The 115,091-nt window shown below is 37.5% G+C and overlaps 1 protein-coding gene across 1 annotated transcript; it reads left to right on the top strand.

Annotated features, from left to right (window-relative positions):
- Positions 1-39,106: 39,106 nt before the first annotated feature.
- On the top strand, positions 39,107-98,130 carry LOC117324473 (protein stum homolog). Its single transcript, XM_033880347.1, has 3 exons — positions 39,107-39,913; positions 92,490-92,663; positions 93,448-98,130. Exons 1-3 carry the CDS (start codon positions 39,715-39,717, stop codon positions 93,522-93,524), a joined length of 450 nt encoding a protein of 149 aa, XP_033736238.1. The 5' UTR covers positions 39,107-39,714; the 3' UTR covers positions 93,525-98,130.
- Positions 98,131-115,091: the final 16,961 nt, after the last annotated feature.

Raw genomic sequence — 115,091 nt, 5'->3', positions numbered from 1 at the left:
AGATGTCTATGGTGATGTTGATAAATCGTTAGATGTCTATGTGGTGATGTTGATAAATCGTTAGATGTCTATGTGGCGATGTTGATAAATCGTTAGATGTCTATGTGGTGATGTTGATAAATCGTTAGATGTCTATGTGGCGATGTTGATAAATCTTTAGATGTCTATGTGGATGTTGATAAATCTTTAGATGTCTATGTGGCGATGTTGATAAATCGTTAGATGTCTATGTGGTGATGTTGATAAATCGTTAGATGTCTATGTGGCGATGTTGATAAATCGTTAGATGTCTATGTGGTGATGTTGATAAATCGTTAGATGTCTATGTGGTGATGTTGATAAATCATTAGATGTCTATGTGTGGTGATGTTGATAAATCGTTAGATGTCTATGTGGTGATGTTGATAAATCGTTAGATGTCTATGTGGTGATGTTGATAAATCGTTAGATGTCTATGTGGTGATGTTGATAAATCGTTAGATGTCTATGTGGTGATGTTGATAAATCGTTAGATGTCTATGTGGTGATGTTGATAAATCGTTAGATGTCTATGTGGTGATGTTGATAAATCGTTAGATGTCTGTGTGGTGATGTTGATAAATCGTTAGATGTCTATGTGGTGATGTTGATAAATCGTTAGATGTCTATGTGGCGATGTTGATAAATCGTTAGATGTCTATGTGGTGATGTTGATAAATCGTTAGATGTCTATGTGGTGATGTTGATAAATCTTTAGATGTCTATGTGGTGATGTTGATAAATCGTTAGATGTCTATGTGGCGATGTTGATAAATCTTTAGATGTCTATGTGGTGATGTTGATAAATCTTTAGATGTCTATGTGGTGATGTTGATAAATCTTTAGATGTCTATGTGGTGATGTTGATAAATCTTTAGATGTCTATGTGGTGATGTTGATAAATCGTTAGATGTCTTTGTGGCGATGTTGATAAATCTTTAGATGTCTATGTGGTGATGTTGATAAATCTTTAGATGTCTATGTGGTGATGTTGATAAATCTTTAGATGTCTATGTGGTGATGTTGATAAATCGTTAGATGTCTATGTGGTGATGTTGATAAATCTTTAGATGTCTATGTGGTGATGTTGATAAATCGTTAGATGTCTATGTGGTGATGTTGATAAATCTTTAGATGTCTATGTGGTGATGTTGATAAATCTTTAGATGTCTATGTGGTGATGTTGATAAATCTTTAGATGTCTATGTGGTGATGTTGATAAATCGTTAGATGTCTATGTGGTGATGTTGATAAATCGTTAGATGTCTATGTGGCGATGTTGATAAATCTCTGGATGTCTACGTATCGATGTTGAAAAAGATGTTTTGTTTAAAGCAAGTTGCATCGGATTCAAAATAAATACATTTTGTATTGAGAAGAAACTAATTAACCGTCACAAGACTACGTACTCCTATTTGGACGTGTGGCAATATGAGCCCAGTCTAAATGGCGAGTTTAATATGGTGGTTATGACTTTTAATCTCGTTGTCACGGCATTTAACGATCCAACGATTGGAATGCAGTTCCGTACCTTGAAAAGTCCTGGAATTTATACCTTTAATGTAAACTTTATTGCGTTTCTTTTGATAGAGCATATGACAACATTTTTGTATCAACAAACAGAAACCGGATATGGAAACAAGCTTGAAAGCTTATACTAGTCAACTTCCTTCAAGTGGAATTTACATTATTTAGATGGACACAAATAAACGAAATCTGAGAGAGAGAAAAAAAACGGTGTGATCATATATAAACCTTAATATTATCTACTAGAAGGAGAGGGTATGCAGGGAGGAGGGGACCTGTGAAAATGCAGAGGGCTTGCCAGTTTAATTATTAACAACATTAAATCTTTAAACTTATACATTTGGTGTTGAAATAAATTATATAAGATGATGAAGTTTCCGAAAATATTATCAAATCAAATCGTCAAAATATAATGCTTTAACAAAATTGTGAGATGTTGTTATCTACAATTGTACCACTACTCACTTTCATAGTCTGACATCTTGGATATTTCGATGGTCCGAAACCTGAAACAGACCAACATCTGTACTTAGTCCATAAGGTCATCCTTCCAGTGGGTACAAAAGTCCAACCTCAAGGACATTATATCGTTACGTCACCATTTCCAGCGATGGTCAAAGTTACGCCTATTGCGATTGCCTGCTGCTTTACTCCTTTGTTATAAACAGAACTGTGACGGTCGTTATTGTTGTAAACAGAACTGTGACGGTCGTTATTGTTGTAAACAGAACTGTGACGGTCGTTATTGTTGTAAACAGAACTGTGACGGTCGTTATTGTTATAAACAGAACTGTGACGGTCGTTATTGTTGTAAACAGAACTGTGACGGTCGTTATTGTTGTAAACAGAACTGTGACGGTCGTTATTGTTGTAAACAGAACTGTGACGGTCGTCATTGTTGTAAACAGAACTGTGAAGGTCGTTATTGTTGTAAACAGAACTGTGACGGTCGTTGTGGTTGTAAACAGAACTGTGACGGTCGTTATTGTTATAAACAGAACTGTGACGGTCGTTATTGTTATAAACAGAACTGTGAAGGTCGTTATTGTTATAAACAGAACTGTGACGGTCGTCATTGTTGTAAACAGAACTGTGACGGTCGTTATTGTTATAAACAGAACTGTGACGGTCGTTATTGTTATAAACAGAACTGTGACGGTCGTCATTGTTGTAAACAGAACTGTGACGGTCGTTATTGTTGTAAACAGAACTGTGACGGTCGTTATTGTTGTAAACAGAACTGTGACGGTCGTTATTGTTATAAACAGAACTGTGACGGTCGTTATTGTTATAAACAGAACTGTGACGGTCGTTATTGTTATAAACAGAACTGTGACGGTCGTTATTGTTGTAAACAGAACTGTGACGGTCGTTATTGTTATAAACAGAACTGTGAAGGTCGTTATTGTTATAAACAGAACTGTGACGGTCGTTATTGTTGTAAACAGAACTGTGACGGTCGTTATTGTTGTAAACAGAACTGTGACGGTCGTTATGGTTGTAAACAGAACTGTGACGGTCGTTATTGTTGTAAACAGAACTGTGAAGGTCGTTATTGTTGTAAACAGAACTGTGACGGTCGTTATTGTTGTAAACAGAACTGTGACGGTCGTTATTGTTATAAACAGAACTGTGAAGGTCGTTATTGTTGTAAACAGAACTGTGACGGTCGTTATTGTTGTAAACAGAACTGTGAAGGTCGTTATTGTTGTAAACAGAACTGTGACGGTCGTTATGGTTGTAAACAGAACTGTGACGGTCGTTATTGTTGTAAACAGAACTGTGACGGTCGTTATTGTTGTAAACAGAACTGTGACGGTCGTTATTGTTGTAAACAGAACTGTGACGGTCGTCATTGTTGTAAACAGAACTGTGACGGTCGTTATTGTTGTAAACAGAACTGTGAAGGTCGTTATTGTTGTAAACAGAACTGTGACGGTCGTTATTGTTGTAAACAGAACTGTGACGGTCGTTATTGTTGTAAACAGAACTGTGACGGTCGTTATTGTTGTAAACAGAACTGTGACGGTCGTTATTGTTGTAAACAGAACTGTGACGGTAGTTATTGTTGTAAACAGAACTGTGAAGGTCGTTATGGTTGTAAACAGAACTGTGACGGTCGTTATTGTCCGTAAACGTTCAGTACATCCTTGTAATAGACGTCATCAACGTGTTTCTACATGTAGTTTACTAGCACTCCGAAGTGCTCTTCGTAAACTTAGGCATATGTTACTTTTGTCAAAACCATATCATGAATACTCAAAACTCGAGAAATAAGTTGTTGCTCTTGCCGTTGTTGTTTATGTTGTTGTTTCTTTGTTTTTGTGTGTTTTAAAGGAAGTAATCGTTATCTATTCTGTAATCAGTATCAATAACTATATTTAGGGTTACACATATCACTGGATTCAGTGAAGCATAGTCATTGATATGGACAAAACACGACTACTTCTGTCATTCGTTCGCTTGTAATGGTAACGTTGCGTATCTGTTTATTGCCGACAGTAAAGTCCTATGGAAATGTGATGAATTACGGAAACAATTCTTGATATTCCATTCAAAATAACCTTACTATTACACAGAAAAAAGAAGGGGGGGGGGGGGGGGGGGGGGGGGGGGGCGGGGGTGAATGAATACATAAATACATAAAAACGTGAGACATTAATTTATTCCCTTTTCACTTACATTAAATACATTGAGCTTTTGATGTTAAATGTCATACATGTATCTGCAGGCAGTAGGATGAGGCAATACTTGTTAACGGGAAAACATTATCGGCTGTTTTTATAAAAATCAAGTCTGCTTGCAATTAGCAAGTCCATATTTTCATCCATATTCCTTTAACTTTAAGGACATTTCTAAGCTTTAAACTCCTAATAGGAAAGCATCGCAGAGTTTAAGGATAGCTCCTTAACCTTTTGTTTTCCCTTAAATCCAATAAAGCTTTAACACGGAAACTTATAAATTAACGAATATCTTTTAGTTAGGGAACGTTGGGGGAACCAGCGCCAGTATTAAGAAAACACAATAAGACAATCAGTCTCTGAACACACTTTATAGGCTCCACATGGTTACACGGAAGTCACAACCGAGCGCGATCCCCAAGGGGAGTAACTCTAGACTATTGATTACTAAAGGTCGCGCACCACCAATAAACCACAACCCAACATCCATACATATTGTATGGTGGCGCGGCCTCTCTTCTTCTTTCTGAAGAACAGACTAGTAACAGTACTAAAAGAAAACCCATGGAGTTACCCCGGAAACCCCATAATTATTGTTGTATAGTCTCTAACTGACCTTTAACTAATTACACACTTATAACTATAAAAGTCTCTGGTGCAATGTCTTTGCAAGTACTAAAACAAAATCATTACAAGTCGTATTGTTTGATATACAAAACAGTTTATAGTTTGCGGCACTAGGTAACCCATATGTCATGTACTTGATTACGTAGTATCATAATCATCCAAATACTGTGGACGTCGGATAGTTCGTTTAGGCCTACTCGAGATACCAACTGGTGAAGGAGGAGCTGATATTGCTTCATTTGCGACATCCGGACAGGGTCTCTCTGGAGTGTCATTAACGGAACTTGGGTCATCCAAGTGGGGGTCAGACTCTGGTTGGCCAATGAGTATCGGCATATCATGATGAGGCACACTTAGGGGTACACCTTCTGTGTTTGCGGGCATAGACAGAATGTTTGGAATTTCAACGGGCGTGAAAGGAGGTCGCGGAGTTTGTGGAGTGTACTCCTCAGGATCACTGTCATTGTCTAGAACTTGATGAGGATGCTTCTTTTCAGGTACAGTGCTGGGGACACGGTAACACTCACTAATCTTAACCTTGTATGATGAAGCGCGTAGCTGTTTTCCTGAAAACTTCTTCACAAAACACCACTCTGAACCTTCATTGACAGACACAACAAGGTATCTGTCGCGAGCTTTTGCTTTGTCTTTGTCACTGTACAAGTAAACTAGATCACCCACATCGATGGTAGTGTGAGGAGACAAAGTATTACCACGATGTTTCGCCTTGACGCTGTTAGGGTGATTCGATAAACGACGTTCGTGTTGTTCGATAATCAAGTCTCGGTCGGAGATGGGTAGTTGATCATGTGTGTACTGACTGCGTTGAGTCCACAACTCTCGAGCTGACAGACCTGATCCACGAATACGCGTATTGAGGCGAGCAACTGCAGTTGCTAAGCCAAGATCAGAAACAGGACCACCTCCAGGTTCCTGTCTTAACAGCTCATCTTCCAGCTCACCAATTGCTTTCTCCGCAACAGGGTTTTTATTAGCATTCTTAATCCGGCCAATTTCCAAAGAAATACGGAACCTGCGGAGAGACTCGTCATCGCGCAAAGACACAAATCCTGGGGCAGGGTCAACTCTGATAACTGCGTGAGGACCATCTAGAGGACGTAGTTCAAGAGCTAAACGTAAAAGTCCATCACGAAGTGTGTGACGTTTTTCATCCTCTACCAAGCATGCTGATGTGTAAGATGTAACAGTTTCACGGAGAAGGAGAATTAATTGACGACTACGCTTAAGAATATCTGCCGCAAAGGAGACACCAACTGCATCAGGAGGCTGTTCTGAGGACTGTTGTACTAAGGTCTGTGGCAGCTTCTTGAGCGATGCACACACATGGCACGAATCACAAACCTGACTAATGACAGAGTTCATGTCTAAACCATAGAAATGCCTTTTCGTGACAAGTTGCATTTGGTGTTTTGTTGGATGGTCCAACTTGATATGTAGGGCTGTAATGAGTCCATCTAGTACGGAGCGCGGAACAACTATGAGCTCCTTAGAGGGTTGTAGGGGATCACTACGATGAACAACCACTAAGCCATCCCTTGCAATTGAGGCAACTGACAAATAGCGCTTGACATCTTTAATGTTGGTTAGCTTTTTGGACGGTCGCGTACCTTGTTTCAGATGAGCGTGAGCCCGACGAAGATCTGGACAGTCTGACTGAATAGCCATCCATGCTGATCGAGTAGTGAAAGGAAGTGGCGACACATTATTTATGATATCCTGCACGCACACTGAACGGACCACAGAATCCTCTGTTGTCATGATGAAGTTGCAGATTTGACAATGAGGCTCTTCACATGTAGGAGCATTCCTGCTGGCAAAATCAGACGGTACATTAGCAGAACCGGATAGGTGACGTACACTGACTTGGTATCTGCTGACTGTTGTTAGGAAAGCTGTAACACGAGGGCTGGCCGAGAACTCACCGCGAGCTAGCTTATCAATAGCTTGAACGCATGGTTGACTGTCAGTCAGAATACATGCCTGATGTTTAGACTGTATGATAAATGGACTAAAATGTTTAACAGCTGCGGCAATGCACAAGGCCTCAACCTCACAAGGTAACCAGGTAACTTGATGTTTTCTCAGCTTGGCACTGAAAAACCCAGAAAGGTGAAGCCGGTTCCCACGCATGATGTACAGTGTAGCGCCAATACCATGTTTAGTCACAGAGCCGTCTGTAACGATCCAAAGTACATCGGAAGCAGTTGGTAAGGTAATTGACTTGTTCGTTGATAGGGATGCTTGAGCATGGGAGAATCGTTCTTCCAGTTGATCAGTCCAGTTAATTTTGTCCTTTGACTGTTGACCTGCAACTGCATTTTCTAGGGGTGCTAGGAGATGTGAGCAGTTTGGGATGACGCGGCCCAAAATTTTGTAGGCTCCTAGGAAAGAACGGAGTCCAAACACAGTATCTGGCCGCTTGCATGAGGCTAACACAGCAACTCTGTGAGGACTTGCTGATATCTGTCCCTGGGACCAAGTCCATCCAAGTATGTTTGTAGAACGAGGGCAAATGATAGTTTTTGATGGGGACAAGCGAAGGTTACAGCGTTGTAAAGATTCCAGAATACGCGACCAGTTTGCCAATAGCTCGGAAGGGGTAGTGCCACCACAATACAGGTCATCTGCTAACTTGGCCACTATGCCGTCCTGTAGGCAGTCACCGAGAACACGACACATCATTTCCTCCAAGGCTGTTTCAGATCCTGGCATTCCCATCGCGCAGCGCGTGTACACTCTAACCCCTCTGAATGGGGTAGCTACCCCACAATACTTCATAGATGATCTAGACAGTGGGATTTGATAGAAAGCACTTGTCAGGTCTGTTACAATTATATACCGCCATTGGGCAATCCTGCGTAAGGTGGAGTCCACGTCGGGCATCAAAGATGGTTGCGGTTTGCTGTAACGTCCAACGTCCTCAAAAGCTGTCACGAGTCGGAAGCCACCGTTAGGCTTTTTCACGAGGAATGAAGGGTTTAGATATTCTGCTGTGACACCGACATCTTCGGGTTTGCGGAATACACCTTGGTTCTCTAGCTCATCAAACTTTTGCTGTAAGGTGACTAGCTTATCACGTGAGTATTGTGGAATCCTGCCCTTTCTCTGTGGCGGTTGCACTGGACCCATGTTTATTTTGGCTTCAAACTGTCCTGCAGCACCATTATAACCTCTGATATCAGGGTTGAAAATATTGTCAAACTGGTTGATCTTGTCACGAAAGGCCTGTTTGATGTCCTCTGGTAATAAATTGTCAGGATCAAGCTTTACCAGGTCTGAATGGGGAGTGCGACATGTACTGGTCGTCTGGACGATAGGGATGGTTTTATCAGAGTCAGACATAGGCGTAGTCTCCATTGTACAATGACCGACTTGACAAAAATGTTCGTGTTTACGAAGTAGCTGTGGCTCCTGGGTATGGTTAGGAATGCGAATAGTGCCTCCAACAGCTTCCACGATGGTCGGACACGGCCAATCTGGTGATGAACTTTTGTGATTGGTGTGAGGCTCTAAGGTTAGTGTGCTCTCGGGGTCAAGGTTATCTGGGATTTTAACTTCCACATAGGAGCCAGGCCAAATGACTGTTGAAGTTGATCCGGCTCTCACAAGATGGGTTTGAGCCCTGCGAACATGGTTTTGAGCTGTATCTGGATGTGCGTTACCATAATGCACTGTACAATCATCGATCTTTATTTCTTGTTTAGCTGGTCGTATGGATATGTCGTTGACACTCATAAATGGGATTCCTGCGAGGATATCAACATCAATGTCGTCCACCACTAGAGCTTCCAAGTGAAGATCACAACCATTCCTTGTCAATGTGAGATGAGTTTCACCAACTATACGAAGCGGTGTGATGCCATCTGCCTGAAGTGCATTTTGGTTACTTTTTTTTATGAAAGCTCCTATTCTTTCGGCGACGGGAGTTTTTATCATACTGACTTCTGCACCGGTGTCCAAAGTAACTTGGATTGGAAAATGTTTGTGGAAGACCTTCATTTGAGGGGACTGCTTAGTGCTGACACGGCGGGTAGACGAAACTGCACGTTGGTTATGGGTTGGACCCACATTGCAATCAACGTCTGCATCAAACTCGGTGTACTCACTTACTTCAGTGTCATCAGCGGCATAATTGTCTGTACAGTAAGCTTGTCGGGCTTTTGTCATGAAGCGCCGGTCCTCTTCAGGTAGGTATTTACATCCGCTCAGGAAATGGTTAGTATTTGGCCGTCCGGCTTGTTTACACAAGGCACAAGTCTTGCTAAATCGCTTATGTTGGAATGACATCGGGCGTAAATCGTTGTTTGCTGGTATATTTCTACGAGGAGCAGTACGCAAAACCTTAGCCTCAGTAGAGGTGTGTATTTCATCTAAAAGGCTGTCGAGGGCCTGTGAGATTTCGGGCTTGAGGGATGCGAGTGTTTGAGAACGCAGAACAGTGCCATAACGCTGTTTCACCAATGATGGAAGGTCTTTATGAATTTCCCTCAGCCATGTCAGTACGATTAAATTTTCCAACGTTGGTGACATTTCTTCGTCAGCTCCTGGGATTTCACCATGGTGGCTTATATTTCCATCAACGCGCAATAAATTGTCCTCGATGAAACTGTTCAAACGTTGGAACAAGTCCTCAGCACGTTCTCCTGACTCGAGATGGATGTTATTGAAGTCCAAAAAATGAGAGCCTGTGGACTGAAACCCATAGTGCATGCGAATTGCTTGCCATATATTTGTTAATGATGTGGCGGTTTTGACAATGGTGTTCCTCGAAATTATTGGGCAGAAGTTGGCGATTTGACCAAGCATAAGCTCGAGATGAGTCACTTTTTGAGCTGCTGTGCGCCGATTTGCCTCCGGAACAGGTTCGGCGTCGTCGACCATTCCTCGTAATGGGTTATCAGCAGTTTTCTTTAACCAAGTAAACCCGTCTACAAGGAATGCTGCAAAGTTCCTGTCTAGAGATAATGTGTATTGTAAGTTTTGTCGCCATGCTTCAAATGACGTGATCGTCTCTTGTTTGGTAAGTGACCACTGCTTTGGAGCTCTATTCATTGCCATGATGTTAAAATTATTGTACGTACGTGTGTTCAATGACGAATAACAGTTTCCGTACTAACTGTGATTATCTCGCTTCGCTTTGCGGGAGTGTCAATAATACTTTCCTCCATACACTTCGGAAGGTTTAGAGACGTAGATAGGTAATCGCCGCTGCCACCACGCCAGTATTAAGAAAACACAATAAGACAATCAGTCTCTGAACACACTTTATAGGCTCCACATGGTTACACGGAAGTCACAACCGAGCGCGATCCCCAAGGGGAGTAACTCTAGACTATTGATTACTAAAGGTCGCGCACCACCAATAAACCACAACCCAACATCCATACATATTGTATGGTGGCGCAGGGCCAGGTCTTTAAAGGTGGTTTAAGGCTTTATACTGCACCTGTAAAACAAAACGGGATGTAAAAGAACAATACACATGGTTAAAATATCAACTTGATGGATCATACCAGAAGTCATCATCGTCGGACACCCACCTGACTTACAAGTTTGTAAAGCCGTTTGTTGTTAAGAATATCAATGAATCTTATCAGCCACAAACATCATATTACAGTGCGTCCTAACTAGACCTGCGTCACCATTTATAACACACTTACACGACATGCAAGGACAAACGATCTGTCCCAGGTCCGGTAAGGTCACCATCTTTTGTATGGGAGAATAACCGTATTCGCTACGTCATATCAAGAAAATATATATAATGCACATATATAATAGAATGCACAATTCGTTTACAATCTAGTCTTTCCGAAAGCACGTTGTCCTGAAGTTACATCTTGACGATATTTCACCATGTGTAAGTGTTAACAAAGTGATGCTGTTAATAGATGTCTAGAAATGTCCCTGGAGTCCAGACACTTCCCTGGAGTCAAGACACGTCCCTGGAATCCAGACACTTCCCTGGAGTCCAGACATGTCCCTGGAGTCCAGACATGTCCCTGGAGTCCAGACATGTCCCTGGAGTCCAGACATGTCCCTGGAGTCCAGACACGTCCCTGGAGTCCAGACATTCCCTTGGGTCCAGACATTCCCTGGAGTCCAGACATGTCCCTGGAGTCCAGACATGTCCCTGGAGTCCAGACATGTCCCTGGAGTCCAGACATGTCCCTGGAGTCCAGACATGTCCCTGGAGTCCAGACACGTCCCTGGAGTCCAGACATGTCCCTGGGGTCCAGACACTTCCCTGGGGTCCAGACATTCCCTGGAGTCAAGACACGTCCCTGGAGTCAAGACACGTCCCTGGAGTCAAGACACGTCCCTGGAGTCCAGACATGTCCCTGGATTCCAGACACTTCCCTGGAGTCCAGACACGTCCCTGGAGTCCAGACACGTCCCTGGAGTCCAGACATGTCCCTGGAGTCCAGACACTTGCCTGGAGTCCAGACATGTCCCTGGGGTCCAGACATGTCCCTGGAGTCAAGACACTTCCCTGGGGTCCCGACATGTCCCTTGAGTCTTCATTGTCTCTGGAGTCCAGACATGTCCCCTGAGTCTTCATTGTCCCTGGGGTCCAGACACGTCCATGGAGTCTTCATTGTCCTTGGAGTCCAGACATGTCCCTTGAGTCTAACATGTCGTTGGAGTCCAGACGCGTCTCTGCAGTCCTCATTGTCTCTTGAGTCCACACATGTTCTTGGAGTCCCCATAGTTTTTAAAGTCCAGACATGTCCCTGGAGTGCTCCATGTTCCTGAAGTCCAGACATGTCCCTGGAGTGCTCCATGTTCCTGAAGTCCAGACATGTCTCTGGAGTCCCAATTGTCCATGAAGTCCCCATTGTTCCCTAACGAGGGTCTAATATTACTATACGCTGTAGTTTATATATAAGGAATCAACACAATGCCGGTTCCTGTTTTTTGCGTACCTTAATTTGTCACGACAGGTTCTGACAGTAAAATGAGTAAGTAATAGTTGTTCGTTTCATTGGTAACTCTCGGTTTGGTTTTAGCAACTGTGTTTGTATATCGTGATTTATGGAGGGTTGAACAAGACTCGTCTCTCAGGAAATATTTTCTAACAGTCTCGGAGTCGTTCCAATAGAATTGACGAGACATTGAAGTAATTAAAACACAATTATTGCAGGGGATGCATATCATTATATATAGAAGATTGATTGCAGAATTGTTTTCAATTAAGTGTATGTTATTTATATATTCAAACCTTGAAAACATGACTGACCAGTGTACCCGTATTTCTTTCGGCGCACTTGAATTTTCGCGAATAATTGAACTTTAGGGCAATGACGAATTAGCTCACCCAACACTCGAAATGTTTTTAGCCTTGAATTCAAATTACCGCTAAAATGTCCGATTACAATATACTGTGTTTTGGTGTATTTGCATATGCTGGACAATGCCAAGATATAAACTAACAAAAACAAGTGCGATTTAAAGGACCGTGAATGACATTCATCACTCACCTGTTATCATGCATTAATTATAACCATTGGGACGGAAATAGTTCAAAGTAGGAATTACTACTTTATCTGAAGGGCTAAGCGATCGTTAATGGAAGTTTATTTCATCTTTATACGAGCTAAAATCTACATAAGACACCAAAGAACGTAAGAAATGTCAATATAAGAGTTGTATTATCCTGCTATACTATTTAAAGTTATAAAATGACTACGCGCACTTACAAGCAAACAAAGAAAATGTTGAAATGAAAATTTCGATACTGTATAGAATAGAGGTGTTTTCTATGGTTTGGAATCTTAATCTATTTCAGTAATACTGATGAAATAACCATAGTCTACAAAATACACACTAAAACAATCCACACAAACAATTGTTTTCTCATGCACGCGCATATCATCTTAGAAACAATGATTTATGTGGAATTCATGTGCTATGTAAACATCCCTGTATGTGCCTCAGATTTTGTCGGCATGGACAGATTCCTGAGTAAAACAAACGCAGTTGGCTTTGAATGACCCACATATTAGTAAAACAAACGTTGTCGGCATTGGTTGACCTGTAGATATATACACCGCACGTGCACGGCGTAAGTGCGGTCCTGCACGGTACGGGGTCTAGTAGGCTCTTCACCAAGGACTATAATTTTCGATCGGAGAGATAAACAGGAACACGTGCGTATGTTACCGATGTAAATTGTCGTGTAGCTGTTAGCCACACAGAACAGGTCAGCGGTAATTGGGGATGATGGAAACACTGTGAATGACGAATTCCACTAACAGCTCCGACATCATTCTCCAAGATCCAGGCAGTTTTGTCTTAGGAGAAAACTGCATGCCATAAAAAACCTTGCGTAACTCGCATGGTAGCATTTTTCATCGGCGTTTTTTGCTAGATTATGATATAAGAGAAGTATCGAAAATATTTCATACTATCCACAGTAATACAGATACAGATGTAGAAGAAACAAAATGATTCTTTTTAATGAGTCAATACAACTTACATTAGTAACATCATATGTAAGTACATGTATATATCACTGTCATGATAAAGTATAAGACTGACGGACGGAAACGTGTTTGTTGATATATAATTCTGTTCGAGAAAAATGTTGGAATAATGTATTCAAACATCCCTGTTTAATCATACACATGCCTGCCTATATCCCCACAGTAACACGGCGCAGGTAATTAGTTTAGTCCATTACGATATGAAAATCACCTCAATTTTCCCCAGCTACATAATTGAATTTCTAAACACATATTTCTGGCGGTGATTAGCTGCTGTAGGTTGTAAACCTTGTAGTGGTAATATATCTACGGTCTAGGTATCCCTTCGTATATAACCTGTCCATTGACACTTGTCTCAGGAAATGTCACACATCGATGAGCAGCAGCAGGGCTGAGGGGAAGTAATTTATATCTACGTAAATTACTTCTGCATCTGATGGTTTGGTCATATATGTATATAGTTTACTGTATCTGATGGTTTGGTCATATATGTATATAGTTTACTGCATCTGATGGTTTGGTCATATATGTATATAGTTTACTGTATCTGACGGTTTGGTCATATATGTATATAGTTTACTGTATCTGATGGTTTGGTCATATATGTATATAGTTTACTGTATCTGATGGTTTGGTCATATATGTATATAGTTTACTGTATCTGATGGTTTGGTCATATATATATATACTTTACTGTATCTGATGGTTTGGTCATATATGTATATAGTTTACTGTATCTGATGGTTTGGTCATATATGTATATACTTTACTGCATCAGATGGTTTGGTCATATATGTATATACTTTACTGGGTCATATATGTATATACTTAACTGTATCTGATGGTTTGGTCATATATGTACAAATGTATATAGTTTACTGTATCTGATGGTTTGGTCATATATGTATATAGTTTACTGCATCTGATGATTTGGTCATATATGTATATAGTTTACTGTATCTGATGGTTTGGTCATATATGTATATACTTTACTGCATCTGATGGTTTGGTCATATATGTATATACTTTACTGCATCTGATGGTTTGGTCATATATGTATATACTTTACTGCATCTGATGGTTTGGTCATATATGTATATAGTTTACTGTATCTGATCAGAGACATATATACAGATATATGTCTCTGATCTGATGGTTTGGTCATATATGTATATAGTTTACTGTATCTGATGGTTTGGTCATATATGTATATAGTTTACAGAACCTTGTCGTATTATACTACATCATCATCAGTTAGCTCACCAATATACTGACAACCATCAAACATACAGCACAAATAAAATGGGTGATTATGGTCAGTTATGTGTCCCATCAATGCCCGACTGTTGGTAGCGAATGACCTGATGAAGATGACATTGTCGCGTACTCTTTTTTGGTGGCGTTAAATTGAAAGCACGCCCTTGTATCATGAAATGTATGAGTTTTGTCTCCCTTGGTACCAAATAAATTGAAAGGACACTACTGTATGTCTTCTTAATGCGATTGGAGTGATTTCAGGGATTCAGACCGAAGTTAGCAGCGAATTTGTTACTCGTTATTTGGGATTCGAATAACGAACCAACAGAGGATTGGGGATTCGCTGCATACTCAAATAACGAATCCGATGTAGCAGCGGATAGAGGATTCAAATAATGAATTCGCGACCAGCCGTGGATTGGACGTTCAGTTTCTTATGTCCCATTGTATTTTTCTTATTGTCACTAAAATTGAACGGAATAGATGTCAGATCTCCCGGTGTTAGTATTATGGACCGGGGAGATGTCAGAACTTCTCTTGTCTATATAGTGGACCGGGAGAGATGTCAGAACTTCCGGTGTCAGTATTATGGACCGGGAGAGATGTTAGAACTTCCGGTGTCAGTATAAATGACCGAGCGAGATGTCAGACATTCCGATGTCAGTATAGTAGACCGGGGTAGATGTCAGAACTTCTCTTGTCTGTATAGTAGACCGGGAGAGATGTCAGGGCTTTCGGTGTCAGTAATATAAATGGACCGGAAAATATGTCAGTTAGTCTGTTACATATTCTTTTGGTTGAAATGATACTACATAAGTTTCATTTAAATGCAGACATGTAGGATCAACAAAACAAATGTCAATACATAAAGTCTCTCATCTTCGCTAGCCAAGACTTATGATTGCGTAACACTCCACCAACCTTTGGCAGATGTAGTCAGTCGAGGTTAAACCGTCGTGCCCTGGCATCCAATAAAATCCCGTTTTACATATTCAGCCTTTGTTTCGCAGTAAACCCAATACAGAGTTACATTGTCGACTATGTCATGGCATTTTTCCTAAATACAGAGACATACAATCTTTGGGGAAACATTGACAGTGTTTTATCAATTGATAGAAGTTGTTGATCACATATCTCATCAAAATGACGCAAGCCTCCATGTGGGTTTATAAACATCACCGACGAAGTACATCTGTGACGCTCGTTGTTATTGGTCGAAAAGTTCATGCATAAAGGGTGGTAATACCGAATCTTTGCTAGAGGGCCAGAACTGACGACTAATTACGGAGTGTAACGTAATCAGATGATGGATGTCTCTAAGAGTGTCATTTTATTTGTCAGAGCTGTACATACAATGAACACAACTTTTGATGTCATACATGTAGATGAATATGTCATATACGTAACTCTGAAGATCAAAGAAAATAACTCGCTGTACATGTATGTAATTAGTAATGATACTGACACTTTTATAAATAATCATAATGACACCTTCATAGTAATCATAATGACATTTTCATAGTAATCATAATGACAATTTCATAGTAATCATAATGACACATGTATTAATAATCATAATGGCACTTGTGTTAGTAATAATAATGACATTTTCATTAGTAATCATAACGACACGTGTATCCATCCTTTCGATTCCTTCAATGCCGTTAGCCATAGGGACAATGCAACAGAATACTGATTTGTCGCAGTTAAAAGAAATCGCCGTTTCAGGGAATTAAATCTGAATTTTGTCGTCAAGTCAACATGTTACCTGGAGAACAGATATAAATCGACACTTCTGAAAAGCAGACATTCCGCTACACTTATTTATAATGTGTAAAGTACTTACACATATACGTCGTGACGCTGTGATTGTCTTGTCGATCGTTAAAGCACATGCGTGGGAGAAGGTGGGACGGTGACAAATAAGACATCCCCATAGCTGTTAGGCATGCACACATTTGGAGAACGTACGACTCATCTCAAACACGTTTAAGCTGTATCAATAGCCTAACGGACAAGCCAAATCACATCGGCTTTCATGTCTCGTTACCGAGGATTTCATAGTCATTTCTATTATAGATCTTCTATGTTAATGGAACCATGAGACCATCTAATGGTCTTCTAGCTCAGATCGCAGGGTATCACGCCAAAAAGCAGACTTAATGGCCGTTTTAATGTCTCCTTTACACCTTCAATGGCAGCAGATGTCCAATAGAGTATACAAATGTCATGATGTGTTTTCTCCACTGAATATATACCGATTTCTTACTATATGTAGATCATGATGAAACGACCAGCTGGAATCAAGGAAAGTTTCGATATAAATATATGGTCATTCAGAGTATCAGTGGGATGTAAGTGGGATATGGATAGCATTTAAATCGGATATTGACCGTTTATAAATGGCAACTGTCTGAACTCGATGGCGATAATAACGCAATGATAATAGGTACTTATGATTAAACCTTGAATAGACAAATGCTAAGTCTTATATGTATTACATAATGTTAGACAGAATATCTCGCAATCTGAAGGTAGTTTATAAAAGTGTAAAACAAGAAAATCGTATCCCGAGAGTTGAGATACATCAAATCTGCCTAATACACACAGGGATAGATTTATACTTCAAACATAGACACTTTAGCGGTTACCATGTTTTAGCGATTTCGCATCGAAAGCATTGCGCTAGATTATGATTTCAAACGAGCTGACTAGTCTGTTCCGCCCATCCTTTTCAGCCAAACGTCCATGAGGGGATACCTTAGTATTAAAATGATACTGAACCCATATAGGTCCAAGATATTCTAGACCACAGAAAATTACATCGCACATACTGTACATATAATACGCAAATGATAATACAATCAACCAAAAATGTTCCAATTCAAAGTCACGAAGAGATCTCAATGACCGCATTTTCTTTAAACTGGAATACTTCCGAAATTGTTAAACATATCATGAAAATCGTACTTTCCTTGCACAGATGAAATTGTTTTAAAACTCCATCACTATCACCATGTGACGAGGTCAGTTCATATATGAAACCAGTAAATGTCGTTCTGTACTCTGTGAGTTCCCGTTGACTTGACCGCTGTCCAGAAGATTTAAGCGTTGATACTCTAGGCGAATGTTTATCCACCCATGTGTCAATGTTCTCTGTACATCTAATGTGTAATATATACATAGATTACTTACAGATTTTTGTTAAATATTTTGAAAGTACGAAAGCTGAACCGATTGGGGTTGACAGGGTGTGTCTAGTATATCGATATTCATATATCTCTAGTCTGCCAAGTGTTCTACTCTATTCCGACGAATCTTACAGATGTATTCCCTAGTGGGGACTGCTTCCATCTCCAGTAACTCGCCTTTTTCCTTTTCATGGCGGCCTGGATATCTTCTCCTTTTGTCTTTTTGTTAATTCTTTCCTTCACACCAGATGCTTTTTGCAGGGTTTTGACAAGGTGGTGAACGACTTTCTCTATTTGTAGCTTATTTAGATCATTACCGTTGATCTGTTTAAGGTTTCGTCTTATGTAATCTGAATATATATTGTCATCACTTATCGTCCGACTTGGCATCGTTAATGTTTGGTCATTTTCAATGTTCCTCTTCTCGTGCTTATAGCATAATATAGGGAGACATTACGTGTTTGAAGTTGTTTTTTTTCAGATTTGGAGAGGTCTCGTGCAGTTTCATTAAGAAGGATGAAGTCTGGTTTGGCAGAATCATGTCAGAATGTAGATTGGCTCCCCATTCTACCTTACCAAAAGGTTATTTTCTTTGCAGAAATTAATTTAAAGTTGGTCTCTTTCATTTCATGAAGCATTGAAGTCTCGCACAAGAAAACTGCATTTGCATAAAAGAAGTTTTCGAGAATTTCGGAGAATCTACCCATGGTTTCTTAAAAATTCTGTTTTTGACGTCTTTCCTCTTGCGTTCGCCTTATAGACGAATGTAAAACATAGCGATGTTTTGTTTAGATCTCTAGTACCACTATTCTGTTGCCACCATCAGGATACTTAATCACCGTTGCATTTATATGTTTGTTATACAGGAATATGGCTGAGAATATCGAGCTGGAATGCAAGGAGCTACTGTTCTTGAAAACAGAGGATCTCTTTAGTTCTTAGTAGGTATGTAATACATACCTGGTTTGATTTTACGATTTCCGCGTGTAAGAGGTGTTCGTTTTGCAATTGTTGAAGTTGGTAGTATAATCAATATCGGCGTCTCATGAAACAAGAACGCTTATAATATTTGCCAACTGGGTTCGCGGGACCTGGAACAGTCTGGGATTGTGCCCTTCTGGAAGTATGTTGCTCCTGGTGTCCTTGCTTTAATATTCAATGCAGTTGACCAAGTGGCCTGTTTTATTGTTTTAGATCAAGGATCTTGCTTTCCAGGTGATTTATCATATTGTTGGTCGGGTGGAATTGCTTTCCTGAGTCATTGCAGGTAGCCTTGTTACTCGTTATTCTAATGATTGAAGGGTCCTTCTTTCGTTGTGCAGGCTCATTTATTTCCCAAGTTGATTGTTCGATGTGCTGTGATGGTACAGGCTGTGGTGGTCTTCATCTTCCTTTACTCCAGCTGTTTTGTATAGCTAATCCCTTGATTTGATGAGGTAGCATTTTGGGTTGAGGTTTTGGACTCTGCATGCTCAGTATCCTGTGATGGTTTGTACTTTTTTCTGATCGGGGAGCTTTGTGACTAGAATCCGTCTTTATTTCCGTTACAGAACCGTCATTATCTAGGATAATTTAACATTTAAGTTCTAATTTATTCGATAGCTGAGACATGTCTGTAATAGCTTAAGACAGCTTCCTCCAGTATAAGTTGTTTGCAAAATAGGCACTGGTAGGGTATATTTTCGTAATCGTATAAACTTACTTTATACAATTGGCTTGCAGTGGTGTGTATCAATGTTTGATATGTTAGTATTTTTTACACCTACAAGTACATCTGGTAGTAAATCGTGTTTGAAAATATTTGTTAAACGACTGTTTATGGAGAGCGAACATTGGGTAGCGAATCATGATATCAAGTGAAGAATGGCATGACGAAATGGTAAAACGATTGCAAGCCGTCTATAGTGTTAGAACATGAAATATGCCACAGGACCGCCATGATGTTAATTATACATACATGTACATATCAATCTAAATCCAACGTTTTTATTTGTCAGCATGTGAATGAACTTTACAGCTACACATTTTGTATTGGACATTTTAAACAAGATTAAGATGGACCTGAACAGTAAGATGACTTATGTACTGTATATTGCTTCGTTTACACGAAAATGAAAATGTGATAAGTAGGAACGCAATATAGAACGTGGCAAATAAAGTTGAAACCATTAAGTGATTTTTGTTGTAGCATACCATATTTTAAAGTTTGAAGAAGTGACCTAAAGATGCTACAAACAACGTGTACTTGGTTGAAACAGGAATAGACTCGTACGCATTATAGAGGGTTAAGTTGAGTTCAAGACAAAAGTTTGAAGACAACATTTCAATGTCAAAATTACTGTAAATGGCAAAACAGTCTCTCGACAATGAAGCATTCGGATTAGGGGGAGCAATACCTTGTTTTAAGTGCAAAGAGGTAGACACACACGCCAGGCAAAACGTTTATTCAATCATTTAGATATAAGTGTGGTTCTGAGATATGTATTAACTGAACCATATAAACTGTTATTAGATGTATAATTTATTATCAATATACATGCGTCAAGCGATAGTCTGTACAGCTGTATGTCGACACGGGTGACTTGCCCCGACATTTTTCTGTCCACGTGGTGAAAAAATCGTTCGGATTATTGCAGGGAAATTTACTAATAAAAAGTACGTTCCGTTCCCATAATAGGGTTCCGGAATCGGAATCCCGAATTTCCGGACTGGTGAGTTCAAATAACGTTACGGAAATTCGTTCCCGTGCATTTCCGTCCGGACTGTGAGTTTTCCAGACTATCGGCGTCCGGATTATCGCGGGTCCACTGTACACCGGTTTCGTATTATGTAATTTTATAGCCATCGCTATATTTGATTAATAACACAATTAGCATACATATACATCCTTTGAAAGGCTGGGATATCAAAAAAAAAAAAAATCGGTCAATTGACAAAAAATTAGTCAGATAACAAATTATATCTCTCGTCTTATGATCTTTACCCTACTTAAGTTGATAATGCAAAAACGGAAGATAACTTGTAGCCGAGGTCGAATGTGCTCAGTTTTTATTTTTATGCTAGCCAGTGATAATTTAAGCTATTATCGCAATATTCGGCACCATAACGAGATATACAATGTAGATATAAGTACTGATAAACATTTTACATGGATAATTACACGTCAACCATTGTACCTACAGTTATATTACCGTTGTTGACGAGTTTGTTATATTACGCTTTTTTCCTATGTTCGATATAAATGTAATATTTATTATAAATACAGGCCATATTATTAACGAGATATAGGTTTTTGGCTTACATATTTCACAGTTATCATAAACAGAAATAAAGACTAGGTTTTGTGGATGTTTCTTGGTGCTTTGTTTCTCATTGATCTATTCACCTTGATGAGAATGATTTAGGTTTTCGCCTACATAGATCACGATCACTTCTGCTTTATTGCTGATTACATCAATGTTTGCGCATGAGAGCTACAAGCATGGTTTTATAAATTGGAAACATGAATTATTAGACACCACTTCTCTATATACGAGGGATGATTGATAATGTTGTGAGCCTCATATTGAAGGATTTGAATTTTGCCATAGATATTGTATTATCTTTCAACATAATCCTCTCCAGTATTAATACACTTTTGCCAGCGGTATATAAGGGTCTCAATGCCATTTTTATATAACTCCTTTTCTTTACTGTTCAGAACGTCATCCACTTCATGTATGACATAATCATCGGAATGAAAGTGGGAGCCTGAAAAAGCTGTTTTTAGTTTTGGAAATGGATGAAAGTCTGATGAAGCGAGATCAGGTAATAAGGCGGAAACTGACTCAATTCTAAGCCACAATCGTCAATGGCAGCCATGGCAATGACAGACTTGTGAACATGAACATTGTCCTGAAGGAATAACACACCTTTAGTGAGCTTTCCACGGCGCTTAAGTTTAATATTTTCCAGTAACTGTCTCCGAAGTGAAGCATAGTATGTGTCATTGATTGTTTGTCCCTTTTGGAGATATTCTATCAGCAGAATACCATCTGCATCCCAGACAACCGAGGCCATAACCTTCCTTTCTGATGGAACAGTCTTTGCCTTCTTTGGCGGGGGGGGGGGGGGGGGGGGGGGGGGGCAGCCAGGGTGCGTCCATTGTTTCGATTGTTGTTTGGTATCTGGAGTAAAATGGAGCGATGCTTCAACGCTAGTGACAAATCTCTGAAGAAATTTGGCAGGATCTTCCTCAAAGGTTAAGATTAGCACGCGATAATGTGCGCCTGATGTGCTTCTGATCAACTATCAGAAGTCTTGGTATCCATCGGGCCGAAAGCTTTCTCATTGCAAGATCTTCGGTCAGAATGGAATGTACTCTTTCCTGTGAAATGACAACTCTACTGGCTATATATATTTCTGTGACTTGTCTGTCAGTCATAACAATATCATGAACTTTATTGACCATGTCTGGGGTTGCAACATTATCAGGCCTTCCAGGATGAGGATTATCCTCAAGGCTCTGTCGGCCGCGCTTTAAATTCTGCCGCCCACCTTTTCACTGTAGCATATGAAGGATCACTGTTCTTTCACCGATTTCGTCCAGTTTGCAAAAGCCGCTTGTATTGTTTACTCTAGAGTGCTACCTCGTCGATATTAACTAACCAAATGAGACCAGTTCTTGGATACACGGCCCTACATAGTCAGAGAATAGTAGGACTTAAAACACATCCTAAAATACGAGGCTCACATCATATCAATCAACCCTCGTTTCACCGAGTTTGTTTATGTTTCATTTGATGGCAAACATCGACTGTTTGAGCATGCATAGCTTGTAGGTTATTGAGTCGTTAGTAGTAATTGAAGTGCCGAGTGACGTACACATCGAAATAGGTACTGGATTCAAACAGTTCCTACAGTGTATACCCTTAATGTCCTGGATACAAACAGTTCGTCAGTGTATACCCTTAAGGTCCTGGATACAAACAGTTCGTACAGTGTATACCCTTAAGGTCCTGGATACAAACAGTTCGTCAGTGTATACCATTAAGGTCCTGGATACAAACAGGTTGTACGGTGTATACCCTGAAGGTCCTGGATACAAACAGTTCGTACAGTGTATACCCTTAAGGTCCTGGATACAAACAGTTCGTACAGTGTATACCCTTAAGGTCCTGGATACAAACAGTTCGTACAGTGTATACCATTAAGGTCCTGGATACAAACAGTTCGTCAGTGTATACCCTTAAGGTCCTGGATACAAACAGTTCGTACAGTGTATACCCTTAAGGTCCTGGATACAAACAGTTCGTACAGTGTATACCCTTAAGGTCCTGTATACAAACAGTTCGTACAGTGTATACCCTTAAGGTCCTGGATACAAACAGTTCGTACAGTGTATACCCTTAAGGTCCTGGATACAAACAGTTCGTACAGTGTCTACCCTTAAGGTCCTGGATACAAACAGTTCGTACAATGTATACCCTTAAGGTCCTGGATACAAACAGTTCGTACAGTGTCTACCCTTAAGGTCCTGGATACAAACAGTTCGTACAGTGTATACCCTTAAGGTCCTGGATACAAACAGTTCGTACAGTGTATACCCTGAAGGTCCTGGATACAAACAGTTCGTACAGTGTATACCCTGAAGGTCCTGAATACAAACAGTTCGTACAGTGTATACCCTTAAGGTCCTGGATACAAACAGTTCGTACAGTGTATAACCTTAAGGTCCTGGATACAAACAGTTCGTACAATGTATACCATTAAGGTCCTGGATACAAACAGTTCGTACAGTGTATACCCTTAAGGTCCTGGATACAAACAGTTCGTACAGTGTATACCCTGATGGTCCTGGATACAAACAGTTCGTACAGTGTATACCCTGATGGTCCTGGATACAAACAGTTCGTACAGTGTATACCCTTAAGGTCCTGGATACAAACAGTTCGTACAGTGTATACCCTTAAGGTCCTGGATACAAACAGTTCGTATAGTGTATACCCTTAAGGTCCTGGATACAAACAGTTCGTACAGTGTATACCCTTAAGGTCCTGGATACAAACAGTTCGTACAGTGTATACCCTTAAGGTCCTGGATACAAACAGTTCGTACAGCGTATACCCTTAAGGTCCTGGATACAAACAGTTCGTCAGTGTATACCATTAAGGTCCTGGATACAAACAGGTTGTACGGTGTATACCCTGAAGGTCCTGGATACAAACAGTTCGTACAGTGTATACCCTTAAGGTCCTGGATACAAACAGTTCGTACAGTGTATACCCTTAAGGTCCTGGATACAAACAGTTCGTACAGTGTATACCATTAAGGTCCTGGATACAAACAGTTCGTACAGTGTATACCCTTAAGGTCCTGGATACAAACAGTTCGTACAGTGTATACCCTTAAGGTCCTGGATACAAACAGTTCGTACAGTGTATACCCTTAAGGTCCTGTATACAAACAGTTCGTCAGTGTATACCCTTAAGGTCCTGGATACAAACAGTTCGTACAGTGTATACCCTTAAGGTCCTGGATACAAACAGTGCGTACAGTGTATAACCTTAAGGTCCTGGATACAAACAGTTCGTACAGTGTATACCCTTAAGGTCCTGGATACAAACAGTTCGTACAGTGTATACCCTTAAGGTCCTGGATACAAACAGTTCGTGTAGTGGAAACCCTTAAGGTCCTGGATACAAACAGTTCGTACAGTGTATACCATTAAGGTCCTGGATACAAACAGTTCGTACAGTGTATACCCTTAAGGTCCTGGATACAAACAGTTCGTACAGTGTATACCCTTAAGGTCCTGGATACAAACAGTTCGTACAGTGTCTACCCTTAAGGTCCTGGATACAAACAGTTCGTACAATGTATACCCTTAAGGTCCTGGATACAAACAGTTCGTACAGTGTCTACCCTTAAGGTCCTGGATACAAACAGTTCGTACAGTGTATACCCTTAAGGTCCTGGATACAAACAGTTCGTACAGTGTATACCCTGAAGGTCCTGGATACAAACAGTTCGTACAGTGTATACCCTGAAGGTCCTGAATACAAACAGTTCGTACAGTGTATACCCTTAAGGTCCTGGATACAAACAGTTCGTACAGTGTATAACCTTAAGGTCCTGGATACAAACAGTTCGTACAGTGTATACCCTTAAGGTCATGGATACAAACAGTTCGTACAGTGTATACCCTTAAGGTCCTGGATACAAACAGTTCGTACAATGTATACCATTAAGGTCCTGGATACAAACAGTTCGTACAGTGTATACCCTTAAGGTCCTGGATACAAACAGTTCGTACAGTGTATACCCTGATGGTCCTGGATACAAACAGTTCGTACAGTGTATACCCTGATGGTCCTGGATACAAACAGTTCGTACAGTGTATACCCTTAAGGTCCTGGATACAAACAGTTCGTATAGTGTATACCCTTAAGGTCCTGGATACAAACAGTTCGTACAGTGTATACCCTTAAGGTCCTGGATACAAACAGTTCGTACAGTGTATACCCTTAAGGTCCTGGATACAAACAGTTCGTACAGCGTATACCCTTAAGGTCCTGGATACAAACAGTTCGTACAGTGTATACCCTTAAGGTCCTGGATACAAACAGTTCGTACAGTGTATACCCTTAAGGTCCTGGATACAAACAGTGCGTACAGTGTATAACCTTAAGGTCCTGGATACAAACAGTTCGTACAGTGTATACCCTTAAGGTCCTGGATACAAACAGTTCGTACAGTGTATACCCTGATGGTCCTGGATACAAACAGGTCGTCAGTGTATGTCCTTAAGGTCCTGGATACAAACAGTTCGTACAGTGTATACCCTTAAGGTCCTTGATACAAACAGTTCGTACAGTGTCTTCCCTGAAGGTCCTGCATACAGACAGTTCGTACAGTGTATACCCTTAAGGTCCTGGATACAAACAGTTCGTACAGTGTATACCCTTAAGGTCCTGGATACAAACAGTTCGTACAGTGTATACCCTTAAGGTCCTGGATACAAACAGTTCGTACAGTGTATACCCTTAAGATCCTGGATACAAACAGTTCGTACAGTGTATACCCTTAAGGTCATGGATACAAACAGTTCGTACAGTGTATACCCTTAAGGTCTTGGATACAAACAGTTCGTACAGTGTATGTCCTTAAGGTCCTGGATACAAACAGTTCGTACAGTGTATACCCTTAAGGTCCTGGATACAAACAGTTCGTACAGTATATACCCTTAAGGTTCTGGATACAAACAGTTCGTACAGTGTATACACTTAAGGTCCTGGATACAAACAGTTCCTACAGTGTATGTCCTTAAGGTCCTGGATACAAACAGTTCGTACAGTGTATACCCTTAAGGTCCTGGATACAAACAGTTCGTACAGTGTATACCCTTAAGGTCCTGGATACAAACAGTTCGTACAGTGTATACCCTTAATGTCCTGGATACAAACAGTTCGTACAGTGTATACCCTTAAGGTCCTGGATACAAACAGTTCGTACAGTGTATACCCTTAAGGTCCTGGATACAAACAGTTCGTACAGTGTATACCCTTAAGGTCCTGGATACAAACAGTTCGTACAGTGTATACCCTTAAGGTCCTGGATACAAACAGTTCGTACAGTGTATACCCTTAAGGTCCTGGATACAAACAGTTCGTACATTGTTTACCCTTAAGGTCATGGATATAAACAGTTCGTACAGTGTATACCCTTAAGGTCCTGGATATAAACAGTTCGTACAATGTATACCCTTAAGGTCCTGGATACAAACAGTTCGTACAGTGTATACCCTTAAGTTCCTGGATACAAACAGTTCGTACAGTGTATACCCTTAAGGTCTTGGATACAAAACAGGTCGTCAGTGTATACCCTTAATGTCCTGAATACAAACATTTCGTACAGTGTATACCCTTAAGGTCCTGGATACAAACAGTTCGTCAGTGTATACCCTTAAGGTCCTGGATACAGACAGTTCCTACAGTGTATACCCTGAAGGTCCTGGATACAAACAGTTCGTACAGTGTATACCCTTAAGGTCCTGGATACAAACAGTTCGTACAGTGTATACCCTTAAGGTCCTGGATACAAACAGTTCGTACAGTGTATACCCTTAAGGTCCTGGATACAAACAGTTCGTACAGTGGAAACCCTTAAGGTCCTGGATACAAACAGTTCGTAGAGTGGAAACCCTTAAGGTCCTGGATACAAACAGTTCGTACAGTGTATACCCTTAAGGTCCTGGATACAAACAGTTCGTACAGTGTATACCCTTAAGGTCCTGGATACAAACAGTTCGTACAGTGTATACCCTTAAGGTCCTGGATACAAACAGTTCGTCAGTGTATACCTTGAAGGTCCTGGATACAAACAGTTCGTACAGTGTATACCCTTAAGGTCATGGATACAAACAGTTCGTACAGTGTATACCCTTAAGGTCTTGGATACAAACAGTTCGTACAGTGTATGTCCTTAAGGTCCTGGATACAAACAGTTCGTACAGTGTATACCCTTAAGGTCCTGGATACAAACAGTTCGTACAGTATATACCCTTAAGGTCCTGGATACAAACAGTTCGTACAGTGTATACCCTTAAGGTCCTGGATAGAAACAGTTCGTACAGTGTATGTCCTTAAGGTCCTGGATACAAACAGTTCCTAAAGTGTATACCCTTAAGGTCCTGGATACAAACAGTTCGTACAGTGTATACCCTTAAGGTCCTGGATACAAACAGTTCGTACAGTGTATACCCTTAAGGTCCTGGATACAAACAGTTCGTACAGTGTATACCCTTAAGGTCCTGGATACAAACAGTTCGTACAGTGTATACCCTTAAGGTCCTGGATACAAACAGTTCGTACAGTGTATACCCTTAAGGTCCTGGATACAAACAGTTCGTACATTGTTTACCCTTAAGGTCATGGATATAAACAGTTCGTACAGTGTATACCCTTAAGGTCCTGGATATAAACAGTTCGTACAATGTATACCCTTAAGGTCCTGGATACAAACAGTTCGTACAGTGTATACCCTTAAGTTCCTGGATACAAACAGTTCGTACAGTGTATACCCTTAAGGTCTTGGATACAAAACAGGTCGTCAGTGTATACCCTTAATGTCCTGGATACAAACATTTCGTACAGTGTATACCCTTAAGGTCCTGGATACAAACAGTTCGTCAGTGTATACCCTTAAGGTCCTGGATACAGACAGTTCCTACAGTGTATACCCTGAACGTCCTGGATACAAACAGTTCGTACAGTGTATACCCTTAAGGTCCTGGATACAAACAGTTCGTACAGTGTATACCCTTAAGGTCCTGGATACAAACAGTTCGTATAGTGGAAACCCTTAAGGTCCTGGATACAAACAGTTCGTATAGTGGAAACCCTTAAGGTCCTGGATACAAACAGTTCGTACAGTGTATACCCTTAAGGTCCTGGATACAAACAGTTCGTACAGTGTATACCCTTAATGTCCTGGATACAAACAGCTCGTACAGTGTATATATACCCTTAAGGTCCTGGATACAAAGAGTTCGTACAGTGTATACCCTGAAGGTCCTGGATACAAACAGTTCGTACAGTGTATACCCTTAAGGTCTTGGATACAAACAGTTCATACAGTGTATACCCTTAAGGTCTGGATACAAACAGTTCGTACGGTGTATACCCTTAAGGTCTGGATACAAACAGTTCGTACAGTGTATACCCTTAAGGTCCTGGATACAAACAGCTCGTACAGTGTATACCCTTAAGGTCCTGGATACAAACAGTTCGTACAGTGTATACCCTTAAGGTCCTTGATACAAACAGTTCGTACAGTGTCTTCCCTGAAGGTCCTGCATACAGACAGTTCGTACAGTGTATACCCTTAAGGTCCTGGATACAAACAGTTCGTACAGTGTATACCCTTAAGGTCCTGGATACAAACAGTTCGTACAGTGTATACCCTTAAGGTCCTGGATACAAACAGTTCGTACAGTGTATACCCTTAAGATCCTGGATACAAACAGTTCGTACAGTGTATACCCTTAAGGTCATGGATACAAACAGTTCGTACAGTGTATACCCTTAAGGTCTTGGATACAAACAGTTCGTACAGTGTATGTCCTTAAGGTCCTGGATACAAACAGTTCGTACAGTGTATACCCTTAAGGTCCTGGATACAAACAGTTCGTACAGTATATACCCTTAAGGTCCTGGATACAAACAGTTCGTACAGTGTATACACTTAAGGTCCTGGATACAAACAGTTCCTACAGTGTATGTCCTTAAGGTCCTGGATACAAACAGTTCGTACAGTGTATACCCTTAAGGTCCTGGATACAAACAGTTCGTACAGTGTATACCCTTAAGGTCCTGGATACAAACAGTTCGTACAGTGTATACCCTTAAGGTCCTGGATACAAACAGTTCGTACAGTGTATACCCTTAAGGTCCTGGATACAAACAGTTCGTACAGTGTATACCCTTAAGGTCCTGGATACAAACAGTTCGTACAGTGTATACCCTTAAGGTCCTGGATACAAACAGTTCGTACAGTGTATACCCTTAAGGTCCTGGATACAAACAGTTCGTACAGTGTATACCCTTAAGGTCCTGGATACAAACAGTTCGTACATTGTTTACCCTTAAGGTCATGGATATAAACAGTTCGTACAGTGTATACCCTTAAGGTCCTGGATATAAACAGTTCGTACAATGTATACCCTTAAGGTCCTGGATACAAACAGTTCGTACAGTGTATACCCTTAAGTTCCTGGATACAAACAGTTCGTACAGTGTATACCCTTAAGGTCTTGGATACAAAACAGGTCGTCATTGTATACCCTTAATGTCCTGGATACAAACATTTCGTACAGTGTATACCCTTAAGGTCCTGGATACAAACAGTTCGTCAGTGTATACCCTTAAGGTCCTGGATACAGACAGTTCCTACAGTGTATACCCTGAAGGTCCTGGATACAAACAGTTCGTACAGTGTATACCCTTAAGGTCCTGGATACAAACAGTTCGTACAGTGTATACCCTTAAGGTCCTGGATACAAACAGTTCGTACAGTGTATACCCTTAAGGTCCTGGATACAAACAGTTCGTACAGTGGAAACCCTTAAGGTCCTGGATACAAACAGTTCGTAGAGTGGAAACCCTTAAGGTCCTGGATACAAACAGTTCGTACAGTGTATACCCTTAAGGTCCTGGATACAAACAGTTCGTACAGTGTATACCCTTAAGGTCCTGGATACAAACAGTTCGTACAGTGTATACCCTTAAGGTCCTGGATACAAACAGTTCGTCAGTGTATACCTTGAAGGTCCTGGATACAAACAGTTCGTACAGTGTATACCCTTAAGGTCATGGATACAAACAGTTCGTACAGTGTATACCCTTAAGGTCTTGGATACAAACAGTTCGTACAGTGTATGTCCTTAAGGTCCTGGATACAAACAGTTCGTACAGTGTATACCCTTAAGGTCCTGGATACAAACAGTTCGTACAGTATATACCCTTAAGGTCCTGGATACAAACAGTTCGTACAGTGTATACCCTTAAGGTCCTGGATACAAACAGTTCGTACAGTGTATACCCTTAAGGTCCTGGATACAAACAGTTCGTACAGTGTATACCCTTAAGGTCCTGGATACAAACAGTTCGTACAGTGTATACCCTTAAGGTCCTGGATACAAACAGTTCGTACAGTGTATACCCTTAAGGTCCTGGATACAAACAGTTCGTACATTGTTTACCCTTAAGGTCATGGATATAAACAGTTCGTACAGTGTATACCCTTAAGGTCCTGGATATAAACAGTTCGTACAATGTATACCCTTAAGGTCCTGGATACAAACAGTTCGTACAGTGTATACCCTTAAGTTCCTGGATACAAACAGTTCGTACAGTGTATACCCTTAAGGTCTTGGATACAAAACAGGTCGTCAGTGTATACCCTTAATGTCCTGGATACAAACATTTCGTACAGTGTATACCCTTAAGGTCCTGGATACAAACAGTTCGTCAGTGTATACCCTTAAGGTCCTGGATACAGACAGTTCCTACAGTGTATACCCTGAACGTCCTGGATACAAACAGTTCGTACAGTGTATACCCTTAAGGTCCTGGATACAAACAGTTCGTACAGTGTATACCCTTAAGGTCCTGGATACAAACAGTTCGTACAGTGTATACCCTTAAGGTCCTGGATACAAACAGTTCGTACAGTGTATACCCTTAAGGTCATGGATACAAACAGTTCGTACAGTGTATACCCTTGAGGTCCTGGATACAAACAGTTCGTACAGTGTATACCCTTAAGGTCCTGGATACAAACAGTTCGTACAGTGTATACCCTTAAGGTCCTGGATACAAACAGTTCGTACAGTGTATACCCTGAAGGTCCTGGATACAAACAGTTCGTATAGGGGAAACCCTTAAGGTCCTGGATACAATCAGTTCGTACAGTGTATACTCTTAAGGTCCTGGATACAAACAGTTCGTACAGTGTATACCTTTAAGGTCCTGGATACAATCAGTTCGTACAGTGTATACTCTGAAGGTCCTGGATACAAACAGTTCGTACAGTGTATACCCTTAAGGTCCTGGATACAAACAGTTCGTACAGTGTATACCCTTAAGGTCCTGGATACAATCAGTTCGTACAGTGTATACTCTGAAGGTCCTGGATACAAACAGTTCGTACAGTGTATACCCTTAAGGTCCTGGATACAAACAGTTCGTACAGTGTATACCCTTAAGGTCCTGGATACAAACAGTTCGTACAGTGTTTACCCTTAAGGTCCTGGATACAAACAGTTCGTATAGTGGATACCCTTAAGGTCCTGGATACAATCTGTTCGTACAGTGTATACTCTTAAGGTCCTGGATACAAACAGTTCGTACAGTGTATACCCTTAAGGTCCTGGATACAAACAGTTCGTACAGTGTATAACCTTAAGGTCCTGGATACAAACAGTCCGTACAGTGTATACCCTTAAGGTCCTGGATACAAACAGTTCGTACAGTGTATACCCTTAAGGTCCTGGATACAAACAGTTCGTATAGTGGAAACCCTTAAGGTCCTGGATACAAACAGTTCGTCAGTGTATACCCTTAAGGTCCTGGATACAAACAGTTCGTACAGTGTATACCCTTAAGGTCCTGGATACAAACAGTTCGTACAATGTATACCCTTAAGGTCCTGGATACAAACAGTTCGTCAGTGTATACCTTGAAGGTCCTGGATACAAACAGTTCGTACAGTGTATACCCTTAAGGTCATGGATACAAACAGTTCGTACAGTGTATACCCTTAAGGTCTTGGATACAAACAGTTCGTACAGTGTATGTCCTTAAGGTCCTGGATACAAACAGTTCGTACAGTGTATGTCCTTAAGGTCCTGGATACAAACAGTTCGTACAGTGTATACCCTGAAGGTCCTGGATACAGACAGTTCCTACAGTGTATACCATGAAGGTCCTGGATACAAACAGTTCGTACAGTGTATACCCTTAAGGTCCTGGATACAAACAGTTCGTACAATGTATACCCTTAAGGTCCTGGATACAAACAGTTCGTCAGTGTATACCTTGAAGGTCCTGGATACAAACAGTTCGTACAGTGTATACCCTTAAGGTCATGGATACAAACAGTTCGTACAGTGTATACCCTGAAGGTCCTGGATACAAACAGTTCGTACAGTGTATACCCTTAAGGTCCTGGATACAAACAGTTCTTAAAGTGTATACCCTTAAGGTCCTGGATACAAACAGTTCGTACAGTGTAAACCCTTAAGGTCCTGGATACAAACAGTTCGTACAGTGCAAACCCTTAAGGTCCTGGATACAAACAGTTCGTACAGTGTATACCCTTAAGGTCCTGGATACAAACAGTTCGTACAGTGTAAACCCTTAAGGTCCTGGATACAAACAGTTCGTACAGTGTAAACCCTTAAGGTCCTGGATACAAACAGTTCGTACAGTGTATACCCTGAAGGTCCTGGATACAAACAGTTCGTACAGTGTATACCCTGAAGGTCCTGGATACAAACAGGTCGTACAGTGTATACCCTGAAGGTCCTGGATACAAACAGTTCGTACAGTGTATACCATTAAGGTTATGGATACAAACAGTTCGTACAGTGTATACCATTAAGGTTATGGATACAAACAGTTCGTACAGTGTATACCCTTAATGTCCTGGATACAAACAATTCGTACAGTGTATACCCTGAAGGTCATGGGTATCGTTTCACAAAGCTTCGTAACTTACGAACGATCGTAAATATTTACGAAAAAGTTACGCAAAACTGACGAATTTTGTAAGTGCGTTTCACAAAGGTGTTCGTAACTTTTTTCGTACCTTACGTCCAAATCGTACGTTCTCCCGGTAAAAATATACCACTCTCTAACTTGGAGGTAAAAAAGGACGACACTTCTGGGGTGAAAATTGTACGCCGGTCCTATTCCCGGGTCACGTACACAGACCATGAACTTAATTTTGTTCTATCAAAACAACCGTATTATTGATAGAAGATGATTTTTTCTATAAAATTCCAATTCTTATTGTTTATCATGCGTTTACCCAAACAGTAACAACGCAATTTTGACAGATTTTGCTCAATGCCCAAAGACATACATAATGTTCTTAAAATAGACCATATGTTGGCACAGTCTGCGAATATGCGTACGATTAGTTTCATGACAATGTGTATTTTGCCGGCATCCCTCCTCGACTTTCAAAACCCGGTTTCCACCTCGAAACAATCGCTCACAAGGCATAGTCGTTCTCTTATGCTAATTTGTAAATGAGTACGACGTCATTTTCTGTTCGAAAGGGCATGCCTGCGCACGATTTTAAATTGTTTTCGTAAGTTACGACAGGGTTGATATGGCGTAAAGTTACGCAAGGTTTTTGCGTAACTTACGAACGTTCATAAGTTACGAAGTTTTTGTGAAACGCTTAGTAATTCGTAAATGTGACTTACGCAAATTTCGTAAGTTACGAAGCTTTGTGAAACGATACCCTGGATACAAACAGTTCGTACAGTGTATACCCTTAAGGTCTGGATACAAACAGTTCGTACAGTGTATACCCTTAAGGTCCTGGATACAAACAGTTCGTACAGTGTATACCCTGAAGGTCCTGGATACAAACAGTTCGTATAGTGGAAACCCTTAAGGTCCTGGATACAAACAGTTCGTACAGTGTATACCCTTAAGGTCCTGGATACAAACAGTTCGTATAGTGGAAACCCTTAAGGTCCTGGATACAAACAGTTCGTACAGTGTATACCCTTAAGGTCCTGGATACAAACAGTTCGTACAGTGTATACCTTAAGGTCCTGGATACAAACAGTTCGTACAGTGTATACCCTTAAGGTCCTGGATACAAACAGTTCGTATAGTGGAAACCCTTAAGGTCCTGGATACAAACAGTTCGTATAGTGGAAACCCTTAAGGTCCTGGATACAAACAGTTCGTACAGTGTATACTCTTAAGGTCCTGGATACAAACAGTTCGTTAGTGTATACGCTTAACATGATTAACATGTTATTCACATACATTAAAATGAGCGTTGATTCACAGATATACATTGCTGCTGGTTGTACATTAGAAACAGAACAATTATTTGTTTTTATAACTCTATTCCCAAGAACTATATGTAACCTTGAAACAACCTTGTATCATGCTGCCTTCCCGCTTGACCTTTATTCCTGCACGAAAAACGCAGCTCCATATCAGTATATTTCCAGAAGTTCGTGATTTGAAGTGATCCTAGATATAAACAGATCATGCTCGTATGTCGACGTTGTTGTGGCAAATATGTCGGTGTTATGACTGCGATATCTTTACTCTTTTCGTTAGCGTAGCTGAAACGCTCACTTGAAGAATGGTAACGATAAGCACATCCCCATTCTCTGGTCTGGTAGCATACACCAAACATTTGTATCGCTATTTTACGTTAAAATAGAAAGGTTAAAGTGTTCTCTTGTCCATGCATTCCCCGTTCTTCAGAGTAAGGTATATGCATTCAAGTCACAATCTCGACTTCCCTGAATATCTCTTGTGTCTAAAATAGACATGAATGATGCTAAGCTTGGTAAACTGTCGTCATAAATAATTCTTACATGAAAGTGTATAGAAACAGGAATCTCACTGCGAGTGTGTATACTTGTAGAAAACAATACTCTTATCTAGACCGATGTCTATTGAAAACAGTGCTCCTTTCTAGAGGGGAGGTATATATCAGTTCTTTCGTCTAGACGAGTGTAAAGAAACTTGTATCATGCACAGACGACAGTGTTGAGGATATCCATTATGTCTAGACTAAATTTATTGTAAATAGTACAGTAATCTTAGCTAAACGGGAGTGTATAGGTGATACAACTGTGTAGAGTGTATAGAAAACAGTAATCTTATCTAGACGGGAGTGTATAGGAGATACAACTGTATAGAGTGTATAGGACAGTAATCTTATCTAGACGGAAGTGTATAGGACAGTAATCTTATCTAGACGATAGTGTATAGGACAGTAATCTTATCTAGACGGGAGTGTATAGGAGATACAACTGTATAGAGTGTATAGGAAACAGTAATCTTATCTAGACGATAGTGTATAGGAGATACAACTGTATAGAGTGTATAGGAAACAGTAATCTTATCTAGACGGGAGTGTATAGGTGAAACAACTGTATAGAATGTATAGAAAACAGTAATCTTATCTAGACAATAGTGTATAGGACAGTAATCTTATCTAGACGGGAGTGTATAGGAGATACAACTGTATAGAGTGTATAGGAAACAGTAATCTTATCTAGACGATAGTGTATAGGACAGTAATCTTATCTAGACGGGAGTGTATAGGAGATACAACTGTATAGAGTGTATAGGAAACAGTAATCTTATCTAGACAATAGTGTATAGGACAGTAATCTTATCTAGACGGGAGTGTATAGGAGATACAACTGTGTAGAGTGTATAGGACAGTAATCTTATCTAGACGATAGTGTATAAGAGATACAACTGTATAGAGTGTATAGAAAACAGTAATCTTATCTAGACAATAGTGTATAGGAGATACAACTGTATAGAGTGTATAGGAAACAGTAATCTTATCTAGACGATAGTGTATAGGAGATACAACTGTATAGAGTGTATAGAAAACAGTAATCTTATCTAGACGGAAGTGTATAGGAGATACATCTGTATAGAGTGTATAGGAAACAGTAATCTTATCTAGACGGGAGTGTATAGGAGATACAACTGTATAGAATGTATAGAAAACAGTAATCTTATCTAGACAATAGTGTATAGGACAGTAATCTTATCTAGACGGGAGTGTATAGGAGATACAACTGTATAGAGTGTATAGGAAACAGTAATCTTATCTAGACGGGAGTGTATAGGACAGTAATCTTATCTAGACGGGAGTGTATAGGAGATACAACTGTATAGAGTGTATAGGAAACAGTAATCTTATCTAGACGATAGTGTATAGGACAGTAATCTTATCTAGACGGGAGTGTATAGGAGATACAACTGTATAGAGTGTATAGGAAACAGTAATCTTATCTAGACGATAGTGTATAGGACAGTAATCTTATCTAGACGGGAGTGTATAGGAGATACAACTGTATAGAGTGTATAGAAAACAGTAATCTTATCTAGACGATAGTGTATAGGAGATACAACTGTATAGAGTGTATAGGACAGTAATCTTATCTAGACGGGAGTGTATAGGACAGTAATCTTATCTAGACGGGAGTGTATAGGACAGTAATCTTATCTAGACGGGAGTGTATAGGAGATACAACTGTATAGAGTGTATAGAAAACAGTAATCTTATCTAGACGATAGTGTATAGGAGATACAACTGTATAGAGTGTATAGAAAACAGTAATCTTATCTAGACGATAGTGTATAGGACAGTAATCTTATCTAGACGGGAGTGTATAGGAGATACAACTGTATAGAGTGTATAGAAAACAGTAATCTTATCTAGACGATAGTGTATAGGACAGTAATCTTATCTACACGGGCGTGTATAGGAGATACAACTGTATAGAGTGTATAGAAAACAGTAATCTTATCTAGACGGAAGTGTATAGGAGATACAACTGTATAGAGTGTATAGGAAACAGTAATCTTATCTAGACGATAGTGTATAGGAGATACAACTGTATAGAGTGTATAGAAAACAGTAATCTTATCTAGACGATAGTGTATAGGACAGTAATCTTATCTACACGGGCGTGTATAGGAGATACAACTGTATAGAGTGTATAGGAAACAGTAATCTTATCTAGACGATAGTGTATAGGAGATACAACTGTATAGAGTGTATAGGAAACAGTAATCTTATCTAGACGGGAGTGTATAGGAAACAGTAATCTTATCTAGACGATAGTGTATAGGAGATACAACTGTATAGAGTGTATAGGAAATAGTAATCTTATCTAGACGTGTTTGTATAGGAAATATAACTGTCTAGACGAGAGAGTATAGGAGATGAAACTGTCTAGACGGGTGTCTATAGGAGATGAAACTGTCTACACGACAGTGAATAGGAAAACAATGCTGTCTAGACTAAATAAATGCATAGGACATAGGACTGCCTAAAAATGATGTATAGAAAAAACAACCGGATATCTAGATAAGAGTGTATAGAAAAACAGTACTATATAGACGAGAGAGTATAGAAACTGTCTACACGAGAGTGAATAGGAAAACAGTACTATCTAGACGAGAGTGTATAGAAAATATAACTGTCTAGACTAAATATATAGGAAATAGGACTACCTAGAGATTGATGTATGGATATCTAGACAAGAGTGTATAAGAAATAGCACGTGCACCGTCAAGATGTGAGTGTAAAGGAGGTATAACTGTCAAGGCCAGAGTGTATATGAAAAAGTACTTTTGTCTAGACGATAATGTATAGGAAACTGTCATCTGTCTAGAGGAAAATGTATAGGAAACGGGTCATCTTTCTAGACGAAAATGTATAGGAAACTCATCTTTCTAGAGGAAAATGTATAGGAAACTGCCATCTGTCAAGAGGAAAATGTATAGGAAACTGTCATCTGTCAATACAATAATGTATAGGAAACTGTCATCTGTCTAGACGAAAATGTATAGGAAACTGTCATCTTTCTAGAGGAAAATGTATAGGAAACTGTCTTCTGTCTAGACGAAAATGTATAGGAAACTGTCATCTGTCAAGACGATAATGTATAGGAAACTGTCATCTGTTTGGACAATAGTGTAAAGGAAACTGTCATTTGTCTAGACAATAATGTATAGGAAACTGTCATCTTTCTAGACGAAAATGTATAGGAAACTGTCATCTGTCTAGAGGACAATGTATAGGAAACGGTCATCTGTCTAGACGAAAATGTATAGGAAACTGTCATCTTTCTAGACGAAAATGTATAGGAAACTGTCATCTTTCTAGACGAAAATGTATAGGAAACTGTCATCTGTCTAGACGATAATGTATAGGAAACTATTATTTGTCTTGACGATAATGTATAGGAAACTGTTATTTGTCTTCACGATAATGTATGTGAAATTGCATTCTGTCTAGACGATAGTCCATGGGAAACAATAATCTGACTAGGAGAGTATGTAAGCGGAAACAAGTTCCCTCTCTATACGAAAGTGTATAGGAAACAGCTATTCTGTCCAGACGAGAATATGTAGGAAAATATAACTATTTATATGATATATGGTACTGTCCGTGACATCACGACAACCTCAGATATGTACAGGATTGGACAAGTGGGATCAATCATTTGCCACTTGATCTGTGAAGTCTGATGATTAATTTTGGGTAAATACCCAATTTGAATTTCGTCTTATATAGGCTACGAAGAAATTTCGACGTAATTAATCGCACATTCACCGCACAAGTAAATATTAGTAAGTATGAACAGACCGAGGAACAAACACATGTCAATTTCATAAAATAATAATCCCACGGAAATAAGTTCATTTGCAGTATCCCCAGGCTGAGGTTGTTTATACATGTACATATTTACGATCATATTTATAAACATAGATTTACAGGGATGAGGCTTACGTCGTTTATCGCCTATATTTTCACGTGTAATATGCGATGACAACACTTGAAACGATATAATTATAGAAATTAATTTCGTCGTTATCGTACCTGGTGCCAATCAGTGTCCACGCACCTACAACCTAATCACCATCATTGACAATTCGCTTAGAAATGAACGCGTATCCCTGTTATATATCCAATTCCTCCTCATACCATGTCATAATCATTCGGCCAAATCCACCATGTCCAGTTCATTAACGCAAACAGGACTGCGTATATGTTTATAGTGCGCGTGAGGTAAACGCGCGTGGAATAGCACAAACGTTATCACGTGACGCGAACAGCACGTCAAAACCAAAGCTGACTGACGAAGCTGATTATCCAAGAGAAAGCGTGAAGCAGACAAGAGAACGGCAGTTCGTATGTATCTGTGAAAAATTTCCTTATCAACTATGTTGTGTGATTTCGCTTGCCAGTTGTATACTGTGTTGTCGTAGGCCTACATGGTTAGCGGTGTGGGAGGAGATCAACTTGGAGCTTCACCAGAGTCTCGGTAAAAACCCCTACACACTCACCAGAGGCAATCACGGCTGCGCAGCCGTTTTTCAAGATGCAAGTAATTTAAACGTAAAAAATAACTTCATTGATATATTTCTTAAAGTGCCTGTGTTGTATAACGTCTTGGCGTCTGTGGAATATATTTCAAATTTCTATGGAGATATATTTTATGTGAAAAAAAGTCAATTTAGTGATATTCTAATTGCATCATAAAGTGCATATGGAATTGAATATACTGTTATAAAAGTTGTTTACAAATAACACGCTTGGATTTATACCACGTATATCTTGTCAATAATGGCCTCGGGAACAGGAAGCGAGGATGCGAAGGCTTCCCTCACAGGACAAAAGAAGAAAAGTGTACAGATAATTGATAATAGGGACGAAATCATTGAAGTTACGGAGAAACACGGACCACTGTACAATGCTATCCCGTGTATGCCGATCGGAGCAGCGGCCGTTTGTTGTATTTTAAACATTCTCGTACCAGGACTAGGTAAGTTGTACATCTATATCAACAGTTAAATATTTACAATTACCGTGATTTGTTGGACATCTCTATTGATTAAATATAAATATTCACAACAGGTGGTTATGTTCCCAGATTAAATCGAAATCAGGTGAAGAAAGCTGTTCAAAAGGAGCTGCGTAATTTGTGTCGCAAATCATGTAAACCTGTTTTGTGTAATATATAGTACCTGTATGCGAACCACAGTGTATTCAGTAAAAACAGATATACGTATACTGTTTTGGCGCGAGCTGATTACGTATTGTGTTTTTGGATAGTTTAATCAAGGGAAAATGACTAAATGGTATTTACTTATCAAATTATTTGCTTTCATTAGCATAATATGCATACTTTAATATACTGAGACGTCACAAAGATACCTGGAATTCCATAGCACTGCCATGCTTATCAGCCTTTTTGTCACTAACGATAACGTGTTTACCTCGGTAACCGAATTTTAGGTGAACCATTCTTTAAACGGCAGCTGCCAAGTATTTATGTACACACTTGAGATGCCAAACTTATTTATCGCGTAGAGGTGTAAATGCCCATTTCGCAATTATTGTAATGAAATAAAATACATGTATATTTTTGTAAACATAAACTACTTTGATAAGACTTGGGATAAGTCGAATAGACAGAGCAAAAATTCGTAGAACAAAAGAGACAGATATAAAAACATATACGACAAAAGTGTGTAATGATAAAATCGTGTGTACTTACGTATTCATACCTATTTATGTATATATTCGTCATGATATAATATTGACATGTGAAGACAAATATGGATGTTATCTGCAAAGCTGACAGACAAAAACGATGATTGTGCTGAATTCCCGAAGAAGACCAATATCTTAATCTCAAACCAAGGTCATTGTAGTCGTTCTAATACCGTAAGCGGCGGAACCTTTGCACGTGAACCGCGGAGGAGGCTAACGATATCTGGCTCGTAGCCTGCATGGTCATTAGGTCAAATCATTTCTTTGAAAGTGTACAAGGTCATACCTTTCCAAGGTCAAATAACCGTGTTGTTATTTATACCTCAGTCTCTGGTTACAACAAAGTATTTGAATTCCTATTATTTATAACGTAATTTCAAAATGGTATTCTATCGGAATGTTGTATTCAAGCTTTCATAAATAAATACCAAGTACCGTAGATACACGGTTAAACATGTACAGGTACCGTAGATACACGGTTAAACAAGTACCGTAGATACACGGTTAAACAAGTACCGTAGATACACGGTTAAACAAGTACCGTAGATACACGGTTAAACAAGTACCGTAGATACACGGTTAAACCAGTACCGTAGATACACGGTTAAACAAGTACCATAGATACACGGTTAAACAAGTACCGTAGATACACGGTTAAACAAGTACCGTAGATACACGGTTAAACAAGTACTGTAGATACACGGTTAAACAAGTACCGTAGATACACCGTTAAACAAGTACCACAGATATACGGTTAAACAAGTACCGTAGATACACGGTTAAACAAGTACCGTAGATAAACGGTTAAACAAGTACCGTAGATACACGGTTAAACAAGTAAGTGTTTAATGCTGAACGTTCGTACGACAGCTAAGGTCATGATTGGGGTGCAAATGGATGACTGGACTATTGACGGACACTTTTATAATGATTGCCACATATGGGCATGCACGTGTTTTGTAAAAGTTGTACAAAATCATGAATACATAATAGGCATGCAGAAGATAATCCCTATAATACTGTGACCGAGCAGTACCATTTTTTTCAATGTGAAGGGGTCAATGTTTCAGATGAAGTATTGGACTACCGTCCTTGGAAACCATTTTCATGCGGATTAGCATAAAGACAAAACCCGTTTACAGACGAAGGTTCTGTTATGTGTCGCTCATACACCTGTTGTTTGTCACAAACAGGTGTGTGATTCATTATACATGTGAACAGGTTCGTACCAGGTAAAATGTCACAAGTCAATGCTAATTACCAGGGACACTAAGTAGGACCAGGCGGAGTCGGTATAGACCGTAGGTGGTGACGAATAGTCAGGTGGCAGATCGATCATTAGGGTGGACGCAGCTTTAGGACGTCAAAATCTGTCAGTTCTTACGTATAGCGAATACCATAATAGTCAGATCAATCCGTCCTCTTCTTAACATCACCAGTTGTTATTGATTGTATTGGTATAATATTTCATAGTTTGGCCGAGACAAATGTTAGACACCAATGGGTATGATAATCAATCAAATTTTAACATATTTATGAACTTAGAATTACGCCGCAACAATAAGGATGTCCCGCGTATGAAAAAAAAGTTTTGACGTTTCATTTAGTTATAGTTAAAGAGGCTTTTCAAAGCCAATGATCACGGCAGTGACACTAAGCACCACTCGGGTATCAGCAACGATTAAGATGTTCAACGCCAAACAAGTTTCCTTTCAGCAGATCTTAAAGTTTAAAACTTAACCTCGCACATGGACTTTACATCACACACAATCGGTAAATCAATCTCGGTTCCTGTAATGCCCCGTAATCTAAAGACATAGCAGTAAACCGTTTCCCGATGGTGCATCATTTTACTGACTTGTGTGTTCTCTACTCAAAGGATACCAATAGTGCAACATCGATCTATATCACACTGTGCAGTTATGAAGATCTTCGAATGTTTCATCATTTTTATGTTCACCTCCCGTAAAACCCATCTTCTAGCTTTCCTTTTAGGGTGTGGCCCTGAATGAAGGTAATCTCTCAATAGCCCGTTAATTAGACTGTATCAAACAATTTTATACATGCGCGACAATAGTTGCAGTTTGATTCAACTTTTCTATCTTATAGACTTTCAATTGGTTTGTTTATATGTGGTTTTGTCTCGTTAAAACGCCTCATTGATAGTTATAGTAATAAAGGACTGAATTGGTACACTTTTTCAAAGAACCTTACCATGGACAGGGAGGAGTAAATAAAAACGATGATTTTAACCGATCTACATCATTTGTACTGAACCTCCAAATCTAGAAAGTATTCAGGACGACGTCAATGCCTTCAACAGAGTGTCATAATGATAGACTCGTCGATAAAGTACGTTACGATCTGTTACAGAAGGACTAAACATGGCGACATTGTTCTCAGTGAAGAATGATATCAGAGATGGCTCGACGTTTGCAAAAAACGTGATGTTTTGTTAGAACACAAGTCTGAGACACCCGCGATGGTAAGCATTGGTATAAATAACCAATCAGGTTGGCAGTATCTTGTTTTTGTTTGATGTATACAAAGCTGTGCTTCATAGACAATCAGCATCGCGACCAAACATTGAAAGTGAGAGCCATACCATTGTAAACCTGATGTGCACAAATTGGGTGCACGCTTCCCAAAAAGCATATGCATTCTTACTAATGAATTTTATGGCCTGAAAGAGTTCTTCATTATTTTCAATCCTTGCTCTTGTGAGATATGAAGATCGGAATATTGGCCAAAAAATACAATAAACTGAAGACAAGCCAAATTCAGATCATCTTGTAAGTTGGCCATACGCGCGTCTTTATAGTAGAGAATATCGCATATCTAGTCGTACAGTCATTGTAGTTGGATATTGTGATGCTCGTTATGCTCGCCAACGCATTGCCTTACATACCACGGAGCCGGGATTCCTTCATTTGGGTCAATGTACTACACATGCTTGCAGCTGAGCAGGGGTGTTGAAACTGTACTGTGGTGAGATGATACCCGGTAATAGTTCGGTATTACTGTACGTTAAATGAACACAATAAAAGTAATTCAGGACGGTGTCAATTAGAGTTCGGGTCACTGACAGAGGTGTGGCATCACACTCAGACAAGGCAAAACCAGACCCCGTCACATTATACTGAAAACAGGCGGTATATAATTTTAGGTCAGTATTATTTTACATCCTATTAAACAGGAAACTATAAGAAAAAAATAATGAATTAACTTGGCTTTATAGTGCTACCATACTGAAATGCCACCTCTGGACAAAGTAACGTGACACACACACGTATGTCGCCTTTAGATGACCTGAGGTATTGATACGACGTTGAACAACAACAATCCAAACCAAACCAAAGAAATGTACTACCCATTTATTAATCCTACTAACCGGTCATTGTCTTGTCTTGTTAAGGAGACGACAGTTCCAATCTCCTTTCTCGATCAGGCGGGTATATCACGGAAAGTCTTAGAACCCGATACAGATTGTGTTGTTTGGTTGATTACAATAGCTGTTATATATTCTTAATTCCCTAAAGTATATGATATTTTATAATTATTCTGGAAAACTCGATGAGTTTCATACGTCCTGAATATCAGTTGTTGTTCTTTTTAAATATGAATTGAACCATTCTGGTTGTGTATATGCTGACCGGCCTTTAAACCTCGATCCCTTCTCGGAGTATCTAGATATGGAACATTATCCAAAGAAGAAAAGCTGCTGGAGTCATCTACGATACATCTGTAATGGAAAGAGAAGCCGGAGATCAGACTGTGTGCCACTGGGTCAAGGTCTTGGCCTATTGTCGCCACGCAATGCCTTATATATCGAATATGTATTAGATGTCGACATGACTGCTTTGTGTGTTCAGCTGAAACACATACCTTATCAAGGATGTCTATTGGTATCTGAAGTTGTGACCTCCCAGGAACTTTCACCTGGCGGGAAACTACAGTGTAGGAGATAACTGGCCTAGAATTTCATTTCTTTCTAATTGTACTTGTGTTTTTATCTATCCAGTAGATGAATGAACGGCACTTGAAAAGAAAGTCTTTGAAAATCCGGGTGGAACTTTCTTATGTTTGAGGCGAGGGTGCAGATGTTTATAATTATAAAAGTTATCTTCAGATTTTGCTAGTAATGTTTTCATTCATTACTATGTATACTATTATATCAATAGAGTACCATATGATATAATGTGTTTAGAATATGCAATCTTTTATTTGTAGATCTGTTTTTCTCCTAATTATCTTCTGAACGCCTGTTTCTGGGTGTTTTTTTTTTACCATTTTCACCATTTAAGATTTGTTACCTACATGTATATAATTGAAAGGATAAATCAATCGATGATTAAGGTGTTCGTCCCTTAATTAGGTAAGATTGATACCGTGTGTTCACAGACGACAAAGACCATGCAAAATAACTACCGGTTTTTTTAAACGTATATTCCCTACCATCTGGAGACAAAAGACGCCCTCTTATTGACAATTAAATCAAAACAGAGGAAGCAAATTTTACAAAAGGAGATGGACTCATTTACCACGGAGAACCATTCAATATTCTAAACGAAGGGGAGCATTGTGGAATGAAGGCTTCAGGCCAAAAATATTGTAAAAGAGAAGGAGTTCATCAACCACGGAGAATAGGAGAGAACCACCTACTCTTCCAAAAGATGGGGAGCTTTAAAGAATAAGAGCCCAAGGCCACAAATATTACAAAAAGGAAGGGTTTTTCAACCATGGATAACGGAAGAGAGCCACGAAGTCGTTCAAAGGGTTGGGAACTTTATATAATAAAGGCTACAAGCCAAATATATTTCAAAGGGAGTTCGTCAACCATGTAGAAATGAAGAGAACCACCAAATCTTTCAAAAGATTTTTTCGGAATACAGACTACAGGCCACACATATTAAAAAAGAAGGGGTTTATTTGATTATCAACCACGGAAAATGGGAGAGAGCCACCAAGTTTTTCAAAAGGTGACAGTTTAGGTCACATGACTCCACTAATGACGGGATCAAAGACTGACTGTTTAAGTGCCATCACATTACATCATGAAAAACAACAAAGTGTCCTTGCCTGTATGTATGTACTTACCTGTTTATGTACTTACCTGTTGTATGTACTTACCTGTTCTATGTATATACTTACCTGTGTGTTTTTTGTACTTACCTGTTGTTTGTATGTAATTACCTTCATTTATAATTACCTACTTACCTATTGTATGTACTAACCTGTTGTTTGTATGTACTTACCTGTATTAACCTGTTGTATGAATGTACGTATCTGTATGTATATACTTACCTGTTGTATGATGCACTTACTAGTTTGTATGTACTAACCTCTTATTTGCTGTATGTATGTACTTACCTGCGTTTTTACCTGTTGTTTGTACTTACGTGTTAGCAGCTGTTGCTCGCACCACTTCAGTGTGTACCATGGGTAACTTACCACTTCAGTAGCACCCATCCTTACCGTTACCGAGTGTAAACTAATGCCTAGTAGAGTGTGAAACATGGAGGTTTTGTTATCTTTGTAAAAGAATGAAATACAAACGTCCTCGCTTGGTAAAAGGATGGAATACAAACGTCCTCGCTTGGTAAAAGGATGGAATACAAACGTCTTCGCTTGGTAAAAGGATGGAATACAAACGCTCTCGCTTGGTAAAATGATGGAATACAAACGTCCTCGCTTAGTAAAAGGATGGAATACAAACGTCCTCACTTGGTAAAAGGATGGAATACAAACGTCCTCACTTGGTAAAAGGATGGCATACAAACGCCCTCGCTTGGTAAAAGGATGGAATACAAACGTCCTCGCTTAGTAAAAGGATGGAATACAAACGTCCTCACTAGGTAAGAGGGTGGAATACAAACGTCCTCACTTGGTACAAGGATGGAATACAAACGTCCATGCTTGGTAAAAGGGTGAAATACAAACGTCCTCGCTTGGTAAAAGGATGGAATACAAACGTCCTCGCTTGGTACAAGGATGGAATACAAACGTCCTCACTAGGTAAAAGGAATGAATACAAACGTCCTCAATTGGTAAAAGGATGGAATACAAACGTCCTCGCTTGGTAAAAGGATGGAATACAAACGTCCTCACTAGGTAAGAGGGTGGAATACAAACGTCCTCACTTGGTAAAAGGTTGGAATACAAACGTCCATGCTTGGTAAAAGGATGGAATACAAACGTCCTCACTTGGTAAAAGGATGGCATACATACGTCATCGCTTGGTAAAAGGATGGAATACAAACGTCCTCACTAGGTAAAAGGAATGAATACAAACGTCCGCACTTGGTAAAAGGATGGAATACAAACGTCCTCGCTTGGTAAAAGGATGGAATACAAACGTCCTCACTTAGTAAAAGGTTGGAATATAAACGTCCTCACTTGGTAAATGGATGAAATACAAACGTCCTCGCTTGGTAAAAGGTTGGAATACAAACGTCCTCGCTTGGTAAAAGGATGGAATACAAACGTCCTCACTTGGTAAAAGGATGGAATACAAACGTCCTCGCTTGGTAAAATGATGGAATACAAACGTCCTCACTTGGTAAAAGGATGGAATACAACCGTCCTCGCTTAGTAAAAGGATAGAATACAAACGTCCTCGCTTGGTAAAAGGATGGCATACAGACGTCCTCGCTTGGTAAAAGGATGGAATACAAACGTCTTCGCTTGGTAAAAGGATGGAATACAAACGGCATCGCTTGAGCGAAGTTCATCAATCTTTTAGGTCAAATACAAGGTATTATCGAGTTAGTGTCGATGGGTGAAATACGTCGAATAGCGAAGAAAATATGTATCCTGATGTTGAAGCAGATTTCTAATGTCTTGAGCGAATGTAAACTTTAAATGATAGTTTTGTAAGTAACATCAGGTGTGGTTACGTGTGGTAACAGGTGCTGTGGTTTATAGACGTCCTTGGTTGATGAGGACAACTATATGATCTTTATTGAATTATTATATCGATTCTCATTAGTTTCTAATCATGTACTTCCGAACGACCTGGTTATACAATGGTTGTTCCTAACCTTAGTGGTGGCTCAATAAACCTACTTCACTTAATGACACGTCTAAGGCATGACATCATCACCGAATCATTATACTGACTTGGGAACGCACTGATTAATTTGATATAACTATGTAAATGGGAACGCACTGATTAATTTGATATAACTATGTAAATAGGAACGCACTAATTAAGTTGAAACGACATTGTAAAGTAGGGTATATAATTTGTATTTAGCGCAAGCGTCAGACATTAAACTATAGTTTGACGCCACGGAAAAAAAACGTCTCTGACTTAGTTACGCCCTCACTCAATAACAATTCTATATTCATACATTTATGTAGAGGAAATTTATTTATTCTGCCGTTATGACATCCGTGGGGAGTACAAGTAACAAAAAATATCATATTATTTAATGATGGATGAAGAAGAACGATTATTTTTTTTGACTGTAAGATTTTGTATCTGCTGGGAATTCTGAAATACTAATTTCACGTAGTTACTGGTTGTTATCATTGAAGTGTCAGCTATATAAGGATATATTTGATATTCAAGTGTTTTTTTCAACGATACTAATGCTCCAAATTTGACCCATATTGACCTGAGAGTGTGAAAATCCAAGCTAAATTTATCACTACAGAGTCTTATCAAACAGGTTTTAAGTTATCAATTGCTCCTTCACCGGTACATACAAACAACTTAACACCAAAGGAAAGGTCACAAGTGTCATTTCCAGGTTTGAAAAATCCCACGAACATTCGAAATAGGCCATAAACATAGTCATGGCATATACAGTAAAACATAAGAAATCTTGTTTTGGAGACAAATGTCTGCTGTCCAAATACAGGACACCCCTCGCCCCATCCTATCCCAACCTCTGCGCACTGTAGGTTATTTCAGTGTGCTCTGATTGGATAGATACTTACGACAGTGATACCTGTCTTTTCTCTTCTAACTGATTGTTTCTTAACGGTGCCCCCATCGTCTTCATATGACCTTGCATGTTAGCTCGAAGAAAACAAAAACATCAACAGGATGTTGTTTGACCAGTGTGACGTCAAGATTTAGCTAATATATGTCAACAGAAGCCAATATCTGTCAAGAACACGACTCTGTAGCTAGGTGGCTTATAACGATTCTTACTATTAGGCGAGTGTTGGAATCACTAGGAATGAACCGTAACTACATTATATAGGTTTCTCTGGCGAGGAAACGTCACGGCCGTTTCCTCCACTTGATTTCTGACTCTGGAGTTTCAGTGTCTATAGGATGTTTAAGAATTTATTGTTGGTGTCTTTGATAGTTTTATTTATTTGTTTGGAAGCTCATATACATCATCAACACCTTCGAAAAGGTGGCTTAGTTCAAAATGAGTCAAGGGAGAAATGATATTGAATTGCGAACATTCCTCGGTGTAAAGATTTGCAGTTATCTTTTGTCGATATTTCACTTGAAATTGTTCCGAAACCATCTCAATTCACCCCCTTCCTTTCATCATGACGCACTAGATACTGGAACATATACATGTATCTATTTATAAACAAAAACAAATTAAACGAACAAAATAACTACATTAATTTTACTGAATTTGCAAAACAGAATTTTATCCGAAAGATAAACAGAAGGATTATGTGCAACTCTTGGTTACCATGGTTACGTTTTACCTGGCTTCACCTCAGATTTTTGTTTATTCGTTGTTAAGGATGACTTCTCTCTTAGTTTGTTATTCCGTTTGTTATGAGTGGGTTTTTTTTTTTTTTAGATTTTTGCCCGCTTTGTTTTACAATTTACTAGTTAACTGCGTCTTCTATAATTGTATGATATTAAGATCGATCGCAACAATACTGGTTTAGGCAAAGGAATTGTCGTCATAAGCGGGCGATGTGATTGTGGTACCAAATTTTAAAATCACGCTAGGATGCTATCTCAATGATATTTCAAAACCTGGGCATGTCGCTTCGCCTTTTACTGTTCATTTGTATTAGCCAGCATGTTTTCCATTATTACAATACATTGTGCTTTAATCTTTATAGAATACAATGTAAATCAAGTTATAAAAACCAACGTTGAGGCCCCAACATATAACAGGTTTGAGGCCGTAATTCGAGAACATCATTCTCATTTGAAATGCACTTGCTCTCTACGATACATCGACCTACTGACCGTCCAATAGGGATGTTTAAGTCGCGTTAAACGCTGTTTGTTTGTTGAAAATATGCGCCACTGTTATAAAGATGCCAGAATGACCCATATGACTGACGGGAGGCAGGGGCGTCTGTGAAGTACAGACATGTTCTGGCAGGGCAACATGTACTTACTGCAGGTCTATATAGCTGCACATGCTGCAGCAGGTCGCTGTTAATTACACCACCGTCGTTCAGTTCATGTAGTTACAGATGACTTGTGATCGGTATGTAGGGTATTGTTAGGTTGGCAGTCTTTCAACATAATAATCTGCCTGTTTTTATTCTCCCCTCGGCGTGTCTATTACTAGTAACTATGCATCTTAAAGATACAAAAACATATTCTATTGTAATTATAATCATGCTTAGGAAGAGTAATAAAACATGGATGGTTTATAAATACCTGTATTATACTTGCTATCTACACTTCCGCTTCCGGTCCTTAATTGTTCCTTACTCTTAATCAGTGCCACCCACGTACTTTGGCAATATCTATTCATTATTGTTTACATAACGTTGCATAACATGACTGATGATATGAGGGTTAGTTTGAAAAATGAGATGTAATTATGTTATAAATCAAAGCAACTTTGAAGTTGGTGTTAGTTTTTGTCTATAGTTAACAAATTGTGTTGTGCAAAAGGGGCTATCTCAAATAGCATCCATTAGACTGGACCAGCTGGTCTGTTCTGTAATGTAACCGAACCGTAGGACCGACAGAAGATTTGAGAAGTTCACAAACGATATAAAATACCACTTCTGAAACCAAGCTTTATGTAAAATTATATCACCCAGTATCCATGCATGGTAATTATAAACCGATTTTGTTCCTCATTTGCTAATTGATTTGTTCCATTTAGGCTTACCATTTCGTTCATCATATTAAGATATTTCAAAAACTGCGGTGAAATTAGTCCGTTGGAGTCAATATTTCGAGTATATTAAGAATTAGTATAATCAAATGGATAGTCATTTAAATTTAATATGATAATATAAACAGCAACAGAGCTTTAAAGAGTTTTTAGGCTGGGATTATATAATCGTTTTAACAGATATTTTGTCGGTGTCTCCCAACACTTTTTGTGTGTTTTACTTCCGTTTCATGATCCTGAATGCGTGAAGCTGATCCATGTCAACATGTTTTATTGGTTAATTGTATTTCTAAAGAAAAAAACAGGTGCTAAGTGCTGAAATGAGGGCTGCAGATCAGTTTTAGTGTCTTAGTATCCTTAAACCGGAAGGCTGTCATAAAAGCCAGTTTCTGCAAGATTGCTAGGTTAACTACAGTTCCTATCCCGGACAAACATGAATTTCCTTGTTGGCGTATAATTCAAACAACACATATAACGTAAGCAGTCACACAAGGACACCTACATGCTTCAACTATTGATCATCATGAGCTTTTATCTGAAATATAGGTCATCGATTTTTAGAATACCCGTTCGTTATTGCAGTGTCATAATATTAATCAAAAGGAAATATTGCAATCAAAGCACTGCGCACAAATACACATGCTTTTAAATGATTAAAGAAAATGAAACCTGACCAAATGGATATTAAAAAATAACTTGGGATCAAAACGTTTGCGCTGGTATATTTGCAAATTGCAATTTTAAATCGCTACGAATATTCAATTAAGTACAAAACACGATATGAACAGATCAATGTAAGAGACACGAACACCAAAATTAGAAAAGTTTCCTATTACCTTATCAGCTATTACTGTGCCTACACAAACTTCTTTCTTTGTTACACAAATTAAGATCACTTTCCTATATAATCTTTCAGAAATATTCTCTATAATAAATGGATGTTTCCGTGGATCTTAAATACTCATGCATGATACAAATACGCGTCTACTCCTAGCTGGTCGACTGTCTACCCAATGTTAACTGGTCGACTGTCTACCTAATGTTAACTGGTCGACTATCTACTCATCTATGTTAACTGGTCGACTGTCTACCCACCTAATGTTAACTGATCGACTGTCTACCTAATGTTAACTGGTCGACTGTCTACCCACCTAATGTTAACTGGTCGACTGTCCACCTACCTAATATTAACTGGTCGACTGTCTACCCACCCAATGTTAACTGGTCGACTGTCTGCCCACCTAATGTTAACTGGTCGACTGTCTACCCACCTAATGTTAACTGGTCGACTGTCTAACCACCCAATGTTAACTGGTCGACTGTCTGCCCACCTAATGTTAACTGGTCGACTGTCTACCCACCTAATGTTAACTGGTCGACTGTCTACCTACCCAATGTTAACTGGTCGACTGACTACCCACCTAATGTTAACTGGTCGACTGTCTACCTAATGTTAACTGGTCGACTGTCTACCCACCTAATGTTAACTAGTCGACTGTCTACCTAATGTTAACTGGTCGACTGTCTACCTAATGTTAACTGGTCGACTGTCTACCTAATGTTAACTGGTCGACTGTCTACCTAATGTTAACTGGTCGACTGTCTACCCACCTAATGTTAACTGGTCGACTGTCTACCCACCTAATGTTAACTGGTCGACTGTCTACCTACCCAATGTTAACTGATCGACTGTCTACCTAATGTTAACTGGTCGACTGTCTACCTACCTAATGTTAACTGATCGACTGTCTACCCACCTAATGTTAACTGGTCGACTGTCTACCCACCTAATGTTAACTGGTCGACTGTCTACCCACCTAATGTTAACTGGTCGACTGTCTACCTACATGTACCTAATGTTAACTGGTCGACTGTCTACCTAATGTTAACTGGTCGACTGTCTACCTAATGTTAACTGGTCGACTGTCTACCCACCTAATGTTAACTGGTCGACTGTCTACCTACCTAATGTTAACTGATCAACTGTCTACCTACCCAATGTTAACTGGTCAACTGTCTACCTACCTAATGTTAACTGGTCGACTGTCTACCTAATGTTAACTGGTCGACTGTCTACCCACCTAATGTTAACTGGCCGACTGTCTACCTACCTAATGTTAACTGGTCGACTGTCTACTCACCTAATGTTAACTGATCGACTGTCTACCCACCTAATGTTAACTGGTCGACTGTCTACCTACCTAATGTTAACTGGTCGACTGTCTACCTACCTAATGTTAACTGGTCGACTGTCTACCTACCTAATGTTAACTGGTCGACTGTCTACCTAATGTTAACTGGTCGACTGTCTACCCACCTAATGTTAACTGGCCGACTGTCTACCTACCTAATGTTGACTGGTCGACTGTCTACCCACCTAATGTTAACTGGTCGACTGTCTATCCACCTAATGTTAACTGGTCGACTGTCTGCCTACCTAATGTTAACTGGTCGACTGTCTACCTACCTAATGTTAGCTGGTCGACTGTCTACCTAATGTTAACTGGTCGACTGTCTACCTACCTAATGTTAACTGGTCGACTGACAACCCACCTAATGTTAACTGGTCGACTGTCTACCCACCCAATGTTAACTGGTCGACTGACTACCTACATAATGTTAACTGGTCGACTGTCTACCTACCTAATGTTAACTGATCGACTGTCTACCCACCTAATGTTAACTGGTCGACTGTCTACCCACCTAATGTTAACTGGTCGACTGTCTACCCACCTAATGTTAACTGGTCGACTGTCTACCTACATGTACCTAATGTTAACTGGTCGACTGTCTACCTAATGTTAACTGGTCGACTGTCTACCTAATGTTAACTGGTCGACTGTCTACCCACCTAATGTTAACTGGTCGACTGTCTACCTACCTAATGTTAACTGATCAACTGTCTACCTACCCAATGTTAACTGGTCAACTGTCTACCTACCTAATGTTAACTGGTCGACTGTCTACCTAATGTTAACTGGTCGACTGTCTACCCACCTAATGTTAACTGGCCGACTGTCTACCTACCTAATGTTAACTGGTCGACTGTCTACTCACCTAATGTTAACTGGTCGACTGTCTACCCACCTAATGTTAACTGGTCGACTGTCTACCTACCTAATGTTAACTGGTCGACTGTCTACCTACCTAATGTTAACTGGTCGACTGTCTACCTACCTAATGTTAACTGGTCGACTGTCTACCTAATGTTAACTGGTCGACTGTCTACCCACCTAATGTTAACTGGCCGACTGTCTACCTACCTAATGTTGACTGGTCGACTGTCTACCCACCTAATGTTAACTGGTCGACTGTCTATCCACCTAATGTTAACTGGTCGACTGTCTGCCTACCTAATGTTAACTGGTCGACTGTCTACCTACCTAATGTTAGCTGGTCGACTGTCTACCTAATGTTAACTGGTCGACTGTCTACCTACCTAATGTTAACTGGTCGACTGACAACCCACCTAATGTTAACTGGTCGACTGTCTACCCACCCAATGTTAACTGGTCGACTGACTACCTACATAATGTTAACTGGTCGACTGTCTACCTACCTAATGTTAACTGGTCGACTGTCTACCCACCTAATGTTAACTGGTCGACTATCTACCTACCTAATGTTAACTGGTCGACTGTCTACCTACCTAATGTTAACTGGTCGACTGTCTACCTACCCAATGTTAACTGGTCGACTGACTACCCACCTAATGTTAACTGGTCGACTATCTACCTACCTAATGTTAACTGGTCGACTGTCTACCTACCTAATGTTAACTGGTCGACTGTCTACCTACATGTACCTAATGTTAACTGGTCGACTGTCTACCTACCTAATGTTAACTGGTCGACTGTCTACCTACCTAATGTTAACTGGTCGACTGTCTACCTACCTAATGTTAACTGGTCGACTGTCTACCTAATGTTAACTGGTCGACTGTCTACCCACCTAATGTTAACTGGCCGACTGTCTATCCACCTAATGTTAACTGGTCGACTGTCTACCTACCTAATGTTAACTGGTCGACTGTCTACCTAATGTTAACTGGTCGACTGTCTACCCACCTAATGTTAACTGGCCGACTGTCTACCCACCTAATGTTAACTGGCCGACTGTCTACCCACCTAATGTTAACTGGTCGACTGTCTACCCACCTAATGTTAACTGGTCGACTGTCTACCTAATGTTAACTGGTCGACTATCTATCCATCTTGTTCCTTGTAAAGTTCTCCCCGATTTACACGACTTCTCTAGTTTATACTTCGTTATCGCAAAGTCAAATGAGTCATGAAAGAGCCCGAGCATTCGAGGTAACAGATTTTATTTTGTATAAAATGTTTACTTTTGGAAATAATTGTTGGAAATGATTGATTACTTCGAATCAGTCAGATTCTTAGAGGTAGCAGAGTACGCGAAAACAAATCTTGTCTGTACTTAAATGTGGTCGAAAGTAAGTAACATTTTTAGCACATTTAAAAAATCGTAAAGAGGATGCACATGTGTTTCATCCCAGTTATCAGTTGACTCCTTATCTTAAAAAAAGAGAACACAATTGCAGAAATCGTAACGAGAACATCTGCTTTCTGTTTTCTTGGTGTATTAATAAACACAGCAACAAGGCTGATCATTCCCATGCTGGGAATCAAGAAACGAGATACCATTTCAATCTATTATAATTCTCCATATTTATTGCGAATCAAGATATTGCATTAAATCCAAATCTGCTATTTATTATGTAATTATAGATTGTTTATATTTTAAAAAATTCCGCATCATACTTTACGAGTGAACATAATTTTGGTATTAAAGAATATTCTACACTGTGATTAGATGCATGATTTCGGATGCACGAGAATGTTTTCTAAATATAAAATTTATGTATACACTAATAAACACAAATGTATGAGAATGCGTTCTTGCTAGCGATGGATTTACAAAACTCTCACATGGTTAAGAGAGAGTTCCTCAGGGGTCGGGAAATGATGAAGACATTCATTCATTAATGTGGGGTCCACTCCAGAACTTATTATCTACTTTCATGACCTCTGCTGCACTCGTCGCAGTATTTTGTTTCTCCGTTTTTCTGTCCTCTCCCTATTATGTTGCCTTGGATCTACTTGGAATACATTTTTACGTTATCAATGTGTCTGTCATGTTTAACTCAGACCAACACAACGACAAAAGGTGCAACTGAGTTCCCTATGTTTGTCGTTCAAACCAGGTGGCAGTAACAATCGGTTAGATCATTGTCTGTTTGATGCTAATGAGGACAGGACTGGGAACACGAGTAATGAAAAGACCATTATCTCACCCGATTCATGGTAGTTCCTAGAAGTCACTTACTACGAGTATTTTTCAGCCATGGGATTTACGAGGAAATCCGTTCTGAGCTCTGCATTAATAATATATCCTATCTTACCTACTTTTAAGAATACCACTTGCTAAAATAGTATACTATCGTTATCAGACACCGGATGTGTTTGTGTAAGTACCACATGTGGTGGTGATACGCTAAAAGTACCCCGTACATCGTACCAGTCAGCCTCAGTGTACTCCGGGCGGACGCACTCTGCGATAAGGCAGTTGTCGGGAATATGATCCGAGGTGTGATATTGTCTGTGAATACAGTTGTAATTTAACACAGATCAGATAAGTTTTATTACTGCTATTATCATTTATACAACTGAATAAAAACAAAAGATTTCCTTTCAGATTGTGTGCATTATTTTCTGCACATATCACTTAAAGTTATAGCCGTACTTGTCAGAATTTATCAGTTTATGTCCAAAGGCTTTTGTAAGAAATTCAAAGCTCCCGAAACATTCGTTTGTAATTACGCTGTTAGTGAATTTAACGGTTACTTCGCTAGTCATATGTTTTTATTAGCTTCAGGTGTGTGTTGTTAATGTTGTTATCAAATAGAAAATAATAAATATCTAGGGGAGACTACTGCCTGAGCGAACATAACAACACTTGTGTCCTGCTGATTCTGACGCTAGCCTCGCGATTTCATTATCCCGGGTCTATCATCTGACTCTCAAACAACATTTAGACAGATTCCTGATCTATATTGACAGATGAGTGTCAGAAATATTGTGTTTACTCGATAATTATACAGAATTATTTATTAATCTGATGGATATCATGGCATGGCTCAGTCACTCAACAGGCTCAAACAGGGAGTGGGATTACAATGGTTAAACGTTTGAAGGACATTCTTCTATTACAATATTTACCTTATATATATTACCGCATACATAGTAACACATATGGACATCATTTTTTTTCAAAATGTTTTATTATCAAGTAATACATGTATGTACAATTACATAAAGATATATACATACATGGATTAGACAACATGCTAAGCCTATACTGGTCCTTTCCAAAATATATAGACATAATAACGATTATTCCATTGTGTTTATATTGATATTCGAACCAGATTCTCGTTTATTACCAGGTTTCTAAAGCGTAAGCGTCTTCTGCTTCCTGGACGACACATAATGTATAAATCAAGGTCAAATCCAGGTCAAGTCACGTGCTCTGGACGACACATAACATATAAATCTAGGTCAAATCCAGGTCAAGTCACGTGCTCTGGACGATACATATAGATCTAGGTCAAGTCCAGGTCAAGTCACGTGCTCTGGACGACACATAACATATAAATCTAGGCCATGCATGTCCAGGTCAAGTCACGTGCTCTGGACGACACATAACAGATAAATCTAGGTCAAATCCAGGTCAAGTCACGTGCTCACATTGAGATATCTGTAGTGATCACGACACATAACATATAAATCTAGGTCAAGTCACGTGCTCACAATGAAAATCTGTGTAGTGATCACCACACATACCATATAAATCTAGGTCAAATCCAGGTCAAGTCACGTGCTCACATTGAGAATCTGTGTAGTGATCACCACACATACCATATAAATCTAGGTCAAATCCAGATCAAATCACGTGCTCACATTGAGAATCTGTGTAGTGATCACGACACAAAAATGTGTATTTCCGCCGACAGTCGGCATCTGTCGAGGGAATCACGTTATTTGTATCCTGGAATATCGTGTCAACTGGGACACATAACGCCATATATATGGGAAGCAAAGATGTTACAATATTCAAAAAATATACAATAAGAAAATTGAATGTTCTTGGTTATGTTGTGGGTAAAATTCAAGGTATGAAACTGATATATTAAGAACGGTATCGTCCTTGATTCTGTCGGTTATATGCTATCAATGTGTCATTGTTATTTAAAGTCAATGCAACGTCATAATATATTAAGGTGAGATTAAATGAGTTTGTAAGGTCTTTATAACCCGTTCTGGTAGGCTCTACAGTGTAATCAACTAAACTATCTGATGTCTTATGTGGATATTTATGTTCGGTATGTTTAACAGTACTGGTATGTACAGAACACTGTGCCAGACAGTAGAGCATACTACAATTATGTCGTTGTTTATTCATTATTCCATGAACTAGATTTCAGACATGCTAGGACAGATCCATTAAATTTCACATCGAATTTCTCTGATAAAAGCCATGATTGATGTCTAGAATTGCAAAAAAGAGTGAAATCAGATCTGGCGATATGGCGATAAAACTGTACACCTTGCACGCTAAATAGCGACCGGTTGTCTAAAATGGTTGATATGACAAACCTGTATAAAACACCAGCCAATCTGTTAGCTAATGTAAACAGTGCCATAGACTTGTACTCTGAAAGACATTTAGACACTCAAGCGATATCTGTGTCAGATTTGGGCAGGCTTTATTTCCAGATTGGCGATTAAGTTACGAAAATTATGAAACTGTAGCAGGATGGATTCGTCATATTGCTATCTAGCTACCAAGTCAAAAGGTGATTAGACGGAAATCAACATAGAACTTGCATATTTTTATTTGCATGATGGCGTTTTATACTTGAGGATAAGCCAAAACATGGATGATGAATGCGGTAACTATTGACATTTGTTTACGTGTGGTTGAGGAGCAGGCCTAGCTATGGTGATATGATCATCATGTTTGGTTCAGAACCGTCTGTAAACCTCGGCGCGCATGCCCTGTATTTATACACGGCTATATAACCCGAGGTTGAGAGCCCCTTTTATTACAAACTTATCAACTTAATGATATAGTAGAATATGAAAATAGCCATAAAGTGCAAAAGTGTCAAGGCTATAGACGCTGTTTGAACATATACCATGTTTTCGGTTATCCATGGATTATTTTCTTTCGCGGATGTACAATCGGCAGATCTGTGGAATGTTTGGAAATACGATGAATGAAATTTCCTCGAGACGATCAAAACAGGGTGCCAAGAAATGTTAAGTGTTATCCACACAATAAAGCTCTTCAACTACCTAGTTAAACCATCTCCAGCGTATAAAGAGACGTGTCTGGTAGTGAATCCGTACAAAAGATATTCTAGCAAATGGAACATTGCAACAAGTTGTACATTGCTCGGCTAATAAGCGTGATATATACATGTATTTATAATCGGCATTTGACATTTAGAAACAAAGAAAGATGGTTTGTTGGAAACATGCTTTTTCTGCGTTCTACAAATACATCATGCTTGCGTATGTACAAATATTATCAGATGTCATTTCCGTTTAGTGACGTAACAACACAGGATTGTTACGTTTTTCCGACACACATCCACATGAAAAAGACGTTATACGTAAATACTTATAGGTTATACGTGTTAAACATTGATATTTAATATCGTATCGTTCAGGTGATTTATAAAACTATTGTTATTTTGTTAGTGTATTTAGCAACAATTATGTTCTGTATAAAATCAGTTTTAACAATCAATTTTTTTTTTTTTTTTTTTTAAATATTGGCTTAAACCAGGTGTGATTGTATTACGCAATGTGACTGTTATACCAAACTTCATATTACGTGTCACAAATATGTTTATAAATAAAGCAGAGTATACAGTTTGTTTGTCGTGTCAATTGATGGCAACTTTGGAAACATTGGGATCCTTTTAATTTATTTTTACTAGCATGCGTCTGTGTTTGTCTTTGTTGTGATATTTGGTTTCCCTGAACCTCTAACCACTGTACATTTGTATTTGTCTTTGTTGAGATATTTGGTTTCCCTGAACCTCTAACCACTGTATTTGTCTTTGTTAGATATTTGGTTTCCCTGAACCTCTAACCACTGTGTTTGTCTTTGTTGAGATAGGTGGTTTCCCTGAACCTCTCGCCACTGTGTTTGTCTTTGTTGAGATATGTGGTTTCCCTGAACCTCTAGCCACATCATGTGTAATATATTTGTCTTTGTTGAGGTATGTGGTTTCCGTGAACCTCTAGCCACATCAAGTGTACCGTACTTGTCTTTGTTGAGGTATGTGATTTCCCTGAACCTCTAGCCACATCATGTGTACTGTATTTGTCTTTGTTGAGGTATGTGATTTCCCTGAACCTCTAGACACATCATGTGTACTGTATTTGTCTTTGTTGAGGTATGTGGTTTCCCTGAACCTCTAGCCACATCATGTGTAATATATTTGTCTTTGTTGAGATAGGTGGTTTCCCTGGACCTCTAGCCTCGCTCTGTGTACTGTATTTGCCTTTGATAGTAATATGTTTTCTCTATATACTTCTAACCACGTGTCTGTATATTGTATTTGGTGTCTGTATTGGAGGGTTAGTAACGGGGTTTTCTAACTTGCATTGCTGATCATTACGTGTCTGTATCTGATATTAATGTCCATGTTTATTTATGTATGTATCATTTACTTGTCGTCTTTTTTCCGTTTTCTTTGTTGGAAAATGAAAGCGGAATATTTGCCAACTTTGTATGGGTGAGTGGAGAACGTGTTAGGATGAATGATTGCTTTTCATCATTAGTATCTAAATCACCACCGTAATGTCCCCGTACGTTATCATATTGGCTCTCCTTCCAGTTCAAATTAGTCGATTAGCTGGCTCCTAATTACCCCAGAAATGACCCCCCTGGTGATGCCCAGCACTCATAATCTCGCGTAGTCTGAATAGTAAATTCAATCCAAATAGGCGAAGAGACTTGTTTACACCAGAAGATATATCCAACGGGGTTCAAGAATGACGTTGTTATTTGTAATATATCGACATTTTACTAATTAACCCTTTGATTTCGTTTCGAATATATTTTATATACTTCATGAAGATAATATAAGGTTGTCCTCGTTTTTCCTAGGGAAGGACATCTGAACCTCGCTATGTCGTAATAGCAAGTACGTGGGGTCACTGCATTGTTTTCGCGACGAAATAGATTGTTCTAAATGAGGAATCCCAAATATCAACCCTATGGTTCTTTATTTTTGTTAAGTGAATAGATTGGTGTTTATTCCGACTGTATTCTTTATCTATTAGTAAGTGTAATAAGTGTTAAGATAATAATGTAAGTATCATGCTGACTTTCCAAACGTACTCTCAGGTAGAGATATTGCTTTCTGCAAAAAATATTTATGTCAGATTTTATTAATCTTAATGGCTGTTCCTTTGTGTGGACTTTCACGTCCTTACATCTTCATCCAGGGCCGTATGTAGGCGTTGTGGTGATGGTGGTTCGTTGAGGTTATTTCTCGTTCAAAATATAAGGACATATCCAGATAGCGTCTACTTAATGAATCCATCTTAAGGACGCTTTGTAATGTCATTGAACTTTAAAAAGGGCTTAATAATATAGGTACATTAGACATCCAGTCATGCATATTACACTATTACCGAGAAGAGGTCCTTTTCTTTATGTAACTTATTTTAACTTATCACTGACCTAGACATATAGCAACCTTCAATTAACATTTAGAAACAAAATTCTTCAGAAGTTGAAAATAGTACGTAAATCAAAACATAATGATTTTTTTTCCTAATTTGTTCCAGTTATTAACTTCTGCATCTTTTCCGGTGCTGAACACCAAGGAGTGAAGTACAACAAAAACATGTTTGCATCATTTTATACTTTGTCGCAAACGAGTCTGAAGAATGTCACCAACACTGTCTGTATTTGAGGGACCTTAATTATGTTCTGCTGCAACCCCGTGCATTATCTTGTCAACTTACTGAATCAAATCTATTCATTTGATGCAAACCGCGTCTTATTGTCAATGCGAATCACTCACTTTTCTTGAACCTCCGCCTTCCATAGACACCGACACAGATTTATGAATAGCAGTGTCTCTTACCGCCTGGTACCCTATGGAGGACACTGTACTGACATACACCTAACACACGCGAGAGGTACATCACACTGTACTCTGCCGGTAAACACTTACGACATGTGTCCATAGTATTAGTTTTTCCTACTGCGCCATTTCAATAAGACCATTATGTTGATGCGAATGGGAAGTTATTCGAAAAGAAAGTTGATACTTTATGTCATTCCCAATGGAATTAGTCTTCATTTGTTGAATACAATCAGGTTGCTACATATTGTTTTGGCATTTAAGTTTTGATTTTCAATCAGTTATCTCATTTTTTGTATGCGTATAAAATCAAAACCATCAGTAATTGATATTGTGCCACAAAGATATGTCTGCCGTCACAAGTCAATTGAATATGATACGTAATACAAATAATAAAACATATTTTAAAGCAACTTCTGTTTACGTTCAACCATAGCAAATGATGATATAGATACGGTCCTTTATGTCTAAACTAAGTTTAACCACAAAGTCATATCATCAATGTTTAAGTTCTGCCGGTTTGTTATAAATTCCCGCTGGAACTAATATTGTGAACATTATACAAACTTTAGGCTGTGAAAAGTTCAGTGTCATCCGGTGCATGTTCTCTTTATTACGTGTGACATCTAGAGACTTCACCGCGGTACCCATTGGTTGGGTGAACTGGTGCTAACTGGTCGTGTAACATCTAGAGAGTTCCCCGTGGTAGCCATTGGTTGGATGTACTGGTGGTAACCGGTCGTGTAACATTTAGAGAGTTACCCGTGGTACCCATTCGTTGGGTGTACTGGTGCTAACTGGTCGTGTAACATCTAGAGAGTTCCCCGCGGTACCCATTGGTTGGGTGTACTGGTGCTAACTGGTCGTGTAACAATTAGAGAATTCCCCGTGGTACCCATTGGTTGGGTGTACTGGTGCTAACTGGTCGTGTAACAATTAGAGAGTTCCCCGTGGTAGCCATTGGTTGGGTGAACTGGTGCTGACTGGTCGTGTAACATTTAGAGAATTCCCCGTGGTACCCATTGGTTGGGTGTACTGGTGGTAACTGGTCGTGTAACATTTCGAGAGTTCCCCGTGGTAGTCATTGGTTGGGTGAACTGGTGCAAATTGTTGGTAATACAATAACCAAAGGACACTACATCCGACATGTACATTAAATAGAGTTTATTTAGAAAGTAAATTGATAAAAGTTTTAAAATTGAAATAATTTACTGTTTGACTCAAACAGTCACATGTGACACTATTGCAGGTATGTTTTCAGACGACATCATACTATAAAGATTTTTTTCTAGAGACCAATCCTGCTATCTTTCAACCTTGTTATCAACTCTTGTCATGTGCATGCATACCACGCACGCGCATGGCGAGCACCTCCAGTGATAACAGTGTTTATATTTGTTGTGTGATTGCTGAATGATGTGTTCTCTCTTACTTAGTTTTCAGTGCCAAATTCTTTTTAAAGAGAACAAATTACGTTTCCGCATACCTCGACAGTATTTGTCCCAGGTTGTTTTCAAACATAATTTTCTTATACAGGCACTTAAGAAACTCTTAAATGATATGTATAGTAAAGTGACAGGTGGACATATAGGATGCCCTTGATTTGACGATTAACGTTCAACACTGCTCCAAGGACGGATCCGTAGGAAAACTGGCTAATTGTCTTCACGTGTTCGGTATTGAAAATCTGGCATGGAACAGCAGTACATGTTTTATGGGTTTGTAACCCTCTGAACTTTGTTCATTCCGAACAGCTTGTTTACACCGTGGAGAAAATTACACGTCAGTGTCCTGATCTGGTGAGGATCTATAGCAATGCATTCAAATGGCAGCATTTTGTATACTTTTCGCATAGAAGGGATTGCTCAAAGTCGTTTGTTTACATGATAATTTGTTGGTAATGGAACAGGCGCTTGCTGAATTCGTTTCTTTGTTTACAAAATGTTCAAACAATTGGTTCTGTTAGGAAATAGTATGTTAAACCCTACCAAGAATGTACGTGGGGTTGTTTGTTTTAGTTCAGAATTCATGGAAGATCTTTTCAGCGGAAATATCCAAAACACCTAGCATATCTAGAATACGTTATCCCTGAGGAAACAAACATATTATACCTGATGATGTACGCTACGTATATCTTAGCCTATCGGGAGGGACTGGCGGTGTCATTTCTTTTGGTGAATTAGGCTACGAATTTCGTTTGAAGGTATGATTTTTGTCCGTCGAAATATAATGCGAATTTGTTAAATAACTTGCTGATCAGGTAAGGATGTTATGTTTAGTAAAATCGTATAAAGAAGGAAATGTGTATGTAACATTAAGATCTTTTGCGACATGTATTGGGAAATATTGATGATACTCGCAAACTACATGTAACCATAACACCCGAAGAACATGGCACGCGAACTTAATAGTAGTTGCATTTGTAAATTTGATTTTGACCGTTAAAATATTTTTTACGATTTCAAAAATGAGGCTGCACTTTGAGAACAATACCATAATGACGATGTCTTGTTGTATTTGTCTCCTATAATTTCTTATTCAGTCTTTTTATTTTATATTTGAAAATAGCAAAATAAAGAGGTGCTCGAACAGAATATTTGATTACAACAACCTAATCTAGTTTTTCTTTGCTGTTATACCGTCGAACGCAAACCAACAGGAGAGCGATATTGGTTCTGAATAAAGATGATTCATTAATATTATGAGGAATATGAAGGATGGGCCTAGTTTAGAGACAGTATGAATGCTATTCTAAATATAAATATAAGCGTTGTCTGAATTGTTTCTTTGAGATAATCCTAGCGAATCGGGCTGCTACGTCGAATATTTCAAAGAAAAGAGCGGATTCAAAATCAATTAGGCACCGGAAATAGGTTTAGCAAGCAATGCGAGTATCTCGCCATATTCCATCAGAAAGGTGATAATAGATTGTGTGTAGCGAGGGATTCCTGACTACGAATGTTCTGGTGTGTTACCTCCTACACAGCAATCCTCTTCATCCTGAGTGCTGAAAACGTCATATTAATTGTTAACAGAAGTAGCCAGATAACGTGTCTTCATTTGTTTGAGTGTAGACATGCTGGTTTGGCTATTTAGGCGATCGTGAACTCCATTAAAGTAACTTATTTTACGTAAGTGTGTTTACAATAGGAATGTGTATACGGACAAGCAATGTAACTGTGTGCTATTGACCAGTGTAATACAGCAATAATCATAGAACAACATAGAGTGGGGTGCCTGGCGGTAGGGGTTGGAACGTCAATGACCAGGAGTCAAGCAAACTCAATTCCATGGCAAATAGGGGAAATGATGTCGCAAATTAACTATTTGCTGGAATATAACTTAACCACGAACTTCGTTAATTCAATTGTATGGGGCGAATGGAGACTACAATACGGTAGATTCGACAAGCTGGTACATCTTATCCCTAAAAATAACACACATCACCAAATAATATTACTAATGGATACTGTATCTATACAATGAACCTGTTGAGTTTCACTTTTGTGAGGAAGTAAAACAATAGATTTTTACGAAAAAATGGTATCATACGTGAAATAGATAACTTCTAAGTATGTCGTGATAACAGCATTCGTCAAGGAGAAGACAACAGCCATTAAACATGTGTTTAGCAGATTTATTTCTATTTTTTCCTGGTTGATATTTAATGTTAACAGAAGTAGGGCTTTAATAAACAATGCCACCGCAACAAAACAACATATAAGTATGTAAAGACTCATCATCGCAAAATGTTACTCATTCTCCTGGTATATTCTATAGCTTCAATATATATCATAATTTGCAAATGACAATTTCCCATATTAGTATGTAGAACAGTCTTATGTGCTCTTCGTTTTAGCTCACATTTTAGATGTCAAAATGTGTTAAGCGTAACTTCAGAAAGTCAATAGATCGTTAGATATTATTCGGTGTCATCTTCCAAATCACATCAGTGCCTTTATGACGATTTGTGCCTGAAGATGACGTGAACAGGATGGGGAAAATACCCATACAAACTGTGCCTCGCTATATAAAACGTATGTTTGTAACTTTTGGTTTTAATTTATCAATTCTATGAATAAAATTGCACCTAATCGATAGAAGAAATTACCACCACTGATCTGAAATATTCGTTCGGAGAGAAATTACAGTGGTCTACTTCATGAATAAATCTCAATTGGCGTAGTTTGCATATTCATGAAGAATTATAAAAATCTACTTCCATGTTATATCCGTACAGACACGTGAACATTTCTAACTGTACCGAAAATAGTAAAGCCCTAATCAAAGAACATGCAAACTTTGTCTCACGGGACATGAGCCCTAAAATACAGAAGTAAACGTTCTGGCATGACGTCATTGTGTCAATGTCATTGACAGTTTTAACGATAAATTACAAACGATACCGATCCCGTCAGTAACAGTATGGTAAAAATATCTCTAATCGTTATATTGTGTAAGCATTTCTTACCTTGAGAGTGTACATGTTAGTGTTTTACCGAAACATACAAAAGGTTCATGTTGTAACAAAGTTTTTTAAACAGTAGATGTGACCTAGCTGAAACAAAAAGATGTTGAAGATGCTGACAACTTAACTGTTGGACGAAGTCTTATCAGACTCCCTGCAAAAATGTAGTCGCCAGAATGATGAAAAAAACTCGTTCCAGTAGCACGTTAGAACGCGCAGGGATAATAACGCATCGTGAAGTTACTGTTTCTTCATTAGCAAATCTCAGAAGACTTTCACTTCCCTTTTCCGGTAGTCTATAAATGTTTCAGTGGCACAAGACACAAAATTAAATGGTGATGATAGTATAAAATTCGGTTTAATAGCTACAGAAAAAGGGTAATGAAAAATAGTTGATGAAAAAAAAAAAAAAAAAAAAACTAAAACAAATAAAAACAAAGGCAATAACATTAAAGGAACAAAATTAAGAACGAACCAAAACCAACTTTTTATGTATATGACATGTTATATATTATAAATATTTTGTAATACAATTTTGCTTAAGTGATATTTTTCACATAATCATTATAATAAATCACGAAGTTTCAATCGTGTGAAGGGATTTCTTCATTCATTTTACTTCTGAGTACACATATACACAATCTCTGCAATCTACATTTCCATGATATTTCCGATGGGATTTTAGAGCCATCTTACGTACATCGATCCAAGGTTGGAGACGCATTACCAATGTAAGTCCAAATCTGTGACAATACGGAGTCTTCTGGAAAGGTCACCTAGGAAAGCCTTACGGAGAACAGTCCAGATTTAATGACCACTCAGAGAGAGCGGTATTGACACAGTATACGAATCTCCTGCTATACAGATATCCTCACTCGCTAAATTGCTTAGAAATCTCCATTTCCACTACTGTCATAAGTCTAGCTGTCGGTTTGATGAATTTAGACAGCCTATTCTGTTAAGTACAGTTTTGTATGTAAAGTGTTTCATCGCGGGTATCTTTTGTAAGTTTGGGTGCTATCGTCCATGCAACAGTTGGGGGACTGAGGATGGGTTTCAAGAAATGCTCTAAAAGAAATGTTTTTTGAAAGAAGTCCAAATTTCAGTTGCCTTCTGCAATCACTATGCAGCATGATATAGCTTATCTCATTTTTGAGCTCCCTATTGTTTCTTAAAATACACAGAAAAGTCGCCAACCAGCAAATGTGGTTAGGAGGGGGTAATTATTCGTACAACATAAGGTCAGAGAGATACAATAAACATCCGCCTTTGCTGCTAAATTACTGCTTTGAAACGGTTGTTCCAAGAATGCTAAAACTAGTCTAACCTACAAGTGTCTTTATGTATCCTCTTCTTAGGTTCTTTGGCTGTGGACAATGGACAAACAACATCCTACTTTGACCTCATTGTCTTGATATAACGTAAAGCAATACTAAGCCAACCCTTTCAGTGTTTTGTCCCTACATGTTGTGAATTTCGTGACCAATGATGATCTTAAAATCGTATTGTTAAGAGCTACGATTTGTACGTCATCTTTCTGCTATTTAGAACTTTGAAACAGTCCTTCGGCTAATATCAAACCTCATTCTGTAATGACATGGCGATAATACATCACACAAGCCTTTTAAGGCTTACATCGATGTCATACTGTTTTTACTGTGATTAATACCAACGTTGGCATGTCAAACACGTTGAGACATGTTTAGATGTAGCATGTTTTGTAAGTTAAAGGATAATAATAGATTCTTCTTGCTGATGTATCTCGCCGGGACTTAACCGGGTCAAACAAGTAACGGCGAAAGACATAGTTTTAGTATAGTTGTTTTAGCACTGTCATATTTCCGCTACCGTAGTTTTAGTATAGTTGTTTTAGCACTGTCATATTTCCGCTACCGTAGTTTTAGTATAGTTGTTTTAGCACTGTCATATTTCCGCTACCGTAGTGGTAGCGGTCGCTGTTGATTGACATGCCCCGGTATTGCCAAATTATCTAGGTATGACAGATCCCTTGAACAAAAGGACCGACGACGTAGTATATAATTCCTCGTTTCGTCTCTATATAAGTTATCAGAGTACGCAGTGCTGTATATATCAAGCTGTTTTCTGGGTTTTATACTGACATGTATTGGTACAATCCTATGTGTCTTTAGCTAGGGTGAGGTAAACAATCTGACGCGCTGCAAGTCCTGTAACTGTGGTATATCAAACTACAAGCTATAGCGGTATTATGTAATTGGTTCTGATTTCTCCATCAGACACTGAATCAATTATCTTGGTACCGGAATATTTGTAAGTCGTTTGGTATTTGTGATATTTTGTTAAGATATACAGGGGCACACTATGTAACTAATGGGAAACAACGTAGATTTGGTAGCAGCAATGGGACGCAATACTCTGCCATAGAGCTCTCTATAATTGCTTTAAGGTATTTATAATAGTTTTCATTTGTAATTTGAAAACAAGTTGGTTTATAAAAAGTTCTCCTCTATCATGTTTTTTAGGCTGTAGCAGTGTAAATAAAAGTACATATACATTTGCAGGCTAGTTACCATGCCCATACAACTGCTGCTCTGTCTGACAAGACGTGTTTATTCAGTGATTAATGTTTAAGATACCATTCATGTTTTTTGTAAAAGGAAAAACAAAGACATGGTGTTATTTATGAAATCAGACGCATCAGTATACTATTTCTTTCAGTCTCATATTTTAATTCAAATATACATCTTTAAGTTTATTTTAAGAAATAAAAACTGCGAGTTGTTTGAAGTTTAAACCTACAGGAGCCACGACAAGCGATATGTATCGGCAGATTTGCTGGAAGAAATACAACATAAAAGACTGCCGGCGAATACAATTTTAACATAAGGCGAATATTCATTAGAGGAGTGTAAATATAGACATAATCACGTGATTCAACTAGAACTGTCATTCATGATGACCTTATAGCAGAACAATCAAAGCATTCTGGGAAATAGACATAGGACATCGTCTAGAGAACAGAAAATTGAGTCGGAACCGATAAGTTAACGTTACTGGTTCACCGTGTTAGAAGTTCATCTAATATATCGCATTATAAAAAACAAACAAAACAACAACAACAAAAACAGGTAATGGAGTGCTTCTCCCCTATCGGTTAGTTATGAAATTAAACAAGCTCCAACTTATTTCATTTGTTACCATAAGTTCTTTAGCCACATAGATATTAACTTCTATTCCGCCCCGGGGTTCAATCATTACACCTGTTCGTTACGAAGACAATTTATCTACGGAATCAGGTGCAGCATAATTTATAATGCATTATTAACTTATGCTTGTTGATACCATATGCGCATATAGACCATTTTGAGGAGTACAAGGTACTCGAGTAATCAGAGGCTATGTCCTAGACCTTCAGGTATTATCCAACTGTGAATAACCTTTATCATGTTTATGAGTTACTAATATCTTCAAGTCTCGCGACGTAAAATGGCTTTGGGATAAATATATGTTTCGATTTCCGGTTATTTTTGGAGCATTGTATTTATGCATTTATTCAATGCACCAAACATTTATAAAGATGACCCTCAAAACGATCAAATCAATGATGATTTATTGTGTATACATGTGTATCAATGCACTTTATTAAAATGCCAAATTGCAGCATTGTTTTTTTACATTCTGGACACGTTTATGTTGACGTGGTTGGACTTTTTTTTGTTAGTTTACAAAACTGTCATTTGTTCTTCCATTAAAATATTGTGACAATGATATGATCGGTATTCTACAAAAAAGAAGTCCCCATGTAATATCTAATTTGCATGTCTGTTTTTTATCAACTTTTACTGTTCGTCGACCCAAGGGTCGTTTAGAACCATTCGCCTTATTTGCTACATCCTACGGTCCAACATTAAATGTTTGGTTGTTTTGTTAAGATTGATGTTAACCCCTTACAACACAGTTAGGTCATTGGTACCTAGTCTGTCAGATAAAGGACATTGTTATAAAGGAATCCAATGTCAGGTCACTGGTATATTGTCCTGAAATCAGTTTATTCATTGATCAAAATAGGTCAGCTACATTTCCATATGATGCTTAGATAAATGAATATGATATTGAGCCGCTATGAAAAAGTTAACTAAATTTGAACAGGTTTTTGATCAGATAAGAATAATAGTTTAAACTGATAAAATCACCGCTGTCAAATATTTGTCAAATTTAGCAAAGGGCATGTCCTAAAGTTATGTCCTAAAGACCTGCCCTGAAGGCATGTCCAAAATGCATGACCCAAAGGCACGTCAAAAGGCATGTCCCAAAGGCATGTCCTAAAGGCATGTCCTAAAGGTATGCTCAGAAGGTACATTGTATGTCCTGAAGACAAGTCCTAAATGCATATCATGAAGAAAACAACAGAAACTGTTGTTGTGTCTTCAAAGGCAGATTTGAGTCACATTGAGTCTAAAAACGTTGTATTTTGTTTGGATAAGGTAATTTAAATATATATAACTAGTCCATCATATAAGTGTCATGTAATTTTCCTATGTTATGCTGTACATAATAAAAACGGATTTACAGTGAACACAATATATATATATATTTTTGAACGAAAAAAGAAATATGTAGAAACGACAAAAAAAAAAAAAAAATACTTATCAAATAATCGACCAACTATCGATTAGTATTCCCGGATTTGATATTTTTACATTCGTCACTAGCCTAATATGGCCTGGAGCGTTTCTTTTCCTTTTTTTAGCAGTCTCCGTTTGGTTTAGTGATCCACATTTTTTGTCTTCAAATCTTTCAAATATGTTAAAAGTATCTTTCAACTTCTAAGAGTCGTTTCATGAATCTCATATGCCTAAACATCTGAATGCTACATTTTTCAAATATATGTTTTGCACTAGAATACGAAATGTCAAAGTACGATACTAGATCCAGCAATCATGGAGGAAATCAATATGTCTGTCGGAAGCTATGGTCAACCAGAAATGATTACCATTATGTCATGTGCCTCTACCATGAATTTTAATGATCTGCAATCATTTCCACTTCCATTGTGCCATGGACTTTTTGAACGTAGAAAATGTAGAGGATATAAATTAAAACTGGCTGACCGAATTTAATATGGACCCAACCAAGTAATAACACGCATATATATATGTGTGTGTATATCAGTTGAAGAAGACATAACATTTCGCGCTAGTAGCTAGTATCTCCACTCGCTGTTAGGAAGGAACGATCGTATCGACGTGTTATATATTGGCAGCCGAAACATGGGATAATCTCCTGGATACGTTAGTTTCGGTCGATCTAGCGAGAAATTCTGCCAAAATGTCTATTTATTATCTAGGATGTACAGATAGGAGATTAGGCATGGGGTTTACTTAATACATAGAAATTATATGTTAGTAAGATATGTCCATCCATGTGTATGAATATATCGGGGAACCAGGTCATATAACTGGTTAAACGTCCACCCATCGACACACTGACCTAGAGATCGGATAGAGGGGATGAATGGGAGGTCTGATGGGATGAGTAAACTGGCCACCAGCTCCGAAGTTGTTTGTTTTTTTAAAGAATTGCTCCTCCTCTAAATTCTAACACTTAATTATCTCCTTCTAATTTAAAACTTAGAATCAGCATATCCTAGAAACCAAAATCATAAACCTCGATTTTAATCATAAATTTGATATTTGAAATAAAAGAGGCCATTATAGGACTAACTCATCTGATTATCCAAGGTAACGACTGAGGTGAATATAGCCACACCAAACACCACAAAGCTCTCCAACGCCGGTGATATGATGTTGAAGTTACTGTTGGGCTTTGACGTAAGTGTGTAAAAAATAAAATGTAAGTTCATATTCCAGCGGTTTGTCACTAGGCTTCTGTCTTAGGTTCTTAATGTCTTATCGCATATCGCCCCATGAATAACCAGGGCCATTTTGAGGCGGGATATCCTTGTAGTAGTTAGTGACTACCTCACTGCACAATGTATGGGGGTCCGTCGCATGCCATCCACAGCAATTGTGGTACTCAACCACGACTGCACAGACCAGCCCGTGTTTCAGCTTCGAGAGAAACACAAACCAGCAAGAGTAGGGAATGTCAAACCATGTACCTTGGATCTTTATTGGACGGTTACGTGATCTACGCTCAACCGACTGAGCTATCGCGGCCCGAGTAAATTCGACCCTTACAATAATGTATGAATTCGAAAACGCTCTTTTGGTTATAAACATAGAAATGTGCCAGGAATACCAGATTTGTAATATTAGAATTTTATCTGTATTTCTGTGGTATGAACTTTCGGCCTTGTGATCGTTTTGTTTGTTCTCCGAGCACGAACATCGTACCAATAAGTTAAAGGAACATTCTTGGTAGCCTTAGCTAGTAAGGTGACCTATACTCTCCACCTGTATACTAAGATAAAATGCCAAGATTTCTTAGTTGAGCAAATAGTGTATAAAATACCGTGTAGACTTCTAGCGCATCAGTCCATATGCTTTTATCATAAACATTATTTAAACCCATACTGACCTTAGGTTTTGGCACTGTACATCAATGAAAACACACATATATATATATATTTCCAAATTATGTTTCATTAAAAATGCCTTATAACCTTGGAAAAGTTTTAAGTATTGTAACATATGACCAGGCTGCGCCGTGATATAATATCACGTGTGTTTGGTCTGACTTCCACATGACCAGGCTGCTGTTTGTTTTCTCATCTGCTCATCGTACACATGGTTATGTAAGTCGTCAATGTTTACGTCGTTTATTATCAGCAGAAGGTTGTTTGTAGATTACAGATTAGTAACTGCCATACTTTGCTGATGCATGATGTTTGTATAGCATAAGGAGCTGTATAAACCCATCATATCGACAGATTGCATAAACACAACACATTATTAACATTACAGAAAGTGACATTTATCAGGGCCGTTTTGTCCGTACACTGGGGAAAAATGTAGTAATTACGTCTGTACAAGTGAAGAAGGTTATAGCTTGTGTCCCGACAGGGACAAACCAACAAAATAGAATGTATTTTCTTCCCTCGGGTTTAGATGGATTGAGGTCGTTATCCTTTTAATGTTACAGGGAACGCTTCCTCCTTCCATGTGTCCATGTCATATTCTTTCAGTGTGGAAACATTACAAGATAGACATTTAATGTACCCCTCTTTGTTCGTAAGGAATCAACGGGTGACTACACGCTTCATTGCCAACGGAAGTGATTTAAATGAACTTATTTAGATTAAAATCGATGACATCTGACTGACTCGGGAACAGAAAACCTAACTATGACCTTTCAAGATGAAACTGGACATGACTATTCGTAATTCGTACGCCCTTTGAAGATACGGGAGGTATTTGGTGTTAAACACACCGATTTCAGATATTCATTGGCGAACACAAAGTCCTCCAGATTACATCTATCGATCAGGAAAATCCCCCACAGCGGAACCGGAAATGATCTTAAGCATTCACGGAACTGAGTCTATTCCGGATATTTGATGTGATTGACCTTTAGCTGTGTGTGCTGTATGCTATTACGAGTAAACGGCTCTTTTGTCCTGCATCTGTTCATTATAGACTATCAGCCAAAGCGTCAAAATCCAAATATGTGGTTAAATATTTGCTCTTGCGCGTAATTGCCTTGGTAGTTTTGTAAAATTAATAAGGTTTGAGACGGAATAGCATGTTTTGTAGAGTACAGGCTGTAAAGGTGAAACCGTTGTATGGCAAATAGCCTGGGTTTTAGGTACATACGTGATAACTAGTCTTATAAATTCACCGCGGACATTTTGTCTTGAAAGTTTGATAGCGAACCAAAACGGCTTACATGTACAGAACATATGTATATGTATCGTCACAACTAGGGGATCATACCATTTTGCAGATTTAAAAGAATAATGTTTTATATCAAATTGGTATTATTCGTTTCAATACTATATACATTATTATAAACCTTCATAATCTCCATTATCACCTCACGAAATCGTGACAATATGTTTTTTAAATCATGTTCTCCTAACATGGTATTTCCAATCCACAGCGGACAAACACTTATTTATCTATTTGTTCTGATTTGCTGAGTGATTGGTTCAGCAATATACAATGGACGAGTCTCCTGCTTAAGATATTCGTCCAGCTTTGCCTTTCTCTTATCTACAACTATTCTTCCCAATTTAGTGTTGAATTCGTCAAGAATACTATTTTTGTGACCATACATATGTATCTTTCAGCTTTAACGACTAAGTGAACCCTACGTTTTTGTACTATCTTTCTGCTTTTGCCCTCTCGATCGACTACATAATATATTTTGCTCTTCTTTGAAAGCTCCACGTTTCATATTTAATATCTGTATTTAATATTATTTAGCAATATGAGCCATTTGCGTATCAGCGTAAACGTTACTGAAACGATTGTCACAACAGAAAGATGAAAATATATGAATGAAAGGGAAAAAAAAAACACTGTTGCTTTAAAAGGAGATAGAGACGAAATGGTCTTAATAACGATCTATGGGAGGGTAAATCAAAACAAGACACAATCATTGTTATTAACTGGACGACGACATGTTTCCCAGACATGACACAGACATGTTCCGAATTAATTGATATACTGATTTGTTTTGTACCGTGTTGAAATATCTTGGAAGTTTACTTATCCAAAAGTTACGAAAATAGGTTAGAAATGGGGTTCTGAAATAAATACGAGATGTTTGAAAGATAACGAATGCACTCTTTCTCTGTTATCTTTGTAACTGTCAGGGGATCTGGAGTAAAATAAATTAGCAAACCTTCCTGATGCAACTAACACATTTTAATGAAGAGAAACCCATCATGAGTTATCTCGAATAATGAAAGAGAAACCCATCATGAGTTATCTCGAATAATGAAAGAGTATATCGCTAGGAATTTAGTTTGTTGACCTCGGTGCGACTGAAGAGAGTTGTAAGCCGCTGTTGACGCCTGTCAAAATACACTTATATTCCCCATCGGGACGAGGATTGATAGCGCGAGAGTCGTGCACTCTGTCAAAATGGGGAATTCAAGAGACTCGTTCAACACTGGCGAGAAGAGTTTAATCTTTTATCGAAACCTTACTTTTGATTAAGTCGTATAATCAAAGATAGTTCTTATGTTTGTTTACACACAACACTCTGGGTCTCGCTGACAGTATGTGTATGATTATCTTGTTATATCGATAGGGTGTAGCCACACAACCGCCATATAGGAATAGCCGGCGTAATGTGAACTACATTCCTCACATCCCATTCATGCGTGTAAGGGCGGATGCAAATTCAATTAGGCGGCGATTACTTCCGGCTGATAATACAAAATAAAACATGAACCGTGGTTTAACGTAATCATACTTCCAACTGTTCTGTCTTTAAGTTTGCTTGTCATCGCTCATATGATTTAGAATGTTCTTGCTTTTAACCAAGTAAACTACCCATGTCATCAATAGCGCTAGATACAAGTGTAATGACGACATATAATCTACTATGAAAAATGGAGGAGAAATACGTCTGTAGTAAAGGAAGATTAATTGTAAAGTAACACTTATAAACATTATGTATATAGTTAAAGACATGCAGGGGTTTTTGTAACCTTAAACTACCAATGTGAAATTTAGGGAATAGTGGGTCACCAACCTGCTTAAATTATTGGTCAACGTCATTCTGAATTAAAATTCATGAGTTCAGTTGCATTATGGGTTGATACTAAAGAATCCTTATCGTTTTTATCTGCTAATTTTCTGGTAATTGCACATGTATTTCACATTGTATTAGGTATTATCGCTATAAGCCCCTGACTTTATCTATTATTGTAAATTTGGTAATTGTGATATCTTAGTCCATTCAACATGCTCGATACATCTTAGAAATTTAACTATTGACAGGATTGAACAAAAATGCTGTGTTCATACAATAAGATCGCAAAGGCGATTTAATCGAGTGATTTTATGGGTCATCTGATTTTTAATTTGGATTTCATGGTCAATTATCTCTGTTTGCTTTAGGGGGAAATCATTACCAGCAGGGGGAATCAAGCAAAACCTGAGTACAAATGACAGAGAAATGTACTTTGATGATCAAAATGGACCTTGTGGACAGCAGATATCAGTTTGTGTGCAGTAAAAGCGGTCGTATAAGGCAGGACATTTCAGTGTGCTGGCACTATAAAAGGTCATTGAGTGGTCCAATAATGCAAAGATATCGTCTTTGTATCAAAAGGAAATAATACTTCAAATAAACAAACTGGGTTAATCTGCTGAACGCTACATTACTTATTTTACAGCTACAGTTTAATACAAACGCGATAAGGACTGTGTATACATGAATGCCGTAAGCTGGTCTGTGTGTGCCATCACATGGAAAGCGTAAGCTAAGATAGTTGCGCTTTTTGGAATGAGGTAATTATCTCCTCGAAACTAATATTTGTAGAAAGTGCATCTATGTGTGATTGATGACAATGGTTTCGCGGTGTATGTGTGGAATGAGAAGATCAGGCCAATAGGAGTTTTTTTGAAACCTTAATGAATGATAGCCGACTTTGTTTAGATCAAAGTCAATTCGATTATAACAGAGATTACCTTAATAAGAAGCTGTCTTGTGTTCATGGCGTCTTATTAAGGAGAGGATACACAGCGGTCTAGAGAGAATTCTAATTTTATACCGATATAATCATTACATGTTGAAACATAGCCTCATGGTGACTTTTATTCTTCATACTTATATCTCATATGGCCGAGGTGCCATTTCATACATCCTTCTACGATCTTGGACATTTTCAATCTACCATACTGTACATGTATTCAAAATAAAACATAACCAAGACTCACTACATTGTTAAATACATTAAAATGGTTAATTGCCATGGATATTTTCCACACACAAAAAAAAAGTTGAATTATTTTTCGTATGGCCATTGTCGCATGGGCAAGATATTTCATTGAAAAATGTCAGTGCACCAAAATATTATTAATCAATTTTCATATTTTTTCATATATTACGTAGTGGTTTGAAGCCCCAACAGACTATTGACATACTCATGGCAAAAAACCTCTGTGCCTCTCTATAGGCTGATTTGAGTTATCAGAACAAGAGGTAGCAAAGGCCTTGTAAATCCTTCAGTTTCACCTATAAATTATACTGACGATATATTTCAATAATAAAAGCGTCATTGACCATGTCGTATGATTTATCATGTTGAACGTGAAACCAACGACAAGAAAGACTCTTCAACATCAGCCGCTTACCTCGATCTTTACTTATAACGTAGCCACTATGGACAGTTTACAAATAAGCTTTCTGATATGCGTGCTCATTTCAATTTCCAAATAGTTAATCTCCATTTTAGATAGCCACATCCATGCATCCCCTACGGTGTTGACATAACCAAGCTTTTTTGACATTGAAGGGCTTATTCACATTATTACATTATCTCTGTGACAGTTGTCACTAGTTACGGCCAAATTAAACACACAAGGTTTCGAGAGGTCCGGGTTGGTGAAGAATATGGGATAGTTTTAGATTAAGCGGCATCATGATGTTATTTGGAAATATTCTATTTCTTTATGCGATTAGAAGTCAGACGTGTTTGATGATTGATGATATACCCTCTGGATAAACTCACTTTAGATTGTGACGTAATCCGGATTTGACCTAGATTTGTATATCGGGTGTCGCCGTGACCTAGATTTGTATTTCGGGTGTCGTCGATGAAGCAGAAGACGCTTCCTCTTCTAGAACACTGGTCTTATTTGCCGTGTACCTTTTTACTAGTCTCTATCAACATATATTTTATATGTATACCCCTCGTTTAACTTCATTTTTGTTTCGTTATTATGTCGGTATTGTTTGCTGTGTTTTCGTTGTCTTCCTAAAATTAAAGTATCTTGCAATTATTTTGATAAATAACTGCTTAAAAACTTTTTTCAAAATTTAAGTTGCAAGTTATAACTTTGACATCGTGTCCAGTCATTAGAAATAAAATGCATACGGTCAGTCATTGCTGAGAGATAAATATACCTATTTATAATCACCCACCTGCATCTCTCGAAACCTTTTGTTGTTAACATGTTCGTCAGTAGTCACCATCAGTCACGGAAATCGTGATAGTGGTGATAAAACTAATATAATATGCATTGTACCTGACCTGTTTAAGACCATATAGTGACAAAAATTGTTACAAACTATTTAATTTACGAACACGACCGGGTGTTAATTCAAAAGCAGGAGGTCACACAAAAGGCGGTGAATACCAATGGTACAGTATAGTCTCTGCGCGTCGTGGGAAAACGTACCTCGTAACACTCCCTGCTGTAACTAAACGCCAAAATATGAAATGCCGGAATGGGTTGACCTAATGGTAGTTGTATACATGGACTGTCCACTGAAGTTTTGATTTGGTCAGTTCAGTATGTATGTTTTCTCACTGCAGAGTCACGACTGATAACGAAACCAATTAGGGATCACCTACGGGACTTGTATCGCCTTTCATAGTTCAATACTTATTCTTTGTTGACAATACTTAGTTAATTGATGCATGAACGTTTTGAATGAATGTCTCATCACAAACGGAGATACCGTCGACATAACAGGATATCAGTTCACCGACAAAAGTCGACAGTGTGCCTTTATCAAACATATAGAAATTGATTTCTGTATTGTCTGTACTTGAAATGCTGTTTCATCAAATACTGACAGATGATATCGGCAGCAGCATGTTACTTTTAATATTATGTGTTTGAAATATTACTGACCTACCCTTCCATTATTTTAAACGAGAATATAGTTGTGGAACTGTCATATTAAGAGCCTAGTAGCAATTGTGCATAACTTGACATGAGTTAAAAGGAGTTCGAGATGTATCTTACTCTCAACAAATCCAGATTGTCGTCATATCTTACTGCTTTGTAGTATTAAACAAGAAATATCTTTAAAAAAGATAAACGTCATAGTTTTAATGCTGGTGGTTATACTGTAAAACTGCTGGTGAAATAAATTAACGATCTAATGCCTTTAAGCAGGGATAACAAAAATATATCAGTTTGAATCTATTAGTATGTCATTTCAAAAGATTCATCCACTTATTCAGCTTGCATTCAATCTTAACTTTGCATCGTTTTTAACTGCATATCTGCATTTTGCATTTACCGCTACATTGACCAATCACATAATTCATCTTGACCAGTAACGCCACCTGTCGCGTCATATCCGGGGTAAAAAGAAAATCATACGGCTATGCCGAAAAATACAATCTACTTATCTCACACACTTCCAAAAACATAAAGTTACTGTATCGGTGCATTGTTACCATATAGCGGACGTTTGTTAAGGATGTATTATCGAACAATGCATGTCCTGCATACTATGAGCTTCACGTGCTGAAAGTCACGTATGCGTATAAAATCATTCAATTCCCAGCAGCAATTACCCCAAATTAGTGTGTATATTAGTGTCAGATATTTACTGAGTCTCCTCAGGCAGCTAATCTTTACACCTTTTTTGACGGCCGGACACATCACGAGCTTCCTTATCAACATTCTAGCATGTTTATAGCGGGGGTTCTATTTTTACCTCGCACCGGAAATGTGTGTGCGATTTTTTTACATTCCTCTTTTTACTGCATGTGTATCAGTAATATTTTCGTATATAGAAACACTCTCTTAATCTTTCTGTGTCTTCTCCAGTTACAATAAAGTGTCGTGTTAATATCATGCGCCGTACGGAGAAACATACAAATTAGCCAGGTAAGTGTTTACCACGTGTGGTGCTTGGTTATAAATACACATACCCGAAGTATTCAATTTCCGAGTGTAATATTCTGCAGGTCATACAAGAACATGAATAAAACAGCTTAATTGGCCACGACTGCATGTCCCACCTTTCTTGAAGTACATTTAGGATTAGCTGAATGAGGGTTAAACACATGTTAGAGTTAAACATCCTTTGAATGAGAGTATTTTTGCGAAGTATCAAACTAATCCTTGTTATGTTAATAAAACAAAAACAAAAGTATCATAAATTGTTCCATGTTTTACAAGGTTATCTCAGAATGCAGGTAGGACGTACGAAGTGTACCTGGTTTGTTTTGTGTTTTTGTTTTTTTGTTTTCCCATCTTAATTCCTCCCTTGAATCTGTGTTTATCTCTGTAATGAAGATTATTGGCTCCGTCACGCTGGCCAAAACAACTAACATCTGCAAAATCTCCCCTAGATGTTATCTGCCTCAATCTGTCTCAATTGAATATATAGACGAAATTATACGAAATAAAACATAATGTCTTCCTTGAAAATGACGGTAACTGACACTGACGCCGGTACCCAAAACTTTCCAAAGACATAATTAAAGTAACGTGTGGCTGGTTAGTTGCTATTTATAACGTCCTATCAAGGTGATTTAAGGTCGGCGTCTACTCGGATAGTGCCATGTCAATGGAATATCTTATCTGACATCTCTCCCAGTCAATCATAATTCTCTAGTGGATCGCTGGTAGTGTTGAACGTCACGCCCTGGTTACACAAGAAATGGTTAACATAACCTGAAATAACGATCAACTAAACAATGGAGGTATTAGTAAGACAAATACTGGACACTAGGAATATAGAGAGGAGATGTGGAGTAGAAATCTAGAAGCCACCTCTTACGACACATGACTAATTGGTCATCAGGGTTTCCGTGTGTGTTCGTGTAGTCATTCTCCCGCTTTTCTACAGGTCTCTGTCAAATACTATCATTTTGTTTTAGCTTTTATGATAGGGGTTGATGGTAAATGCTATTATTTTTCACTGTAAATTATTGCTTCTTCCTTAACCAAATATTGTACTGGATGTACGGTTATGATGATTCAATTATTTAACAAAGAGACTCCGTGAATACGAGCAAAACAACCGTATAGCGCCAACATATTGACAGAACTAAACTACCACTTGAATTTTAATTAATGTATTGTACAACATATCTTGTGATATGCACTAAATACGGCATTTTCAATTACAACATAAAAAGTCTGACAGTCACGCTTTTCAAATCAGCATTAGTCCCTCGCGCACGAATGGCATACATTAGACACGCGTCTGACAGTGTATAGAACTACGAATCGTTTAACGCGAGCTTCAGGATGTAAGAATAATACAGTTAACCTAGTTGAGAAGAATTTCTGAGTGTGTTCCAACTTATAAAGGTAACGATAGAGGAGACGAACATGCCAGAGCGCTGATGACTGTAACAAAGTTATACACTACAGGCGCCCTGTATAATTCTGAACATAAATCGCATCATTTGATTTAACCGGAAAATATCAAACAATTCTAAATCTGGTGTTGTAATCTTCTAACTAACGGCCTGACCTGGTATTTACTCTCGTTTTTTTACCTTTATCTCCAGATACATACATCATACACATTTTTTTCTTATCATTTAACACGACTAGACTGCTCTTGGTGTTATGGCCATCTATCCAATGTTTTGGATGGATCAGGCATACGCCGAAATGAATTATATATATAATAAACTGCATTTAATGGATGTCAACTTGAATATATTTACGCTAGATAAGCACATGTATCTATCTACTATATACACGTAATGGGGTCAGATTCTTTAATAATCTTTGAATCCATTCCCAGAAAGGGTTTCAGATCGTTACATCATTTCCCTTTCTGCTCTTTGTAAACAATATATATATATATCTTAATTCATTAAAACATTTGTAATTTAAGATGTTTTTACAGTTAGTTTCAGAGGTCATTTTTGAATGGTAATATTGATTGTTTTCTCAAAGTCTGTTGCACTCAATCGGATATGAAAAAAGAAATTAACTTTTATCACTAGAGTACAAGAAGAATTTTTCCATCACTTTCCCCCAGCTGGGCTCTCACCTTTTCCCCCGAGGTGGCTGTACTATTTGTTGTGTGCAATAATTACCGCATTCCTTGGATGTCCCACACTACCTTTACTCCGAACGGTTCCATCCCTTCTAAATAAGTTGTTATTTAAACAAATATGGAATAACTCAGTGTAGTGAAATTGGCTCTACTGAATTACACTAGACGTGTAACGGGCCTTACTGGTTTATATACTGCGAAATGTGACGATAGGGTAAACTACATCTTCAAATTTCATCTAACAGTTTGGTTCTCGACGTAGCTAAACCCAATAGCACTACATTATATTCTATGGCACCTTATACTCTATATATAATGTTGATAAGATATATCAATGGGTGAGACTTAGTATTGCATAAGGGGATCTTATGTTGTATAAGCGAAGGGTCTCGCTCACCTGGGGACTGAGGGGTGTGGCCCAATAGGGAAAATTGAGGTAAATCCTTTAATCTCTAATTGTCCTGAACGCCTGATTGGATTTTGATGAAATGTAGTCCGGATCATTGTTTGGCAAAGGAGATATAATATTAAGTAAACGGAGGGTGTGGCTCCTCTAGGGATGGAGGGATGGGCCAACTAAGGATAATTCAGGTAAATAATTTAAATCCCTATCAGTCATGTACGCCTGAATTGATTTTGATGAAATTTGGTCTGGGACACTATTCGGCAAATGAGGATGTTGCGGTCTTGGGGCGGGAGAAAGGGGGAATTATAGAAAAATACAAGCTGTAGTTTGAACCATTGTCACTTAAATCAAATCAGAGTATTTTGCCATAATTCCTTGAATATCGAGGTTAGCGATGCAGGCCCTCCGGGCCTCTTGTGATAGTTTTGGCATCTGTTATTTCTGTTGTTTTAATAGAATTCCTTTTCGTTTTAACTTTTAACGTCGTAGTTTATATACCGTAGACAAAAATGCAAAGAAATGGTAGACGCAATTTATTTACAAATGTATAAAATTTATATACCTGAATGAACGAAGATCCTTCTTTTGGTCACGCCTGTGATGAGCGTTTTACTGAAAGATATTTCGTGATTGAATCATCTGATTTCAAGTAAACTAATGAACAATTTTAAACGGTGCCTATTTAAAATCTTTGAGCGTGCAATATATTTTTCCCGTAAGATGGTCTTTTTTAGAATATGTTTTAGTATGCCTTTGATGTATTTCTGTTTGTGAGATAATTATATGGCAGAACTTTTATTGTGTGTATAACGGCAAGTCACATATAGATAGAGGTAGCAAAACGATTGGTTGTTGGAAATGGAATTTATTTCAATCAAGTAAGTTATATTTTGGAAGTTACAAAAGACTTAAAATAACTTACGAGTGTGTAAGAAATTCTGTATCCAATAATGACGAGTCGTGTGACCTGTTTCTTCCACAGTGATATTGACTTGAATCAAAGGGGAACGTGCCAAAGTCTAATCTCGTGTAGGCAAATACGATGTACAAGTGACGGCCGGGATCTGGTGATGTGACGTCATTCGATTATCGATGACGTTAATAACCATTGCAGTTCGGGTCAAAGTTCGAATTTCTTACCAATCAAAAGGCCGGAAGGTTATATTCCATTAGTGGAGCATAACATATATATATCCAACAGTCGGCACATTTATACAATGGTCTGAGAGTGATATAACACAGCGTATTGTGGTAGAATTGTGGTTTCCTAACGAACAGGTAGGCAAAAAAAGTAATGAGTTGATTCATTTCAGGCAAGGGGCCGACCATTCGACCGGTAAGCAGCCAAAACTGTCCACATTGTTAATGATTATGACTATGTAAAAGAAGAAGGTTCATGTCCATACAACGAGACACTGGTGTCTAAATATTTGGAAATTTCTTACTACTGACCGTCGGAAATGTTAAACCCAATTCTTGCTTGATGGCGGCATTTGGTCCAAACTTCGTATAAATTATATCAAATTGTAAATGGATACTATTTTCTGCTACATTCACTAAACATACAGATTTAATTGGATTGTACCTATACAAGCAAAGCGACCCCAGATAACGTTAACATCAGCCACTGTTTAAATTGAAGGATAATGTTGTCTTAATGGTAGCAAGAACTATATCTTTGCATTACACAAAAACCAGTTGTGCAATTTACAAGGCGGGTGTCAAGGCGTCCATTTGGGTTGTGATATAATAAACAAAAAACTAAAACAAGCGAACAAGCTAAGTATGATTGATGGTTATACATCTGTTAAATGTTTGTTGATACACACTTATCTTCTTGTAAGATAAGGTATGTATACACTCTGGTCTAGGCGTAAATTAAATGGTCGTAGAAAATTATATTACAAACACAACGTCTCATCGTTCGATATTTCTTCACAATACGAAAATAATCAAAATAATAGGATCTATAATCCTTTATTGCATTTTTGTCAGTGAAATATAGATATTTAACAAAAGATTTTGCAGAGGAAATATAAGTTTTGCAGTGAAAATATAAGTTTCCCGTTTTTGACCAATCCAAGCGAACCTTTGTATTCACCTCATTGAAACTTGCCGATGTTTCGAATCGAAGCGAAGCTAAATAAATTGGTTATTTTGCTGTATTTCCGAAATATTCAGACTAGTTTTTGACCAAATACTTATTTGACGTTAGCTATTAATGCACATATTCTCCGATAACAGCAGAAAAACGCTTAAATTGCGCTGATCAGTCCTTTCAAAATAGCGCCGTCAAGTTGGCGTGGAGTAACGTCACAAAGAGATGACGTCATTTCTGATTCCCGTCGCACCTATTGACACTATTATTTTTTTCAATGTTTTTCATTTTGTTTTTAAGTTTATGAAATGCAATGAAAGAGAATTGAATGGTTTCCAATTTAATATGACATATATTTCACTCGTATGACAGACTATTTCGATATTTTTCACTCGTGCTTCGTACTCGTGAAAATATCAATATTCTGTCATACTCGTGAAATATATGTTATATTAAACGGGGAATTGTTTAATATCATCTATATATTTGACGTCTAGTAGGGGAAAATTCAAGACTAAAATTATCTGCTGCCCTAAACTCTACTCCTGATTATATTTTCTGTCATTGCTGTTTTCTTTTGGTTATGTTCTCGTTAAACCCCAAACAGAAATACAAACATCGATGTATATTACTGTATATAATCCATTGTAGTAGCGGTAAAACAGTGTCCCTCGCTATCCGCTTCCATACTACCTATGTTGTAGCTAGGGCATATTTTACTAACAGGATCCATCATATGTTAGGTATGTGGTATAGGGAAATTCCACCCGAGGGTGTAGAATTTGGGGTCAGGACCGAGGCTTGTCGACATACTCGGGTAGAATTTCCCTGTCCCACATACCTAACATATGCTGGACTATTTTTCTCATACCTTTTCATGAAATGCACGAGGAAATCGATTCAACATGGCAAAACTATATAGAAACTTTGTATTTTTTCACGGTGACCGACAATAAAAGTATAGTATACCTGGGGTATACCACGAAAAATAATCTGATTGTCAAAGTGTCGAGATAACAAGAAATATTAATTAATGTTTGTCAGAAGCGATCGGCTTTCCGGAAACTGCCAACTCATGTTTGACATCACGTCATATTCCTGCGCCTATGCTTGCTTGCTTCACGGAAAATAGCTAGTCTTCCGCTGTAGAAAAATAAATTCTCGACGAACAATAACAATATGACTGAATTTATAGGTCAAAGATCACAGTTGATAATTTGTTTAAATAACATATCGAAAAAATGATATAGTGCATTTAAAATATACATACATGTATAAACAAACAGAAGGGTGTTCCAAGTGACGTCACACAATTAAAAAGTAGTCCCGGACCTGAGGTCACTCGGTGCACCTATGTGGGATACAAATGTCCCACATGGGTGTTCCACAGTGGGACAAAGGTATCTTACATATGCCGTGGTGTTAGAAAAATGTAACTATAATTATCTAAAATGTATTATGTAGGCGAGACATTCGTGATCTTATTTCCACCTGATAAATTATAACTTTGTGTAATGTATTGAACAATTAACCGAAATGAGTCTGATATCCCAGAGATGTGTTGCTTATCATAATTCGTATTGATCTTGGTCTGGATAACATGGTTCACCGACATGTCAACATTGACAAAATATGATAAATAAATATATAAATTCTTAATATGGAGATTATTTCGAATTGGTAATTGTCTTCTATAGTGTAGTGGACGACATCCACCATACGAATCAATGTAAAATCAACGACATCCACCATACGAATCGGGGTCAAATCGACGACTTCCACCATACGAATCGTGGTAATATCCAAGTTATGCCACATACTCAAAATGAAAACCATTGTAATGGCATTGCCATCAGGTATACCACAGAATCATCAGGTATACCACGGAATCATCAGGTATACCACGGAACCATCAGTTATATTAACGGAACTATTATATCAACGAAACCATTATATCAACGGGAACCATCAGGTATATCATTGGGAACCATCAGGTATATCATTGGGAACCATCAGGTATATCAAGGGGAACCATCAGGTATATCAACGAAACCATAAGGTATATAAACGGAACCATTATATCAACGGGAACCATCATGTAAATCAATGATCAAGGAACGCTTCAGTTGATCAAAATTGAAATGTGATTTTCCATATTTATGTTTTTTATTGTTCCGCCGCTCTATAATGTGTTGGATGTATCAATTACTCTGTTTTAGAGAGAATGGCGGAATTATTTTAACGGAGGCGGTTCTATTTGGCGTTGGTATTTCTAGACATGAACAGCTGCGTATTTTATGAATGGAATTCGAGTTTATCAGACAACTTTTAACCCTGCTGAATAAATGTGATTTAACCCCCTGCTCCTCCCCATATGACCACATGGGTTCTATTAGACCCTTAAATAACCCTCCTGATTTTATATCAGTTTAGATTGTAAGTGGTACTTACAATCATCGTGCTGCCGATAACAGTTCTGATGACAAGGTAGACTAGTTGTCAGGACGACCCATTGAGGTAGGTACACTCTGACCCAACCCATCACTAAATCGAAATTTAATCTCCGGTGATTCGTGTTTGTATCTTTCTTTCTGTGCAACCGCTTTCATATTATTAACATTTATCCACGGGCGTTTAAAGCAATATAGATGAGATGTGGGTCTGCTAGAGTCCGTTAAATAGGTCATTACGCGTAGTTCTTGCTTGATTGACAACCCTCGATGGAAAAAAAATCTTATATAAATGGTTATCGTGGTATGTTTGGTTGGAATGTGTGTCAGGAATCCAGAGGGATACGTCCTCGGCCTTAAAGTACAAGGCAATGAAAACAATTCATCCTCTGGCAGCGAACAGTTCCACCAGCAACTCAATGGTATTTCCATGTAAGTTTGATACATGTAAGGTGGTAATTCTATAACATTTTCTCTCCTCGTTGTTTAACGAGAGGTTGATAAATATAATGCATAAAGTATGTGCCTAACAGAGAGTAACGTCTTCCCAGACCGACTAAAGTAAAGCATACCACTGGTGGTAGACATATATTGAGGTTAAAACTCGAGTTAAATATTGCACCTATATCACATCCTACAAATAAAACATAAACAACATTGAAAACAAGGGCTATTTAATCTTTAAAGTAAACACTGCATTAAGCAAATTTACACAAGCATCTTTTACACTTATAACAAGGAAAATTCAGACAAAGGTTTGAATAAAAAAAAATTCTAGACAAAAGGTGACATTGTATTATATTTAAAATCTACAATCACGACTCAAAAATACTCGAAATAATGAATAATGAACAAAATTTCCACCAAACTGACGTTACGCCCCACCAACAAACCATAGAAGCAACTGCTAAACAAGTGCAATATCCTCAAAAATGTCAGCTTACCTAAGTGGGACTGCCAAAAATCGCCACTAAGTACACTTCTGAACCTAAAATCTTACCCTCTCAAACCATCCTGAAAACGGAAACAAATGCCGACATGGTAAACAAAATGCAGTGTCTCAATACTGAATTCCATGCCCGACGAACCAAGCATGATTAGACTATACTGTCACAAATATAACATCCGTTGTCTATTTCTCTGAATATTTGAACGTTAAACAGCAAGCAGCAATATATACTTTAAGAGTCTTTGTGATGGCCAGGTATGTTACCTTTTAACCCATGACTTACATCATTTAATCTTTTTAAGGATAATATTTTCCTTATCGCTACCGTTATTTTTTTTTTTTTATATACTTTTTTGAAATTGACGAAAGCTTGGACAAAAACATATTTATAATCATTCTATAAACAGTTGCTATGTTATTGACAACAGATGTAGTACAATTTTCTGCATTTCATCTCAGTCTAGCCGTGGTGATCTTTCTCAAAATGTTTTTTTTTTTCTGTGTCCATTTGCAAAAGCGGTTTTGGGGGATGCAGAAGTAAACGATTATAATAAATCGCGGCGATGAGGAATAACATGTATCGATAAGGCGTACGTGGAGAGGTAATTACTGTGCTACAGAGACGCGTCGCTTGTATACCATATATGAGACGACCGTCAGACTGTAGCGACAAGGGAATTGGACAGGCCTCATATCTTACGTTTTCGCCACCAATAATTAGCAGCAATTCTTCGGTACACCTGTACTCATCTTGCAAAGATCGGACGAGAGGATAATGATTGTATGATGAGGACAGGGGGCTACATGAATAGTCTTTTACCATAGAACTATTTAATGATCAGAGGTTTCCATCCATTTTCTCCTGCGAATTTATAACGTGATAAAAAAATGAAAATGCACTATATAGTCGATCAAACGGACTGCTATTAAGCTGAATGGATGGTGTAAACATTCACAACAGCAATCATGAAATCGCCAGGGATATTAAGATATGCAACAGGGTCCAAGTACTTAAGTTATAAATGTACTTATTATGCAATCACTCAATGATGCATTCAAGCTAATGACAGGAAAGCCTTAACATTCTTGTATATCGGAGAATTTTTCAGTAAAAAGTTCAAACAGTCGATGTTTTATGCTGCGGATGTAAAATCGGTGTCTGTGTTCACTACTAGACCATTCCCCTAGTGTCGGCAATCAACAGTGAAATGCAACATTTCATTTCTCAAAGGTTGAGGCATCCAGACCGTTAAATCCGATAGCAGTGAAGCGAAAATATAAAAGTGCAAGCTTCGTAATGGAATAGAATAAAGAATACATTTATTTTCCCAGATGCTTTTGTCTTGCATAGCATTGAGTACAGGTCTGAATACACGTTTCGTTTCCACACAAATGACAGGCATCAGTATAAATCTCCCCTATTTAAAGACTGAGTGATATCAAGCAATACCATAACAGACAGAGTGAGTTTTAAGTGTTTCAGACATATATGGCATATAAACCTACAATACGTACATGTACGTCAATGTTATTCGAGTATAATTTAATTTTGTATGAAACACGCATTTTCATTGGCTGAAATAATTTTGTTATACCTCCATAACAAAATTTTTGACGTTGCGAAATGTAACGTCATTTTTGATTGGCTGATGACGTTGCGTAATAATTTATCACAGAAAAGAGTTCGCCAAAGAAAGTGAAATATCTTGGTGTGTATAAGACGAAATTAAATTATAAGAATTAACATAAATTATTTTTTCTGTTATACAGTCATAACAGAAAAAACTGGAGTGTACTCTAAATAAAGTGAATTGCAGCCTTATCACATATTGACAAAATATAAAACCGCCTGAACGATAACCATGATTACGAACTTCCTTCGGTAATGTGATATTAACAAATACTTCTGTACGGTAACGTACGAATACACAGTATATACTCTAGTGAGTATTTAGCCATGCTTTATGTCACACTTATCCTAAACAAGGTGAAATATCCTATCGATATATAAGATTACTTTAACCTATCCACAGACACCAAGAAGGGGACACGTCAAGGAGCAACCATTGTATTTTGTACCAACTACTGAAAAATATAGTGATAATGAGCTGTCTCCTCAACCATCTCATAAAGTTCTGTATTGGCACATAACCGCTGCTCACCGCTTACCCAATATAAGCATCACGTGTTGGGAACATGTGGAAAATACATGCATACCACCAATTGAAATAAATAAATAAATAAATAAATAAATAGCGTCTATACATTTTTTTTTTTTCATTATTATTATTATTTTTTTTTCATTCGCAGATATTTGATATGTAAATTATAACTTGTGGAATTGAAAGACATTGCATTGACATTTGTTAATATATGTTAGATGTTGTCAGTGTCGGTTTTTTATCGTTTGTTCTGTGAACTTTGCACATGCATGCCTTTCAAATCTCAAATAAAGCAGGTTTATTCAGAAATACAAACATATAATTGAGATGCCATTCACTTTATGGCGTTTGAATTAAAACTTTCCATACCTGTCTGTTGGGTTTACCTTAATGTTGCTTAACTGTTAACACAAAAAAGGACTTTTTTTCAGTGCAAAACTGTTTTTATACAGTTTTTCATTTTTCTTATTTTTCTTCTTTCAATGTTTATATATGTATCCATCTCCTTAACAGTCGCAATATAAGTGAGAAGAGAGGGAATTAAAAAACATCAATGACAATATTAAGATTCCGAGTATTTGTAAGGGTTAGATTGTTCATGTTTAAACGTACTAATCTGTTCGTTCAAAGCTGGTGCCTATATAAACGTAAGAGGCAGCGATTTATAGTGCAGGTTCATTCAAATGTATTAACACTGGAATCGGCAATCATGAATATAGCTGGGTCTGACATATTCCGCTTCACGCGAAGTACCAAGTTGAATATATCGGAACTTGTTTTTCGCTCTACAAAGGGTACCAACGAACGGTTCCTTGTGATAAATGCTATGGGATATTCTTATTCTCCGAAACAAGGATAACATGTTCATGTCCATCGCTACATAACTTCCATTGTTTTGCTCTTTTAAGTGACACACGCAGACTCTGTAAGTTAAAAAGAATTAGAAACAGTCGTTAAGAGCTATATCATCTATCATGTATCAAGTTCATACAGAGAATACATAATACAGATTTCCTTACCCAAGACCATTTCCAGTAACACTAATTACAGGTGAAAAAAATGCGCAATTATAAAGCGATTGTAGTTGGTAAAACCATTAACATTTGCGGGTGACGGTGTGGATATATCAGTTTCAAGGTCAGAAGAAGGTTAGAGTGAAAAAGCATGTGTGTGAAGTACAGTATTGACAGCTGGGTAGCAATTGTTACGTGTCTACCTCGCATCTCCCGTGTTTGTTATAGCCTATGTTATTTTCATTAATAATCTGAAATTTTACAAAATGCTTGGTATATAACCTATATTCAGTAAAGAAATCAGTCGAACACAACACTGATTTTGCATTATCATCTAAGAACCCCTGCCATTCAATCCATTCATAAATATACTCAGGTGTGCAGCTTTCAGTTTTCATTTTTGATTTATAGTATGACCTTAAATTTATTTTTTACAGCATTGTATTGATGGAGTTGTCTCATATATTCAAAATATTGATATGCATTGTCTGGAAGATACGGCTGGTTTTTATTTTTTGCGACACGCATTTGTTTTAAGCAATTTATTGAGCAAATACAGTAGGAATTTTACTATAGTTCTTTTTATGTAACGGATAATGAATGCATCAACCTTTTGGGGCGAATATTTTTGTTACCTCTTCTTGTTTCGAGACTGCAACCATAATATTTCCTCATTGTAAGGTGTCTGCAGTATATGCATTCTCGTTCCACGTTCAAATATCACGGGACTTCATTTTTATCATCACACATTTATAAACACTCTATCTATTTGATATCAACGCTTGCAAAACCATAAAATCTGAACAATTCGTGAACGATTATCATTGTTATTTGACATTTGCGTCTGCCTTTGATTACATCCCGATATGTAAGTTTATTAGGCCCTATTGTGTTTGTTTATTTCGTCCCATTATGTTTGTTTATTACGACAAATTTTATGTTTGTTTGATTATGTCATATTATGTTTGTTTATTAAGACCTATTATGTTTGTTTGAATACGCCCCATTATATTTATTTATTACGTCACATTATTTTTTTATGATTAAGACCAATTATGTTTGTTTTAATACGCTCCCTTATGTCACTCTACCATTCAAATAAGCAAATACAAATGTGATACTAACATATTCGTCTTCGTTCTTTCAGGTACGTTTATCTCATCCTTCACTGTGTTCTGTGGTGCCACGACCAGGGTTGGTAAACGGGTCCACGCATTTGTCCTCAACCTCCTCGCGGCGCTCCTACAAATGATCACGTTCATCGTCATTGTGGGGTGGATATGGAGTATACTGTGGGGAATGAACTTCGTCCAATTTGCACGTAAGTGGACATATGTAACACAGTCGGGTTACATGCAAGTATTGTACCACAGTTGTATAAAAGTCTTTACAATTACTGCGTTTTAATAGTTATCTTTAGATTTATAGAACGTTCAGTGAAGTTCGATTTCACCCTTTACAGTTATTGACTTTTTACAGTTACATTTGTATTGTTTAGAACGTTTGGTGAAGTTCGATTCTACACTTTACAACTACTTTTAGTTTAGATTTAATAGCTATGTTTGAATGACCAGTGACGTAAAACATAAAACAACAGCAAACTTTAACAACAAACCTTATACCTGACTTACATACCAGTGTAAATCTTAATTTTCCTGGTTGTAACAAAATTAACGGGGTTTCTGAAATGCTGTCACTTTATTAAGATAATTGAAAGATTCGGAACAATAATTATATTGGTATTAAGCGATGTTATGGTTTTGTGTGTTATGTTACGCACGTGACAATGATCTGAAAGATGAGGTGTATTGCTTTACGACCGAAAAACAAAACAAGAAACGTATAACATAATGAAACACTGGCCGTATTTCAGTTGTGCAAGTGGCACATAACGATTGTGTTTTACGATTATATGACTTCAAATCTTGCAAATCAAAGTAGACAAACTTGACTTACAAAGTTAAAATGGGAAATTTGAAATTGAAAATAAAGATAATTCGTAACAAAATGTATTATTCCAATTTTCAAAGATATTGGTTTGGTGTGAAAGTTGATGGAATAAGTTCGTTTATTTATTGTTCGACACGTGTTCTTGTCTTTTTCAGTAGCTAAAGGAGAGGAAAACAAACGTAAACTTGGTCCATACTATGTAAGGAGGCAGAGCAGTGTTGACGTACCATGACCAGTCAACCATTGTGTTCTGACAAACTCCTGCATATTCATTTAAAACTGAAATATGTACATCTATAATCCATCGCCAGATACGGAAGTATCAAGTTTAGCTGAGATGCAGCGAAATTAAGGAATAAATTGAACATGCAATGTACTTCTGAGAACTTTGCTAGTATTGAAAACGTGATTAATTTTGAGTGAGAGAATCAAAGAATGGTTATGTGTTCGTCAAGATGCATTCTGTAAACTGAAGATTGTATAAGTGTGATTGAAGTACTAGCTCTCAGCAACGAGTTTGAAACGATAAATTGTACCAGTATGACTCATATGAAATATAAAACTTCCGAAAAATCATTAACAAAACGCAATGGTACCTTACATCTATACCACTCCCTTTCTCGTCAATATCGCTGGTTATGACCTAAGTGCTGAGTTAATGAATGGTATGCATGCGTACAAACGAACACAAATGTGCATATTATGGCTGCGACAACTGCATATTTACATTGCATAATGCATATATTGCATATTGTAAAAAAAAACATATTTCAAAAGGTTTTACGCATGATTGTGATAAATCCTGAATTCACAATATATTGTATTAGGCTGATAATGTGCTGTAAATGTGTATATCTACGACATGGAGACTTTTAAGTGGATTTTCTTCAAATGTTTGGCGCTAATCTAATGAATACCCAAGGGAATGGAATACCACAGCCCTGCGTACTGGCTAAGGGTTCCTTTAAGGTCGAGAAGAAATATATCAGCGGGGATTAATATGTTTTGTATTTTTTTCTGTTAATTTCTGTCTAAATATATCTGTTATGTAAACCATCGTTAACTGTACACGTTTCATACACCTTTACCCGTAGAGAACACACTGATTTTTATGTTACATAATGTGAGTAAAGCAATTCATTCATGCCGATAATACGAAAGAAAATACAGTTTTATTCTAAATCGCCACATCCTCTTATCATCTGGAGATGTTTTAAGGTTTATTTCTGGTATTTGCACATAATCGGAAGCAGGATGTAGCTAAGACTGACGTAAACTTGATATGACGTGTAACCTAACAGTGTGTATCTCATCACCTTATAACATAAGTACATACGCCAGACATGTTTGTACTTAATGCCAGCATTCCATTTGTGTTCTCTTATCTGATTAGCTATTTTTTTTACTGTGACGTCACGTTTCAAAACTGTCATTTGCATCGTAGGGCTGCTTCGTCAGTCTAAATTTCCCGAGCATAATTTGATAACTTATTTATTCAATTAACATTTATTAAGTAAAGATTTGACTACCCGATTGCATGTAGGTTGTTTTAGTGTTTTCCTCTCGTGTCGTGATGAAGAATCATGTGATTTTTCTTGTAGACCTTTTCGTTTATTACCTATTTTTACGAAGCAATGGCATCAGAAATTGTTACTATCACCGAAATCTAAAATTATGTATCTTCCACAAGTGCTCAATATTAAGTATATGGAAAAAAATATGCTAAACACAAATATATAGAGAGAGAGCTTATCTTATATATAAAATAGATAAATGAATTGGCACCCTTTTAAATCGTATCCACCAAGCATAAAAAATCAACGGAAGAGAAATTTTATGTCTTTTTTATCCCTGGAAACAGGTGAGGAATGTTGTATTATCAAAAGCGGCAGGTGCTGTTTCTGATGAAAGAAATGGAGAAGGGAATGGTCAACATCATTCAGGAATATCTTGAGTTGTTTGCAATAAAAACATAAAGGAAAAGGAACAGCATATATATATGTACTGCCCTGATAGTGTATAATGTTTACCAATACCGGAAGTGAGTATGCGGGAGAGATACGGTCGTGTTAGCCGTTAATTTGTAGCCACGTATAAATACAGATGTATACTACTTCATGTATCTACTGAGTTCATCCATTTTCTATCAAACAGAACAACTCATGTTTATTAACAACATCATGTTAACGTAGTTAATTGAACGGACATTTAGTATATATAACTCGTACACCTATCGCTATAGTGTACAGCAGGTGGATTATGCTGTCTGATTAAAGGGAAACAAAACAAAACACGTATAAACCAATAATAATTAGGAAATTTTATCAATCCATTCAGATGTGAATATTGACGTGCATGCAATGGGTTACAGTGACATATTGTTTGCAAAATATGGGCAATGTGATTAAAATTAGACTTGTACATTTCACTCCTCTACGGAAATTACAAGTCTGATCTTAATTACATTGACTGATGGTTAACTTAAAGTAGATTAAGCTCTCTTATTTCCTGATTCCTTTTATACTAATGAAGCGTCGATATCGTATTTGAAATGTTGTATATATAATACCCTACACTGGCAAGGGTTGGGTGTTTACTCATCACTTTAAAAAAAGAACAAATCCGGAGAAAATATCTCAGGGTATAAATTTCCATTCATAAATAAGTAATACCTGTAAAAGTTAAGTGGTCACCTCGTCTCATTTTAAACCATGGTTATATGAAATTCTCTGTTTTGCATATAATATCTTTATCCAGACCAAAGTGTGTTTCCTTTCCCAAAGTTAACATGTCAAACTGTATTTCAAACAAAGTTTACCAGTTAAATTTTCTATTGATAAGGATTGTATTTTCCGAAACGTATAACGCGATGCAAGAACGTGACATCACGTATTACATTACCAGCACATCAAGTTTTAGCTGCCATTCTGGAAAAGCCGGAGAGAAGAAAAGGTGTCGAACCACGACGTCTGTGACTGCAAATCTAAAACATTAATGAAACTAGCAACATGGAAGTTTGGTCAATATAAGACCGGCACAGTGTTCATCTGCGAAACTTAGAACATTTGAATATCATTGGTTTGTCCATCTTGTTTGGATTGTTTGTTACGTAATTTTGGCAGTTTTTTTTTCAGAATGGGTTGCAGAAGGGTGTTTTTACATCCTTGCAACGGCTAAGCACTCAAAGGTCATAAATCACTCATATGACATGTCATATGCTGACAATTTGGTTCAAGGCTTTGCTGACTGACCCCCCATTTACCCGTTACAAACTGAACGTCAAACAAAGAGTTTGTCTTTATAACAGTTATGATAAAGGTAATATTGGTTTTGCTCAGACGAACATTGTATAAATAGGCAAAAATCTGAGGTATTACCAAGAGTCACATTACAGGAAAAACAGACAGCAAACAATCATCCAAATTGTTGCCATGGGGCATTTTATTTTTCATGTCCGCATGTAGAGGAGTGTAAGTCACACAGTAGTCCCAAATGCCGTCGCCTTATGCCCTTATAAAGAACAATGATGGTTCGAGTAACCTCAATTTTATAAAGCAATAACATTATCATATTTATGTGCAACAATTGATCAAGAACATGAACACTTAATCTGCTTCGGTATATCAATATTTAATAGGAACAAAGCTAATTGCCTTTGGTTTATCACGTAATGTCGTTTTATTTTATTTATAATATAACAGAATGTCTTTCTATGTATGGTATTGTAATTTTCAAATGTACATTCAATTATAAATATATTTGTACTTTTGTACTTTATAGTTTCTATACTGTGTATTTTCGATGGCGATATACATTATGAAGAAATAATAAAAACACATTTTACTCGCACATGAATAAACAGTTTTGGAATTCCTAGAATGATTCGATGTGTGACATGTTAATTCATGCCTAGGTACTGGTGAAGAGTACTTCATTTTGAATTTGTATTGGCTGTGTAAATTGGTCATTTTACCTTTGAAATGTTGTTAACCGTTGCATTTTCTTCTTTCAATATAAAACTTAAACATTTCGAACGTTAGTCATGGTTTAATTGAAAGGGAAATATATTTAGATAAAGTGTGAAGGCAATAAGTTGCAAAATCGTAGCCCTAGTAAATTCGGTATAATATAACAGGCTGAGATTACATGTCCATGCAACTTATTCGTATGAGGCTTTACTTTTGACGTTAAGAATATCAAGTGACCTCTAAAATAAAACCATGAAATGCCAACTCAAAAGAATCTAAGCCACGATTTGAGATTCGAGGAATTTAATACACTGTCAAATACATTGGAATAGTTTTCCTCCTGCTTCGATCATGATATTGTGATCATCACATCACGTCGTGACGATATACAGCGCATGTTTTGATAACAACAATTAATATATTTTGATTACATATAATGATTGTAGTACATTATTTCAAAAAGACAACATCCACAAAAAAATATTTTCATAAAATTAATTCAGTCTTGTACTCTTAGAAGTTTTCAGAGAAAGAGATTGTGATATTTTTGTTAAAAAAACTATTTTTTCGACACATTGTGTCTGAAAATGGAAATGAACATCTTTAGTGTGATTTACCATAAGATTTCCTTTTCCCGCCGTACCCATTACTTCAATCATATTGCTTCATTATTATTTATTTCAGTATTGGTATTTGATTATCCGCCTATTTGTGTACAGTTAATACATTTGAATGTCCTTTTAGAATGTTAATTGCTTAAAATATTTAAGGTTTGATTATTTCAATATGAAGATATTGGTCGTCCATGAAAATGTTATTGAATGTAGCTTAATTTAAATGTGAATAAAAATGAATACATGAAACAGAAAAGTTTTTATTTTGTTTTCAACCACCAGGGTCGATGATTGGAAGAAGATATGCAGGATCCAATTGATGTGTCAACAATAATAAAAAAGTTAGCTCTAGTTAACGCTGACATCAGAGTTATCTAATTTTCTGTATCTTTGTTCTTACTACAAAATCCTTAAGGTAACAATGAACACACAAAACAATATCAGAAAGATTTATTGTAGGCTAAACTATTTAGCTAACGTCTTGAAATTGTTGAAACAGTCGTTTATATCAAAAAGGGGCCGTGGTAGCGGAGTTGTTAAGGTGTTCCGACACTTTATCAATAGTCCTCCAGCTATGGGTAGCAAGTTCGAAACCCATGTGGGGCAGTTGCCTGGTACTGACCGAAGGCCGGAGATTTTTCTTCGGGAACTGCGGCTTTCCTCCACCTCAAAATCCAGACCTTAAATGACCCTGACTGTAAATAGGACGTTAAACCAAATTATACAAACTCTACATTTGCAATGTTTGAATATTTTGAGTGCGTTCAATATTTTAGAGGTCAGCAAAATACCCCTAAACCTCAATAAAACATCAAAACGTTAATGGCATGTCTAAATAAGACAAGTATTAGATGAATAGAAATAGATTGTTTATGTACAACAAACTTTTACAATATTGAATAAGAAACATAAAACTGCACATACAGCTGTTTCGTCCTTCTAAGAATCTTTAGTTATTTTTGGATCAATAGTCGAAATTTGAGAAAAACCAAAGCCGCATTGAAAATTATGTTTGTAAAAAAAGGGCGGTGAAATAATGTGCTCACAACAGCCAACTGATATATCATGACGCCTAGGACCTAGCAGACATATGCAGCAGCATATTACGATATTACATGTCAGATTTATGATATCAGTTGGGCTGAAAAGATTTCTTGTCTTTGCTGACAGTGCAAGTTGATATATAGCAAGATAAATCAACAACAATTATCAAATTTTCGAAAAGTTAAGAGCCGTAAAGTAACAGTACAGAGATGATAAAATTTGAAAGCAACCATCGAGCATCCAGGTCGTCAAGGTAGGACAGGCGAGCTAACTCCCGTTAGTCATTAGATCAGGTTTTGACACAAGAAACCTTATTCAACGAGAAGTAATAATGGGCAGCCAGAGGTCAATTACAAATTTTGTCGAAACCAATAATCATTCATGGATACAATAGAGATTACAGTTTCGCAGTTCAGAATATACATACCCATTTCATGTCCTTTCTGAATGAAAAGTTGAAAAAAAAATCCTTAGCCCAATTTGATATTCTTGAGTTTCTTGCTGGATGTCCTCTTCCACAATTACGGTCCCACCATCACTGACGTGTCCTATAAAGAGTTGCACGATACAGTTTTGTACTAAAAAATAAAGTTTAAACATTCACAAATTCAACAAATATAGACCTTAATATAGAGATAAAATTTCTATCAGTTTAACAAAGGTTTAACATCATAATCTATCATTATCATACTCATTATCATAATCCGACGATGGTTGTTTATTGGGTTGTCGTTTTACGTCTTCGAAACAAATACAAAATGTAAGGTCATCGACGATATGAGTTTCCTCATTGATTGTAATATCAAACTTAAGTGTTATACCTATTGGCACTGGAGTAAATATGCCTTACTGTTAAGTCTAATATCAAGCAACATTATTAAGTACAACTTATCTGGGCATTTGTTTGTCTGAGTAATGGACAAAACTAGTGATCCGCTTCGTATTGACGGGGACTCCATCCTTAGGCCATGTAAAACGCATAGTCACGTGGGGAAATGTATATTAGAAATATCACCAACTATTTGAACATTACTTTGGGTAAAACCAATGACTCGTATTTTCTGGACGGGGATTTTACCTAGTTATAAATAAGGTCATATTAGACGTATAGTCAAGTAAGGAAGTTAGAATGAAAAGCGATATATCACAATTATTGAAAGATGTGTAGTAGGCCGATCTTGGGTGTTTTTCTGTCCCAAAGCAGTGATCATGAAAGTTCTATTAACAACATGTCGATAAAGAGAGATATCGATTTCATTGAAGCAATAATAAAGTAAAGTGTGTTTTTGCTGAATATCTCGTCGGAGAAAAAAGTGTTCTATTAACCACTGGAGACAGAATCAGTAGCCTTTGCCATACAAACTGGCGTTCGAACATATGCTTTCTGGTCAATCGACTTCACAGAAGGTAATATCGTCACGAATTTTGAGGGATTATCCCGCTGTTCCGCAATAAACAATGTCGTGACAACTGATGAGTAGTGTTTGAAGAAAATAAGATGTCCTTCCTAATAAAATCGGTACAAACATAGGAAAATAAAGACCTCGACACTATAAAGAGTAAAGGTAGCGTCAGTGTGGTCTCTTTAATGCCTAATATATCCAAGTACATGTATAGTGCATTCAAGCAGATCCCTGAGATTTCCTTTAGAAATGAAGCTAATTTGCTTTCCTATCTGCAATAGGTAAAGGGAGACAACTTGTATACCATTAGGCCCTATCATATGCATGTTAAGGGAGACTACTCGGACGACATTTAATGAAACTGCTCGGTCGTATAAATAAGTATATACTACAGTAAAGTTGTAATTCAATAACACTGACTGATTAGTTTTAAGAATGCAATTAATACATATGGTTTTGGTAAATAAGGCAATGTTTGAAATGTGGATCCGAAAATCAAAAGGAAACCATCGTTTAGATTTGGGGTGAAGAGTATGCGGTACTTGCAAATCTTGGTCTGAACTTGACCACTTAATCTCACACCCATCAATCCCTAAGGGTACTAAGGTAGCAGTGTACAGTAAAAATGCCCAATTTTGAAAAATATGACACATGTTTTAGATATGTAAACATTGCCAGTTAACCCTACATATAACCTCTAGTAAAGTATATATATTTGTAATCTGTACAACATTTGCAATTTTGATAGAGCTTTGAAGGATAAGTAAACTGATATTTTCTGTGATTTTTTAGAGCTGTGAATACCATGGTAACAGCTTAAAAAATTCTCAAAATTGCAAAATATTATGATATTTGACCAAAAATGACACAATTCTCTACACAATTTTTTTTCTGAAACCTATTTAAAATTAAATATCTCTATCCCAAAGACAGAATTAATCTTGTTTTGACATATGTTGTAAATTAAGTTTTTCCGCTATCTCACCTTTTCTGTGGGCTTCCATTTTTCGCTGTAGGCAAAACTAACATTCCAGTGTAAACACACTTGAGGAAAATCCGGAAATTTAAAATCCGGAACCAATTTATTAATTTTTGTTTTAACAAATGTGAAGCCTGTATGTACTACTTCATACTGAATATACCAATTATAGTGTACATTTATTTTTTTTCATTTTTATGCATATCATAATACAGGAGTTATTTGCTTAACAAAAAATCGCCCATGGCCAGCCTGTCATACTGTAGTGTGCTACCTAAGGTTCAATATATTAAGGTAAAAATTATTTCTCAATGAAAAAAAAATAATAATAATATAAATATTTTTTCTCGACACAGACTACATCTTGCCACAAACCTAAGGCGGTCCCGACGCAAGATATGTTAATAATTCACGGACGAAAAACACGAATGTGAATTTGACTTTCAATATGAGGGCGTGTGGCTGAGAAGGATTTTGATAACCACATTGCATTAGCAAAGTGGTGACCAGTGGCTGGAATGGATAATAATAGCAAGATTCATAAGAGGACGGGTGGCTAAGGAGGACATAAACAACCAGATTGTATTATGGCAGGTGGAGACCGGTGGCTAGGTAGGATACCAATAGCAAGGTTCATATGGGGACTGGTGGCTAGGAAATTCATAAAGAGACTACGTCATATGAGGACGGCTGGGGACCGAAGACTGGAAAAGATACTTATAACACGATTCATATGAAGACAGGTGGCTAGGGAGGACATTAACATATTTGGTGATATGAAGACGGGTGGTGACCGGTTGCTAGGGAGGACATTACCATATTTGGTGATATGAAGACGGGTGGTGACCGGTTGCTAGGGAGGACATTAACAACCACATTGTATAAGCACTGTGGGGACCGATGGCTTGAAAGGATACTTATAGCAAGGTTAATATGAGGACGTGTGATTAGGGAGGACATTAACAGACTAGGTCATATGAGGACGGGTGGTTAGGGAGGAGATTCACAGACTAGGTCATATGAGGACGGGTGGTTAGGGAGGACCTTAACAGACTAGGTCATATGAGGACGTGTGGCTAGGGAGGACATTAACAGACTAGGTCATATGAGGACGAGTGGTTAGGGAGGACCTTAACAGACTAGGTCATATGAGGATGGATGGTTAGGGAGGAGATTAACAGACTAGGTCATATGAGGACGTGTGGTTCCGGAGGACATTGACAGACTAGGTCATATGAGGACGGGTGGTTCGGGAGGACCTTAACAGACTAGGTCATATGAAGACGGGTGGCTAGGGAGGACCTTAACAGACTAGGTCATATGAGGACGGATGGCTAGGGAGGAGATTAACAGACTAGGTCATATGAGGATGGATGGTTAGGGAGGACCTTAACAGACTAGGTCATATGAGGACGGGTGGTTAGGGAGGACATTAACATACTAGGTCATATGAGGACGGGTGGCTAGGGAGGAGATTAACAGACTAGGTCATATGGGGACGGGTGGTTCGGGAGGACCTTAACAGACTAGGTCATATGAGGACGTGTGGTTAGGGAGGACATCAACAATAAGGTTCCTATGACGACTGATTGCTAGGGAGGAGATTAACAACAGAACTCATATGATGACGGGTAGCTAGGAATACATGAAGAAATGGAATATAGACGACAAAGGCACATTATAAAGATCCCAAGTTTTGCCATTATCGCTCAAGGTCCTCTCTGAAGACGACACAGTTAACCATGCTTTTTTTTAGATATTCCATCCGAGCATAAATATTAATATATCAATGAAGACAAATCATTGTCTCACATAAGTTCATCAAAACCGGGACGGAAGAAAGCGGTTTGGTTATCATGTTTCAACAACAACAGCAACAACTGGTGGACACATTAGGAATGACGACATATAATGTATTCTATGTAAATACAATGGCATTATTTACGTGGTATTCGATAAGCGGTTAACCCAATAAACAAATTTTACTCTGACATATGCCAGAATGACTCACCTATTCTTTCGACCTTATATCATTTGTACAATGCTCATTTGTAAGTCATTGATACAGCATGAAAATAAGAATTTGACAATTTAGCTAGTCATGCCAATCTCCTATAGAAGTCAAGGTTGCTGTTAAAAGCGTATGTAACATTTATATAGGTAACATGTTATATTGCATTACAAACAAGAATAGGACGCACTCCAAGCAAGCATCTATAAAAGGCGCCATCATCTATGGACACATATGGTCCTGGCTGTTGAGAGGACGATAAACTATAAACAAACAAACATACATATGCTAACTCTTATATATTTTTTATCACTTTTTACTTCAGAGTCATCCATCTTTTGGGTTTTTATATGGTATTCCTGCATGTAATTCTGTGAAAGCCCGTACAGGAACAGACGGATTTATACGGATGTATTTATAATTCATCGCTATGACGTCATACCTGTTTCACTTTACCCGCATGTCACAAGCTTGTGAATAATTACTGTCTACAATTATTCCATATATAGACTAGAGGTGATTACTTTAAAACTCATTCTCAATTTTTTGTTAAAAGGTGCAGATTTAGAAGCAAGATATAACACATTTCGGTTTGCGGGCTGGATGAGGTGTGGAACATCACAACGTAACGTCTGTAATAGTACAGATCGGAAACAAAACGGTTTGGAAACTTCACAGGTTTTGTAACATCATTCAGTGGAAATCGATTGTCTTTCAGAAACTATTTTTGTACAATGTTTTGAGTATAGGAAAGAATTCTGGGCGAATATTGCTCATCTATCTGTGATGTACAAATGTACAAATACATTTTGATTAATACCAATTGATCAATATATGTTGCATGATTTAAGTTGCAATTCTATACTCTCTTTATTTCCGTAATGTTCAATATTTTTATTTAAAAACAATATTGTCATATATCAATCGTGGATTAAAAGCATTGCTGTCACCGAGGTTGGCCGTAATCAAGTATGCCATATCCAGATGCTGATGAATTCTGACACAACTTCAGATCGCATAGACATGATGAATTTTCACCAAATTGATTGAGTTCGTGCAACACATCTTCAATAGTTCAACGTTTGTTTAAGTCAATGATGGATTACCATATCAAACGTTTGGCCTCTAACATATCGGGTTAGGTCCAGAAGGGCGAAACAGCTGTAAAAACATTTAAAGCATGTTTCCAGTATACGCTTTCTGTGTTACAAATTGTATATTCAAATACGCTTATTTTGTGCGCGAAACGTTTTGTCATTGGTTTATTAAGTCTGCTTAAAATGTTGCAAATCTAACTAGAACAGACAACAGATGCCTTGTAAAGTCCTTCAATTTCATTTATCGGTATACTGTTATTATCTTTCAATAACAAATAATTAATTTTCCATTGTTTGTACGCAGAATGCGGCATTCTAATAGGTTGAGATTTTTTTTTCATACCACTACGAAAATAAATCCGAGAATGGCGCGAAAAATGTGACGTCACAATGCGACAATTGACGTTGCGTATTGATTTGAGAAAAAGAATCCCATATAAAACCAGTAAAATTGTACATAAAACATGTTTTAAATTAGAAAATTATTTTCAAAAATTAATTATAAGCGTTGCCGTTAATTATGTTTCAGTTTCATAGGGGTATGAAAAAAAATGTGTTTGCAAGCTTCTGTATGAATCCGCGTAAACAATTGTTTTTCATACCCCGATGAAACTAAAATAAATTGACATCAATGCTTAAATGAAAAAGAAATGACCAAGTCGATCGCATATACCCTGTAGAACTTGAAATATAGGATGCAACAAACTCTCCAACAACAGCAGTTTACCTCGAACTTTTCTTACAACGTAATTAAAATTGACAGCGTATACAAGTCGAGTGATGAGCGTGATGATTTCATTCCTCAATAACAATATTCCTACACCCCTACCTACATATATACGTATACATGTATTGTATAGGTCCCAATTGATTTGATATTCAAGGACATGTTCCTATAACCTGGATTCCTGATACAGATGTTGACTACTGACGTAGGAATGAACAACACAAGGCTTCAAGAGATCCAGATTGATGAAGACGACGAGAGAGCTTGATGGCCGACATAATGATCTGATTTGAAAATATGATATTTCCTTATGCGATATCAAGTCAGTTGTGCTTGATACTTCTTGAATCTAATGGTTCCGTTGTCACCACCCTAATCTCATCTGAGCTTGTGACGTAACCCAATTTTTTTCTAGAAAGATACGGTTTGCTCTTAATCACCTCCGGTTAGCTATTCCTAGTTCTTTTTCAGGAGTCTCCATACAAAACAAGATATATATTTGTCCTCGATTCATTGATTTTCAGTTTGAATTACGGTTTCGTTTGTAATGTCGATATTCTATGTTGCTTTTGTTTACTAAGTGAAATACCAAAAAAGTCTTCGCATCTTTTCGCATAGTTATCTAAATATGATTTACGATTGAATTAGATAAGTACTTATTTAGTTTTATAGTTAAATGTACTATAATCATCCAGTTTACTTCTTTTATGTACTATAATAATCTAGTCTAATCGGTAAGCGTGCTATAGATATCTAATGAGATTGTGTAAGGTACCACTGTTATGTATTATGCTCTAAGGGGAAATAACTCCATTCCATTTTGTTTTATTAGTTTGTACTTGATTCCGGATATGTTGGTCCGAGATATGTTTTATAATTAGTTGAATAAAATGGCGACAACGTATCAAGACGCTCGTCCTTGTTATTAAAATATATATTCCTCTCACAGCCTGTCAGCAACGATATATTACACCACACTTATTTAGTTTGATCTTTCAATGTGCTATGGTAATCTAGTTAGATCCTTAAATGTACTATTATGATTTAGTTTGTTAGTTAAAGGTACTATAATTATCTAGTTTAATCGTTATAGGCCATTTTATAATTATCTAGTTTAATCTTTGAAAATACTATTATTATCTAGTTTAATCGTTAAATGTGTTAGAATCATCTTGTTTAATCATTAGATATTCTTTGATTATTTAGTTAGATCATTAAAGGTACTATAACTATCTAGTTTTATCGTTTAACGTGCTATAAGTGTCTAGTTCAATCGTTAAGGTACTAGTATTATCTAATTTGATGTTAAAAAGCTGACAGTGCAAGTTAAAAAGCATCCAATTGAGATTAAAAAAAAATAATACATGTACAGATTTCCAAAAATCGTTTCCGAGACATCCCCCAATTATGGTTGTGTCGTATCTAAGGACGGGCAGACTTAAGCTTTTAACTTGCACTGTCAGCTTTAAACGTACTTTAATTCTCTAGTTTGACTTACTATAAGGATCTAGTTCATGCGTAAAATATGCAATAATCATTTAGTTTCATGTTTAAAGGTACTATAATCGTTTAATGTACTATAATAATACAAATGTGAAAAAAGAGCAATTGCAAATTCCAACTGAATGCAACTGAGAAATAGAAGTAAAGGGATACTTATATATTTTCATTGGGTAAACTACATCATTTATGCAGACAATATCTTTCCAATCTTCAATCTCCGTGTATTAGATGTTGCATAGACGATAAGAAAATGAAGAAAAAAAGGACAAGTTAGGCTGACAACAGTAACTGTACATGTATGACTTACATTACACGGACGTAGTAATTGTCATGAAGTACAAATTGAAAACACACACAGTTAATATTTAGAAACAATTTGTTTTGAGGCAGCCGCGTAGCCAGAAATTAATGATACAGTTGAACATGTGGCAGTCGATGTCTTTATTGGGAATCTCACGTGCAGATAAAAAGACTTGACACATAGTTTATAGTAATTGCTTAAGAACGTTTATTGATGCTTTAATTACTTTAGACATTGATATTTGTAATAATTGATTTGACATTGAAATACTCTTTACACTTAACGAACTATTTTAACTTGAAGATTTGTTCTTTAATTTAATTTTCCTATATTGCATGCAAGTACTAATTAAGGAAAATAATTACCTTAACGAATTGGAGTCATAAGTACTTTAAATATGATTGCAGAAGCAGTATTACCGTTAACCTTGCCAATCAATAGTGCAGTTTTAATTTTTCATTTATGATTAAAGTTCATGTCACTCAATAAATACAAATGTCTATCGCGAGATACTGCTCCCGTCATACCCACAAATATGCGGTAATTCTATCAATTAATATCCAATAGCCCTTTTCTTGCTGTTTGATTTGGCTGTTCATCTTCGATCTCCACATTTATAACAACGATGATCGGGGAGTAATAATGATACCTTTAAGAGAATACACTATCTAATTAAACATCAACCTTAGAAACTTTAGCTAGAGAATGGTTTCACTTATTTGTTTGGAAATTTAGGATATTGTAACAACCAAGGTCAGAGAAGACGTTGTCCAGTCAAGGTTTTTCTTCAAAATTGAAATGCGACACCTGGGCAGAACAGCATGACGCCCTACTAGGTAATATTTTACTTTTATTTTATTTTACTAACCACTCATTACAATTAAATCAAATGGTGGATGTCAAGCAGAAAACTGTAAATGCCAATGTTGGTCCAAATTACAATCCGCCATACGTTTACCATGGTTACATCAGATACTCCTAAACAGAATCCTGATGTGTGTATATAATGTACGATATATGAAATGCTCCATTTGTATCCATCGTATTGATAAAATCATTCGGCAAATCTAACAATTTAAGGATATTTGTCATGGTGAAAAGGACAATCTAAAAAATTCATTGGCCAAAGATTTACTTTGTTCTGATTCTGACGGGTAATATAAAGTCACGCCCAGGTAATATGCAGCTAAGTACAAAGAAAGATAACTCTCCAAAATAATTTCGGAATTTGAAAAGTTTGCCTTCCATACGGCAAACGACAAAATATGCAAACTGTATTCGTTATGATAATTAATGTTTTGTTAAATACAAAGATGATGATGTAAATTTAGTTTTCTTTTGGTTTCTTTTAAGAGTTGGTTTTGCACTATGACAAATACGGTACTCGGGTTTTATACAGGTGATATGGTCCCATATTACCGGACTTTTCCCTTTCTTTAGATATGTATGTTCAGGAATAACAATAAACCTAATGGAAGGCATTTACGCCTTAATGTTTTATATGAAGCTAACACTACAAAATGTATTCTTTTTATGACACTGTACTAATCAATTATGCCTCAATGTATCCTTGGCTGACACAAAAGTGTGATACATCTCCAAACGGAAGCACTAGCAATATAATGAAGGTGTCGAAGGCGTAGTATTTTCACAGCATTCCTAGACTTAGAGGTATATTACGTATTGGCAATATCAGACATGCAGTCTGTATACGTACAGGATGTAAAAGGTAACTAATTCCGTATTCCGTTTACATAATTCAAACGTATTGCAGTACAGTGTGAACAAATGAGAGAGATCGAGAATATTAAGGAACGACTCCAAATAAAGGATAACCAATGACGCATCATCAATTTGCAAAAATGAAAAAAAAAAATATATGTATTGTTAATATTTTTATCGATTCGAATTTTTTGTTTTGTTTAGTTTTTTAAAGAACGACGTATACAAATCTAGCTATTATTCGAAATCCAATCCGTTTTTTATTTATTTGTATAACAGTCTCAAATGTTATCACTGATATATCATGCCATGAAAGTAAACAACACAATATTGTGTTCAGTATATACGTCATCATTTACAACTTAATGACAGAGATAAGTGTTTCTAATGATGGCGAGTGCATGCCTGAATTACCTTGACATGCATTTCAGTATGATCAGGTGATGCTGGATTGCATGCAAACGAAGCATTATCGACCATGGTATGCATCAGGAGTAGTAGAAATGGAATGGTCTTTGTCTCCGATTATAGTGTTTATTTGTCTGAATTTTTCGTCTCGAGCGAGTTTGCTGGTAATCAAAGTCATGTCAATCAGTGGAACATGATACAGATAATAAAGGCATGTCGGGAACTCGTTACACAGAAGGCTTATGTCATCGAAATACAACCCCGCTGTTATTGACCATGCATGTTTGTCAGGATATTTCTGGTCGGAAATGGGTGCACAGCACGATCAAATGCACACGGATTTTCAACACTAAGGTCCACGCTCACGTAATAGTGATAGACAAAACATGTTATTAAGAAGCATTTGGTTTGTTTGGTTTGTTTTTGTTTAACGTCCTATTAACAGCCAGGGTCATTTAAGGACGTGCCAGGTTTTGGAGGTGGAGGAAAGCCGGAGTACCCGGAGAAAAACCACCAGCCTACGGTCAGTACCTGGCAACTGCCCCACGTAGGTTTCGAACTCGTAACCCAGAGGTGGAGGGCTAGTGATAACGTGTCGGGACACCTTAACCACTCGGCCACCGCGGCCCCTATTAAGAAGCATCCTATCCTTTAGAATGTTGCGTTTAGCTTTCAGTGATTTACCTTTTCATTTGAAAATTTAGTTTGATCATATATGATTTGCAATTTTAAACATTGCACTATTAAAAAAAGAAAACTTTATATATAAAACTTGTTAGTCATATGTCGCTGACATTCTACATGTCTAGCACTGTAAATCTATGCAATCTATACACTGATAGTGTGGTAGCTCGGATATTATTGTTATATGTTAACGGCCATCTAGACCATAAAATGCTAATGTGGTCTTGCGATGGTAAAAAAGTACGGTCTTGTAGATTATCAGACAAAATAAAATGTCTGATAGGATATTATATAAAACACAATCAAAGAAAAGCAACGCTCATCTTATGAATTATTTGACTGTTATGAGCATAATACTTTTAGCTGCTATCCAAGCTCAATGAGTCCGTAAGAACTTGTTCCATTTGTGGTATATTTCCTACTTTCTAAACAATTTGGCCTTGAGGTGATCGTTCGTTCACGTAATGAAGGCTATTGGTACTGTCCTCAGCCCTAACACTAACAACAAAACATCAAGTTACTAGTTGTAGCTTGCTGCTTGAAGTCACGCTTTCAATTCCGTGGTAGAGACTGTTTCTCCCATTGTCAGTAAACTGGTGTCATCAGTGACCCCACAATTCTTAGAAAGAGTCCTGAAATATCCTTATTGAAGTAAAAATATCAAAACAAATGCTAGGAATCTTTACTAGATATACAGTTAATATATTACTAGTGTTTGCCATTGCTACGTTGCGTTAATGCCATATTTAGTGAGTGGTCACTTTCAAAGGTGTACTAACCTCTGTGGATATAGTATGTTTACATAACCTCAGCTGTTTAATAGCCTAAAATAAGCAAAGCACGAATTACATAGGCGTATATGTGCAGTCATTGCCTTTACAAGTTCATCACCTTTCTGATGTTTATAGATGACAAATTTAGTATATTCAGCAAAAATGTTAGATATGAAAATAGAAATATACGCCCAATATGCCAAATGACGCAACTTGTTTGATGAAATAATACCCTAAAATAAGCAAAACACGAAATACATTCGCGTATATGTGCAGTCGTTGCCTTTACGAGTTCATCACCTTTCTGATGTTTATAGATGACAAATTTAGGATATTCAGCAATAATGTTAGATATGAAAATAGAAACCTACGCCCAATATACCAAATGACGCAACTTGTTTGATGAAATACCAAACTGAAATTGACTGCTCAACTAGTGCTGTATTATCTGACAATCTCGACATTCCCCACGGTGTTCATCAGGTACGCTAATGGGAGTTTGTCGTTAAAAATGTCATTATCTCTCCTTCCACTTCATTTCTAAGATAGTGTACAGTCCTTCATACATGTAATCATCTGGTATAGATCCGTCGCAAGAGATGTCGTATTAAGGTAGTATATACAGTCATGTCTTCGCCAAGGGGGAAATGTAATTTCCTGCTTTTGCCAGATAACAAAAGGTACTGCCGCCTCAGGATAATATCAGCGGAAATGACGTCACATTCTTGTGATGCGAGCTGATTAGGTTTCCGTGAATTAGACTTTAGTATTATACAGGATTTATTGGTAGTGTAGACAGTTAAAGGTATTGATTAAATACTAAGTAAGTAGAGGAATGCCAAGGGTGATTGTACGTGTAAAATACACTACTGATGCCTACTTGGGCCAAGATGTATATGTTGTTCAGGATGTGTTAACAAGGAATATTTTCTGTAGTTTATTTATGTAATATACATGCAAATGGTGACATTTTACTATCAGCACTGCTTCATATTGACAACAGCATACTTAATCGTCTAACGTATTTGTAACTTGTCCAATATTTTCTTATTAGCGGAGAAATAGTTTGCTGGCTCGTTTCGTCCAGGCAACAGGAGAGGTTTTACACAGATGTAAAAAAGTAATTGTATAGCGGTATCACACTGAAATGACGTGACCTTGACAAAGAGTACTAATCAAGATATCCGAATGGAACGATTTAAAACACTTTTGTATCCCTTTATCATGAACCAGACGCATAATATTATATATAATAAGTTAGACTCAGTGAACCTACCAAATTTAATCTGTTTCCTTTTTCCCATGAATTTGACCAATTTAATAGTCAGAAATAACATGCAAGTGAGGTTATCAAGGCTGAATTTAGAGGAAGTGAATGGGACTGTTCTGTTAGATCTAGATATGCTTTAGATATGTCCATTTGCAATTAAGATAAATTCATAATCATCACTTAAACGTTGTAATTCTTTCCCGATCAGGTAAATCGTCCGAATGCTAGTCCCTTTGTGAAAGGCGGTCAAAAGAAGGCCTCTATGTGAATCAATCAGTTAATATTAAATAAATGAAGCTTTGCCTGTTAATTAGTTGTAGAGTTTTTATCAAAGTCACAACAAACTCTCTAAAATGATATTTTGTGTGGCTGTTCAATTCGAATGGAAGCGGGAGACAACTGGAGAGCAGTCATTATTCTTCCGTGCAGCTGGTGGAGCGTTTTCATGATAATATTTTAGATTCAACGCCAAATCAATATTTTGATTAAATCGTGCTATTTTTGAAAATGTTAATAGTGTATATGGCAATAAAAATACATTACCACAACTAATCCCAAGGGATATTGTTCAGGAGTAGAACGACAGATCTATTTTCAAATACTGCCATATTTTTTCTGTCAATATGTCAAATGCGTCCAACATCAAATTTACTCAAGTTAACCGTCTTCTCAACACGTACACAGACAATTGAAATCCACCACTGAAATAAAACAACAGAAAGGAAATCAAAAGATGGAATCCTGGCACACATTACCTGATCTTTATTGGTTAGATGATAAATTTATATTTTCTTATTTTAGATTAAATATAGCTTTATGACTACAGTATTAACTGTAAGTGTTGACTGTCAGTATTTACTGTCGTGTCCCAATATTTAATGGATCATGTGATTACATGTTCAAAACTTTATATTCATTGCATAAACTCACGACTGAGCAGGATATTCACCCTACTAAAATAAAGCTCTAATATCGATTTACTTTGTTCTATTTTGATTATTTAGCACCATTCCAAATGGAGACATTATTCCGGATTAATAATATCAAAGTTATATATGTAAGACTATAACCTAGTCTTCAAATCAGTCTTCAAATTGGACAAAAGCTAGCATTGCTACCACACACAAAAATGACGTGATATGGAGTATCTTCAAAGACTTCAGTACTGCATTGTAGTTTTTTTTAAAATAAACATACATGTACTAGTATTCAATTTTACCACAATTTTTACTTAACCAATCATTATCATGTATTGTATAGGGACTATATCATGTAAACTTTCTTATGTCTTATGCCTTTTTTTTTTTTTTTTTTCATTTGTCAATTAAATCCTTTCTGCTTCGCTCCATGAACTTGAAACCCGCCTCCATTGTTACACGAGGGTCATCATTGTCGTAGTTATTCACATGCTGTCTAATCTGCCATCCGGGTAATACGTTGGCAGGGTGAGAAATACAGATTACATACAAAGGTTATGACATCGCATTGGGCTACCATCAAGTACCTGCATAGCTGTTACTGACGTAAAAATTAACACCACGAGGTTTCCGAGAGATGCGGCTTGGTGAACACCATGGGTAAGTTTAATTGATGACGTCATTATTTCATTTGGAAACTCTCCACTTCCTTTGTCAGAATTTTATGATGCTTGTTGGTATACCCAGTGGTTCCTTTGTTTGTTGTCATGTTGAGCATGTAACGCGATCCAGATTTGTATTACAGGTGTTGTCGATGATGCAGAACACCTGCTCTTGTACTTTTTGAACGGTCTTATCTATATTCTTTGTTCTGATCGTGTCATCATTTAAATAATCAATAGGGTTTCGCTATTCTGTCGAAATTGTCTGTTGAATTTTATATGAAACGCATTAAATGTTCCTGTACAGTTGTAATTAGGAATTATAATTAGGAAGCAATATTACAGTTAATAAAAATAGTAAATTTTCATTGTTGTTTTACAATTCAATGTGATGGGGATTATTTATTCTGAAACAAAGCACAGAATTAATCAACCTTTTAGATAATGTTCAGGCTTTACATGTATACATTATACAAAGTGTTTTAAACGTGTGAAACATAAACAAATATTTATTCTATAAAAGTGATATTTTCACTAGTGAAAAATAACACATTTTTGATATTTTTCAGGAGTGAATAATATCATTTTTGCTGATTTGACCAATCAAACCCAAGATTAGAAAATACTTAGATAATTGACCAATCAGAAATGATATGCATGTATGCTAGTACCCGGAAAAGGGGAACTTTTTTTTTTTTTTTTTTTTTACAAATTATCTTCCTTGTCTGAAGCTTATGTGGTGACATTCAGATTAACAGCAAGAGATGAACTCTCAAAATCAGGAGCATGAACTTCTTGGTCAATTAATTCTAGAAGGAGAGAGTTATATGCGCCACAGTTTAGACAATTCAGCTGAAGCCAGCAACACCACTGAGTTGTGAATGAGGCAGAAAGTGGAGAAAATGCCATGGCAAGCAATTGTGATCATCCCAATGGAAAAGGAATAAGATTTTAAAATGTATGTGCAAAAGACATTGACCGTTTCCTGTCCCAGCGGCAGAATTTGAATACTTTAAACACTAAACAAGACATGAACTATCGTACAGCTTCAGGGAAGGAAGCAAACCTGAATAAATTCCCCTAATTGAACTAGATACTGTAATATCAACATTTTTGATATCTGTAAGGAAAACAGATGGCACATGGGAAAAGAGACCACACCCAGAGCTGCTGATGAGCTGACAGATTAGGAGATCGACAAATGGTACACCCTTGGTTATAAGTCACCAGCTTCATACCTGTACTTAATGGTGTGTATGATGTATTTCGGATAGCGAGCTGGCAACGAAACACATGATTTTCGATGACGTGACATTGCACTAGATAATGGGACAGAATATATTGTATACAACCAGGACAGATTGACAAACAAGCACATGAACAAATCCATGAGACATCAGAAAATTCAAACCTGAGGCCTACAGCCAGGAAAGAGTCAGACAAACCATTCTTCCAAACAACCAACCAACCGTGATACAAATATTGGTAAAATTCAGGGACCAATAAAAAGAAATACAATAGCGATAAATTAAAAATAAATATAGCAGAATCTTTTGATATTGAATAAATTTTTCAAATTTCCTTTAAGATGCATAGGAATGTTAAAAAGGAAACAAAATCTGTTCAGGAGTATGAAGCATCAAGAACATGAGATATTTTTTTCAAAATTACTGAATTTTATCATGACATTGCTACAAAATGTATTGCTAATATCAG

The sequence above is a fragment of the Pecten maximus genome, chromosome 3, assembly GCF_902652985.1.
Source record: "Pecten maximus chromosome 3, xPecMax1.1, whole genome shotgun sequence".
NCBI lineage: Eukaryota > Metazoa > Mollusca > Bivalvia > Pectinida > Pectinidae > Pecten > Pecten maximus.
This window is presented reverse-complemented; position numbering and strand designations above follow the sequence as displayed.

Coding starts and splice junctions, on each gene's coding strand:
- LOC117324473 (XM_033880347.1), top strand. CDS start 39,715: ATGGCCTCGGGAACAGGAAGCGAGGATGCGAAGGCTTCCCTCACAGGA. Junction 39,914..92,489: donor CATTCTCGTACCAGGACTAG/GTAAGTTGTACA, acceptor TCGTTCTTTCAG/GTACGTTTATCTCATCCTTC. Junction 92,664..93,447: donor GAACTTCGTCCAATTTGCAC/GTAAGTGGACAT, acceptor TGTCTTTTTCAG/TAGCTAAAGGAGAGGAAAAC.